A 144179-nucleotide genomic window follows, 5' to 3' on the forward strand; every position below is an offset into this window, starting at 1 on the left:
GCCATCATTGAGTCCATCCTCACCCACTCCATCATCTCCTGGTTCCCCGCTGCAGCGGCAAAAGATCTCGCCAAGCTGCAGCGGGTGATTCGCTCTGCGGAGAGGGTGATCGGCTGTCCCCTGCCCTCCCTCAGGTCCCTGCACGACTCCAGGGCGCTGAAGAGGGCGAGGAAGATCATGGCCGACCCATCCCACCCCGGTCACAGCCTCTTCACCCTGCTCCCCTCTGGGAGAAGGCTGAGGATCCCAAAGGCTGTGAAAGCTCGTCACAGACTGAGCTTCTTCCCCTCAGCCGCCAGGCTGATCAATGCCTCAGGTCCCCCCCCCCCCCCCCCGGTCCCCCCCCCCTCTGCCCCCAAGTGACACTGGCACAATGACACTGACTGCACTGCACTAGTCCCTACTGGAACTCTGCACTCTTCACTTTATATATATATATATATATATATATATATATATATATATATATATATATATATATATATATATATTTTTTTTTTTTTTATTGATTAATCCTCCACTGCACTGTTTCTTGTCCTGTGTCTGTGTTGGTGTTGTCGTTTACTGTGAAAAAAGAAAAGAAAATGCATACACTGTATTGCTGCAACAATTACCAATGTGTTTTACACAAATGGATCAATAAAGGAATCTGAATCTGAATCTGAAGGTGTTGTAAAGATGTCATTTATTTATTTATTTTTCTTTTCAATTATTTTGATTTATGTACGAGCTATTTTACTGGAGGTACCAATGAATGTACGTATTATTTCTATATGACAACAGTAAAAACAGACTCAAAGATGCTAAGAGAGAGAAAAGGGGAGGGGGGAGGGGGTATGTGGGTATACTTGTATACACTTGTGGAGAAAAGGAACTAAGAATAACTGACGACAATGAAAACCTGAAATGTGTACTGTAAAATCCAATAAAAATATTGTATAAAAAAATAAAATAAAATTAAACTCTTGATACAATCAAACAATAAATTATTCAAGCACAATCCTGGTTTAAAACATCATTACAACTGCAGGATCCCTATAACCTATCTTCAGAACGATTGATTTACACTTACTTGAATAAACGTAAACAAAATGTAGAGGTCTGAGTAAGAATGAGTAGCCCTATGTTTATTTCACAAATGTATTCATTACCAACATGGAGATGGAAAAATTACAATAGAAAATACAAGCATGAGTCGCTTGCTTGTAAAATACTTTCATTGTGAAGTCATATCACAAGTCAAAGTCAAGTTCAAGTCATTAAATAAGTTAAATCCAACTCTCAAGTAATTTCTCCATTCATCAAGTTTGTGACTTGAATCACTCAAGTGACGTCCAAGTCATCTGTATAGCCTATGTACAGAGATACACACATGATTATTTTGTGATTAAGTATACAGGGGGCTACTGCAATGAACATAGTTGCCAAAGCCAACTCACCAACATGTGAGAGAGTAGTTGTAGCCGATATAGTGGTGGGCCTGTGGTTCACAACCTCCTTCATGTCAAGGACTCCAAACTGATACACATTAGGCTGCAAACCTCAATTGATAAGATTTGGTCTCAGGGACCCCCAACCAATAAGGACTTTGTTATTATTCAGATTCAGATAGTTATTCAGATAGCTATATATACCCAACCTCCTCCAATGTACAGTTTCTTCCCCCTCAAATGTATATACTCTCATTAGACTCTTTTTGTATCACAAACAGTACTGTATATGTAGATCTGGTATGTTATAAATGTCTAGATGTAGCAATACTGTCTATCTGTATGTCATGTATGTCATAATGTTATGATGAATTGAAAATGGGGGACCCTGATGTAAACAAGACAAAAGTCTTTCTCTGGTCTGCATCCCCTTAACAATTGTGTGTATTGAGCTGTACTGTATTGTACCCATTCTGCAATATGTTAATAACATTTTCAATCAATCAATCAATCAATCAATCAATCAATCAATCAATCAATCAATCAATCAATATTTGCCACATGCAACACAAGTACAATGGGATTCTTACTCTCAGTTTTTTCCACAGCATAAAGCATTAAAGGAATAAAAAGCAACAATTAACAGAATAAAAAGGCTGATATTTATATACAATAAACTAAAATGAAATTATTAGAAATTATTACGTTCAGAATTCTATAGCATACTGTAGTTGAGGAGATAATAGTGGAGAGACATAACAGAATATTATTTCAGTCTTATATTCTCTTATTGGGCTAACTCATTGAGAATCCACTGTAGGCTACAGAGCAGGTTCTACTAGCCTATGGCTATTAAAACAAATTCTATATGTAGCCTATCTAACCAAAGAGCATAAATGACCATTAGGCATGAATGAATGAATTAATGAATTAATGAATGAATGAAGAATGAATGAATGAATGAATGAATGAATGAATGAATGAATGAATGAATGAATGAATGAATGAAAACTTTATTAACAGATTGCAGAATGGGTATAATACAGTACGGCTCAATACACACAATTGTTAACCCTTTCACTGCCGCACTACCAAAACGGTTAACCCTTTCACTGCGACAACACACAGAATGTTAACCCTTTTCACTGTCACATGACAGGAGCCGGTTAACCCTTTCACTGCGACAATACGCAGAAGGTTAACCCTTTCACTGTCACACGACAGCCGGTTAACCCTTTCACTGCCACACGACAGCCGGTTAACCCTTTCACTGCGACAACACACAGCTTTCACTGCCGCACTACCAAAACGGTTAACCCTTTCACTGTGACAATATGCAGAAGGTTAACCCTTTCACTGCCACACGACAGCCGGTTAACAGTTTCACTGCCGCACTACCAAAACGGTTAACCCTTTCACTGCCGCGCGCCAGCCGGTTAACCCTTTCACTGCCGCACTACCAAAACGGTTAACCCTTTCACTGCGACAATACGCAGAAGGTTAACCCTTTCACTGCCACACGACAGGAGCCGTTAACCCGTCGGTTGTGTGATAGTATAAAGGGTTAACCTTCTGTCGTGTGGCAGTGAAAGGGTTAACGGCTCCTGTCTGACGTCACTGTGGGCCAGTTAGCAACAACCAGTGACGTCAGACTACACCTCTATAACTGAACTACTCAAAATGATGTTAAAGTTGGTGTAACATGGAGATCTCCCTTATATCAGCAGTAACTTTACCAATATAACCAACACTTCAATTAAACTAACGTTACTACATTGCCTGTGTGCCAAAGTAGCCAACGTTAAGTGTTAGTATACTACTGTTGTTTTAATGTGAATCCCTTCATGGTGAGTAAATATGGTTTTATCATCGTTAAGGGGAGCATACGGCTAGCTAGCTAAACCAGCTAATTAACGTTAGCTGGGTTTGTGCTCGTATTTCGCTGGTATTATAGCAAACAACATTAATAACCAAACGTCATTTGTGATCAACGTTATTGTCCAGCTGTTATGAACTATCTGGTCTCTAAGTCAGGTTAGCTGTCGGGATGAAAACACTGGTTGTAGTGTAACGTTAGCTAACCCAGGATGCAGTCGGACTTTGTGTATTTTAGTCCAGAGATGCCTTTTGTATTGTTTGCAACGTTACATTTCACCCATGAACGTTAATATAAGCGTTTCATAAGTATAGCGATATGTGATGTGATGTTATATTATATCCATATTCGGTTTAATCAACAATGCAATGAGGAGCTGTTTATCATATGTATATATTCTCTGTCAGGATCTATGGGTAACAGTACTGTATATTTGCATATCGTATATGTCACAAATGTAACAGTACTATATACCTGTATGTCATGTATGTCCCTATGCCATACATGTCATGATGTCATGTATGTTGTGTATGTCATAAATGTCACTATGAATTGAAAATGGGGGACCCTGATGTAAACAAGACAAACGCGTCTTTCTCTGGTCTGCATCCCCTTAACAATTGTGTGTATTGAGCCGTACTGTGTTGTACCCATTCTGCAATCTGTTAATAAAGTTTTCATTCATTCATTCATTCATTCATTCATTCAACTAAGCTGTGGTTGATGTTACACAGCAGGCCGACGGATATCCTTGGGTTTTCCTACTTGTGAGAGAGTGCCCCCGGAGGAGACTCTCAGTTCGGAGCTAAACTGCTGCCCAGTCTATCCCTGACTTGCCAAGTCTGGAAGAGGAACGCCACCTTGTGACGAGCATCTAACATGACAGGTCGGCAATGCCAAACATTTCCAATTATTGTCACTATTGCTCAGCTGCTGCGGTACCTGTATTGTATGTCATATAAATTAGTCTAATTTGCAACCTGATCTCCCGTTTGAATGCTGTCCAGATGAACGGAACTGTTGATGTAGATTAAAACACAATCACAATCCACAATGAATCACTGCCAGGGAGGGCCAAGAATGGGGCATGATGTTATGTAAGGTGTGTGTGTGTGTTCTGTGTCTGTGCGTAGTACGGGGTCAACAGAAACGATTGTCCAGACCTGTGGCCTATGTTGGCGTCCACTAGTTACTGGTGAATTCATTAAACCTTCAGCCAAGTGGCTGAATAGCTGGGCTTTGTTCTTTTCTCTCATTTGCCCTCTCTCTCTCCCTCTGTTTCTCTCTCCTCCTCCTCTTTCTCCCAGAGAGATGGAGGTTGAATAGTAAGGACCATTGTGTTAGTGAGATGTTTATTAATGAGGGAGACAGAGACAGCAGCGCTGCTATAGAAAGGCACTAATCTCTTTGCTATTGCAAGGCACTCTGGCTTCTTCCTAAGTTTGCTTCTAGTTGAGGAGCCTCAACGCTGGGACACGGAAGCTCTACGTTGGCAGGGGCTACTGGGTCTGTGAGTTTGTCCTTGCATGAAGTTCTTCACACAGGGTTGCGTTACCTTTTGCAGGACAGGCTTGAGAGAGGATGAGGATGAGTATGTGCATGTGTGGTGTTTTGTTGCAGCTGAAGTGTAGGTGGCTCAGTCAGTAGCATGTATTCAAATGTGTTTAAGCTGTAGTTTGGTTTATGTCCCACAGATTTGCGAGGTTGATTTGAGTTGCAGTGTTCGTTTTGATTTGTGTTGTGGGAAATGTTGCTGTCAGGCTAGGCACACCTCCTGAACCTTTTGCATGAGAGCAGAAGAGCAATTGCAGATGAGACTAGCAAGATTTGTCATTTGTGTATAGGACTTGATTAAACTTAATGCTTGTCTTCTTTATATGTTGAATAGCCTAACTGTAGTCTTTCTATGTTTTATAGCTGTTGTTTTGAGTGTGAGCGTGTCTGTATCCGAGTTTCTGGCTTTGTGTGTAGGCTCTTCTACTTGCTTGAAAGAGTTGGTGTGTGTGTGAGAGCTAGTGTGTGTTTGCACGTCATGCCCCTGCCCGCACCCGAAGTCCCGGCCTCGCGGAGGCTGGCACTGGACTGCCGTACTCTCTTGGACCATCGCATTGGCAAGGGTAGGTGTTCTCAATCATCACCTCGCTCTTTTTCGTTCTTTTGTTTCTTACGTTTCTTTTTTTTTTCTTGGAACAGAGAGCAGTGTTTCTGAGGAGTGTTTCTGAGAAGCAGTGTTTTTCTGAGAAGCATATTATTCAGTTCTCTGACAAACACATGCTCCCCTTATGACTGGCCAGTTTTGTGTGGAGTTTTGAGAACCTAATGTAGCTAAAGCAGGGCTGTGTACAGTCAGTGCAACATATATGTAGTACATGCTATGAAAGAGTCGGCCTGTGCGATGAATGGATTTACTGCAGTAGCACCTGTGCGACAGCCTGTGTTAGGAAAAATATATATTTTGTGTGAAGTGAATCAATGCGCCTCGCTATTGTACTTCTTAATTGTAGTCTATTGTGCAATTAAAAACTGTCTGCGTAGAGTCCATACATCCAACACTAAATCCCACAATTCCTAGCAAACTGCCATTTTCCTCAGTGAGTCGAGCAAGCTAGCTATCTATCTTGAGACACTGGGATGTAGGGATGGTCAAAACTCAACAAAATTGGGAACTATTCAAAGATAAAACGATAGTCGTATAAACTAAATGTATTCTTTTAAAAATAATTTAATGACTTCCAGAAAACCGATGCCCATCCCTACAAAATTAAGTGTTTTCAAGTCTTAAATCAAAGTAAAGAAATTAGCCAAAGTTCAAACCTCCAAATGAAGTGTAACATATCGATGTCTTGTATACAGTTGTTATGTCCATGCAATTTACCATTATGGGAAAATAAAGAAAACATGTTTCTTGTTAAGGTTTGGATTTTGTGTGCACTGTATGCAACATGCATGTCCTTTGCCAGTCAGTCACATACACGTTTAAGTGATGAACTGCACTACTTGTGGTTGTTTTTAGATCAAACTTATCAACCTCTGTAGCACCAGTGCTATGTGCCAAAAAAGTTGATTTGCCCTGGCTAAAGTGAACGTTTTCTTTAATAGCTCTGTGAACTTGCATCAAGGTACATCATTTGTTTGGGTACCTCTAATATAAAAGACAAATGTCCGCTGCCAGCAGATAGGATTATATAAAAAACATAATTTAAATCAATATCTTCCTTTTCAATAAAATGGTCACAGGAATCAGGATTGTTAAAATTGGCCTAATCCACGTTAAAAGTAGCTTATAGCAAATGTACACACCAACATACATACACTGTCAAGCCCTGCATTATTCTCTGTAAAAGAAAAAAACTGTTTCATATTGGCGCCTATCGGTCAACTTATACGCCAATACATGTCTGTGATTGGCCGATTACATTTTTTAAGGCCTTGTTTACTTAAAGAATCCTGCAACCACTTTTATTTCCTATTGATGCATATAAATGCTAATTTCTCCATTCAGATTGTATGAAAAACTAAAGAAAGTCGACCTATTTTTGTGTGTAATGAGGTGTTTTCTTCCCATGAAATCTCAATACATCTCATTGTTTATAGTATTGCAAATTATATCACAATATATTGAATCTTGACCCCTGGACGGTGATATGTATCGTATCTAATTGCCAATACACAGCATGTGTCAAGACGAGGCAAAGAGCAAGCATAACCAATCAATTAAAACACGTACAACTTGGGGCGTCCTGGTGGTGCTCCATGATAGGACGCATGGTCGCAACGTCCTGGGTTCTCTCTACCTCATTTCCTGTCTCTCACTGTCCTGTCCCCAATAAAGCAGAAATGCCCTAAAAAAAAACACATCTAAAAATAAAAAAAACACGTACAACTTGATCGACAAACGCTTCACAGGAATTCCAAACTGTTAAGCCTTCAGGAGGCAGACAGACATTCAGGAGGCCGATAGACACGCACCTCCTTGACGCTAATGAACAGAGATATAATCTCCAGGGGAGGAATTCACTTTGACGTCAGCGCAGTGGCAGAATCGCAAGCGAGATGACTAGAGTCATAGAACATAGATGGCAAGGAGAAATTGCAGATGATAATAGTCAAGAAAAAAGCGAAACAAAAATGAGTTTGTGTGGAAAGTGTTGACGTTACTAATCAGTTTTCACGGGCAGGTGATCACAAACCTCGGTGGTTTGTGTTTTACGCAGCACTGCTGTGATTGTCATCTCCCTACAGCTATTTAGGTTTGAAGGGAGATTTTAAGATTAGGGCTTAAAACCGAGAAGAAAGGGAGAGGGGGAGAGAACGGGGCAGAAGGAGTGAGGAATTGCCGGGGAAGCAAAGTGAGGGACATGGAAGGCTTGATGATGGAAAGAGGAGTGATGCTGGCAGGGGGCGGAGAGAGAGAGAGAGAGGAAGAGACGTAGAGACGTAGAGGGAGAATGCGTGGGTGGGAGGGTTTCTCCCGCTCTACTACCCTGTGGTGATGGTGTCTTCTCTCTCTCTCTCTCTCTCTGACGATATGTTCTCTCTGACGATATGTTGTGTATGAGAATGATGATTGGAGGGGAGGTGTGTACGGCACGCGTGCGTCTGTGTGTGAAATCCGTGTTATTCTCTTGAGACGGAGCGATTGTTGCAGAACGCAAAGGGGAAAATCCAAGGTCGTCACAGTGTGTGAATGTGTGACAGGGGGAGGGTGTGTGTGTGTAATTCATTGCATCAAACTAGACTCTGCACCAATCACACTGTGTGTTTGTGTGTGTGCACGTGCAACCGTTCAATCTAGAGCAAGCGTGTGTATTCACCAGTGCCACTGAGCTGTGTGTGTGTGCGTGCGTGCGTGCGTGCATGACTGGGACTGCATCAACAAAGCTGCGAGCTTCTAGAGTAAGACTCCAGCGTCACCATCGATGTACGGTAAGAATGAAAACAGTCCCTCGACTCCCTCAGTCTTTGCATCTGTGTGTGAGATGAGATATAGATGGAGATAAAGAGAGAGAACAATGTCAAGAATCCAGTTTTTAAAGCCAGTTCTCCTACATTCTCTAACCTGTATGCAGGGCACACTGCCTGTCTGTAGACGATCAAGCATTAGAGTTTGGGACCTGGATTCTTTAGAGGACTTGTGCTCCGTTTAGTTGCACTATAGTGAGGAGGCACTTAAGTTGGAGATGTTTATTTTCTGTCACTGCACAGAGGCTAATATAGCCAAATATTTTATCACTTATTTCTAATTGTGTGTGCCTGTGTGGTATGTGTGTGTGTGTAGTGTATTCTAGGACTGGGAGGTACACCAAATAAGGTATACAGTACTTATTATGGAGTTATTATACAGTGTCATGGAGCTGTGCACAGGTATGGATTTTTACAAAACCGTCATCCATGATATATACATTTGTAAAAAAAAAAAAAAAAAAAATTATGTTAAACCAAATGTTTTTCCTCGCAGCAGTAGTAAATGTCTTTTTAAGAGAATTGACTATTTTGAATGAAATGGCACCAGAACAAATGTATTGCAAGATAAAAGACACAAATGTCATATCACACTACTGTAGTCTGTACTGGAAAACAAAATGCCGTCAGAATTGAGCTATTGTGGTGGTGTGTGACAGAGAAGCCTACCGGTTACCGTCGGTAGGGTGATAGTAAAGGGTTAACCTTCTGTAGTGTGGCAGTGCAAGGGTTAACCTTCTGGCGTATTGTCACAGTGAAAGGGTTAACATTCTGGCGTATTGTCGCAGTGAAAGGGTTAACCGTTTGGTAGTGCGTCAGTGAAGGGGTTAATGCTCCCTTCTCTGTCATACTATATAGATAATAGAACATGTGAATCTCAGGTTGGCTAGTCCTGGTTGGTTGGATGGCTGCGTGTGTGTGCGTGAGCGTGTGTGTGTGTGCGTGCTCGTCGCAGCTATTGTGGATTTGTGCTTGTTTTAGAATTGTGGATTCTCTGGAGATCATTACACCCCTGGCACGCAGCTTAATGTGAATCTCAATAGGGAGGTGTAGTCTGACGTCACTTTAGTAGTTTAGTTCCCCGCGCGGTCCACCCGTATAGGGAGTTATCATTGGGAAAATGTATTATCGGCTATTGTAATAATTCTGCCTCATGAACATTGGCAAGCTTTCTGTTTTAGCACAAAATGAGTTCCCTTCTATCACTAACATTATTGTTTAAGCATTTTTGGTTGAAATAAAGTTAGTTATACGGTTTTTAATTTGTCGTTAAAAAAGAACTACACTTACTGTACCAGTCGTTCAGTGCTGTCGCCTAATACACGTCACAGTCATTGTGTGTAGGTACCGTTGATTTATTTTTAGGAGCTTATTCTATTAAAGTTGTGGTTGCACTCGGGACCCTGTTGATGATGGCTCACTGTGTTGACTAATTGATTGGCCTTAATTGTCGTTTACGTCGGCTCGTCTGCCTGCTGTGAGGAAAGAGATTATTAATGAGGGAGAGTCCACATGAATGTTTGCCTTTTAGACCCGTTCAACACCGACACTCAGCCAGAAGACTGAACTCACACAGAACTGATTCAGGCTGTTAAGGCTGTGTCCTCAACTAGATCTTGTCAGCTAATTAGTCATAGGACTTTGCAGTAGGGTTGCTCCCCCTCATGGTCGATTAGTCAATGGATCTCAAACGCCCTATTTTCTCTATCCTCCTCCGATCACAATTATTGCTTTCCTCTGACAAATTTCTACCCCCCCCCCCCCCCCCCCTGCTGAATGCGTTATTTAATGACAAATAGTGGGCACATCTCTGGTAAACACTAGACTTTAACCTTCTGTAGTGTGGCAGTGAAAGGGCTAAAGAGATTCTGCTCCATCATTGCACATGGAAACATTTGTCAACATGATTTACTTATCTTTTCTTCTGGAAATAGCCTCTAACTCATTCAGCATGGATTAAATAAACCATAAAAAAAAAAACGACTAATCGACTAACAAAGTCTTAGTCAAACGAGAGCCCTATTGGACCAGGGACAGAGGGAAGCAACAGTTGTGATTGGAGGATCAAGAAAAGACCGAGAGGGGAAAGCCTCACTGGCAGTGTGTTTAGTCCACCGCACCCAGTTTGGGTGTCTGTTGGGACTGTGATCCATGGCATGTCGGAGGGGGTGTGTTCTGTGTTGTGATGATTGTATATCACAGGACAGCCATGCTTTCTTCCAGCCATGTGGTTGTGACCGTTTCATCATTGTTATGTGTAAACTGTACATACAGTAGATGGATGACTTATTTGCACTAAAAGTGTGTGTGTGTATGTGTGCAAGAGAGATAGATTGTCACTGCATGTGTATATATGCGTGTGGTGTTTTGTGTATTTAATGTGTTTTGAGGCTGTCATTTCCCACAAATGATGGTGACAGGATATCATGTTTCTGTTTCATTCTGTGGCTTGTGTGTCTGTCACGTCCTCTCCTCCTCATCTCCTCTCCTCGACCCTCTCTTCTCCTCTCTCCTCATCTCCTCTCCCCCCTCTCCTCGAGCCTCCCCTCCTCTCATCTCCTCTCTCCTCCTCTCCCCTCCCCTTCTCTCCCCCTCTCCTCTCCTCCTCCTCATCTCCTCTCCCCTCCCCCTTCTCCTCTCCTCTACCCTCTCCTCCTCATCTCGTCTCCTCTACCCTCTCTCCTCTACCCTCTCCTCTCCTCATCTCCTCTCTTTCTCCTCTCCTCTACCCTCTCTCCTCTACCTTCTCCTCTCCTCTCCTCTCCCCCTCCTCTCCTCTCTCCTCTCCTCATCTCTCTTTCTCCTCTCCTCTACCCTCTCTCCTCTACCTTCTCCTCTCCTCTCCTCTCCCCCTCCTCTCCTCTCTCCTCTCCCCCCTCTCATCTACCCTCTCCTCTACCTTCTCCTCTCCTCTCCTCTCCCCCTCCTCTACCCTCTCCTCTCCCCCCTCTCATCTACCCTCTCCTCTACCTTCTCCTCTCCTCTCCTCTCCCCCTCCTCTACCCTTTCCTCTCCCCCCTCTCATCTACCCTCTCCTCTACCCTCTCCTCTCCTCTACCCTCTCCTCCCCACTCTCCTCTCCTTTACCTTCTCCTCTCTCCTCTTCTCTCCTCTCCTCCTCTCCTCGCCTTTCTCTTCTCCTCTACCCTCTCCTCTCCTCTCCTTTCCTCTACCCTCTCCTCTCCTCTCCTCTTCTCTCCTCTCCTCTCCTCGCCTCTCTCTTCTCCTCTACCCTCTCCTCTCGTCTCCTTTCCTCTACCCTCTCCTCTCCCCCTTCTCTTCTCTTCTCCTCTCCTCTACCCTCCCCTCCTCTACCATCTCTCCTCTCCTACTCATCTCCTCTCTCTCTCCTCTCCCCCCTCTCCTCTTCTCCTCTCCTCTCCTACCCTCTCCTCTCGTCTCCTTTCCTCTACCCTCTCCTCTCTCTCTTCTCTTCTCCTCTCCTCTACCCTCCCCTCCTCTACCATCTCTCCTCTCCTACTCATCTCCTCTCTCTCTCCTCTCCCCCCTCTCCTCTTCTCCTCTCCTCTCCTACCCTCTCCTCTCGTCTCCTTTCCTCTACCCTCTCCTCTCTCTCTTCTCTTCTCCTCTCCTCTACCCTCCCCTCCTCTACCATCTCTCCTCTCCTACTCATCTCCTCTCTCTCTCCTCTCCCCCCTCTCCTCTTCTCCTCTCCTCTCCTACCCTCTCCTTTCCTCTGTGGCTTGTGTGTCTGTCACGTCCTCTCCTTGACCCTCTCTTCTCCTCTCTCCTCATCTCCTCTCCCCCCTCTCCTCGAGCCTCCCCTCCTCTCATCTCCTCTCTCCTCCTCTCCCCTCCCCTTCTCTCCCCCTCTCCTCTCCTCCTCCTCATCTCCTCTCCCCTCCCCCTTCTCCTCTCCTCTACCCTCTCCTCCTCATCTCGTCTCCTCTACCCTCTCTCCTCTCCTCATCTCCTCTCTTTCTCCTCTCCTCTACCCTCTCTCCTCTACCTTCTCCTCTCCCCCTCCTCTCCCCCTCCTCTCCTCTCTCCTCTCCCCCCTCTCCTCTACCCTCTCTCCTCTACCTTCTCCTCTCCTCTCCTCTACCTTCTCCTCTCCTCTCCTCTCCCCCTCCTCTCCTCTCTCCTCTCCTCTACCCTCTCTCCTCTACCTTCTCCTCTCCTCTCCTCTCCCCCTCCTCTACCCTCTCCTCTCCCCCCTCTCATCTACCCTCTCTCCTCTACCTTCTCCTCTCCTCTCCTCTCCCCCTCCTCTCCTCTCTCCTCTCCCCCCTCTCATCTCTCATCTCCCCCTCCTCTCCTCTCTCCTCTCCCCCCTCTCATCTACCCTCTCCTCTACCTTCTCCTCTCCTCTCCTCTCCCCCTCCTCTACCCTCTCCTCTCCCCCCTCTCCTCTACCTTCTCCTCTCCTCTCCTCTCCCCCTCCTCTACCCTCTCCTCTCCCCCCTCTCATCTACCCTCTCCTCTACCCTCTCCTCTCCTCTACCCCCTCTCATCTACCCTCTCCTCTACCTTCTCCTCTCCTCTCCTCTCCCCCTCCTCTACCCTCTCCTCTCCCCCCTCTCATCTACCCTCTCCTCTACCCTCTCCTCCCCACTCTCCTCTCCTTTACCTTCTCCTCTCTCCTCTTCTCTCCTCTCCTCCTCTCCTCGCCTTTCTCTTCTCCTCTACCCTCTCCTCTCCTCTCCTTTCCTCTACCCTCTCCTCTTCTCTCCTCTCCTCGCCTCTCTCTTCTCCTCTACCCTCTCCTCTCGTCTCCTTTCCTCTACCCTCTCCTCTCCCCCTTCTCTTCTCCTCTCCTCTCCTCTACCCTCCCCTCCTCTACCATCTCTCCTCTCCTACTCATCTCCTCTCTCTCTCCTCTCCCCCCTCTCCTCTTCTCCTCTCCTCTCCCCCCTCTCCTCTTCTCCTCTCCTCTCCTACCCTCTCCTCTCGTCTCCTTTCCTCTACCCTCTCCTCTCTCTCTTCTCTTCTCCTCTCCTCTACCCTCCCCTCCTCTACCATCTCTCCTCTCCTACTCATCTCCTCTCTCTCTCCTCTCCCCCCTCTCCTCTTCTCCTCTCCTCTCCTTTCCTCTACCCTCTCCTCTCCTCTTCTCTCCTCTCCTCTCCTCGCCTCTCTCTTCTCCTCTACCCTCTCCTCTCGTCTCCTTTCCTCTACCCTCTCCTCTCCCCCTTCTCTTCTCTTCTCCTCTCCTCTACCCTCCCCTCCTCTACCATCTCTCCTCTCCTACTCATCTCCTCTCTCTCCTCTCCCCCCTCTCCTCTTCTCCTCTCCTCTCCTACCCTCTCCTTTCCTCTCCCCCCTCTCCTCTCCTCTCCTTGGCATTAATGTATGTTGCTTGTCTGTTTTAATCAGCCTTTTCTTTCTATTGATTGTGTGAACAACACTCACCATGACTTTTATTGTGTCCACGTGTGGGTTTTAGTGCATTATGGTAAATCTGCTGTTTACTGTTTGTGCCTCTCTTTGACTGTATTATGTAAAACTAGTAGGAATCTCTCTTGCACGTACTCACTCACTCACTATTCACTCACTCACTCACTCACTATTCACTCACTCACTCACTCACTCACTCACTCACTCACTCACTCACTCACTCACTCACTCACTCACTCACTCACTCACTATTCACTCACTCACTCATTCACTTCACTCGCTCATTCACTCACTCACTCTATTCACTCACTCACTCAGTAATGTTATTATTGTTCTCTGGGGTAGGGGTGGGCGATATGGCCTAAAAATAAAATCCCAGATAATTTTTTTTTAAATCTGATTTACGATTTTAATCGATTTCTTTCTCTTGATAGCAAAAAAAATAATTTTATTTGACAAAAAAAATTATCAAACCAAGATGAATGTCCCTATTGGGATTGAAGTGCAAACCTAACTTTCACCAATCTTCACTTAATTTCTTTTTTTAATATATATATGTATATATATAATATAAAAGGTTACTCTTGATCAAACAAAGATGAATGTCCCTATTGGGATTAATAGTGCAATAACTTGCTTTTTCACCAAACTTCACTTAAAACAAATAAAAGGTGCCTCTTGATCATCAAACAAGAATGAATTTCCCTATTGCGATTAATAAAGTGCAAATCTAACTTTCACCAAACATCACTTTTTGTAAAATAAAAGGTAACTCCTAAAAAAAAAAAAACTTCTTTTTTTAAATCGATAAAAAAAAAATCAAAATCGTCCTAAATCATTAATTCGAATTAATCGAAATATCGATTAATCGCCCAGCCCAGTCTGGGGTAATGTTGTTATTGCTCTCTGGGGTAATGTTGTTATCGTGTTTGTAGTGTGTGTGCGCGTGTGTGCTTGTTCGCGTCCCATCTCTTGTCTTTGGAAAGACCAGATGAGGTCAGAGGAGTTTGATATTATTTACTGAGGTTGGAGAGGAGAGGAGAGGAGAGGAGAGGGCAGGGCTCATTAGTGTTTAGAGTGATTGAGAAGGAGAGGGCTATGATTAGATCTGGAGCTATCTGAGATGAGACTGAGGCCCTCTGGGCTGGTGCACCTGCTGGGGAACTTTGCTGAGGCCCTGTTTTCAACAAACTAGGTCTCACCCCCATCCTTCCATGCTTCAGTCGTTACCATGGTAATAGACTAAAAAACACATACAGTAACAGCATACTTGTAGAAATAATAATCCAACATTTATTTTTGACAAATCAGTTCTTCTCAGACATGGACTTTCAGAAAACTAAGTTTGCTCGTGACAATATGAGGCAGTGACATCTAGGGATGGTTACCGAATTAGGTACTTTTAAAGGTACCTACCGAATCACGTGAGATCCGTCGGTGCCACATTTCGGTACTGTAAAAAATAAAATAAAAAATGTAACATTATTTTATCTTTTTTTTGACGCAGTCAATGTTTCGTTTACCGCGAAACGAAACCTATGAAGTGTGCCGCACGTTCACACACACAATATACGCTTACCTAGGATTTGACTTTATTCAACAACAAAGCAGTCGGGGTAATGGCAAGCCGAAAACGGTTGAAAGTGTGGTTATTTGAAGTTTGGATATTTTTTTCACAACTGAGGTAGGTACATTACATTTTTAGAGACTAAAGTACTGAAAAAAGGTACCGTTGGGTACCGGTATCGATTCACAGGTACTGGTATCTGTTCAAATGTGAAAGGTACCCAACCCTAGTGACATCACTGTCAGGCACGTCACATGTGACACACTAAAGCCATAGTTGGCTTCGATGATGATTACTGATTATTACTGAAGCTTTGAAGGCCAGGAAACGATAATTGGGACGGGTCCACAACCAACGCCGGTACAGGTATGGGCAGGGTAATGGTAGAAAGTATGGATGCACCGAATGGGAAATTCTTGGCCGAAACCGATACCGAAAATAGGAAACAGTTGGCCGAAAACCAAAGGCCGAAGATTATTAATAGAAATATATATATATATAATGTATTTTTTTTAGCTACCTGATTATGACAAGACATGATTATGGCAAAACTTTACTTAAATAATATTAATAATCACTATTATGGGTCCATAAAACATTTATTCAGCACTTTTGAATGCATACATTAATTCCAGACTGATTGCTGAAAGATTGTACAATTTAAACATTTTCTCTTTGCATACAACAAAATGTGCATTAAAGTCAAGTGCATTTTCTTTTCTCTGTAGGATAACTACAACAAAGTGCATTCAGAACAAAGCCAAGGTGCTTTAAAACTGCATAAAGATCTGCACACACACGAGAGGGAGAATAGCTTATAGCAGACTTAATGATGTTACTGTAGTGGCTACAGTAAGCATTTTATATAAAAGTACTCTGTATTTTTGTATGACAACTAATAAAGAAACTTGAACTACTGTCATAATTCACAGAGTTCTAGCCTACATGGAAGGACTGTTGTACTTACTACTAGGGATGGGTATCGTTAGGATTTTATCGATACTACTACTCTTATCGATACTGCTTAACGGTTCGGTACTTTATCGATACTCTTATCGGTTCTTTTCTATTTAAATATATTAATTTTTTTTTTACAATTTATTATTTGAACGGCTTAAGGCTATATCTGTACTTGATATTTGTTTGTTGTGTTGCATATTTGAAATAAACTTCAATCAAATCAAACCCCCCCTCTTAAAAAACAAACCTGTGTTTAACCTGGCCATCTATAAAACATCATGCTAAAACTGTGAAACAAATGTCCTACTCCCCTAAAAAAAGAAATACATAGCAAACATGACTCAGTTATGCAATAGTGCTGCTGCTTTTTATTTTGTTAAAATCTTTTATTTAATAAGACTAAAAAATGACTACAACGATTTCATGACGGCTTCCTGTCCTCGCCGGAAGTGCGTCGGATACCTACCTTAACGTAAAATTTTCAACAACAGATTGCTGCTAATTAAACACTTCATGGAAACGGAGTAACGTTAACGCTATGTCGAGTTCATATACGTGTAGTGTAGTATGAATGATGAACTCGGCATAACGTTAATGTTAGTCAGTTTCAGTGTTGCTGGATGGTACACTCTATTAGCTCCGTAGCTAACGTAGCTAGCCACGGACGGGCACCTTCCTACCTGTGTATGTGTGAATGTGAGCGGCTCGCGACAAGTGTGTGTAATGGCTTGCTGCCTCGCTTCTCATGCAGACAGAGAGAGGAGAGATAGTTCGCAACGTTTGAATTCCTCAAAAAAGACTCATAATAATAATTTCTCGAGTATCGATAGCAGTACCGATAACGTCGGAGCTTATTAATACTCAGTTTTTTTCTAATTTAGTACCGGTTCCCGTTTAGAACCGGGGTCCGGGGGGCAACCCTACTTACTACATCTCCCATGCTTACGAGTGAAAGAGGAACGGAAGCGTATAGCTTAACTTAGTTAGCAGCTAACGTTAGTTAAAAAGGTTTTTAACCGCGACAGGCATATAGTAATGGCGAGGATATAAAGCATGTTAAAGACGCATTTATTGGACGCTTTGCTCGCTGAGTTTACATAGAAACAGCGCGACTCCCGAGTCCCAAGAGGAGTTATCACAGGCTGCAGAACGCAGGACTGAAGAGCTCACGTTGCGCATGTAATGACTGAAGCCGCGTTTTGATTACGTCATCACAACAACACGTTAGGTAGGTTACGAACGTAACCCTGTTCTTTGACATTCGGTGATATTTTTTCGGTGCTAAAACCCTTTCGGCCGAAAGTGCCTTTTTTAAACCATTTTCGGCCGATAATTTTCGGTGGCCGAATATTCGGTGCATCCCTAGTAGAAAGCCATAAATATAGGCAATATAATTAAATATGAATTTTAAATATGAAAAAAATAAACGGTGAAAACAATATAATAAACTCTGAATATAAAAATATGAGAACAAAATAAACAGTGTAAACAAAGGTCTGTATGCCCTATTAGTTATATTATACATTACAATAAATATAGGCAATAAAGAATTTGAATCTGAATATATACTATGAGTAAAAGTGGTGCAGATGGCTTTTTACTAACTCTATTTGAAGGCTTTTATTTGTATCTCCCTGTCTCCGTTTCTCCCCAGGTGGAGGTCACTGATATTATATCATCAATGAGGAATAGAGACAGCCTCCTTTTTCTGTTCAGTGTCAAGGCAAGGGCATTCTCTCCTGAGGCAGAATAGGAAGAGCAATGGAGAAAAGAGGGGTGGAATGAAATGGGATGTGAGGAAATGTTCAAAGGAAAGAAGATCATTTAGGAAGGAAAGAAAAGGAAATGATTATTGTAATGTGTGTTCTGCTCGCGTCTCAATGTGGTGCGTTTCAAGGCTCAAAATCGGCCAGAATAAGTTAAAGTATTTATTTCATGAACAGGATTAGTATTTTGCATAAGCCAGCTGTTGGTTTGTCTCTGGGGGTTATCCATAGGATTATACAGAAGGGGGTTGTCCTCCAGTTAAATCCAAGTCTCCCACGGCTCCCCTTTATGACTCATCACTGCTGAGTTCTCTGCACCAATCGGATCCCAGCTCTCTCTCCTCTGGCAGCCTGGCCTGTTTTCTCCTCCTCCTCTCCGCAAAGTCAAGACAAAGCAGTGTGTGTTTCCACTGCTCTCCTCAAGGTTGTCGGTTATGTGGGAACGTGTGTGTATACGTGTTACACTCTATGTAAGTGTCACCTTTTGTGAGTGTAATTGTGACTAGGGATGCACCGATCTGACTTTTTAAAGTCCCGATACCGATACCTGGGCTATGGGTATCGGCCGATACCGAGTACCAATCCGATACCCATTGTTCAATTAATAAACTGTATGCCTCACTGTGTGGAAGAGACTGGGATCATTCTTTTGTGCAAGGCAACATCAGGCTTGACTTAAAACATTACTTTCCTAACTTAGTGAAACAAAATGTAACAAATTAACACATGTATATAAATGTACTGAATTGTTATTTATTATATTATTATTATAAAAAAAAAAGAAAAAACACACATATATATATATATATTTATTTTTATACCCGATCCAGCTATTTTAGTCATATCTGGGCCGATATCCGATCATCAATATCAATATCGGATCGGTGCATCCCTAGTGTGTATGTGTTACACTCTATGTAAGTGTCACCTTTTGTGAGCGTAATTGTGGCAACATTTTCTGGATGGCTGCCTCTAACGGCTCAGACTCCTGCGGACTGTGACAGAACGGGACAAGGACAGTGCGGTCCGACTCCTGCCAAGCTTCTGTCCTTCCTAATGGTATTAATATGAGATGCCATGTGTGGTAGACTTTACCCTGCCAATGATGATGTTGGTGTTCTCTTATGCCCTACTGTGGGGGGCAGTGGTAGTCTAATGGCTACAGAAGCGTGCTTGTGACCCGGGAGGTCGCCGGTTTGAACAACTGGCAGGAAAAATCTATGTGGAAGTGAATGAAGACTTAATACCTAGCGTTAGAAGCGCCCTTGATCAAGACACTTCCTTTCCAGCTGCATCCTGTTGCTGCCCGCCGCTCCTACAGTAGTCAGGATGCAGAGGACAATGGGTCTCGTTCACCTACGGACTTGAGACAAAAGTTAAGAACAACGTTTGTTGTAGCTCCACTTAAGACATTTTCGGGCTGATTTTGGGATTCACGAATGGTCCCTTCTCAGGGATTCACTCTTGGCTAAGAGCAGTCTTAAGTAGGCTTGGGTACCGTTCACATTTGAACCTAGGAATCAATACCGGTACCTAATGGTACCTTTTTCGGTACTTTCATTATAATAATAATAATAATAATAAAAAAAATAAAATGTATGATTCTGTTGTAAAAACTAAATTAAACTCTAAACTTCTCAATTTCAACATTGTTATCACATCACACAGACTAAAACCCCTCCCTCCCTCCCTCTCCCAAACCGTTCCTACAATGATTTTTTTTTTATGTTGCATGTATACATTTATTATGTATTATTTTTTAAGATTAAATATCAACATTATCTGGCCATCCTCAGTAAATACTATCAAACTCCTCTGACCTCATTCGGTCTTTCCAAAGTGCGCACGCAGACACACAAAGGGAGAATGGCTGATAGCAGACTTAATGATTTTAGAATATTTCAGATAATGAAATTAAATGTTTATCATCAACTATCCAGTTAGTATTTATAGTGTAACGTTTGGCTACTTTAAAATCATTGAACGCAGAGAGAGAGGGAGTATTAGGTGATGTATGTATGTGATGTATTAGGTTTAGTGATGCACGATATATCGGCCGCTGATATAATATCGGCCGATATGGCCGTTTTTACACATCGGTATCGGTCCGATATCAAGATATGGGCCGATATTTAAAATTTAATATAATTTTATTTTTATTTTTACATGTTTTGGCCTTAAATAGTTTCAAAATATCAGTCATTTCTGAAAATAAGTTACAAAAGTAAAAAAAATTGCGTTTTGGAAAATAGCTCTTTATTTGATTATCATAAAAAAGTGTTTTCTATACAGAGATATCGACATCTGTAAATATCGGTATCGGCCAGAACAGCAATATTAATATCGGTTATCGGTATCGGCCACAATTTTCACATCGGTGCATCACTAATTAGGTTTGAGCCTCTTGGTTGCCGTAGTTGAGTGATGTCACACTAGGAAGTCAATACACAGAGTTGTGGATTGATTGATTGATTGATTGAAAACTTTATTAACAGATTGCAGAATGGGTACAATACAGTACGGCTCAATACACACAACAATTGTTAAGGCGATGCAGACCAGAAGAAAGACTTTCGTCTTGTTTACATCAGGGTCCCCCATTTTCAATTAATCATGACATACAAGATATTGGGGGTGGGAATCACCAGAGGCCTCACGATACGATACTATCACGATACTTGAGTCACGATACGATAGTATTGCGATACTAAATATATTGCGATATTGTGATTATTACCTTTTTTCAACTGCAAAGTAAAACTTTGTCAACATGTTTTATCTAATAAAATAAAGTTCAGTCTGTTCATCTCACTTCAATAATTTTTATTGCAGAACATGGTATTTTCTCAAGCAGACAGATGTAAACACTGTAATCTGTGTTGCATGTACCTGACAAACTGAACTGTTTGTATTACAGTCATATTCCAACTTAACTGAATGCACACGTGTGCGTGTGTGGACTACTGTACTATTACAGGTATTGAAATGAACAATGCAACTTCCTTATACAATTTTTTTTTTTTTTTTTAATAAATAAATAAATAAACATTGATACTTGGCGTCCCTGTATTGATACAGTATCGCCACGCAAAGTATCGCGATACTACTACGTATAGATATTTCCCCCCACCACTACAAGATACAAATATACAGTACTGTTTAACACATTGAGTGCAGTTTTTTAAGTACCTCGGAGTCCACATATCTGAGGACTTGACATGGACCACACACATTGACAGTGTTATCAAGAAGGCATGACAACGCCTCTACTTCCTTAGGCGCTTAAGGAAGTTCAACGTGAGTCAGAAGATCCTCAAGAACTTCTACTCATGCACAATAGAGAGCATCCTGACTGGCAATATCACCTCCTGGTTTGGGAATAGCACTGCACAAGCCGTAGCAGACTACAGAGAGTGGCCTGTTCAGCCGAACGCACAATTGGAGGTGTGCTTCCCACTCTCCAAGACATTTACAACAAGTGGTGCATGGGCAAGGCTAAGAGAATAATCAAAGACTCCAGCCACCCAAACAACTGCCTCTTTGCACTGCTGTGGACAGGCAAGCGATACCGGAGTCTCATGGCAAGCACAGAGAGACTCAGAAGGAGCTTCTATCCCCAGGCCATCAGGATGCTCAATGAACAATGAACAATAACAAACCATCAACACACCCACAGCACACATACACTCACTTTAAATAAACAACACACTGTAGCACCCACTTTACCACTTTAGACACTAACACACTTTACACTTTATATTTATATTATTGGTAAGGAAATTGCACAGCATTCTCATTCCTTATTCCTTATTGCACCTCATTGCACCTCACCACCACAAGGTGGCACCCCAAGCTAAGCTATACCTCACAATTTTTGTACCAGCTGTACATACTGTATATATAGGTATACTGAACAATTTTGTTGTTTACACTTGTTACGTACTTGACTTTCTATTTTATACTTATATTATACTTATTTTATACTATCTTGTTATTATCTAGCACACTCTCAGGAGCAAAACAGAAGGAAGCATTTCATGCAAATTATTCTGTATTTCTGTATGACTGACAACTAATAAAGAAACTTGAAACTTCCCACGCCCCCTTTGACCATATGGGCTAGAGTGCCAGTAAGGAAGTCAATGGGAGGTCGGGGAAATTTGCGAAGGCTTAAACTATATCTTAAATTATGGCTATGGGTCTAAAACACCCCTCGCTTATCAATGACTTGCTTGCAGTCAACATGTACGAAACGGATTGTTTTTTCATTGGTACATTTCCGTTTTGTCCACTGAGAAGCGTTCCGCGGTGTAAAAAAATATATAAAATGCGTAATCTTTTTTTTCTATTTTTTTTCTGTAGTTTATGAATCTAAATTAACGTGATAAAGTCCCAGCCTTAATTTGAATCTAATAAAATGTTGATCCGTCGCAAAACGCTTCCGTGCTACGGTACCTGTTGAATACAGGGATCAGCACATGCAATGTATGCATGCTGACCCTTGTTTTGCACACAGCCCTCGCATTATAATGAGCTGGAGGAGCGTGTCTGTATGCAAATCGGGTCTACGAGAACACGCTCCCGAGTTGTGAGTGAGTGACGTACTTCAGTTTCAGTTTAAACTTTATTTGAACAGGGACAGCACACATTAATGAACATAAATGTAAATTTGTGAGACTTGATTCAGGGGTTCGCAGCTGTGATCATTTGGCAAGTCAAGACAACCTCTCCACGCGTTGATGAATCCGGGGGTAATGTCGTAGGCTTTCTCTTACGAACTTCCAAGAAGGTTGTCGTGAGAGAAAACTCAAGACAATGTTGGTGAATGAGGTCCAATGTCCTAGTACATGTAAACATTTTGCATTATTACAATAGTTTTCTTATTTTTGAATGTTGGATGGTTATTCCATGGTATTTGGTTTTCCGGACAAAAAAAAAAAAAGTAACTATGATGTGCCGTCTTGAATACTGATGAAGGCAAAATCTCAATTCTAGTGTTAACTGGATCTTAGCGCTGCCTTTGATACTGTTGCCCATTTAATCCTACTGGACAGACTAGAAAATTGGGTTGGGTTTTGGGAACGGTCTTTAGAGTGGTTCAGGTCCTACCTGCAAGACAAACGACTTTGTTTCCATTGGCTATTATATATATTACACATCTGAACAAACTAATATGACATGTGGGGTACCCCAAGGTTACATTTTAGGACAGTCTTATTCAACCTTTATATGCTCCCACTAGGCCTAATTATGCAAAAAGTCTCATCGGATGACTATGCTCCCATAGACTCACTGTGTCAGTGCATCAACCAAATAAATTACTGGATGTGCCTGAACTTCCAACTAAAAGACAAAACGGAGATAATTGCTTAAAGGCTTAAAGTTACTGTACATCTTGTGTATCTGCCAATTTCACGATTTTATGTCTATTTTATGTGTATCAGTAACAATCAAACGGTAAACAAAGAGGCATATTAAGATATTAGATCCCAATATGAAAAATTATGTTCTATGCCTTATCTTGACCTTGTTTATTTTGCTGCCGTCTATTTTATGCTCATTTTATGCTTATTTTATGCCTGCTTGTATGTCTATACTTTATGCATTGCTCTTGATCTGCCAAATTTGTGCTTATTTTATGCCTGTCTTTTTTACTGCTGTGAAATTATTTCATGAAAGGTGCTATACAAATACAGTTTATTATTATTATTATTATGAATGAATGAATAGTTTATTTTTGGTCTTTGTTTACAACAAATCAAAAATACACTTGTGTGGACTTGCAAAAAGAAAAAAATCACAAATGCCCCAACTTAGAATAGACTAAAAGATCCTTATGTTTGTTTCTGCTTTTAACTGCTAACCACTGCACACTTTTTTTGCACTTTACTGCACTTTTTTTGTTTTGTTTGTTTTAGTGCACTGAACATCTATAACTGAGAATGTACCGCTTTTATACTCTACCCTTCTGTGTTCCTTTTTTATATGTTTCTATATTCCAGAGAATAATTTCTTTTATGCTGTGCCTTCTCCTTGTCGGTTTTGTGTACAGCACTTTGGATTGCCTCTGTGTATGAAATGTGCTTTATAAATACATATAAATAAATGTGCGTTACTATTATCAAGTCAAGTGTCCCTTTATTAATCCCCTTGGGAAGGCTTCAGCTTTAATTCATAATGATCTATGCTCATCCTTTCGCCGTTACAAATTCTATATGGTACTGCAGCACTGTGCAATATTTATATCGATTGGATAAAGAAAATGAATAATGAAATAATGTGGGATAATGGTATTATAAAAATATATATATACTTCAGTGTCGATCCATATACTGGTATACCTCCCAGCACCTCTTTAAATATCTCTCCTTCTTCTTTCTCTCTCTCTCTCTCTCTCTTGTTCTCCCCCTCTATCATTCTGCCTCTCTCTCCTTTCTCTCTCTCTTATTCTCCCCCCCCTCTCTCTTTCTTGTTCTCTCCTCTCTCTCTCTCTCTCTCTCTCTCTCTCTCTCTCTCTCTTGTTCCCCCCCCCCCCTCTCTCTCTTTCTTGTTCTCCCCTCTCTCTCTCTCCCCCCCCCCCCCCCCCTCTCTCTCAGGGGTGTGTGGTTGCTGTGGGGCCCTGAGGCCTCGTTACAAGAGGCTGGTTGACAACATCTTCCCAGAGGACCCAGAGGTGAGAGGCTCCCTGACCCTAACCCTGACCTCTAACCCTGACCTCTAACCCTAACCCAGACGACCCAGAGGTGAGCGGTCAACTGTCTCCTTTACTCCCTGACCGCTGGCTCTGCTTTGGCATTGTCCAACTAATTACACCTCTCCCAAAGGCTACCGGTCATCCGTAGCCTTTGTTTGCGAAGACGCTCTCTGATTGGCTAGCCCGCGTACAGCGAAGACCCTCTCTGATTGGTTTAGCTCCGAAGGGCTCTGGGATAGAAATGTCCGAATTGTACATATATATTCTCTGCTTCGAAGTGGTTATGCTTTGGCCCACATCGAAAGAGGGCCAAAAAAATCACGCACCCGTCACTGTCCGCTTCCATTCATTGTGCTAAGCTAAGCTAACGTGCAGCCAGATAGCTTTCTACTGAACGCACGGAGAGGAAACTGGTATCTATCTTCTTGTCTCTCTCTGGAGAAGACGGTAAGCTAATTTCCCCAAATGTTGGCGTGTTCCTTTAACTCATTCCCCGCCAACAACGAGTTTACCGTTTTTCTTTTTTTCGATTTTAATATTCTATTCAATGTCACGGACCTATATGTTGCCGTTAAAAGTAGGGCTGGGACTTTATCGCATTAATTTCGATTAATTAACTACAGAAAGAATGAAAAGTGGCGGCTGGGTGGCGCAGTGGAGATTGCGCTCGTCACCAAGGCAAGAGACTCCGGTATCGAATCCGGGTGTCGGCATTGCCTCCGTCTTGGGCCAGCCGTCATACTGGCTCAATTGGCAGAGCCAGCGGGTGGAAGTCGATGGGTGGTAGTTTGGACGTTGTGGACAGCGACTCCTACAGGTCGGTTGGGGGACGCCTGCACAGAAGAGACAGGAAGTGGCGGGGGTAGTGTGAGCCTCCCATGCGTTACACCTCGCCAATGAGAGTCCGCGCTGGCAGGTGAAAAGATGTGACAGGCTGCCTCCTCGTGTACCGGAGGGGACACTTGATGCAAGGCTTCTATCCTCCCTACAACCGACCAGTGGGGGGCATAGTCGAGCAACGTTCAAGACAGGGGAGGGGAGAATTGGAAACACAAAATTGGGATGGGAGAAAAATGTTAAAATATGGAGAAAAAGTGGATAAAAAAAGAAATGCAAAGTTAAAAGAATTTATGCATTTAATCGCATGATGATTTTTCTTTATTGTGTAAGAATGTTACCTTTCAAAGGAGACCAGACTCATGCATGTGCTATAAGTATACCGTATAATAAATCGCTAATAACTTTTTTTCTTAGTCTGGTTTCTTCATACAGAATACTGAAAAAATATTCAAGAGTTTTTTTTTAATGGTCAACTGTTCTGGAATGTACTTGAAAGTACTGCATTTTACTTTAGGTCCTTTGCGCTATATATATATTATTCCTAAAATTGCTGCACTTTGTTAAAAATTGCATTGATCTCTTGGTCTGTGTAGTAGCTAATACAGGATTTTGCTGCTTAAACATATGTATAATGTATATACATTGATTCACTCGTATACCAAAATCCATTTGAATTGAAAATTTTTGCTTTTCACATCAAATATTGATATGCGATTAAAATGTGATTAATTTTGATTAATGAACTATGAAGTCTCGTATTAATTAGAGCTTTGTGCCTCCTGGTGGCATATAACAGAACAGCAATCAACCTCCAAATCAACCCCGTCGGCACTGCCGTAGAATGGTACAGTCACTCATAATGGCTGTAACTGTAGATATATATATATATGGTAAGAATAAATATGAGTTCAGAGACATGACAGCTGAGGGAAAGAAGCTGTTCCTGAGTCTGCTTGATATGGAGCGGAGGTTCCTGTAGCATCTCCCGGAGGGGAGGAGGGCAAACAGTCCATGATTGGGATGAGAGGTGTTCTTGACAATGCTGTGTGCCTTCCTCAGGCACCGTTTGTGATGGTTAGACTCGATAGTAGGGAGTGGTGCACCGGTGATGCGTTGGGCGGTTTTCACCACCCTCTGCTGTGCTCTCCGGTCAGAGGCAGTGCAGTTGCCATACAAGACTGTGATGCAGTTGGTCAGTATGCTTTCTATGGCACACTGGTAAAGGTTCACCAGAATCTGCGGGCACAGGTGGGCTTTCCTCGGTCTCCTCGGGAACAAGAGGCGCTGGTGAGCCTTCTTGACCAGTGCTGAGGTGTTGAGGTTCCAAGAGAGGTCCTCGGAGATGTGGACTCTTTGCAGCTGGAGACTAGCTGGACCTTCGTCCCGTTGATGTGGACGAGGGCATGAGCGCTGGCTCTAGTCTTCCAGAAGTCCACGATGAGCTCCTTGGTGTTTGAGGGCATTATATCCTTCCCTGTGTCTGTGGTTGCAGTATGGAGCACTTCTGTTTTCACAAACTCATCTCACTATGGTCTCTGTTTATGTTGCAGTTCGTCGGATTTAAGATGTTTTTCTGGGATTTATTGTCTGAGCCTTGGACACAAAGACCGATATTGACGACTAAACACGAGTTGTGCTTTTGAGTTTTCTTAAATCTCTATAGATGGATAACAACTGGGCTGGACACAGGGGCGGAGCTTCCTATAGGCGGTTGCACCCAGCAAAAAAAAATATATATATATATTAATTTTTTGCTGAACAGTTTTTGCGCCCCCCCCCCCCCCCCCCCCCCCCCCCCCCCCTCTATATCGGCAAGCAATATTTTGACATAAAAAAAAAAGCTTGCTTGAAGCTTGCCTAGGGGGCCATATGTGTTAGGTCCGGCCCTGGCTGGACAGGGCTGGTACCTGTGGATTCCTCAAGACCTCTAGTTTCATATTGTACCAGTATCTTCACGTTAGCTTAAAGGTGACATGCATTATAAATGTCTTTTTTCAGTGTCTAGCATTGTATTATAGTAATAGGAGTTAGTATCAATGTGTTTGTGTCTCTAAATACCATATTGGCGGATTGCTGTCATTCAGGTCATTCATTTCCTGCTCCATTTTAATCAGGTTGTTCTGATTTGACTCGCATGGTGACATCACGTGGCGAGGATGGAGCGGATAGTCATCCGATTGGCTCTGTGTTTGTAGCGCACCAAACGGGGTTTGACAGAGAGCGAGAGAGAGAGGGAGAATCAGATAGACCCTCGCGACAGAGCACACATACACACACGCGCGTCGCGCTGTCGTCTCTCTGTCTGTCTCTCTCTCTCCCCCTCTCTATCTCTCTCTCGATTCGGGAGCATAACTTGTAGCGCGCGGCACAGTGGAAGACTTCCTCAAACGGGAGAGGGAGAAAGGGAAAGAGAAGGGGACCTGCGTATCTCGCACGCAGCTGTGTTTACACAGTGCTCTCTCTCTCTCTCTCTCTCTCTCTCTCTCTCTCTCTCTGCCACTCGCAGACTGTGTGGATGACTGTCACTGAAAGTGCTTATGGGCGGAGCCCAGCCAATAACAGGCTGGAAAATGATGCTTTTGAGTACTCCATTAGAAATATAAAACAATGATTTTTTTTTAAATAAACCTTACAGATGTCTTCCATAGACTCACAGGAATTGTGTAAAGTTGCCCAAATAGTGCTAGGAATAGCAATGCAGGTCCCCTTTAAAAGATTTGCCGCTAGAGCCCTTTTTAAAGACAGCTAATCAAACAGTGGGATATTGACGACGATACCGGCGGTCGACCTCCTAATAAAAAAACCCTGAATTGAATAGACTTGACTTGACTTTACACACTCTATACATTTAAGTGATACTTCATTGAGTCCATAGGTGCCATTGTGTCTAAATGTAAATGAGATGACGGAGTGAACTGCTCAGTGGATGTTTTAGCTCCTATTCCTGTTTTCCGCCCAGACAGTGAACTGGGTCAAGTGAGGAACGACACTGTTCTAGTTCCACTTTGGGTTTGAAGAGCCCTAAAGGCCCAATCCGTGGTTTCTTTTGGACCATGTAAATGTGGGGTATAGTCACATACATTGTGGAGTTTGACGTATAGATGGAAAATATATATATTTTTTAACTCATTGTAAATCAATATACATTGTACAAACAATACCAATATAAACAAACCTTTTACGGACAGAAAATACGGCAAACATAACATTCACCTGTTGTTCAGCATTCACCAACTAGAGCAGTGTTTCTCAAAGTGTGGGGCCCCCAGGGGGGGCGCAGAGGCATGACAGGGAGAAATGTGTTTTTATGCGGTTTTTATGTGCTGAACGCACGCCCATAAAACAAAGCACACGGTCACGCCCCCCCGCTCTCGCTCTGGGTTCATCCAGCTCCCCGCGCTTGCCAAAGACTCGCGACCGGTTCCACGCTGTTCTGATGGTCCACAATGAATCCGATCGGCTCGAGTTACATGCCTGAGAAGTAAAATGTGGAAACAGGACTTTTTTTTTTTTTTTTTTTTTCATGAGTTTCATTCAATCCAATCCAAAGGGGTGCAGTACCATCCGGAGAGACGATAGGGGGCGGTATTTTCCCAATGGAGCTCAGAGAGAGTTCCAGTGGTAAACGGGAGGCTAGATTGATGAAATATGAATGGAAATCGCTAATAATAAAAAAAAAAAAAAAAAAACTATTAAAAACGAGATCTCTCGTCGGTTGGCATGAACTAACGAGAAATCTCGTCGTTGGCACTCAAAGTGTTAACATGGTAACAGAGGTTGGTGTTTGAAAAGTGATGAAACCTTGGAATTCTCCCTCTTTTTCTTCAACTCTCTCCCCATCTGTCTCTGCCTTTCTCTCTCTCACTCTCTCTGTCTCTCTCTCTCTCTCCCCATCTGACTCTGCCTCTCACTCTCCCTCTCTCTCTCTCTCTCTCTCTCTCTCTGTCTCTGTCTCTCTCTCTGTCTCCCTCTCTCTCTCCATCTGACTCTGCCTCTCACTCTCCCTCTCTCTCTCTCCCTCTCTCTCTCCCTCTCCCTCTCTCTCTCCATCTGACTCTGCCCCCCCCCCTCTCTCTCTCTCCATCTGACTCTGCCCCCCCCCCCCCCTCCCTCTCTCTCTCTCCATCTGACTCTGCCCCCCCCCTCTCTCTCTCTCTCTGTCTCTCCCCCCCCCCCCCCCCCCCCAGGACGGGCTGGTGAAGGCCAACATGGAGAAGTTGACGTTCTATGCCCTGTCTGCTCCGGAGAAGCTGGACCGCATCGGGGCCTACCTGTCGGAGAGGCTGTCGAGGGACGTGGCCAGGCACCGATACGGGTACGAGTCACACCATCACTCTGTACACAATACAGTCACTCTGTACACAATACAGTCACTCTGTACACGATACAGTCACACCAGTCACTCTGTACACAATACAGTCACAGCAGTCACTCTGTACACAATACAGTCACTCTGTACACAATACAGTCACTCTGTACACAATACAGTCACACCAGTCACTCTGTACACAATACAGTCACTCTGTACACAATACAGTCACACCTGTCACTCTGTACACAATACAGTCACTCTACACAATACAGTCACAGCAGTCACTCTGTACACAATACAGTCACTCTGTACACAATACAGTCACTCTGTACACAATACAGTCACACCAGTCACTCTGTACACAATACAGTCACTCTGTACACAATACAGTCACTCTGTACACAATACAGTCACTCTACACAATACAGTCACTCTGTACACAATACAGTCACACCAGTCACTCTGTACACAATACAGTCACTCTGTACACAATACAGTCACACCAGTCACTCTGTACACGATACAGTCACTCTGTACACAATACAGTCACTCTGTACACGATAGTCACACCAGTCACTCTGTACACAATACAGACTCTTAGTATTGATCTAATCTGCTACTTTTACTGAACAATACAGACGTTGACTATTTGTTTGGAGTCATTCGACATAAATTATTGAGATAATATAATTTTGTCTCCATTACAGAGAAAATCCATCTGCAAAAAAATACAGAAAATGAAATTGATTTCAGACATGTTGTAGCTCTTGGCGTTAGACTGTTCCGATGCACTCCGATGTTTTAGCCTGGCATCGGCCCAATATCTAGATTCATCATACGAGAATCGCATGATAACCAAGGAAAACTAATGTGGACCGTTTCAGTGATGTGTTTTTACTAGGAAACCGCTCAAACTATTGGTTGGTTTCCTGTAGGATGTGTTGCAGTGTTTGCTAATATCAAATCATCGCAGAGATGAGCAGTTTAGCTCATTTAATATTCCTTTTTTAATAATAAAATAATATTTTTTGTTTTGGTCTGATGTATGGCTTGGACTTTAGTAACTTATTTCATTGTGAATTTCTCCAGACCCCTCTTGGCAGAGCCTTGAGGTATAGTCTGTAGTAGCTACACCTCAAAAACTAAAAATGTAAACAAAGTGCAATACCAAGAGGGGCTCTTTTTGCCAAGAGGTCGCTGTTTGACGACATTAAAGATTGTACTTTTTAAGATTCATCTTGTTTCTTGGCTGCAGTGACGGCTGACAGGAATTCAACTGTATTCTAGTCAGTAGTAGAACACTGGTTTGTTTTTCATTCTCTAAAGCTGTCCTCTCTCTCTCTCTCTCTCTCTCTCTCTCTCCCCCTCCCTCTCCCCCCCCCCTCCCTCTCTCTCAGCTATGTGTGTATAGCGATGGAGGCTCTGGACCAGCTGCTGATGGCGTGTCACTGTCAGAGCATCAACCTGTTTGTGGAGAGCTTTCTGAAGATGGTGCGCAAGCTGCTGGAGTCAGACAAGCCCAACCTGCAGATCCTGGGGACCAACTCGGTGAGTGGAGGGAGGGGAGGGGAGCCCAACCTGTAGATCATAGGCACCAACTCGGTGAGTGGAGGGAGGGAGGGGAGCCCAACCTGTAGATCATAGGCACCAACTCGGTGAGTGGAGGGAGGGAGGGGAGCCCAACCTGTAGATCATAGGCACCAACTCGGTGAGTGGAGGGAGGGAGGGGAGCCCAACCTGTAGATCCTGGGTACCGACTCAGTGAGTGGGGAGCCCAACCTGCAGATCCTGGGCACCAACTCGGTGAGTGGAGGGAGGGAGGGGAGCCCAACCTGTAGATCCTGGGCACCAACTCGGTGAGTGGGGAGCCCAACCTGCAGATCCTGGGCACCAACTCGGTGAGTGGGGATCCCAACCTGCAGATCCTGGGCACCAACTCGGTGAGTGGGGAGCCCAACCTGCAGATCCTGGGGACCAACTGTGTAAGTGGAGGGAGGGGCATGGTTAGGGTAACATGCGCCAGCAGGAGATGATTGGTTTGGTCGTGACTGTGGGTCTGTCTGTGCATCTACCCGCAGCTAATCTCACGTCGTTTCAATGAATGAATAGTTTATTTCTGTCTTTTACAACAAATCAACAAATCAAAAACACACTTGTGTGGACTGACTTACAAAAAGAAAAAATCAGCAAGCTCACACACAAAATCCAAACCCAATGACTGAAAACTGCTTATTTTTGCCTATCCTTTACAATTCTTAAAAACAAAATATATTTTTATATTAAAAAACCTCAATATATGCTGCAAGATGAGAAAATAAAATTAAAGATGTTTTACTCAAAACTGTACTCCTGAATTATTTAACTTTTTAAGGCTTTTTTAAATCTCCCCCGAGAAGTACACTAAGGCTATTCCATAGTTTTAACACATCTAGCTTTTACATTACGGTAGTTCTTACTTTTTTACATGTTTTAAGAATACATAACCCTCTTGAATTATACTTTCCTCCTCTTCAATAGTGTGTGTAATATCATGAATAATTTATGGTCTGTGTTCCCAATATCCACGCTTGATCACACTCACACACTTGGTGTGTGTGTTCATGTGCTTAGTATAAGTGCACAAGTGTTTCCCATTTCTCCAATAAATGAAAGTGCAAAGTGCTTGATTTGCACTTTATCTACACTTAGGCTTAGGGGCCGTGTCCACAGATAGAGGCTTAGGGGCCGTGTCCACAGATAGAGGCTCAGGGGCCGTGTCCACAGATAGAGGCTCAGGGGCCGTGTCCACAGATAGAGGCTTAGGGGCCGTGTCCACAGATAGAGGCTTAGGGGCCGTGTCCACAGATAGAGGCTTAGGGGCCGTGTCCACAGATAGAGGCTCAGGGGCCGTGTCCACAGATAGAGGCTTAGGGGCCGTGTCCACAGATAGAGGCTCAGGGGCCGTGTCCACAGATAGAGGCTCAGGGGCCGTGTCCACAGATAGAGGCTCAGGGGCCGTGTCCACAGATAGAGGCTTAGGGGCCGTGTCCACAGATAGCTTAGGGGCCGTGTCCACAGATAGAGGCTTAGGGGCCGTGTCCACAGATAGAGGCTCAGGGGCCGTGTCCACAGATAGAGGCTCAGGGGCCGTGTCCACAGATAGAGGCTCAGGGGCCGTGTCCACAGATAGAGGCTCAGGGGCCGTGTCCACAGATAGAGGCTCAGGGGCCGTGTCCACAGATAGAGGCTTAGGGGCCGTGTCCACAGATAGAGGCTTAGGGGCCGTGTCCACAGATAGAGGCTTAGGGGCCGTGTCCACAGATAGAGGCTCAGGGGCCGTGTCCACAGATAGAGGCTTAGGGGCCGTGTCCACAGATAGAGGCTCAGGGGCCGTGTCCACAGATAGAGGCTCAGGGGCCGTGTCCACAGATAGAGGCTCAGGGGCCGTGTCCACAGATAGAGGCTTAGGGGCCGTGTCCACAGATAGCTTAGGGGCTGTGTCCACAGATAGAGGCTCAGGGGCCGTGTCCACAGATAGAGGCTCAGGGGCCGTGTCCACAGATAGAGGCTTAGGGGCCGTGTCCACAGATAGAGGCTCAGGGGCCGTGTCCACAGATAGAGGCTCAGGGGCCGTGTCCACAGATAGAGGCTCAGGGGCCGTGTCCACAGATAGAGGCTCAGGGGCCGTGTCCACAGATAGCGTTTAGGGGCCGTGTCCACAGATAGAGGCTTAGGGGCCGTGTCCACAGATAGCGTTTAGGGGCCGTGTCCACAGATAGCGTTTAGGGGCCGTGTCCACAGATAGCGTTTAGGGGCCGTGTCCACAGATAGCGTTTAGGGGCCGTGTCCACAGATAGAGTTTTTTTTTCAAGGCGCACTGCTTTGAAAATCTAAAATATGCACGCCCAGCGCGTTTCCATAGCGTTTTTTCAATCTGTCTCGCGGCTCCGCCACTTGCTCGATTTTGATTGGTCGGTCGAAAAAAGTGACCTTGATGAGCGGCGCTCCTCTCGAAAAGTTTAACTATTTTCAACTATATGCGCTGGGAGCGCTCCGCCCCCAAAAACGCTAGTCGCCGAGAGCGCTAAAACGCGAGGTGCGGCGTTGGGAAAAGGAGCGCGCCTGTCACGTCTTTAGCATAGAAATTAATGACGGAAAGGAGCTGGCGACTCATAAAAAGCTGGCTGTGGACACGGCGGCCCCTAAGACAGCTTTGGAGCGGTATTTGGCCAGACCCACAATGCATCAAGTTAGGGATGTTTATTGTTGACGCCAGCCACGAGACGTGCAGGAAATTGTCGACGCAAAGATGCAAATGTTAACTTTATATTATATTCATATCGTAACATCATGAATGGTATTGTTTATGTGACTATAACGTTACTAAGCTCTATTAATTTGTCTGCAGTCAGCAAGCCCATGTCGAGCTTTGCACAGCACCTCTTAACTGGCACCGACCCGGCCCCGGGACGTTTTGAGGACAACATTTGAGTTACATGCCGATATGTGACGCATGTGCCAAAGTACACGGCAGAGCTTTATTTATTTATTTTTTTATTACCACCCCCGAGCCTCGACCTCCGTCAATCATTTGGCGATCTCGAAGATTATTGGACAGGTCTATCTGACGGCCCGTTCTGTGGAGCGCACTCGACTATTGAGAAACTATAGGAATTTTCCATTGGTTCTCTCAGTCCATGTGACTATTTCTAGCATTTCCGTTGGCTATAGTGACTGACATAGATATATGATAAAATAGATACAGCGGATTAGATGCAGTCCAGGGAAAACAACCAATCTAGATTCTATGCTTTACATCCACGCAATCTCTGAGAGATGCACAAAATTTTGAGATGACAATCGATTCCGATACTATAAAGCGAGTCTTTATCACAAACTGATCCAAAGATATTTAACCCTTTAATCGCCAAGTACGCCGTAACACGCCATTCTCCGCCATGCGTAATCTGCCAATGACGCCGTAACACGTCATTGAGATCAATATTTCAAAAATCTGTGATGGCAATCATATTTCACCCGCGGAGTCTTGAGATCCCTTGTTGAACTCCTCTCAACTCTCCAACGGTTCAAGAGCGCCATCTGGTGGCCGATCGGCGGATCGCCCAAACAGGAAATGAGCGGCAGGAACTGGTGCTCATCCATATTCGGTCCGACCACTTGCTATAGCTCCCGGGACTCGAGCTCGACACGATGGATAGCGATCAGTTGCCAATAACTCGATAAACAACATGATTTGGACGTATATACTATTATACAACCTGGAAATGGATCGCATATTTCAACATCCCATAATAGCAATCTTTTTGCTCCACGCTCATCGCCCAACGGCCCGAGGAGACTGGGGTAAGTTTCAGCGTTTATTATTACCGTGTTCGATACAAACTGCTCTGATGATCATATCACCCACACTACATGAATCATCTAACGTTGGCCACGGAATTATAAACGACCCCCCCCCCCCCCCCCCCCAACAGATGATGAGTAGTAACTTCTAGAAGCACGTACATTTGAATTTTTTTATCTGGCGCCGATCGCTATCAAACTGTATTTGATCATCAATATAATGCATTTAGGGCTAAAAATCACGTTCTGCAGAATGCTGCAGAAAACGATAAAAACATATTTATACTTTAGACCGTATTTTAGTATGAATATGTGAATGAAAAAGTAGAACGTTGCTACATCCTAAACGATAGATAATTGACGTTGAATGGGCGGGCCATAGTAATGTCAATTTAGCAATACAATTTAAAAAGTTATAGCCCTGCAAAGAAGGTGAACTTCTCCATAGACAAATAGAGCTGGCAGAGGATGATATAAGGATGTACATAAGCGTGGCAGAGAAAGGGTTAATGTTTTACAAAACATGTCTAGTGTTGCGGCCCGGCTTTAGAGGGTTAAAAGCCAAATTGTATTTTTCATTTAGTTAATAAATGTCTCGTTGTAATTCCTTTATATACCTAATGTAGTGCATTAGCTTTTTTTGCTCCGATTTGACGTCAGTTTAACTGCATTGTTACTGTTCACATGCGTGGTGTCGTCACAGTCATATATAAGTAAAGTACAGTTTCTGTGCCAGCAGCTGGGGGTCTATGACCCCCCCCCCCCTCCCTCTCTCTCTCTCTCTCCCCCCCCCCCCCCCCCAATGAAGAGTGGTGTATTAATTAGGAAGCAGTGTGAAGTTAAATGTCAACTAAATACTGATATTTCCAGCTTCTGTCACGCCGCCCTCTGCTTTCCCCTCCAGTGGCTGTATTTGAATGCCACGGTTTCCCTTTCATACCTTTGAAATAACGGGAGACTGTTTTAATGGGATCCAGGCTCTTTACTAAGTTGAAAACATTTCACCAATGCTGAAGAAATCTGCTGGTCCTATTTTTTTAAGTAGCAGATGTGAAATATAAAACTAAATTCTTAGTAGTACCTCAGAGTGGGCCGATACCATTTTATTTACTGCCAATACCGAATCCGAGACTTTTAACTAAACAAACTAAACTTTTAAGTATCAGACGATACAGAGTACCAATTTACTGAACAATATAGACTTACAGTAGACCATCGGTTTGGGGTATCGGCCCACCGCTACTAGGGATGCACTGATCCGACTTTTTCAGTCCCGATACGATACCGATACCTGGATATCGGCCGATACGGAGTACTGATCCGATACCCATTTTATTTTTTTTATCTACTTTTTCTCCTCTTTCTATTTTTTCTCCCATCCCAATTCCACTGTGCCAATTCTCCCCTCCCCTGTCTTGAACGTTGCTCGCATATGCCCCCCACTGGCCGGTTGTAGGGAGGATAGAAGCCTTGCATCACGTGTCCCCTCCGATACACGAGGAGGCAGCCTGTCGCATCTTTTCACCAGACAGCGCGGACTCTCTTTGGCGAGGTGTAACGTGTGGGAGGCTCACACTACCCCCGCCATTTCCTGTCTCTGCTGTGCAGGCGTCCCCCAACCGACCTGTAGGAGTCGCTGTCCACAACGTCCAGATTACCACCCATCGACTTCCACCCGCTAACTCTGCCAATTGAGTTAGTATGACGGCCGGTCCAAGCCGGAGGCAACGCCGACAGCCGGATTCGAACCCGGTGTCTCTTGCGTTGGTGACGAGCGCAATGTCCGCTGCGCCACCCAGCCGCCTCCGATCCGATACCCATTGTTCAATTAATAAACTGTATGCCTCACTATGTGGAAGAGACTGGGATCATTCATTTGTGCAAGGCAACATCAGGCTTGACTTAAAACATTACTTTCCTAACTTAGTGAAACAAAATGTAACAAATTAACACACGGATATAAATGTACTGAATAGTTATTTGGATTGTTATATATATTTTTTTTTTAATTATCTTTTCCCCCCCTTATTTTTCCGTTTTTTCTCCCCTCCCAATGTTAGTCGTTATGCCAATTCCCAATCCCCTTCCTGGCCGTTGTGCCCCCTACCGTCGGTTTGGGAGGGCGGAGACTATCGCATGTTTCCTCTGACACATGTGTACCCAGCCCACCACTTCTTTTCACCTGGCAGCGCGGACTCTCACTGGGAGAGTGTAACGTCTCATAGATCCTTCCCTTGCTGTGCAGGCGCCCCGACCGAACTGTAGGAGTCGCTGTCCAGACCCACCCACTGGCTTCCCTCCCGCTGACTCTGCCAATCGAGCCAGTATAACGGCCGGCCAAGCCGGAAGCAACGCTGACAGCTGGATTCGATACCAGTGTCTCTTGTGTTGGCGAGCGCCTTGTCCGCTGCGCCACCCACCTTATTATTATTTTTTTTTTATACCCAATCCAGCTATTTTTGTCATATTGGGGCCGATATCCGATATCAATATCCGATCTATATACCTAACCGCTACTTCAGAGTTTAGCCTCGTTTGTCCTCTGGGATGTTTCAGGCAGAAATTAAAATGTGTCTCTCGTCTCCATCCGTTCCTCTTCTCTTCCCCCTCTCTCTCTCTGTCTTCCCCCTCTCTCTCTCTTCCCCCGTTCTCTCTCTTCCCCCTCTCTCTCTTCCCCCGCTCTCTCTTCTCCTTCTCTCTCTCTTCCCCCGCTCTCTCTCTTCTCCCTCTCTCTCTCTCTTCCGCCGCTCTCTTTCTTCCCCCTCTCTCTCTTCTCCCTCTCTCTCTCTTCCCCCGCGCTCTCTCTTTTCCCTCTCTCTTGCCCCGCTCTCTCTCTTCTCCCTCTCTCTCTTCCGCCGCTCTCTCTCTTCCCCCTCTCTCTCTCTTCCCCCTCTCTCTCTCTTCCTCCGCTCTCTCTTCCCCCTCTCTCTCTTCTCTCTCTCCCCCCTCTCTCTCTTCCCCCTCTCTCTCTTCCCCCGCTCTCTCTCTTCTCCCCTCTCTCTCTCTTCCCCCGCTCTCTCTCTTCCCCCTCTCTCTCTTCTCCCCTCTCTCTCTTCCCCCACTCTCTCTCTTCCCCCACTCTCTCTCTTCCCCCTCTCTCTCTTCTCCCCTCTCTCTCTCTCTTCTCCCCTCTCTCTCTTCCCCCTCTCTCTCTTCTCCCCTCTCTCTCTTCCCCGCTCTCTCTTCCCCCTCACTTTCTCTTCCCCCGCCCTCTCTCTTCCCCCGCCCTCTCTCTTCCCCCGCCCTCTCTCTTCCCCCGCCCTCTCTCTTCCCCCGCCCTCTCTCTTCCCCCGCTCTCTCTCTTCCCCCCCTCTCTCTCTTCTCCCCTCTCTCTCTTCCCCGCTCTCTCTTCCCCCTCTCTTTCTCTTCCCCCGCTCTCTCTCTTCCCCCGCCCTCTCTCTTCCCCCTCTCCAGTTTGTGAAGTTCGCCAACATAGAAGAGGACACGCCGTCGTACCACCGCAGCTACGACTTCTTCGTGTCGCGCTTCAGCGAGATGTGTCACTCCGGCTTCGAGGACCCTGACGTCCGCACCAAGTGAGTTGGACCACCTGTCTCAAGCCCCGCCCTCTTTTCTTCATCCTCCAATCTCACAACTGTCACTCGGACTGCAACACAGGGACACGTTCAGATGAGAGGTGGCCAGATGTCGAGCCAGGAGCAGATGTTTACCTGCCCTCCTGACGGAGACGCTAGTGTGTGTGTGAGGATGACCTTTAACCTGCGTGTGCAACAGGTACCCCTGTTACCAGGTCTGATTGACTTGACCCAGGGCAGGTGTGGCTGCTTAAATCAACCATCCCCACACCACACCCAGAAAATGTGTTTGTATATGAAATCAGCCCACTTACCATGTGCTACCCTGACCTGACCTTAAATCTGTTTTGTACCATCATCCCAGATATAAGTTATTTTGTCCTCGGGACGTCAGCATGTCATTAATTTAAAATTCTTTTTAGGATATTCATGGATATATATATATTAGGGTGGTCCTTCGTGAGGGGTACATTTTCAAATGTATTTATTTTAAGCTCCAACCACTGGAATCCATTATAATAGTCAATTAAACTCTCCTGGTGAATTTTATTCAAGTTCCAACGACTTTTACCCCTCCCTCATCAACCTTGAAGTTTAACCTCCGTTGCAGTAGCTCGCACTGCTGATGTCATTGTTGGGACTTGCAGTGTGCCGCTTACAGATTTGATTTGGTTTGAGAGCCATCTAGTGGCGAAGTTCAGATATAGCCATTTCTGTAAATTAAGTTAGAAGAAGAAGAAGGTGGATGTCATTGTCCAAAGCCATCTACGCACTTAACATCTTAAGCCCTAGCCATATTTTCTGAAGATTCGCCTAAAAGTACATACCCAAGTAAATGGAAGATTGCTCCACTTCTACAAGGTCCATTTGCATGTTCCTGGTATCTAGGGGCATCTATGGATCTCAGGGAATGTATTCCCAGTGTCAGAAATATTGTTTCTGTTACTCTGCTTGAGTAAATTGTAATGAACCAACAGAGAATATAAATTACTAAATGATATGAATACAGAAAAATTACATGAAAAATGGTTAGACTTCCGTTGTCGGCGGCTTTAGACGCGAGAAGAAGCACTCATGAAATCGCTGTAGTCTTAAGAAAAAGAAGACAGAGCGGCTGAGTGGCACTCGCCACCAACGCAGGAGATGCTGGTATCGAGCCCAGCTCTCTGCGTTGCTACCGGCTTGGCCGGCCGTCATACTAACACAATTGGCAGTGTTAGAGGGTGGGAAAGCCGGTGGGTGGGGATTGGACGTTGTGGACAGCGACTTCTACAGGTCGGTTTGGTGACGCCGGTGCGGCGGAAACAGGAAGTAGCGGAGGCAGCGTGAGCCTCCCACGCGTTACTCCTCGCCACAGAGTTCAAGCTGCTGCGGTGAAAAGATGCGACAGGCTGCCTCCTCGTGTACCGGAGGGGACACGTGATGCAAGGCTTCTATCCTCACTACAGCCGACCAGTGGGAGGCATAGTCTAGCAACGTTCAAGACAGGGGAGGGAATAATTGGAAATACGAAATTGGGATGGGAGAAAAATAGAAAAATGGGGGGGAAAAAGTGGATAAAAAAAATAAAGAAAAAGAAGACGGGAGGGCTTTCGATGGATGTCGCAATTTCATAAAACTACACTACCCAGCTGAAACCGTTTTTCACATAATTTTTCTGACGTAATTATCGTGTTTATATCTCATGGGTCGAACAAACCTCAACGTTATTGCCATAAAATACAATGTATATTGTTTCTTTATCTTTCTGTGAACATCTAGAAAAAAACAATCACTGCTGAAAATATCGGAGCTATAGACATTATACAAAAGTAACTGTACTTACAGTAGATTTCATTCACAGTCTGCTGCCCTGTAACGGGCGCCTGGTCGTACTAAATCCAGATTTAACACTGCCACCTGAAAGAGGAGATTTGGCCCGATCCATAGATGTATGACTTGGCCATAATGGTAATTTATAGGCCTGATATTCTTTTTTAATTTTTATTTATTTTTTAATCTTTTTCCCCCTCCTTTTTCCGTTTTTCTCCCATCTTAATGTTAGTCGTTATGCCAATTCCCAATCCCCTTCCTGGTCGTTGCGCACTCTACCCCCTACTGTCGGTCTGGGAGGGCGGAGACTATCGCATGCTCCCTCCGACACGTGTAGCCAGCCCACCGCTTCTTTTCACCTGGCAGCGCGGACTATCACTGGGAGAGTGTAATGTGTGGAAGGTCACACTACCTCTCCCAGATCCTTCCCTTGCTGTGCAGGTCCCCCGACCGAACTGTAGGAGTCGCTGTTTACAACGACCAGGACCCACCCCACCGGCTTTCCCACCTGCTGACGCTGCCAATTGTGCCAGTATGGACGGCCTACCAAGCCGGAGGTACCGCAGCTCGATTCGATCCCACTGTCTCTGCGGTGGTAGACAGACACTTAGTCCGCTGCGCTACCCGGCCGACCCTGTATAGGCCTGATATTCTATATTAATATTTGAAATTGCATGTGTCCGGATGGCAAAATTCAGTACTGTATCTACAAAACCCCCTGTAAATCATCTGCCCTTTATTAATTTGCTTTTTTAATTTGATTTTTAGTACACTTAAGTGGCAATTATTCACGTCTCGTCAATGTTAGCATGGTGTTATTCACTGTCAAAGATGAAAAAAGAAAATGTATATTCTCCTTTGGTTCATTAGAATTTACTCAAGCCTAGTAACAGACACAATACTTCTGACACTGGGAATACATTCCCTGAGGTCCATAGATATCCCTAGATACCAAGAACATGCAAATGGACCTTGTAGAAGTGGAGCAATTTTCCATTTACTTTACTTGGGTATGTACTTTTAGGTGAATTCTCTGAAAATATGGCTAGGTTAAAAGGTTAACAACCGTGCTCTCTGCACTGGGCTGTTTCTCTCCATCTCTACACTGGGCTTGTTTTTATAAATTTTAATTTAGTATTTTCATTCTCATTTTAATCCTTATAAGCTCTATTTATTCCCAGATAAAAAGCATCTCTCTGGGATCATCAGGGTGAAACTTCAAGGTCGATGACTTGACTTACTGACTTAATCCTCTTTACCCCGTTAGGGCGTCCACCAGAGCTCTCCATATTTAGGGTCGATGAGGGAGGGGTAAATATTGTCTTGGAATGTTCATATAGAATGAATTCTGGGGGTTGGAGCTTAGACTTTCCGACTTTCAATTATATATATATATATATATATATATATAGTATATTTATAAATTTCCTCTTGACCAAGCAAAGTGAAATCTATGAATAGTTTCAAGTTTGTTTATTAAATATCACAATAAAATACACATAGGCCTACTTTACTGTGAAATGCTTGGTTCTGTATGAGCCCCTGAGAGTGTGCTTCATACAGTAAAAAAAAGTAAGTAAAAAAAACTTTGAGGTAAGGTGCAATTGCAAATGAGGTATGAATGTAGTGCAAATCTCTTTAATAATAGATAAATATAATGTAGTGTTAAAGTGTCTAAGGTGAGTGTTTGTTTAAAAGTGAGTGTGTGGATGTGTGTGCAATGAGTGTAGATGATGGGTTGTTACATGGAGTCATTGAGCATCCTGATGGCAGGGGATAGAAGCTCCTTCTAGTCTCTCTGTACCGGCCATGAGACTCCGGTAGCGCTTGCCTGACCGCAACAGTTCAAAGAGGCAGTTGTTTGGGTGACGAGAGGTTATTCTCTTAGCCTTGGCCCTGCAACGCTTGTTGTAAATGTCCTGGAGAGTGGGGAGCCCCCCTCCAATTGTGCGTTCTGCTGAACGGGCCACTCTCTGTAGTCTGCTCCGATCTTGTGCGGTGCTATTCCCAAACCAGGAGGTGATGTTACCAGTCAGGATGCTCTCTATTGTGCACAAGTAGAAGTTCCTAAGGATCTTCTGACTCACTTTGAACTTCCTTAGGCGCCTGAGGAAGTAGAGGCGTTGTCGTGCCTTCTTCACAACACTGTCAATGTGTGTGGTCCATGTCAAGTCCTCGGATATGTGGACTCCGAGGTACTTAAAACTGTTCACTCTCTCGATCGGTGCCCCGTCGATGCTGAGGGGGCTGTAGTCCCTGGCCCTCGACCTCCTAAAGTCCACAATCATCTCTTTTGTTTTGCTGACGTTCAGGGAGAGGCTGTTCTCCCGGCACCACAGCGCCAGGTTCTCTACCTCTCCCAGATAGATAGAATAGATCAATCTCTTTATCCGGAACAGAGAGAAGTGGAATCTTTGAACAGTTAAATATAGTCATAATATAGTCAAATAAACAGGCTGAGGAGTGTTTTTTTATTCACTTAATGCTGAATTATGAACTGATTACAATTCTTTTGAAATTTGAAATGTACGGTCCATGTATAGATTGAATTTATCCTGCAAGATGTGCGAGCGGGGGCGTACATCTATGATGAGTCATTACATGGCTCATCATAGAAATGGCTCACCAGAAATACGACACAAAATGGCTGGTGCATGCAGCTCATTGCTTAATTGATCCAGTTCCTGTTGTCTCCTGTAGGATCCGCATGGCGGGCATCAAGGGGCTGCAGGGCGTGGTGAGGAAGACGGTGAACGACGAGCTCCAGGCCAACATCTGGGACCCTCAGCACATGGACAAGATCGTCCCCTCCCTCCTCTTCAACCTGCAGAGTGGAGAGGGCACAGAGAGGTGAGAGGGCACAGAGAGGAGAGAGCACAGAGAGTTGAGGGCTTACAGGATGGTGAGAGAGATGAGGGCTTACAGGAGGGTGAGAGAGGAGAGGGCACAGAGAGGTGAGAGCTTACAGGATGGTGAGAGGAGAGGGCACATAGAGGAGAGGGCTTACAGGAGGGTGAGAGAGATGAGGGCTTACAGGAGGGTGAGAGAGGAGAGGGCACAGAGAGGTGAGGGCTTACAGGATGGTGAGAGGAGAGAGCACAGAGAGGTGAGGGCTTACAGGATGGTGAGAGGAGAGGGCACAGAGAGGTGAGGGCTTACAGGATGGTGAGAGGAGAGAGCACAGAGAGGTGAGGGCTTAAAGGAGGGTGAGAGGAGAGGGCACATAGAGGAGAGGGCTTACATGAGGGTGAGAGAGGAGAGGGCACATAGAGCAGAGGGCTTACAGGATGGTGTGAGAGGAGAGGGTTTACAGGAGGGTGTGAGAGGAGAGGGACAGAGAGAGAGGGAGATAGAGGGACAGAGAGAATGAGAGAGGTGGGGGGCAGAGAGAGAGGGACCGAGAGAATGAGAGAGGTGGGGGCAGAGAGAGGGAGATAGAGGGACAGAGAGAATGAGAGAGGTGGGGGGCAGAGAGAGAGAGAGAGAGAGAGAGATAGAGGGACTGCGAGAATGAGAGAGATGGAGGGACTGAAAGAGATGGAGGGACAGAGGGACTGAAAGAGATGGAGATGACATCAGACAGGAAAACTGCTCCAACAACTCTTGTTCTGCTAATCATTGAGAAGCTCACAAATCTCCAATCTTTTGCCACAATTTACTGGCAAGAACGCCAACATGGTATCTCAATGTAAATCTCGCATCAAGCAGCGTCTATAGCAGCGGAATACGTTTATTTTGTACATTATCTAACGTTAACACGAACCTAAACTAACGTTACAACTAACCTAAAGTTAGTTTAGGTTCGTGTTAACGTTAGATAATGTACAAAATAAAATAATTCCGCTGCTATAGACGTCGCTCTTTTATTTTGAAACCCCCCAGAAGGAAGTCATTATATTTGCTTTAGTGACCGTCCGGTTCTGTGTTAGCTCCGGTTAGCTCCGAGCGTCCAGTAGTTAGTAGTATATTATCAATACCAGCCATTGGATTACTGTTTTCTAAATTGGGGAGGCTTTTAATCGTCAAGGTAAGAGGATTTTAAGTCATGGTATCCATAAACTTCAATCGGTTCGGATCCTTTGAATGAATGAGAATGTAAACAAACACAGCTTCCACGTAGAAACCACTGACTGCGTGCAGAGAGGAGTCGTTCGGCAAAAAAAAAATTCAGAGTACCGTATATCTGCTTAGAAAACGTAATTGTCGAATTCAATTATTTTTTATTTCTCCACGTGGTAAATACACAGGTCACAACATGTTTACAGGAACGTTTTGGAGTTGTATTTGGAGTGTATTTCGTGACTGTAGGGCACTAGGGAACGTCAGGCTGCAAACCCCCCCACTTCCAGTGATGAAGCTAAGCTACGCTAACGGAGCGACTGTTCCCTAAGCTAAATGCACGCACAGAGACAAAAAAGGTATGTATCTTCTTGTCTAACTCCAGGGAAGATGTTAAATAAGCTAATTTCCCAAAATGTTGGAGTTTTCCTTTAAAAACAATTGATAGGCAGGCTATATAAAGAATGACATCCTCAAGGCATGTCGATTTATAATATTTTAACTTAAAACTAGGCTACTTTTGCGTATACATTATATTCCAAATAAAATAAGTCCCGTCGATAGACTCACATGCTGCTGCTGACTTGAAATCAAATAGGCGAATTTCTGTCTGTGGGCAGTCGGCCCGACATTAAACAGCAGTCTGTTATAATCACATTTTTATGAGCTAACGAATTCCGTTATATTGGACATTTGTATTAATTATATCAAGCGAAGAACTGAGAAATTTGGCACTACTGAGAGAGAGAGACGGCAGAGCAAATCAGTAGGATGGGCATTTGATTTGCATGCAGCACCACGGTGGGTACACATGAACAACAAAACAGAATGCATGAAAAACACAACTCACCATTACACAGAATCGGTGGGAGCCCTGCCCTGCCCTGCCCTGGGCTTGTTTCTGTTTCGGTGTCCATCAAAATCCCTGCTAATGTTTGAAACATGTCAAATGTCCACTCGCCGCCCCCCAATTCCAGATTGGCGTTGAATGCAGCTACCGTAATTCCTCTAATAGTAACCGGTATTCAATTAAAAACCGGGTCTCTATTAATGACCGGGTGCGCTGTTGAGCTAAGCAATTATAAGCCGGCCTCCTAATACAAGCCGGGTTTCATGTATATTAGAGGAATTGCGGTATTTCCCTCAACGGATTTACCATAGGCAATATATTTTGTTATTGTTGTTATATGCTGGCCTGGCTGTGCAGTAAATACCATATAATGGTATGGTGTTAATGTTTACCAAGAGAGTAAGCCTACCTCAGAATTGTATAAAACGAAGTTATTATTATTATTATTATTATTATTATTATTATTATTATTATTATTATTATTATTATTATTATTATTATTATTATTATTATTATTATTATTATTATTATTATTATTATTATTATTATTATACCAGTATTGTGATTGCACTATTTTACTTTATTTAACTTTTTTTGACCACCTGTAAAATTGCACTGTTTACTACCGTATTTCATACAGTACTTGGTTTCAATAAATGAACCCAGTACATTTTACTGGGTTCAAACTGACACAAAATGTTGATTTATTCATTATGATCTGTTTGAAAATTAGAAATATAGGCCTCCCTCTTATACATGCCTCCTCCTAATACAAGCCTGGTATCAGCTACGGTTGAAACAAATACAAGCCGGGGTTACTATTAGAGGAATTACGGTACTTTATATTCTGCCAACTTGAACACAGTTGTCGTGCTTCATTGCCTCGTTTACTAGCTTGTCGCCACATATTATGCAGAGAGGACGTCGGCATGTGAGAGTCACCTGTTGTGATAAACCCGTATTTTAAGTATGACTCCTGGTATTGTTTATTAAAAGAAGCTTTATTTGTCTTGGAGGTCGTAGGCTCCTCTTCTGGCTCCTCAGTTGGTATTTCCCCTGGCTATCCAAAGACTGTTTTAATTTTTTTACTCATTTTAGCTAACGTTAGTTTAGCTAACGCGGCCCGGTGGGGGACCACTGCACTGGACTATTGAGAAACTATAAGAATTGTCCATTGGTTCTCCCAGTCCACGTGAGCATTTCTAGCATTTCAATTGTCTAGAGTGACAGACATAGATATGAGTGTGAATCTTTCCCGCGCGCCACTGTTACATTCTTTTGCTGAGTTTATGAACGGACTCCGGTCAGAGTTTATTGAGCTTAAAAACAATTGATAGGCAGGCTATATACAATTAAAGAATGACATCATCAAGGCATGTAGATTTATAATATATATTTTTTTATAACTGTCTGTATTGCAGGAAAAACTTTAATCAGACATTACAGTTGCAAACATTATACATTTTCCTTCTTTTTTTCTTTTTCCCTATTACCCATTCCTATACCGATTTATAATATTTGTATTGAAAACTAGGCTTTTGCGTAAAGGCAAACACCGGCAAAAACGTTAGTTGGGGCAACACAAACACAAACACAACTATTTGATTCTAAAATAGAATAAAAACTATTTGCAAACTAACAAAAAATTTCATGTAGGCCTATCTGGCTCATAACATTTTAATTATGGCGTGCTGCTGCTGACTTAAAATCAAATAGGCGAATTCCCTTTTGCTATAGGCCTTTTCTCAGATAAGATAAAATAGAATAAAAAAACAAAAAAATAACCAGAACCTATTGCTGGCTCATAAAGTTTTACTTCTTACGAGTTTTCGCAGCAGTGAAGCGTGCAGCTGCCGAATTCAAATGTGCCAAGTGTCTCTCCACAACTTGCAATGCGCATAAGCCTTGTGACCATGTCCTCCCTAAGGTGACTTCGCTGCGCTGTTTTGATCCTGTTCTCCAGAGAGAACCCTCTCTCTGCTGGCACACTGGAGACGGGGATCAGGCAGGCTACCTTGGCCAGTTTGGCCCACTCTGGATAGATTTAGCTAAAATCCCTGATGAGGATTTCGCATGCCGTTGAAAAAGTCAAGCCTCCATAACCGCGGAGCGCTCATCACAGCCTTCCCAGAGACAGTCGCATTTCTCTCCTCCCCAGGCTCCTCAAGGCCGTTCCTAACGCCGCCTCTACTGCCTCCATGAAGCCTGACGCTGCTGTGCTTCGTGCCGGTTGTCGGACTATACTCAAATCACCTCGAAATGGATCTAATCAGTGGATTGCCTATTTTCGTCAAGGAAGCAGAATAAGGCTAACCCTCTCTGCCTCTGGGACATTTCAATCGGGCTACCAACTTCAAGTCGTGGACATTTGGATTATCGAAGCTTTTGGGATTGCAATAAGAAGATTTTGGATCTGTTTACCGCGCACAGGACCTACCAAAATGAACTGATTAAGACACTTCGACACTTGGACTAATGCATTCAGTCTTTTGGACGGAGTTGTTAAAACTCACTCCAATCAAATCAATAGAGTTATAATTCACTCTTACTCAAAATCAAATTTAAATCGACGTGACTGGGGAAATGTTGCCAGTCAGTCAGCCAAAACAAATTCCTGGACGACTCCAAGGTCGAACTGAGAGCTGCTGGAGTCTAAGGCCCTCTTGGAGATAAGAGTGGCATGCGGCGATGAAGGAGTATGGCTGGATTTGACCCAGGATGCCTTGGGCTTGGGCATTTCCTCCCACAGCCTCTTCATTTAGCTCCATCACCAGAGCAGGCCAGTTACTTTTGATACCCTCCACTGCCCTGTGCAAGGATAGCCAGCGGACAGCGCACGGCTGCTTTAGGCTCGTCATGTCTTCATCGCTGATCGCTGCTGCCAGTTGACGGAGGCTATTGGTCCTGCTGGCTGAGTGCTTGTAAAATTAGTACACAGAGGCAATTGTGCGCTTGTAGGCTCCTACCTGGTCCACAGCTTTTGCAGCATCTAGCGCGGCCAGCGCAGCTCGGTGGGCACCACAGTGCACCTGAATGGAAAACGCACTCTCTCTCTTCAGAAGAGCACCAACTCCAGCACGCTTCCCCATCATTACACTGGCCCCATCCGAGCCCAGGCCAATGATGCGGGACAGCACCACATCCCTCTCGCGGAACACCTCGACCACTTTGTCAAATATACACTGTGCGGTCCCGGACTGCACATCATAATTGCCCAGAAAACACATCTCAACTCTTCCTTTTTTTCGAACTTGACGTATATGATCAGCTTCTTGTTCAGTGATATTTACTGTCTCATCAATTATAATGCCAATGAAGTCACTCCCCTTTAGCTTTTCATCCAGCTGCTTCATCACAACGTCTTCCAGTGCCTTTTCCATGTCAACGGAGTCGCTGTGCCGGTAAATGCCGACACACTGGACAAAATCTGAAGCCTTAACTGCTCTCAGTAGGTCAGTCAACCCTACATACTGATGACATGCAATGTCATTTTTGGCCATGTGAAACACAACTTGTAGCTGAGAGCACAGCTTCTTGTTGGACGTTTCATTAGCCTTCTCACAGTGGCCTTTCATTGCGGTTTGCTGTTGCATTACGTTGACCGCCGATACGTGGTCACTACACTGACTGTGCTCAGTGAGAGCCAAGATTCTCATGTTCGTTGCTCCTCTTGTGAATCCATTCTTCCTCCCCGATTTCTCGCAGTGTGAACAAAAAAATTTTTCTTCCCCATTTATAATGTCGCACCTCAGCCAGGAGAATTTGCCTTTCCATTCGGGCCTGAACGCTCGACATTTGTGTTCTTTTCCGTGGGAGCCACGGACTTCAAGTTCAGACTCATCTTCGTTGTCATTATTAGACCCGCTTGGTTTCATAAAATATTTGTTAAGGTGTTTGGCCATCTCTCTCTCGCTCGTATAGCTGTTTGCCGTTATGGTGGCCAGGCAGGCTCAATACAAAAGAAAGAAAAAAAACATTCAATCCGAGCGCGCGCTACCCGCGCTTTCTCAGAGTGAAGCAACAATGAAACAAATGTAACTATTGTTTTCGTTCATCACATAGGCTATTTAATTTTAGCCTATTTTAATACAATTCAAATTGTGCTTAGAGGGAATTATTTTCACAGGACATTATGACCGGAGAGATTTAAATATGTCGGACTTCAACAGATTTTCCCGGTAAAAAAAACTAATTACCGGACAACGGAAACCCTGTTGTATTCTGAGAGTCTTTCAATGGGAACAGGGTGGAAAGGAATCCCAACCTGAGCATGACATAAGAGCAAAATCACTAGGCAGGATAGCTTGGAGATTAGACGGTAATTATTTAGGTCACTGCTCTAAAGAGATATAGGGACAGAGACATACATTCACAGTCGCATAAACACTCTCTATGAGAGGGTCCCCCCTCTATCTATCTCTCTTGCCCTGTCTCTCTCTTTCTCTCTCTCTACCTCTCTCTCTCGCTCTCTCTCTTTTTATGTCTCTCTGAAGAAGTCCTGCTTCCGTGGTGCATTCTCCATTATCTCCTCACACTGAACTCTGCCAGTTATCTTTGGCCATGAGACCACTTTGCACATAAGCTAATTAAACTAATTTCACTCCAGGCTTTTCCCCCTCATCATTAGGATAATTATTATGCAGACCTCAACGTTTATTTTTTTAGGTGCATGACGAGGCACATTTCTAGCAAAGCCAGTCTGGACCTATCCTACAGTATACATCTGAGCAACATGTAAACTGATGGGAGTCATAGGAGAAATCATAACATGTTGGCAACATTTATTGGCTAAATCAACAAAGGATGAATTTATTTTATATTAATAAATGTTGTGATTGTCCCTATTACTCCCATACATGCATCTTTAGATGTCGCTAAATATCGCTGATGTTTGTGGTGAATACCAGAGCACCAAACCAATACCCTCATCTGCACCTTTGTTTTTATTTTTCTCATATTTTTATATTCCGATCTATTTATGTCCTATATACAAACACATCCATCCAGTCTTTCTTTTGCTTTAATTCTTTCACTACCACACTACAGAAGGTTAACCCTTTACTATTACACTACAAACCGTCTGTAGTGTGATAGTAAAGGGTTAACATTCTGCAGTGGTGATTTCATAAGGGGTTGCACTGTGTTTTAATGATGTCACACGCGCGTGCACGTGCTCCCACGCATGCGCATGAATGTCCCCTTGTGAATTAGGGATGTCCCGATCGTGTTTTTTTGCTCCCGATCATGTGATTTTTAGTATCTGCCGATACCGATCTTTCCCGATCCGATCTTTCACATTAGTAACCAATTTGACGCATTTGTCAGAAACTGGCGAAGCGAGACAAAGCCCCTCCGTTCACATCCCCAGCAGCAGTAGCAACAACAACAAAAACAACAACCATTCTTAAATCATGACCACGTCAACATCATGAAAGATTCACTGCAAGGGCTCTTTTAGCTAACGCTAGCTAGGCACGTAGCTATACATTACAGTAGCATCACTTCACTGTCTGCCGAGCTAGCGTTGGATACCAAGCAAGCTAGCATAGGTAACGCTAACACTATCCAGCTAATTGTTAGCTAACGCTAACGCTAGGCAGCTAATGGTTAGCTAACGCTAACGCTAGGCAGCTAATGGTTAGCTAACGCTAGGCAGCTAATGGTTAGCTAATGCTAGGCAGCTAATGGTTAGCTAACGCTAGCTGCAAGGTAGCTCTGTTTGCGCATTTAGTATATATTCACAGTGTTTGACTTACGTAATGATTTGCTCCATTTTGGTGTGAAACGCCGACGAATAATCCTCACAAAGCGAATGTTATCCAGGTGAACTTTCTTCATTCAAACGAGGCATTCAAAACAGCTGTTTGGCACCAGCCACCTCCCCCATTCCTTTGCTCGCTCTAGTCACATAACGTCCGCCTTGCAAACATTGCAACTGGCTATATTGGACTGGCTTTGGTTTCAATTTTAAAATGCTTCCAAACTTCTGACATTTTGTGTAGCTGCACCGAGTAGGGCTGTCTTAAATACTTCGAAGCTTCGAAGCTTCGTTCCATGGCACAAGCTTCGAACATAAAAAAAAAATCGAAGTTTAAAAAAATAAAAAATAAATAATCAAATTTTTTATTTTATTTTTATTTTTACTTCGGTGTGTGTGCATGGGGCCATTGGGTGGGGCCGGGGGACAAATACACTGGAGGAAAGTAACCCAGCTCAGCACTGCCTAAATTATATCATCACTATTGCCTGTTTGAAGGATATCATCCTCAAACACATATACACCACCTACACGCCTATTCTCAGTCCTTGCCCCACAATGGTGGAATGAACTACCCACCCCAGTTAGGACAGCCGAATCCCATCCAATCTTTCGCCGTCGACTAAAGACTCACTTCTTCAACCATTATCTGAAATAAAATTTAAAAAATAAAATAAAAAAAATCTAACCCTAACTAACCTTACTGTCATGTCCTAATAAACTAACCTACACTGTAACACGCAACACTTTGATGAATATTGTTACTCAGCTGATAGAGTTGTATCCTTCCTGATGACCTGTCGTACAGAACTTGTAAGTCGCTTTGGATAAAAGCGTCAGCTAAATGACTAAATGTAAATGTGAATGTAAATGCCTTGTAGAATTCCACACATAAGAAAGAAAGATACTGGGATGAATAAACAAAATAGGAAATAAAATGTAGAAATGCATGCAATACATAAATAAATATGAATCTCCATATATGAAATAGAACATTTAGATAAGGTGCTACTGAGATGTTTTGGTGAGTTCTTTGTTTTTTTGTGGAAGTTGCCCTTCTTAAAAATGCATGAACATTCACTGATAATTGGTCTGTAGTGGAGTCTACAAGGTCTACATTGCCGGACCATGTAGAATCCGGACCTTGTAGACTGACATACGGTAATTCTGTGCATAGTTTAGTCTACACAGGCCATATTTTAAATAATCAAAATCTTACTTCATTCATCTTAAACATTCTTGATTTGGGGGATTGGTAGTTCCCATGAAATCTGAAGTTGTTCAAACGACAACAGCGATCCACCTTGAATTAAATCACACTGTGATGGCTGCGTCACAGTCACGAAAGGGGCTACTTAATTCATTAATCCAATCCACTTTATTTATAGAGCACATTTAAAAACAACAAAGTTTACCAAAGTGCTGTACAAGTCCCACAACATAAGATTAAAAAAAAAATATATATATATATATATATATATAAATAAAAAAGAATTTATACTTTTTTTTTTTTATTCGAAGCTTCGAATAAAAATCGAAGCTTGGCCCCGAAGCTTCGATTGCCAAAAAAAAATTCGAAGGTCATCCAGCCCTAGCACCGAGTCATCAGGTGGACATAACCTGCCCGTGTTTACTTGCGGGAGCAACATGTTGTGGCATACGTCACTGTCGTGCGACGGTGTAAATCAAAGGAAATGCGTTTATTTTGGCAAATTCTTCTGCTCTGTGACAATAAATAAATGAATGATATGTAATTTAAAACCAAAACTAAGGCCTCAGTAGGAGTTTAAGACGTGAACATGGTCATGTTTGTTGAATAAAATAAAACCTTTTATTTTTTTTTACTGCCGATTTTTTTTATTTTTTTTTTATCCCGATCCTCTGAAAATCACGTGATCGGATCGGGTCATCCCTAATTGTTATGCAAAGTAGCCAGGTGGGTACTTGGCGCAGAGTCGAGTGGATATTCTTGTGTGCACGCACGTGCTCCTGCTGAAAAAGCAGATGGAACAGCGTGCAACCCCATCCCATTCGGACAAGTTATGTTTTTGTAGCTTTTTATTGATTTTTTTGCTACCGGGCAGTCTGGTAGAGAGAGAGAGGAGAAATGGGAGATAGATCGGGGAAGACATTCGGCAAAGATCACCGGGTCCGGGAGTCGAACCCGGGTCGGCCGTGTTGCACCGTAGTGCTGTATGCGGTGCGCCACTCGGGCCCATCATTTATTAACACCTCACCTCACCTGGTCCTCCAATGATATAATTTTATTGACACCTATGTCTCTCTCTCCTCTCACTCTCTCTCTCCCCCTCTCTCTCTTCTCTCTCTCTCTCACACACTCTCTCCTCCTCTCTCGCTCTCCTCTCTCTATCCTCCTGTCTATCCTCTCTCTGTCATCTCTCCTCTCTCTCTCTGTCATCTCTTCTCCTCTCACTCTCTCTCTCCCCCTCTCTCCTCTGTCATCTCTCTCCTCCTCTCACACACTATCTCCTATCTCTCTCTCTCTCTCTTTCTCTCTCTCTCTCTCTCTCCCTCACTCTAGCCGCTCCCCCTCCCCGCTGCAGGCCTCAGAGAAGGACAAGGAGAGCCCAGCGGAGCTGACAGAGCGCTGCTTCAGGGAGCTGCTTGGACGGGCCGCCTATGGCAACATCAAGAACGCTGTCTCGCCCGTTCTCATGTGAGACACCCCTCCACCCGCCACAGAGCATCTCTCTCTCTCTCTGTCTCTCTCTCTCTCTCTCTCTCTCTCTCTCTCTCTCTCTCTCTCTCTCTCTCTCTCTCTCTCTCTCTCTCTACTGTTTGCTCTCTCCAATCAGACATTACTCTCTCTCTCCTCTTTCACTTCTTCCCCGTCTTTCTCACCATTTGTTAAATAAGCTAATTTATTTAATTTAATTTATTTATTTAATTTATTTGTTAAATAAGCTAATTTCCCAAAATGTTGGAGTTTTCCTTTAAGAGTTTTTATGAATGAATCCGGTTCAGCAGCGTGAACAGAGCAAACTGAGACCACCGGCACCTCAACACCAGACCACCTGAGGTCAGAACAGAAAGACGAGTCTCACCTCAACACCAGACCACCTGAGGTCAGAACAGAAAGACGAGTCTCACCTCAACACCAGACCACCTGAGGTCAGAACAGAAAGATGAGTCTCACCTCAACACCAGACCACCTGAGGTCAGAACAGAAAGATGAGTCTCACCTCAACACCAGACCACCTGAGGTCAGAACAGAAAGATGAGTCTCACCTCAACACCAGACCACCTGAGGTCAGAACAGAAAGATGAGTCTCACCTCAACACCAGACCACCTGAGGTCAGAACAGAAAGACGAGTCTCACCTCAACACCAGACCACCTGAGGTCAGAACAGAAAGACGAGTCTCACCTCAACACCAGACCACCTGAGGTCAGAACAGAAAGACGAGTCTCACCTCAACACCAGACCACCTGAGGTCAGAACAGAAAGATGAGTCTCACCTCAACACCAGACCACCTGAGGTCGGAACAGAAAGACGAGTCTCACCTCAACACCAGACCACCTGAGGTCAGAACAGAAAGACGAGTCTCACCTCAACACCAGACCACCTGAGGTCAGAACAGAAAGACGAGTCTCAGTTTGCTCCGTTTACCTTCCAGAACCTGATTGATTAATAGGGGGGAAATAATATTTTGAAGAAAAGGAGATTTTGTGGCATTTCTGCTTTATTCTCTCACTAAAAGAGCATTTATTTTGCAACAGATTGTCGTTATGTGCCTGACCACACATGATGTAAAGCTACAGATGTGTGTGTTCCGTTTACAAAAATAATCACGAATGGGAAATAAATCTAATATAGATATTTTTATAATCATTATATAATAACTTAGAGTGGAGCTAATAACATTACCTGCACTCTGTCTGCAGCAGGTCTCTCCACTCTTGGAACAGCATTTTTCTTTTAGTACAAGGTGCTTCTTTGGTCTAGGATTTCTTCTCTTGGACTGGCGGGAGTCATCGGGGTCAAAAGGATCGCTACAGACCAGATGGCACACTGTCCATTGCATAATATCTTGCACTTGAAATTCAAGTGTCATAGCACCATGGTCCCCCCAGGTAGGATAGGTGGTAATAATAGAATATAGAACAAAGTGCAAGTTGTAATGATAATGGTGATAACCGTAGTATTAGTGAAGTCATGAGCAGGCATGAGTACAGTGTGGGCCCCATAAATAATATACATTTAATATAAAAAATTATATGAATGAAATAATGAATGAATGAATGATTTTATTTCTGTTTTTTTTTTTTTTTTTTTTACAAAGCATAGTAGTAGAACTTCAAAAAAAAACGAAAAAAATAAAATGACTGAAAATGTGTAGGCTGAAGCCGAGGATTATAATTGCCTACCCTTTTTACATTACACTATTTACAATTTGTTTTTATAAAAATAAAAATAAAATAAAAAACACAAAAGAAACATAATTCAGTATATCATTTAGCAAAGGTTACAAACGTTTCATAGTTTTATGTACAAAACGTATACACATTTTATTATATATATATTTTTTAATAATACTTTTTCTTTTTTTATATTCTTTTTCTTTTTTCTTTCCCTTTGTCACTATTTGAACACAGCTATGTTATAGATCAAATATAACTAGGATAATAATGAGGTTTTATATTTAAGTAATTTCTTAAAAGTATGTAGCGAACTACACATGTTTACTTCTTTGTCAAAGCTATTCCATCATTTTGCCCCTTTAACAGATATACATTGACTTTTTATATTTGTCCTTGCCTTTTTGCGATATTGAATACACAAGTTCCCCTAAGTCTATATCGGCTCTCTAGTCTGGAACAACTCCTGAATGCAACTTGAAAGGCTGTTGTTCCTCTTTAACTTCATGGTCAGGCAGTTTATATTAGAGTGAGTGTGGCCTCTACATGCTGCCTGTTCCTCCCTCTGCCTCTGTGATGCACCCGCTCTCTCTCTACATGCTGCCTGTTCCTCCCTCTGCCTCTGTGATGCACCCGCTCTCTCTCTACATGCTGCCTGTTCCTCCCTCTGCCTCTGTGATGCACCCGCTCTCTCTACATGCTGCCTGTTCCTCCCTCTGCCTCTGTGATGCACCCGCTCTCTCTCTACATGCTGCCTGTTCCTCCCTCTGCCTCTGTGATGCACCCGCTCTCTCTCTACATGCTGCCTGTTCCTCCCTCTGCCTCTGTGATGCACCCGCTCTCTCTCTACATGCTGCCTGTTCCTCTCTCTGCCTCTGTGATGCACCCGCTCTCTCTCTACATGCTGCCTGTTCCTCCCTCTGCCTCTGTGATGCACCCGCTCTCTCTCTACATGCTGCCTGTTCCTCCCTCTGCCTCTGTGATGCACCCGCTCTCTCTCTACATGCTGCCTGTTCCTCTCTCTGCCTCTGTGATGCACCCGCTCTCTCTCTACATGCTGCCTGTTCCTCTCTCTGCCTCTGTGATGCACCCGCTCTCTCTCTACATGCTGCCTGTTCCTCTCTCTGCCTCTGTGATGCACCCGCTCTCTCTCTACATGCTGCCTGTTCCTCTCTCTGCCTCTGTGATGCACCCGCTCTCTCTCAACATGCTGCTCAGTCTAAACCACCCATCACTGTCTCTGTCTCTCTCTCTGTTTCCTGGTCATTTATCTCCTTCTATCCCAAGCCACCCGGGGGACAATAAAAACACTGTCTGGGACGGCATACAACAGATTTGGGGATGGTTCCAGCCAGACAATAGACTTAACAAAAAAGGTTGAATTGATATACGAGCGTATTCTTCTTCCGTTTGGGACGACTGTGACTGTAGTTGTTTGAGAGACTGACTGTAGTTTGAGAGACTGTGACTGTAGTTTGAGAGACTGTGACTGTAGTTTGAGAGACTGACTGTAGTTTGAGAGACTGTGACTGTAGTTTGAGAGACTGACTGTAGTTTGAGAGACTGTGACTGTAGTTTGAGAGACTGACTGTAGTTTGAGAGACTGACTGTAGTTTGAGAGACTGACTGTAGTTTGAGAGACTGTGACTGTAGTTTGAGAGACTGACTGTAGTTTGAGAGACTGACTGTAGTTTGAGAGACTGTGACTGTAGTTTGAGAGACTGACTGTAGTTTGAGAGACTGTGACTGTAGTTTGAGAGACTGTGACTGTAGTTTGAGAGACTGTGACTGTAGTTTGAGAGACTGACTGTAGTTTGAGAGACTGACTGTAGTTTGAGAGACTGTGACTGTAGTTTGAGAGACTGTGACTGTAGTTTGAGAGACTGACTGTAGTTTGAGAGACTGACTGTAGTTTGAGAGACTGTGACTGTAGTTTGAGAGACTGACTGTAGTTTGAGAGACTGGCTGTAGTTTGAGAGACTGTGACTGTAGTTTGAGAGACTGTGACTGTAGTTTGAGAGACTGACTGTAGTTTGAGACTGCTCATCTAAATGAATGATAACAACCACATATTAACTCTAATAAATGTTTTGGTTTGATATCACACTTTAAATTAACAGTATCAGGCGGTTCAATGTGATGAAGCGCAATTGAATTATTTAGACCTATATTGTGATTTTGCGTACGTGAACAGATATTTCACAATACGTTTGATTGATATTGGGGGGGGGGGTCCAGATTATTGTGATATGAATTTCTTTATCGCCCAGCCCTACGAGCTTGGTCTACTCGCTCTACAAGATTATATTAGAGTGAGCCTCCTCGATCTCCTTGGTATTCTCTTAAATATTAATATAGTAATGATTATGAATGGCCAGTTTATAGGTTCAAGTTGGCTGTGTTGTTACTTTACAGCTATGAGTGCTATTATATTGATATTAATAACCCCTCCCTCCCTCCCTCCCTCCCTCTCTCTCCCCCATCTCTCTCTCACTCTCACTCTCACTCTCCCCCTCCCTCCCTCCCTCCCTCCCTCCCTCCAGGCACTTAGATAACCATAATCTGTGGGAGGGGAAGACCTTTGCAGTGCGCTGCTTCAAGATCATCATGTATTCCATCCAGGTAAGGAGCAACCTTCCATCTTTCTCTCTCTCTCTCTCGTCCCTCTTTGTATACCTTGTTCACCCTCGATATGCATTAATCTGACCTCAGCTTGGCCCTCCATAGCATTATTTTTGGGCCATCAAAGAGTTCAAAAGCATGTGATATATATTTGATCTGTTTTTGATTCACTGTAATAACATTACGAGTAGGGATGCTCGATATTGGCTTTTTTACCGATACCGATATACCGATATTGCCCAATTAACACAACATTATGCATACTTTGACAATAAATAAAATTATAATTTGTTATTACTTGCTTGCCTGGGTAAATAAAGGTTAAATAAATGTAAAAAAAAAAGATTTGTATTTTATTTATTTTTGAATTTTTTTGAAAACCGATACCGATATTTTACGATATCACATTTTTATGCCAATATCGGTAGGCCGATAATATCGGACATCCCTAATTACAAGGCATATCAGCTAGGGATGCTCGATATTGGCTTTTGTACCAATACCGATATTGTCCAACTCTTAATTTCCGATACCGATATCAACCGATACCGATATATGCAGGGTTCCCCCATCCCCCAAAAAACGTAATAATTTCAGGTAATTAACATTACATATCTCTTGTCGTTTAATTAACACAACATTATGCATACTTTGACAATAAATAACATAATAATTTGTTCTTTCTTGCTTGCCTGGGTAAATAAAGGTTAAATAAATGTAAAAGAAAAAAAGAAAGAAGAATTGAAAACCGATACCGATATTTTCCGATATCACATTTTTATGCCAATATCGGTAGGCCGATAATATCGGACATCCCTAATTACAAGGCATATCAGCTAGGGATGCTCGATATTGGCTTTTGTACCAATACCGATATACCGATATTGTCCAACTCTTAATTTCCGATACCGATATCAACCGATACCGATATATGCAGGGTTCCCCCATCCCCCAAAAAACGTAATAATTTCAGGTAATTAACATTACATATCTCTTGTCGTGTAATTAACACAACATTATACATACTTTGACAATAAATAAAATAATAATTTGTTCTTTCTTGCTTGCCTGGGTAAATAAAGGTTAAATAAATGTAAAAAAAAAGGAAAGAAGAATTGAAAACAGATACCGATATTTTCCGGTATCACATTTTTATGCCAATATCGGCCGATAATATCGGACATCCCTAATATCAGCCCATTCTCCTTCCTACCTCAGGTACCAACTATGGTAGTATGAACCGATCTCTCCCGTCTCTCTCCTCAGTCCCAGCACTCTCACCTAGTGATCCAGCGGCTGCTCGCTCACCTGGACGCCAACAGTAAGAACTCGGCCACGGTGAGAGCCGGGATCGTTGAGGTCCTGCTGGAGGCAGCCGCCATCGCAGCCAGTGGCTCCGTGGGTGAGAGAGCCTCGCTGCCTTAACTAACCCTGAGAGTAAACCTAACTAACCCTGAGAGTAACCCTAACTAACCCTGAGAGTAAACCTAACTAACCCTGAGAGTAAACCTAACTAACCCTGAGAGTAACCCTAACTAACCCTGAGAGTAAACCTAACTAACCCTGAGAGAAACCCTAACTAACCCTGAGAGTAAACCTAACTAACCCTGAGAGTAAACCTAACTAACCCTGAGAGTAAACCTAACTAACCCTGAGAGTAACCCTAACTAACCCTGAGAGTAAACCTAACTAACCCTGAGAGTAAACCTAACTAACCCTGAGAGTAAACCTAACTAACCCTGAGAGTAAACCTAACTAACCCTGAGAGTAAACCTAACTAACCCTGAGAGTAAACCTAACTAACCCTGAGAGAAACCCTAACTAACCCTGAGAGTAACCCTAACTAACCCTGAGAGTAAACCTAACTAACCCTGAGAGTAAACCTAACTAACCCTGAGAGTAAACCTAACTAACCCTGAGAGTAACCCTAACTAACCCTGAGAGTAACCTAACTAACCCTGAGAGTAAACCTAACTAACCCTGAGAGTAACCTAACTAACCCTGAGAGTAAACCTAACTAACCCTGAGAGCAGTGGCGGCTGCTGACCAAATTTGTTGGTGAAGCACAAATTATTATATTATATATTAAATTATATTTTTAAAACATCCCCCAATGTGTCAGTTGTGGCTGGTGAGTTCAAAAATTGGGGAGGACGGGAGAGATAATTTTTTTTTAAAGAAGTACAGACACGCAGTGTGGTTATGAAGACAGCAGACAGACACTATAGTAAAGACAACAGGCACTAGTAGTAAATACCTTGGAGTAACTCTTGACACACACATCACAACAATAGCTTAGTCAAGAAGGCAAATCAAAAACTATTTGTTTACAGCAAGATCAGACCATTTCTCACCCTCACTGTTTCAAACACATCTACATGCAATTTTTCTTTCAACAATATCTTACTGTCTCCCAATCTGGTCCCTCACAACAAAGGAAATGATAGAACCCATAGCAAGACTGTACAATAGAGCTTATAAAATGCATGGTAAATTTCCACCCTGGACTCACCACTGTACTGCACTCTCGCACTCCCCTGCTACAACCTTTCAGAACTACACAAAAAATCTAGCCACTAAGTTCTATTTTATGCTCAGAAATAACACTTCCCCAACACTCACAGCTTTACTGCCAAGACACAATAGGCTACAAGTCAAGAACGTATCACCACATCAATCCCACATGCACTCATTCCAGTACCGGCTTACACAAATAATTATGGACTAAGATCATTCTTCCACACAAACACCAAAATCTGGAACGAGATCCCATTCCACATCAGAGCAATAACCTCCATCTCACACTTCAAAACAGGCCTACAAACAACATCTGATGCTAGAAAACATCTGCACTCACTGATCCGACTTTTCCCTAGGTCTTAATCTAGTTGATACTGTTGTTTTGTATTGACTGCTATGACTGCATGTTTGTCCTTGCTGTCCACAATGATTATATGATTGTATGTAGTGCAACTGCCTATTTTGTTTTGTTTTTGTTTCATGTGCTGCAGAACAGGAACCTGCTGAAAACTGTTTGTATCTGAGTCAGGCCAGTTTAAATGTACATTGTGAAATGTCTTTTTACCCTTTCCTGTATAAATAAACTATAAATAAATAGTACACAGACACACAGAGTGGTTATGACAACTACAGCACAGACCCAATAGCATTGATTACTACAGCACACACACACCCACACACACTACACTCTGCAGTGCACATAATAAACACAGCAGCCACAGCGCACCAGAACAAATCGCAGCAATACAATACACAAATATACAAAATAATGCTCAAAATACGCACACTTCCTACCTTATTTGTACATGAAGTCCATCCTCCGATCATTCTTTGGGAATTCTGCGATGACTTTGTCATAAAAGCTGTCGGATGTCTTCATTCTAATCTGTGCAGCATCTGTGCCAGTCAAACGCCGCTGTTCGGGAGTTGGACGTCCTCTTGCAATAATAATCCTTTTCTCCTCAAAAGTCATAATTGCGTGCTTGAGCCGCGCTGTCCACTTTGTTGACAGTCTGGTCTCCTCCGTAAACTGGGCCTGAATGCTTGCAGAGGGGAATCCCTCGCGTCACGGCACTCTCATATGCCCATATATGGACCAACTAAGATAGTCGTGAAATGTCCGTTAGTGTCATCTGAATCAGACGGATAAAGCAATGGTTTTACCCAGATTATTTGATTATTGCCACTTCCACTAAATCCACTAAACATTGTTCTGTTGATGTGGGATGCGGGACAAACATTCCATTTTTGGGACTGTCCGACAGGTGGTCACGCAAGCAATTCAACACAACAGCATTGCCAAAGCAGTGAAAGCACTCACTCACCTCACAAAGCTGTGGTCTCACATGAAGAGGAAGGCAGCACAGCGGTTCTTCCTCTGGGCGAACGTTTCGATGACTTTGGGAACAAAAATTGCGAAAGACAGGACAGGAGCGTGCTAAGCTAGTAGCTAGCTACAACAACCAGAGCCAGAAGGCTCTGGCTACAACTAGCGTTAGCGACCACGCCATGGCCAACTACACTATAAAAAATATATATAAAGAAACGACACACAATAAAGTTGAACAATAAAGATCTTAAAAAGATGAATTAATTATTATATTAGGCGAATGAATCTCTTCTATTCTCGATTTCTCTCTCTTTCAAGTTTCACGCAGTCAGTCAGTGGTGATGATGACATCACATCACATCGAGAAAAATCGAGAACATTAGCCATGCAGGTCTTCTCTCATTGGGTGTCAACGGTCTGAAAGCTGTCAATCATTCAGAGGCTCAGCCTCACGGGCCAGGCGGTAGATGCCGGAATGAAGCTCAAATAGCTATTTTGATTGGATTATTATAATCTAGTGCCTGGCCTGTGAAGCTAAACCTCATGAATGAATGACAGCTGGACATCAATGTACTACATTGGGAATGGGATCAGCTCAGAGAGCTGTCTTGTCACTTGGACATTTTTGGGGTGGGGAAATTCACTGGCATTTTTTTTTCACAGAGGAAAACATTTCGAATGAAAATAAATATATTTTTAAAATAAATAAATAAAAATAAATATTTTGTATGTAATACAATGGGGGAAATAAGTATTGAACATATCAGCATTTTGTCCCGTAAATATATTTCCTATGTGGCCATTCAAGTGAAATTTTCACCAGACTTGGGCCAGGGCTGTGCAATTGGGCAATTATGTCCAAAGAGTGAGTCAGTGAAGTATGAACAGGTATGCCCATAGTGGAGGTTTAACCTAACTCTAATTCTAACCTATTAACCTAAACCTCAAATCAGCCTTTTCTTTCATGAGTGTCTAGCCAACATGTCCTCGTAAGAAAGTGTAGCTATACCTGAACAAGCACCTGAAGCCTTGTGACCATGTGCATGTGCAGTTCCCCATTCTGACCACAAGAGGATGCTGCTTGGTCTTCAACACGCTTGTGTGTGTGTGTGTGTGTCTGTGTGTGTGTGTGTGTGTGTGTAGGCCCCACGGTGCTGGAGGTGTTCAACACGCTGCTGCGTCAGCTGCGTCTGAGCGTCGACTACGAGCTCACGGGCACCAAGACCATCAAGACACAGGAAGAGAAGCAGCTGCAGGAAGCTGTCATCCAGACCATCGGTTAGTGTGTTTTAACCCTTTCACCGCCACACTACCAAACGGTTAACCCTTTTCACTGCGTCAATACAGCAGGTTAACCCTTTCACTGCCACACGACAGAGGGTTAACCCTTTCACTGCCACACGACAGGGTTAACCCTTTTACTACCACACAACAGAATGTTAACTCTTTCACTACCACACGACAGAAGGTTAACATTTCACTACCACACTACAGACGGTTAACCTTTCACTACCACACTACAGAAGGTTAACCCTTTCACTACCACACTATAGACGGTTAACCTTTCACTACCACACTACAGAAGGTTAACCTTTCACTACCACACTACAGAAGGTTAACCTTTCACTACCACACTACAGACGGTTAACCTTTCACTACCACACTACAGAAGGTTAACCCGTTCACTACCACACTATAGACGGTTAACCCTTTTACTACCACATGACAGGGTTAACCCTTTCACTACCACACTACAGAAGGTTAACCTTTCACTACCACACTACAGAAGGTTAACCTTTCACTACCACACTACAGAAGGTTAACCTTTCACTACCACACTACAGAAGGTGAACCCTTTCACTACCACACTACAGACGGTTAACCTTTCACTACCACACTACAGAAGGTTAACCTTTCACTACCACACTACAGAAGGTTAACCTTTCACTACCACACTACAGAAGGTGAACCCTTTCACTACCACACTACAGACGGTTAACCTTTCACTACCACACTACAGAAGGTTAACCTTTCACTACCACACTACAGACGGTTAACCTTTCACTACCACACACACAAATGCAGAAAATGAGGTACAAAACTTTAAAGGTCCCATGCATTATAAATGTCATTTTTCAGTCTCTAGCATTGTATTATAGTAATAGGAGTTCGTATCAATGTGTTTTAGGGTCTAAATACCATATTGGCGAATTTCTCCGTTTCAGCCCAGCCCCTCTGTGCCTCTAGTAAATCGGGTCATTTTGATTTGAAGTCCCTGAGCACGTCACTGGGCGCTGTGGATAGACACAGTGATGCGATTGGCTCTGTGGTTGGAGCTAATGCCCGCCCCCATTCTACCTAGACTGACTGTACACAGCGAAACCATTTCCTCATACTCGAGAGGGAGAGAAAGGAAGAGAGAGGGAGAGAGAGCACTTGGGGGGGGGGACCTGCAGCGAGCCACACACGCAAACGGGAGATTGAAAGAAAGAAAAAAAGAAAAACATTTCCTCATACTCGAGAGGGAGAGAAAGGGAGAGAGATAGAGAGCACTTGGGGGGGGGGGGGGGGGGGGGGGGACCTGCAGCGAGCCACACACGCAAACGGGAGATTGAAAGAAAGAAAAAAAAACAAGCTGCCGGCGGACTGTATTTTTTTTCTCTCTCTCTCTCTCTCTCTCTCTCTCTCCCACCCTCTCCCTCTCTCGCTCTCTCTCTCTCTCTCTCTCTCTCTCTCTCTCTTCCCCCCCCTCCCTCCCTCTACCAGTGCAGACTGTGTGGCACTGTCACTCAAAGTGCTTATGGGCGGAGCCAGGCCATAACAGCCTGATTTCTAGAGGCTGAAAAATGATGGGTTTGAGTACTTGATTAGAAATATAAAACAATGCATTTTTTTGAAAAAAAACTTACAAATGTCTTCAATAGACCAACAGGAATTGTGTAAAGTTGCCCAAATAGTGCTAGGAATAGCAATGCATAGCCCCTTTAAGGTAAGGTGCAAATGCAAATGAGGTATGAATGTAGTGCAAATCTCTTTAATAATAGATAAATATAATGTAGTGTTAAAGTGAGTGTTAACTAATTCCGTGCCAGGCGGTCAGGTGGCGTAGCGGAGATTGCGTTCGTCACCAACGCTGGGTTCGCGTGTTCGAATCCAGCTCCCGGCGTTGTCACCAGCTTGGCTGGCCGTTCACACTAATACAATTGGCAGTATTAGGGGGTGGGGAAAGCTGGCAGGTGGGTCCTGGGCGTTGTGGACAGCGACCCCTACAGTTCGGTCGGGGCGCCTGCTCAGCGAGGGTAGGATCTGGAGAGAGGTAGTGCGGCCTCCCACACGTTGTCGTTACACTCTCCCAGTGAGAATCTGCACGGCCAGGCTGGCTGCCGGCTGGCTGCACATGCGTTGGAGGAAAGCATGTGACAGTCTCCGGCCTCTCGGACCAACAGTAGGGGAAAGTGCGCAACAACCAGGAAGGGGGTTGGGAATTGGCATAACGACTAACAGTGGGATGGGAGAAAAAGGAGGGGGGAAAATATAAAAAAAAAAAAAAATTCCGTGCCAACCACGAGTATAGTCGGGTTAACTCACCATGCGTTCCGTGCCAATCACGAGTATAGTCGGGTTTTAATCGTTATTTCTTTTATTAGCGATATCCATTAATTTTTCATCCATCCAGCCTGACGTTATCATTGGGAATGGGTCTGAGCTCGCAAAGGGCAAATACCGCTGCCTATCGTCTCCCGGATGGTATTGCACATCATTGGATTGGATTGGCTGGGACTGTGCATCAGAAAAAAAACTCCGGTCTGGTGTTTTCATTCTCGGGCAAGCGTATTGTGTTACCACATTCACTGGGGAGGCTGGGAGCAGCGTCGATTATGTGTTTTGGACTATAACGTTGGATCAATAAACGCGATCAATATTTGGAATGGCGATCAGGATTTGGATTAATCTTTTTGCAGAACATCTGATGTGAGGTAAGGACTCTATTTGACCAGTCTTGGGTTAATCAGATGTTCCTTTCTCCGCCATCGGAGCTTGCGCGCGAGTGTGTGTGTGTGTGCGCGTGCCGTTAGCGCTGACCAAGGCACGGATAATCGATTTTTCAGCCCGCTTCTCTAGCGTGCATAATGACTCATATACTATCGATAATCTAGCGTTTATTTGAAAACTATTCATAAATCAGCCAAAAAATTACAACGTGTTTTGTGTATTCCACTAAAGGGCTATTATCGTGGATTTCTCTGGAATTACTAGAAATCTCAAACTATACTCTTATTCAAAACGGTATAAAACGGAAATGTACTGATGAAAAAACAATCCGTTTCGTACATGTTGACTGCAAGCAAGTCATTGATAAGCGACGGGTGTATTAGACCCATAGCCATAATTTAAGATATAGTTTAAGCGTTCTCAAATATCCCCGTCCTCCCATTGACTTCAGTGCTGGCACGCTAGACCTAATTTGGTCATATGGGCGTGGCTCTGAATGAGTTAAGGTGAGTGTTTGTTTAAAAGTGAGTGTGCATGGGGATGTGTGTGCAATGAGTGTAGATGATGGGTTGTTATAGAGTCATTGAGCATCCTGATGGCCTAAACCTATCTGAATAGGGCTTTAGTGTGTGTTATCTGGGTGTATTATTCATGATCTATCTCTCCTTCTATCTACCTATGTCTCTTGCTCTCGCTCTCTCTCGCTCTCTCTCTCTCTCTCTCTCTCTCTCTCTCTCTCTCTCTCTCTCTTGTCCAGGTTCGTTTGCCAACACTCTACCAACCTACCAGCGTTCTGAGGTCATGCTCTTTATCATGGGAAAGATCCCACACCCTGGGATGCACCCGGCACTGGCCTCTACAGGCGCTGGGTGAGAGCACACACACACACGCATGAACACACACACACACGCGCATGAACACACACGCATGAACACACACACACACGCATGAACACACACGCACACGCATGAACACACACGCACACACACGCACACACGCGCACACACACGCACACACACACACACAGACACACACACACAATTGTAACATAGGTCTCTCATGGAATATGTAGAATACCCATTTGTCCTCCATGTTGGAAGAGACGATGGTTGCTATGTGAAAAACAACTGTTGCTATGTGTTGATATATGATATGAATCATTTTGAATTCATTATTATGAATAAATAAAATAATAAATAACAATTCAGTACATTTATATCTATGTGTTAATTTGTTACATTTTGTTTCACTAAGTTAGGAAAGTAATGTTTTAAGTCAAGCCTGATGTTGCCTTGCACAAAAGAATGATCCCAGTCTCTTCCACACAGTGAGGCATACAGTTTATTAATTGACAACAATGGGTATCTGATCGGTACTCTGTATCGGGCCGATACCCAAAGCCCAGGTATCGGTATCGGGACTTAAAAAGTCGGATCGGTGCATCCCTAAACAAGACATAATTATACAAGTGTTTATTTGCTTTGTTGGCACTTTGAAAAGCTCTGTGGCTGAACTCCTCCTGCTGCTGTATGTTTGTGTTGTAGGCCTGAGGGAACCAGGATGATTCAGACCATGCTGCTGAAGTCTCTGGTGCAGGTGAGTTCTTCTGGTGTTAACCTTTAAACTTAACCCTTTCACTGCCACACGACAGAAGGTTAACCCTTTACTATCACACAACCGACGGTCCGGCTGTTGTGTGGCAGTGAAAGGGTTAACCTTCTGTGTATTGTCGCAGTGAAAGGGTTAACCGTTTGGTAGTGCGGCAGTGAAAGGGTTAAGAGGTTAAGTTCGCTATAGCCACGAGTAGGGGTGTAACGGTGCACAGAAGCCACGGTTCTTTACGTACCTCGGTTTTGGGCTCACGGTTTTGGGAAATGGGAAAAAATCTACAAAAATCCCAATCTGTAAGGGTAGGTTTCTTTAGATTTATTTTGAACAGACAAGTTATACTTAGTTCCACTTAGGCTTGCCGTGGTAGTCTGTGACACCGGTGTTTCTCTGTGTTCAGGCTTCCACCAAGTAAATGATTTGCTTACCGCCCCCACCGGTGTTGGCTTTTTAAGTTTCACTTTCACTTCTAGAGCAGATTTAACTTCACGTGAAGCAGAGGAAGAAGACTCTAGAGAAGAGACGACATGTTACACAACAATGGCAGAGGATTTATCAATATTTAGGATTTTCACACTGCAGCAGCTCAGAGCTCAGAGTCCAGACCAGCAAAAGTCTGCAAAAAATATGCACAAAAGTATGCAACGGTATTGCATTTGTCTTTTTTCCCCTCTGATTAGCTGTGAAAAAAAAAGTTTGTGTTTCCAACATTATTGGATAAACAAGCAAAAGATGAACATGTTCAGTGTATTGTAAGGACCCTGCTGTGTTACAAACATATCATTCATTCATGGTTTTGTTTCAGCGACAACTGTAGTAAAGGGGAGGGGGGAGATGGGGAGAAACAGCCCAGTGCAGAGAGCCTTTTAACGTCATGAATGAATGAATGAATGAATGAATGAATGAAAACTTTTATTTAAAATGGACACCACAGCTACATTGGACCAGTCACAGTGGACAGACCAGATGTGTTGTTTGCATGTTTATAGCACTCGTGCTAGTTTTCAACACCAGTCCATTGAGGCTTTTCTAAAAAGATAGAATAAAATGAACAGTATAATACAGAATTAAAATCACAAATCGGAACAAATAGTTACCAAAACAAGAGTCCATGATCAAAACAACAAAACCAGTCCGTGTCTACATTATGTGAGCACTGCTGATTTCAGCCATACTTTGAGTCCTCTGTTGACATTGGACTCCAGTTTTAAGCCAGTAGGCAGAGAGTTCCATAAGTTTGCCCCGTTAACGGAGAAGGCAGACTGTCCAAACGAACTCTTGCACATGGGAACAGTACAGTCACCATTATTGGAAGCTTGTGTGTTTGCTCTGCTAGAGCTCCAACGTCTAACCACCAGTTCAGAAAATAAAGATTTCAAAAGACTAGAAATTGTGAATATCTCGAATTTCTTTGACCTAATTCTGAATCTGGCAACATCTTCGCCATTCTCAAAACTCCTCTCCCTCGCTCCAGGTAACGGCGGGCTTCCAGACCACCAACATGCTGACGGCTCTCCCCACCTCCTTCCTGGAGCCTCTGCTGTCCTTCTCCCTGACGGAGGACCCGGAGGTCCGCCTGCTCGTCCTCACCATCCTCCTCAGCCTCATCGACCGGCACGACAACAGGCCCAAGTTCGCCACCATCAGGTTTGTAGAAGTTCAAGTTCAAGTTTGTTTATTAGTTGTCATAGTAAAATACAGAATACTTTTCCATGAAATGCTTTTTTTCTGTATGAGCTCCTTGGGAGTGTGCTAGATAAAAATAGATAAAAAGTATAAAATAGAAAAAGTCAAAAGTACGTAAAATAAAGTGTTCAGTCAATATACATATATACAATATACAATACAGAGTCAAAAAAGAGTAACAGTGAGTTACAGTACAATATACAATACAAAGCAGAAATGGGATGAGGTACAACTTAGGGTAAGGTGCAATGAGGTATGAATTGTAGTGCAAATCTCTTTGCTAATAAATATAAAGTGGGTGTTACGGTGAGTGTTTATTTAAAGTGAGTGAGTAGAAGGAGGGTGTGTTTGTGGATATTAGACCTAAGCAATAGGACCAAAATATCATGATAATATTTGTAGTAGTAGTAGTAGACAGGATTTGGTTTAAGTTTGTGACGTGACGTTTTTTTTTTTTTTATCCACTTTTTCTCCCATTTTCTACATTTTCTCCCATCCCAATTTCGTATCATCCAATTCAACCCTCCCCTGTCACGAACGCTGTTTCTTGCCTCCCACAAACCGGCTGCAATGTGGACTAGCACAAGTCCCCTCCGGTACTTGAGGTAACAGCAGTCGCATCTTTTCACCTGCGCAGCTCGATCTCTCAGTGGCGAGGAGTAACGCGTGGGAGGCTCACGCTGCCCCCGACACTTCCTGATTCTACTGCGCAGGCGCACCAACCGACCTGTAGGAGTCGCTGTCCACAACGCCCGATCCCCACCCATCAGTTTCCCACCCCCTAATACGGCCAATGTGTATTAGTATGAACGACCAGCTAAACTGAAAGCAATGTGGAGCGCTGGGCTCGAACAGGCAAGCCCAGCGTCTCCGTCATTCGTGGCGAGCGCCTTGCCCACTACGCCACGTAGCCGCCCGTGACGTGACGTCTTTTTGATAATAATAATAATCAACTTTATTTGTATGACTTGTTTATTCGATGTACAGCATTCTCACATGGGTGTTGCTCTCATCTAAATTGCCCTGTCAATGGTTCTAAGTACATGAAATCGCTTACTAACTTGTAACAGTTAGTTAGTTTGTGAAGCTTTAGGCTTTTTCCCCGTCCGTTTCATAATTTCTCTGAGCTGTATTTAAAACCTCCTTGAATACGTGTCCTCAAGGTGATGTACTTTCTTAAACCAAATGCATTTACAAGGCTATGTAAAATGGTGGGATATGTGCAGTGTTGTGCTAGTTACTGAAAAATAGTAACTCAGTTACTTTACTAGTTACTTCATTTCAAAAGTAACTCAGTTACTTTACTAGTTACTTACACCCAAAAGTAATGCGTTACTGTGAAAAGTAACTATTTAGTTACTTAAAAAAAAGATTGCTCCCATTAATGCCCTTACAGATACTCAAAATCTGTTGATCAACTTGACAGTTTCCATTCACATCACTGAACTCTGCTAAGCAATGTGGTCTATACAAACACAAATCTGACACAAACAAATGTTGTCCCGAGTCCCGACGTAATAAGAAATGTGCCGTGCCTAATTGTATAGGTTGAAGGAACAGCCTTGATGTCGCCGGAGCGTTTCATTATAACCGTCTTGCAACGTTGTTTAACACTTTGAATGCCCAACCCGAGTTTTCTCGGGTTTACCCCCCGCGGGTTGAATGCCCATAACGAGAATATTCGTTTTTTTCTCGTTTATTTTATTTTATTAGCGATCTGAATTCATATTTCATCAACCGAGTCTACCGTTGGTAAATCAGCCACCCCAGGCGCTCAGATGTGGAAAAAAGCGCCCCCTATCGTCTCCCAGATGGTAATTCACCCTTTTGGATTGGACTCAATGAAAATGCATGGGGGAAAAAAAACCCGGACTCCACATTTTACTTCTCACGCATGTAACCGGGCCGATCAGCTTCATGTTGGACAGCGTGTATACGCTGTTTTACAGTATACGCGTGGGATCAATAAAAGGATAGATTTTTGGAATGGTCGATCAGGAATTGGAATAATCCATTTGGATACCATCTGATCTCAGGTAAGGAATCTATTTTACCAGTATTAGGATAATCAGACCTTTTTTCACGGAGATATAAGCTTTCCCCCTATATGTGATATGTTTTGACTGTGCGAGTGATCAGGAAATAAGATAATCGATTTACAGCTTGCGGCACCAGCGTGCATACGTACACATATACTATCGATAATCTAGCGTTTATTTGAAAACGATTCATAAATAGGCCGAACAATGACAACGTTCTAGAATATTACAGTACATCAGCGTTTATCAGGGATTCTTTTTTCTTCTTCTTGAAAACGAGGGCTTTTCAAAATGCTATCAAACGGAAATGAACCGATAAAAAAACAATCCGCTTCGACAATGTTGACTGGAAATGGGTCATTGATAATGCGACGGGCAGATTAGACACATAGCCATAATTTAAAACATCAATTAGGCGATATTAACGTTAACATTGAAGCGGATGGTGGGCATTCAAGCACTAAATGTGCTTTCAAATGTGCATTCAAAGTGTTAAGATATCAATCATGCATTGCAACGTTAGAATAGTTAGGATATCAATTGTGCATGAAAGGACTATATTTATATTGTTTGATTCAAAATCTGTTGATCAACTTTGCATTCACATCACTGAACTCACCAAAATTCAGTTCAGTTATTTTTAATTTCGGGCTTTGGACACATAACAATGGTCATTCCTTAAATCACCAAAGTTTTACCAGCTGTTTTAAGTTAAGTCTGTGGTGGTCGAGATGTAACGTTAGTCAAACATTTTCTTTATCTCATTTCCATTTAGTATATTCTCTCTCCAAGTAGTTGGAAAAAGTGTTCCGTCCCATTTGGCATGTGCTAACTAGATGCTAACTAGATCCCCGAAAGCGAGTGGCTTCGGATGAGTCCTGTTAACGTTAGACTCAGCTACTAGCTTCGTTGAAGCATGGGCAGTAGATACTAGGATCTTTGAGCCAAAACACAAATGACATTTAACTAAAACGTTCTTTTCTTTGTGCTTGACAAAAGAGAAATAGTGAGAATATCCATGTGTAAAAATGCGTAGTGGGCGCCGCCATGACAGTCAGGACTATAGTAAACAAAACACGCCCCACAGCACAGCGTGTCCCCGCAGGTGAGGTGACACAAACAGGAGTCAGGAGGACTGCGCTGGATCACTACCGCTCGCTACCAATCTACATAAAAATAACGCAGTAACGAACCATTCAGTAACGGTAACTGCGTTACTGAATTTCAAAAGTAATGTGTTAGTGTACTAGTTACTGCCAAAAGTAACGGCGTTGTAACTTTGTAACGCGTTAGTCCCAACACTGGATATGTGTGAGATTATGTTCTTAATAAATCGTTTTTGGCAAAGGTCTTCTTTTAAGGGTTGCATTTCCAGTGAGCACCATTATTCAAACTTCCATGTGAATGCACCTTGGTTCATGTCTCTGTCTCTGTCCCCTCAGCATCATCACTGATATCTCAGTACTGAAGCTCAAAGTGGACAAGTGCTCCAGACAAGACAACCTCTTCATGAAGAAGGTACACCCTCTCCCTCTCTCTCTCACTCACTCACTCACTCACTCACTCACTCACTCACTCACTCACTCACTCACTCACTCACTCACTCACTCACTCACTCACTCACTCACTCACTCACTCACTCACTCACTCACTCACTCACTCACTCACTCACACGCACACACACACACACACTCCGCCAGGGCTCCGGTTCCAGCTCCGTTCTGGAGCCTCTGAACCTTGGTGCTCTCTGGCGAACCAGCCTGCGTTTACACCCATTTAAGCAGAACCAACGTTCCGCCGTCTCCGTCATCAACGGGGGCGTTACTCAGGCGGAGGTAAACATAATGCGTGGAGAAAGGCTTAGCGAGCCTCAACGCGCGCGCCTTAAATTAATCGTTCCAGCAAAGTAGGCTTCTATTATTCGAATAACTTGTTTTAATGGGTATCGTAGTAGTAAGTCCTACTGTAGAACATGACATATTAGCATGATGACATCTGATTTATTAATGCCAATACTGGACGACAAGCGCAATTGGCACTTGACAAGTGTAAACGATGGATTAGTCACAGTTAACGTCGGACCCTTTAGCTCAACTGGTTAGTGCGGCTGCCTGTGGATCCTATGGTCCCAGGTTCAAAACTCTGTTACAAATTATTATTTATTTTTTAACGTTAATTCATTTATCCACTCTGGTTGGATGGTGTATTGTACTTGTGCTGTATAATGACAATACATTATACATAATGTATAATGTAGGCTACGCTGCCTATGGACAGTGGCAGAATGTGCAAAACAGCTTCGGAGGTGTGGCATTGCACCATGCTGATCCACTCAACAGGTAGCGACTTCAAAATGAGATTCGATTCAAATGTATTGTCATTATACAGCACAAGTACAATACACCATCCAACCAGAGTGGATAAATGAATGAACGTTAAAAAAAATAAAAATTGTGAACAAATTTTTTTTTTTTTTTTTTTTTGACATGACATGCAAACATTTACAGTAGAAATCCACTATAAATCAAAAATAGATGTAGATTAAAGATTAAAGATATACAAATAATAATTACAATACAATACAACAAATGCTCTTGCTCGTTCTTCCCTCGCCCACCGGACCCCCCTTGAATACATCCATTATTTCGCTTAATACCAAGGATTAAAAGTTCATATAATGCTTTATCCTCTCCACCACTTCTAACCAGATTGCTATGCTGGCTTCATTAACACCTAGAATTCGTGCGGTAGATATCTCTAGGTAAATCACATCAAGATAGGTAAGAATCCATACCCTCCGACACATTTTATCAGGTTGAATCCAGCGTGATGCTATTTGCTTTTTGGCAGCCGTAAGACCGGACAAGATTATCCTTTTTATAAGTACAGAGTGTGATAATTGAGAGACATCATTCAGCAACAATACAGAAGGCATTACAGGTATTGTCAAAAACAAAAATCCTGATAATAGTGTGGTTATTTCTTCCCAAAATATCTTAACAGGCGGGCATTCCCAATACATATGCATAAATGTACCACTATCACCGTTTGTACATAAGGAAAAAATAATTTGTAACCGAGTTTTGAACCTGAGACCATAGGATCCACAGGCAGCGCACTAATCATTTGAGCTAAAGGCTCCGACTTTAACTGTGAGTGACTAATCCATCATTTACACTTGTCAAGAGCCAATTGCGCTTGTGAAAGGCCCATCTGTGGTCACACCTTACATCTCTCTCTCTCTCTCTCTCTCTCTCTCTCTCTCTGTTCCCTCTCTGCAGCATGGTCTGCAGCTGTACCGTCACATCTACTTGGGCTGTAAGGAGCAGAGCAGCGGCCAGCAGCACTATGAGACCCTGTTCACCCTGCTGGCTCTCCTCAGCATGGAGCTGGCCAACGAGGAGGTGGTGGTGGACCTGATCCGGCTGGCGCTGGCCCTGCAGGTACCCAACCAGGTTAACCCTGTCATCCTATGGTGACGGGTTCAAATATCTCGGTTACATTGGTGGCAGTGGTGGGATCTCACTTCACTGTGAATCAGGTTCACAAACTTCACGTAGCAATGGGGGAGGGATCTCAGTGCCTTAACCCCTGGGATAGTGCGCGTACGGGGACGAAAGAACGGGCGAGGAGGGGGGGAGGACGTATGTAAACTGGATTAGTCGGTCGTAGTCAACCAGCACCTGCTAACGGGTCGGACCCTTTAGCTCAGCTGGTTAGTGTGGCTGCCTGTGGATCCTAGGGTCACAGGTTCAGATCTCTCGGTTACATTACCATCACTTGCCACTACATCACAGAGGACTGGCGAGTCACCACTGCCGTGTTGCTAACTAGAAGTTTGCCGGGTCGGCATATGGCAGACCACCTCATGCATAAAAATCCGACTGACTGGCGGAAAGTCAATGCGGGGAGATTCCCCAGGCTGACAAAGCTAGTATAATAATAATAATAATAGCCTAATTAAAAATACTCTTGTTGCGTTGTTAGTACAGTTGGTTGTTTTCAGCATTTTATGCGCGTAAACTGTTATTGCTATTGACATTTTCGTTGACATAAGTCGATTTGAAGTTTTTGTTTATTTATGAAGTTAATATAAAACAGTGTTTAGAAAATTTTTGATTTTGTTAAATACATGCTTTTGATTTGGGTGGCGAGTGACGTTTTTATAATTTTTTTGCCACATATGCATCTCACCCGCTTTAAAGTCTAGGCCTCTATATTTCTATGTTTCATATGCCATGCAATGTTGTGAGAATGCAATAATGTCGCTGCTGTGGAAATAAACCTTTTGTTTGAGGAAACAAATACATTTGTTATTGTTTGGTAAATTTTTTTTTTTTGTTACAACTAATTGATTAATTGACCGTTAACATTATCAATGATCGAGTAAGGAACTTGCTAACAATTTGCAACCCTACTGTCACCAGTAATAAATCTGAGGCCAGAATGATGGACGAGTCCAGCGGTTTAAGAGTTGCTGCAGAATGCCTATAAATCACATCAACATCGTCCAAAATCCATAAGAAAACAGTTTCAACAATCCTCTTTCTACTAATCATGGGGAAGCTGGATCTTTCTGTACAGGAAGACAATTTTCTATTTCAATTTTCAATATTCACATGGAACTTAAATTAAATTTCTCATCGAGCCACAAGCCAAGATATTTATATACCAAGATATACTCAGTGACTCGCTCAATGTTAGAACCGCTTACGGTAGATATGTACTTCATCATAATCAACATGAATGTTTATGTTGCCATAAACATTACACAAGCTATATTTTACCACACCAACAACTGAAAGAACATTACCAGGTTACCATGGTTACCAGGTTAGCATGGCTTAAAAGGGAATACCACCTATATATAAAGAATGCACTTATCCTGTGCTCTCCAATCGGTGATGTCCCTGGGATGTAAAATGTGTTGCTGCTCCATAAACAATGAATTTAGCTCTGACTTCGTGAAGCCATCAAATGTTTGTGTGAGCCCTTACACAGCCATCAAATGTTTGTGTGAGCTCCTACACAGCTATCAAATGTTTGTGTGAGCCCTTACACAGCCATCAAATGTTTGTGAGCTCCTACACAGCCATCAAATGTTTGTGTGAGCCCTTACACAGCCATCAAATGTTTGTGTGAGCTCCTACACAGCCATCAAATGTTTGTGTGAGCCCTTACACAGCCATCAAATGTTTGTGTGAGCCCCATCAAATGTTTGTGTGAGCCCTTACACAGCCATCAAATGACACCGCCATCAAATGTTTGTGTGAGCCCGTACACAGCCATCAAATGTTTGTGAGCCCCATCAAATGTTTGTGTGGGCCCTTACACAGCCATCAAATGTTTGTGAGCCTGTACACAGCCATCAAATGTTTGTGTGAGCCCGTACACAGCCATCAAATGTTTGTGTGAGCTCTTACACCCAAATCAGTGAAAATCGCAGCGGTGATACACATACGTTGTCTCAAGATTCAGTCCTGCATGTATCAACAAATGCGCATGTTGGTGTGAAATGTATGTGTGCCATTATTACTATCAACTGTAATAATTGTGGAATATTACTATAATGAGCTGTATGTGTATGAACCAAGCATCTCACTGTATTGTACCTGTACTTTATTCGTGACAATAAACTACTACTACTACTACAAATGAGGTTTTAACTGTGGTTCAGACCTATAAACCTCATTGATGTTGTGTGGTGTAGGACCTGGCTCTGTCTACGGAGGAACGTCTGCCCGTCTATAACCGCTGTGCCGTCCACGCCCTGTCTGCTGCCTACCTCAACCTCATCTGCCAGCTCACTACTGTCCCTGCCTTCTGCCAACACATACATGAGGTCAGTGTGTGTGTGTGTCCTACTGCTCTGATGTCCCTAGGAGTGATGCAAACCTACCCTGTAGATAGTGGCCCCACAAGGTGAAGGAGCTATTTAACCTGCTGTTGTGTGGCAGTGAAAGGGTTAACCTTCTGTGTATTGTCGCAGTGAAAGGGTTAACCGTTTGGTAGTGCAGCAGTGAAAGGGTTAAGGGTCAGGGGTTATGGTTGGGATATGATTTAGGGTTAGGAATGTAGTTTCTATGGTTGTTAAGGGTTAGGGTGAGGGCTTAGGGAATTAATGTAAGTCTATGGAATGTCCCCGCAAAGCATGAACATGGCTGTGTTTAAACTAGGGCTAAACAATTAATTTAGTTCATATTGATATCAGAAATGGGAACTAACTCAATATCCATATCACACAAGACTGCAATATGGACATTATTAAATAATTTAAAAGTTTTACATAAGAAATGATTGAACAAATGTCATTTAACAAATGTATTTTGTTGTCAAGTTGAAAAGCAGCTCTAGTCTTTATCTCCTTCAGGTGATTGAGGTGAGACAGAAGGAGACGCCGTACCTTCTGCCTGAGGACATCTTCATAGAAAGCCCCAAGTATGTACCAACCTTCATTTGAAGAGCTAGACTTTCCTCTTTCATAGATAGAAGAGCCTTGGAAACTTTGGCAAATGCTCTATCTCTCCTCTCTCCCTCTTCCTCCCTCTCCTCTCTCCCTCTCTCTCCTCGCTCCCCTCTCTCTCCCTCTTCCTCCCTCTCTCTCCCTCTTTCTCCTCTCTCCCACTCTCTCCTCTCTCTCCCTCTTCCCCACTCTCTCCCTCTCCTCGCACCCCTCTCTCCCTCTCTCCTCTCTCCCCTCTCTCCCTCTCCCTCACACTATCCCACTCTCTGTTTATCTCTGTCACCCCCCCTCTCTCCCTCGTCATATCCCACTCTCTATCTTCCCTACCCTCTCTCTCATCCTCTTTCTCTCTCTCTCTCTCTCTCTCGCTCTCTCGCTCTCTCTCGCTCTCTCTCTCTCTCTCTCTCTCTCTCTCTCTCTCTCTCTCTCTCTCTCTCTCTCTCTCATCATCTCCATCTCCCTCACCCAATCCCACTCTCTCACATCCTCTCCCTCTCTCTCACATCCTCTCTCTCTCTCATCCTCTTTCTCTCTCTCTCTCTCTCTCTCTCTCTCTCTCTGTCTCTCTCTCTCTCTCTCTCCTCCAGACTGCCTTCCTCTCTGGAGAAGGTAGAAAGCGAGGTGTTGTTTCTGCAGTCTAAGATCACTGAGGTGCTGGGAGGCAGTGGTTACAACACCGACAGACTGGCCACGCCGTATGTTCCGCACACAGGTGAGAGCTAGGGATGCATGGGGACCGAATCAGGTACTTTTTAAGGGTACCGACCCAATCACGTCGGTACTACCGATTCACGTGAGATCCACCGGTGCCACATTTCGTTACTGTAAAAAAATATATATATATTTAAAACTTTTTTAAAGTCAGATGACGTCAACGTTTCCTTTACCGCGAAACGAAACCTATGAAGTGTGCCGCACGTTCACGTCAACGTTCACACGCACAATACACTTACCTAGGATTTGACTTGATTCAACAACAAAGCAGTCGGGCAATGGCAAGTCGAAAATGGTTACACTTTACAATGCTAGATGCAGACAACGCTCGCTGCAATATTATATATTATATATATATTAACTAATTGTTCTAAATAAATAATAATGATAATAAATCATTTGAAGTTTGGACAAATTTTTTACAACTGAGGTAGGTAGATTAAATGTTTAGAGACTAAAGTACCGAAAACATTTACCGTTGGGTATCGGTTCAAATGTGAACGGTACCCAACCCTAGTGAGGACACTACAGTCAACTATCAACTATAAAGGAAGGAATCTCTACATTGTGTCTGTGATACTCCAGAACCGCGTTGGGGGATGTATTGTAGGGCTGGGCCATTTAATACAATTTTGTCTTCCCACAATAATGAAAACAAGATGATCCAAATAAAACGGTTATCGTGCTGCATTTAGTCTTGTGTTGTAAATGCAGCACATACCCCCCCAGTAGTTTCAGCTCATGTTGAGTGGGAGGAGGGAGCCATGCCGTGTTTCTCAATGTATTTTAACCCTTTCACTGCCACACTACAGAAGGTTAACCCTTTACTATCTAATAGTAACTAATAGTAAAGGGTTAACCTGATGTAGTGTGGCAGTGAAGGGGTTAACCTGCTGTTGTGTGGCAGTGAAAGGGTTAACCTTCTGTAGTGTGGCAGTGAAAGGGTTAACCTTCTGTGTATTGTCACAGTGAAAGGGTTAACCGTTTGGTAGTGCGGCAGTGAAAGGGTTAAAATCTCTTTGGTAACTTGTAGAAGATGACAGAAAGGCAGCCTTTGGTAACTTGTAGAAGATGACAGAAAGGCAGCCTTTGGTAGAGAAGAAAGGTAAAACAAATTCAGTCGCGGTCATATGATGTTCTCAAATCAATGAGTAATCGTGATTTCAATATCAATCAAAATAATGAAAAAGATTATGATTATGACTTTTGCCATAATAGTGTCTTGCTGACCCAAGATAGTTCAGTGTCGAGTGTGAGGTTGATCAGATGAGTGGGAGGACAGTCGTTAGGCAGACTATGAGTCATCAGGTGGCTGTCATTGCGTGTGTAGCGCTGCGTACAAGTGCTGTGCTCCATTCACTGTCAATTCATTCAGTTCACAATCTAGAGACTGCAATTCATTGGCTTCATTCTCCTTTATTACCTCGTTCGGCGACGGACGGTAACTCAATAGACATCGATTTGAATGAAAATCTTCCGAGAGTATTACTTTTGAATAGGTTGGATGTGCCCACCTTCTCATAACAAAAGATTTTTGAATTGAAAGTGAAGTGAGGACAACCTTGACACACACACACACATACACACACACACACACACACACACACACAGGGAACAATGTCATCATCTGGAAGTCAGCTGAAGTAAATTTATTTTCAAAAGAGCAGAGCGATCCAGGAGAACTCATATTAATCACGGGCAACTAGTTTGTCGTCAACAAAAAATGTTCTATTGTAAAGCGACCTTGGGTCTTATGAAAGGCGCTATATGAAACAGAAGTTATTATTATTATTACTAACAGATTGGGTGCCAGCTATTAGACTGGGCCTGCTGTAGTTAGGCCAGCTTTCCATTACAACTTTTCACTGTGCGTCACGTTGTTTGTAGAGCTAAATCTATATTTTATATTATAGCTATGTATCCAATATCATTGTCAATTGACAGTAGGAACCTTCCATTCAAGATGCATAAAAGAAATATTTTTTTCATCAATACGTTCCCGTTTTATACCGTGGTGAATATGAGTGTTCTATCGGAATGATCTGGTATAATTCCTGCAAAGCTATTTATAAGGCGCTAAGCTAATAACGTTAAATCCATTGGTGTTTCGTCCCTACACACGACACAGTTAAAAATCCAAATGCATATGATCGGTATTATGTTCCATCATGAATGCATGAAAGGGGGGGGGCGGGGGAAGTCGTTTCTGATTAATTGATTGCCAATAACGGCATTCGTTATTACCACAACATAGGCTGATCTGGGGGATGGCTATTAAATCCTTGCACGATCAAGCTGAAATTGACGTCAAATTGCTCTTACCTTTGGCCGGTTGGATTCCAAAAAGAATTTTCCAATTATTTGATCGCCATCTGGTAGATCATAATTTATGTCCATTGGCCCATGCCATAATCCTTTACTGCATAATGAATTCGGCATCCCAAGAAGTATTCCATGCGATCGAGTGAAGTCCTCGCTTCAGACTAACAGAAAAGTCCGCCCGGAGCGTAAACAATGTGACACCAGGTCTGCAACAGGGGTTACTGCATTCTCGAGACAGCGCCACTACCAGGATCTGGCCGGTACTGCACTTTCGGAGTCCCAATATGCCTTTTCCAGCCAAAATACAGCTCTGTGACAGTGAATAGGATATTAATATCAACAAAAAAAAACGTAATATTACGTGGCTGGCACCCAACGGTTGTCGGGCAAACACGTAATATTACGTGGATGGCCCCGAATGAGTTAAAGGAGAATTTTATTGTTAAGTTGAACCTGTATTCATCCCCTTGGGGAAAGTGAGCCGTGAGCAGCCACACAGTGTGATGTCTGGGGACCAACTACAGCTGTGATGACCAGTGCCTTGCTCAAGGGACAAACTCCAGCTGTGATGACCAGTGCCTTGCTCAAGGGACAAACTCCAGCTGTGATGACCAGTGCCTTGCTCAAGGGACCAACTCCACTTGTGATGCCAGTACATTGGTCAAGAGCCCAACTCCAGTTGTAATGCCAGTACCTTGCTCAAGGGACCAACTCCAGCTGTGATGACCAGTACCTTGGTCAAGGGACCAACTCCAGCTGTGATGACCAGTACCTTGGTCAAGGGCAATGGCAGGAAAACTAATATGCATGTCTTTTATGATATGGGAGGAAACCGGAGTACCCGGAGGCCGGAGGAAACCCATGCAAACATGTGGAGAACAGAAAGGCCCCCAGCATTGTCCCCATACTGTTGACTAAACAAGGTGACTTGTGTTTTCAGATGAGGACCGGCTGTCTAAGAGGAAGAGTATAGGAGAGACCATCTCACTGCAGGTGGAGATGGAGTCCAGAAACAGCCCTGAGAAAGAGGAGGTGAGAGACGAACAGACACACGCACGCCACACACACACACACACACACACACGCACACGCACACACACATACCATGCACACACACACGCTACCCATCTACAATTCTCTTGATATTCTCTTTTCATAATTCTGTTACAGAGAACACCGGCAGAGGAGATCACATTTGAAACCCTGAAAAATGCCATCGGTGAGTTCATCACACTCAGTTTATCACAAAGTGTATGTTTTTATGATGTAGTTTATGTGATGAATTATTAACAGGAGGCCTGTATGAGATCCCTAGTCTTTAGTGAGTCCCGCTCCCATACATTCATTTAAGCTGGAACCCTATTTTCAGAAATTTCGCCTAAAGGTACATGCCTAAATAAATGGAATATTGCTCCACTTCTACAAGGTACATTTGCATGTTCTTGGAATCTAGGAACATCTAGGGATCTCAGTGAATGTATTCAGTGTCAGAAATATTGTGTCTATTACTAGGCTTGCTTAAATTGTAATGAACCAAAGGAGAATATCAATTCAAATTGTAATTTGTTATTAAATTTTTTTTAAAGTACTGGGCCCGTTGTCTGGGAATGGATTTTGGTGCGTCTCCTCCTCTCATTTCTATGCGAGTAGCCACTCCCCTCAGACTCCACCCCCCTCAGACTCCACCCCCCTCAGACTCCACCCACCTCAGACTCCACCCCCCTCAGACTCCACTCCCCTCAGACACAACTGTAGATTTTTCACACAGCGAGGAAAATAATACTGTCGGACAATCTAACAATAATTAACACATTTACAAGTCTTAAGTTTAGCAAATAAGGAGATATATAGAGAACATTTCAAAGCGCTCAAAGTTGCCAATATCTCCATTTCAACCTATTTCTGAATTGCGCAACATTTTGGGGTTTTCTGAGGAATCGTGAGCTCCTTAACAAGACGGATTAGACTGCCGTGTCGCACATGTAACTCAGTGACTGATTGCATTAGTAACATGTATCGATCCTAAGGTTGAATCTCATTTAATCGAATCATGGTTAAATGAAGAGATTCATGCTGAGTGAATCAGTTCCCCCAGCCACATTTGTGTATTCAACATTTTTGGGGGAATTAACTGATTGAAAATTAATCGCATCGAATCGAATCGTGGTCAAATGAAGAGATTTCATGATGCATTGAATCGTTGCCGCCTGAAGAATCGTAATCGAATCGTTGTGCGGTCAAATATTTACACCCCTAAGAACATGTGACCCTTGCCTGTTTTTATAGTAAATACTGTGTGTGTTGATGCGCCCCCAGTGGACAGTGTGGGTATGGAGGAGCAGGAGAGGGAGCGCAGGAGGCAGGTGGTGGAGAAGTTCCAGAAGGCCCCCTTCGAGGAGATAGCTGCCCACTGTGGTGCCAGGGTAAAATAAAACATAGAATTTATTCATGTACTGTGTGTGTGTGTGTGTGTGTGTGTGTGTGTGTGTGTGTGTGTGTGTGTGTGTGTGTGTGTGTGTGTGTGTGTGTGTGTGCAAGTCGTCTCATTCAAGTAACCTTTTTGCATTGGTAGGAGAGTGAATATTAAAGGGGAACTCTCTTATAAATGGCCTTTTTGAGTGTTTAGCATTGTTTCCTAGCTATGTGAACTTATATTAATATGATCTATGTCTCAAAATTCTCATATTGGCGCATTCTTCCAATTCTCCTCTCACAATATTCACCCTCACTGAACTGAGTCATTTGAAAATGTGCGCGATATGTGATGTCAGAGAGACACCGCTGCATGTTAATGTTCAGGCGGGACGCCGCGGCGCAGTGGTTTAGGAGCCCAGGCTCAAAACAGCTCGAGATCTTGAGGTAGAAAAATGCTGTTTTTGAGGACTTGATTAGAAATACAAAACAATGAATAAAAAAAATATATATATTACAGAGGTGTTCCATAGACTCACAGGAATTGTGTAAAAGTGGCCAAATAGTGAAAGAAATAGTAAAATAGTTCCCCTTTAAATATACATTTTACACCACTCCTACTTAGTTGATTCGACTAAAAATGCCAATGGAAAAAGGTTACTTGGAAAAGTTGAGACCATTTGTAATTATTTTGTACAATATTCAACGATGTAATTGTGATCGCCTTGCTGTCATCCTCTGATGCTACTGTGCTCTGTTTGTTCCGTCCAGGCCACCATACTGCAGAGCAAACTCAATCAAATCTTTGAGATTACAATCAGGTACGAGAATATCGCTGTTGAGTTCAACTGTTATATATGTGATAATGGGTCTGGTTTCTTAATCTATGGCCCGGGACCCTTCTGATGAGTTAGGACAGCCGAAACCTGTCCAATCTTTCGCCATCGACTAAAGACTCACTTCTTCTACAAAAAACATCTGAAATAAAGAAAAATAATATAAAATCTAACCCTAACTAACCTTACTCTCATGCACTTGTCCTAATATACTAACCTACACTGTAGCACTCAACACTTGATGAACATTGTTACTCAGCTGATAAGAGTTGTGCCCTTCCTGATGACTTGTCGTACAGAACTTGTACAGTAAGTTGCTTTGGATAAAAGCGTCAGCTAAATGTAAATGATGAGTCCCCCACATGTACAGTAGCTAGCATAGCATATCGTTACATAATACAGCTGTACTAGCTAGCATAGCATATCGTTACATCTACAGCTGTGATATGTAGCTAGCATAGCATATCGTTACATATACAGCTGTGATATGTAGCTAGCATATCGTTACATATACAGCTGTGATATGTAGCTAGCATATCGTTACATATACCGCTGGAACTTTTTCACAAATTGAACGATGGATACTCGATGTCAAATGGGCAATAGTTTTATATCCATAGCTATGATATTTAATATAGTTTTAGCCCTGCAAACACCGCCATGTATCCCTATTCTTTAAAGCACTGGCATTCTTGCCACACGGCCCACAGCGACCTCTGGCGCTGAAAGTGTTAAATATATTTTTTTGTTATTTTTGTCAGGTGAAAGCATTGTCGCCCAAAACTCTGTTATGAAGATTAATGATGATGATGATATTAATGATGATGACGATGAAGATGCTCTCTTTTGCAGACCCCCTCCCAGCCCCTCCGGCGTCATCTACGGACAGACCCAGAGTCGATCTGTGCCAGTCTACGAGATGAAGTTCCCCGACCTCTGCGTTTACTAGCCGAGAGAGGAAAGGTCATAGGTCGTCGCCACAGGAGTGGACCTGGAGGAGAAGAGAGGCCCATCGACCTCAGCCCTGACATTAAGGGAAGGGGCCTCACCATAATCACTGTCAGTATTAAAAATCCAAGTACAGACCAAAGTCATCTTCAAGACCCGCCACCCTCCTCCCAAACTCGGCTCAACTGACCAGATGTTTTCTTTTGGACTGTGACAATAGCAGTAACGTGAACGTTTCACCTTAAATCAATCAGTTCCCTTAGATCGTCATCGCGTGTTTGACTGGCCACCGGTGTTCCTTCAACTGAGTTACTGTCAATATAACTGTGGAGAACAACCCAGGGACAGAGAACTCCTCTTAAACCCCGCCTTTCTTATTTCGATCCTCCAATCACATTCTGCCGTTCATCTGAGGGAAGCAACGGTTGTGAGGATCCAGAAAAGGGGCGGGTTTGAGTTATATAGGTCAATTGATGATAACCGGAGACATTTAGCCACGACTACAATCCACCTTTCTACAATGACTTTCCTCTATGGGCATTTGTTTTGTCCCTTCTAGGGTGCCATACTGCTCTGTAACACACACACAAATGGATGTGAACATCAACCAGTGATTATCATGTGATCATTTATTTTATTGTTTATTTGTTTGACTGTATGTTACATTTTCTAGGGTTTTGAGTGAAACCTTGAAACCATGTTAATATTCCAGATATCCCCATGTGAGGTCACGGTGGAGGGGAGTTGAACTGAATATCACAGACTGTTACTGTGGACAACAGAGAACAGATGGAACAGGAAACGGGATGAGATGTTTAACACCTCAGTATTCCAGATCATATCAGCATCATAATGATGCCATTCAGGGTTGTCCGCGTCGAGATACCAAGTAACGGCATCTCATGTTGTAAAAAGGGATATTTTATATGTCCCAACTCCAAGATTGAATAGGAGGGCATCCTGGGGGGGGTATTAAGAATATTGATATGCATGCGAACACACTCATTGGCTAGTACTGTATATGGAAACTCTTAATGACCCTTTCTCACAGAAACCTCTTAAGCTCTAAACGACATGTTAGCGCTGCTAACGGCTTTAAATAATATACAGCGGTTTTATTTTTTTGCCTTCTTTTTATATCATTGCTGCTTGTTATCCATTAGTGCTTTTTTATGCACTTGTTGTGTCTTCCACCTTGATTTTTTTTTATTATGTTTGTATTTTTATGATTATTTTCATAGATTTTTTTTTTTTTTTTTTAAGCTTGAACTAAAAGATTGAAGTATTTGATGACCTGTGCGCTGTCCTCCCAAAGTGAGTGTGCCTTCCGGGCGACTCCAGATGATGATTAGATTGAGATAGTGCCCACTAGGCTGATGTGTGGCGCTCCAATAGATCCAGGTTTACCCTCAGATGCCATGCAGAGGTATGGATCAAAATTACATGTGTAAATCTTGTAGTATTATAAAGATTTTGCGATTAGAAATTGGATTAAAATCTATACCCTTCCGAGTGACACTTATATTAGAAAAAAATAAATATACATACAAATATGTCAAATCACACTGTACTAAAAAAAATAAGTGGTCATATCATAAATGTGACCATATCGCCCAGCCCTAGACTGCACGGGCAAACCACATAACGGCATAGCTATTCTAAACACATGCATACCAAAAAATACTTTCCAGTGATTTTTACTGATAAGAAGCAATTAAACAAACTTTTCTTTTTGCTCCTTGCCATATAAATGTGTATATATATACAGAGAAGTACTACATATCTATTAGCTGATGTATGAATGATTTTATTTGTATATGGCATTTTATTTTAGACTGCACTGACTATAGCCATAGATAAGGGAAGAATCTTAACTAAATATAAGGTCTATTTAACCTTTATTCAGCTTGTCTAATGAACTAACCAGCACGACATCGAAGATACTGTTGGTACTAACATGAGAACCAATATTCTGTTAACCGCGTGTTCACACTACGGGCTACACAAAAGCTACAGGAAGTCATTAATTTACAGATGAACAGAACACACCTTGTAGCGCTTTCCTCACGCTCTAATGACGCGTGATGCGTCAACAAACCACAACACCAAAATATATTTCTGCCGAAAAAGAGAAACGGACGGATCTCTTATCTTTCAACTAAAATGTTATTTAAATGTCATAATATTGCCAAAGAATTAAGCTAGCACGTTGCCGTCATTGTTGGGAGCATTTGACTAAAGATAATTTAAGCACCAAAAACATCTGGTTAGATTTAATCATAACATTGAGTCATGTTATGGTGAATATTTAGCAGATCTTTCTTTTACTAGTAATCTCATACCCGTCATACTGGTTAACAACCGCGACACTCGAGCAACATTTGCGTCGGTGTAGCTGGCCACGCTGTAGCCCATAGGTTGAACACCGCATTCGCTCTGAATGTTGGGTGACATATTATTTTGATAGTCCATGTAGTAGAAAATCCTATCCAGTCAGTTGACTGTGGGTCGTATATAGTCTTTGAACTTAACGTCATCAGTACTATCCGGACAACGGGATGGTTTCAAAAGACCATTTATTTTCACTTTGTAGGTATAGCAGGAATGGGCTTAAGGTCAAAAACTACTTTTTACGTAGAAAATGAGGACGAGTTACAACTCTGTAGCTTACCACTGGCTACTGACGCATGGTGGATGATGTAGAGTAGAGAGAGTTTACAAGGAACTATCAAACTAAACACATTGAGTCCATCTATTAATACTATGTGGGCATGGAGACACTTGTCATCCAACTTTTTAACTGCCGTTATTCAATGTTATTTGCTAAGATTCTAGTGAAAAGGTATCCTGAGGTAATGAGAAGGATTATTTACTTTCAGGTTTATGACTGATGAATGGGCATTTGTATTATCATTGGTCTGATTATATTCAGCAAATTGAATGGCATGTACAAATGATGCAGGGAAAACCAATTGGCTCTCGTAATGCTTGCATAAAAAAAAGCCACCAGAAAAGGAATGGTTTCCAAACCTGGATCCCATCTGAATCTCTTTATCAAACATCTTCTTTTTCCAATGATACCCAGCTCTACATTTTTACTGCCATTCTCTATCGTTCGACTTGTATTTTTCCTGCTTTTGTCCCGTTGTGATCGACAGCCACGCTAGAATGTCTGTAGTCAACGTGTTATTGCAGTGATGACTCCCTACGTCCATGTCTTTTCTGTAGATGAGAATAACTCAAGGCCTGTGCGATGACACACACACACACAGGTATGAACGTTTGTAGTGTCTAGATGCCATTAACCCAGAAGGATGTATTTTTTATTTGTAGTTATTGGGAATGGTTAAGGTAAGGATTAGGTTTATAACTTTTTATGTACAAAATTTAATAAAATACAAATATATATATATATATGACCTCTTGCTGCTTGGTCAAAAAGTGATGGCAGCCATCAAAACGTCCTTCCGAGCAATGGGATCTAGAAACTACCTTGTAAGGAGGAGACTCGCCATCTCCTTTACAGAGCCAGTGTCGTCATGGCAACCATGCCTTCCGGATTGTCCTATGTTGCTCCAACGTGTTCCTCGTCATGTGTTGAATGTGTGGTTGTTACCGTGTAGTGTGTGTGTGTGTGTTCACGCATGCCAGTTTCAGACTGCCTGTTGACTACTGTCTTCCACTGTGCTGTTGAGTCTTGTCTCCAATAAACGACATGCCCAGGAAACGTGTTACTTCTTGAAAGGCATTCGTAACGATGTAAGAGTCTTCCCCGTTGTCTACATCTTTATGTTGTGTATGTGTTGCTGATGGTGCAGTGTGCATGCATGATGTGCGTGTATAACTTATTCTGTGTTCTCTTCTTGACCAAACCATTAGAAATCCAGTTTTCACATGAGTCCGATCGCTCCCTCTTCCTTTTCTCATGAAAAACGTATCTCAGAAAAAAAGTGTATCTCAGAAATGTGCAGCTGTCTTAAAAAAACGTTGTTATACCAATGTTACATTGCAGTCATGAAATTGTTTTAAAACCATTTTTGCAATCTTGGCGGCAAAGACCAGTAAAACGAACTTAATTGATCAGCTTGTTTATGTACATTGCACAGTTAATGTTAAACTGATTGTTCTATGTTTTTTGTGTTCAATCTCTCTCTCATTTCCATGTCTGGCAAATGTGTTTATATATTGTAGTGCTGTGGGTCAGACCCTTCCGGAAATCAACTCAAACCTGCAGTATAACCTACAGTATAGTATTAGTAACCAGTAGAAACTTATAGTATTCCTGTAGTTTCTTTTGTACCCACTATGGAGATTTACCACAACAATACTGAAGTGATTCATAGTACTCCTATTCATCACACATTTCTATATTATTACCCTGGACAAATACTGGAGTGATTCACAATAGCATTTCTATAGTGTAATAATATAGAAATGTATGGTGAATCGCTATAGTATTGCTGTTTTTTTCATAGCAACAATATGGTAATTTCTAAAAAGATTCAGTGCAGTTTTTATAGTTATGGGTACGAAAGAACCACAACTGTAGTTCATTTTCATATGGGGATCTATTGATTCTGTGAACTTTGCACTTTAAAACTGGACTCCCTTAGTGGCAAAGGCAGCTTTTACTTGGAGAAAATGCCTTATGAGTGTTTGACCCGACTTTGCATGCTAGTAATGTAGCTGTGCTGTATACAGTAGTTCTAATGCCATTTGTGAGAATAAACGTGTACCCATCCATCTGTAACTATTTAATTATTTCTTTAAAGGAGAATGGGCTGTCCCCCTTAGTATGTTTTATTGAGAGAGTAGGAAGGAGGAGAGGGAGACTGAGTAGGGGAGAGGAGGTTCTTTATTGAGACAATAGGAAGGCTGAGAGGGAGACTGAGTAGGGGAGACACAGGAGAGAAGGTTCTTTATTGAGACAGTAGGAAGGCTGAGAGGGAGACACGGGAGAGAAGGTTCTTTATTGAGACGGTAGGAAGGCTGAGAGGGAGACACAGGAGAGAAGGTTCTTTATTGAGACGGTAGGAAGGCTGAGAGGGAGACAGGAGAGAAGGTTCTTTATTGAGACGGTAGAAAGGCTGAGAGGGAGACAGGAGAGAAGGTTCTTTATTGAGACAGGAAGGCTGAGAGGGAGACACAGGAGAGAATGTTCTTTATTGGGACAGTAGGAAGGCTGAGGGAGACAAGAGAGAGAAGGGTACTGTAGTCTAAATCTAATTTTGATAATGAATTATCCTGCCACTTTATTTTTCCATTGAATTCAACAGGCCTGTTTTGCTGGGTGTAACATGCTCCAAATAGCTTTACTTTCAAATGATACAAAATGTAGGCTCTGTCTACACTCAGTGTAGGTCACTCTGCCCCACTTCTAAAAAAAATAGCACCACAACACTGATAACAGCCTCAAAAGTAAACAAACGTTTACAAACTGGGCAGTGGTTTTAGTAGTCAATAGTTTCTGGTCTAAATGTTAAGGGTAAAGATAATAGCACCTTTCATACAGATGCATCATTTGTTTCCAAGTATGAAATCATACAATGGGCTAGTTCTGAATAGCTTGTTTAAATAACCTTGATAATAACTGGCTAACAATAGTGAGGAGTAAATTCCTTGTTTTCCCAGCACCTACTCATTTGACATAATATGGAACATATAAAGCGTGTATTTGATGCAATCTTGCAATCTCTCTCTCTCTCTCTCTCTCTCTCTCTCTCTCTCTCTCTCTCTCTCTCTCTCTCTCTCTCTCTCTCTCTCTCTCTCTCTCTCTCTCTCTCTCTCATGTGGGTTACATACTGATTTGGTTATTTGAAGCATTTGGTAATAGGCTATATTTCGAAAGTTCACACCCCTGGGGAGGTGGCTATTTCACAAAGCAGGATTAGCATGTTTGCAGATCATTTAGAAAAATAATATGTCTTGATGTTATGGATTTTAATCTGTGAAACTAAATTTAAGGGGCACCAAAAAAAACAATGCTGATTTATTTTGCACATAATCTCACACACGTCCAAAAACTCTAAACATTTGAGCTCACATTCATTTCATTTGACAGTTGTTGAGAGTGAATTAGTTTGAATATGGCCACCAGTGATTGGGGACATGGAATCCTTGTGTTGTGTACAGGTCAATGGAACGATAAGCTAGCAGTCCCTATAAGACAAGGTATTGCTATTTTTTGGCAAGCTCTGTACATTATTTACATTATTTTATAATAAACCAAATCATTACATTTCATAAAATGGACTTTATAAACAATTGATTTGCGTGATCATAGTAATCAGCCTTAATAACACCACGAATGGCCTGCTTTTGCAATAAGACTATTGTATTCACAGTCTTTTTAAATGTCGACCCCCCCCTATTTCCATATAGGAAGTATGAGTGAGCAGTCAATTATATACAAGGCCTTATAGTTTAATATATCCTTAGATGTATACAGGATTGCTATTGACTTTGAATCTTTTCCTTTAATATAGTTTCTTATGTTGTTTCCATGTACATTTCTGATACCCCTCGGAATTTTATCTCAGAAACCTTTTAAATTTTAACATCACAGATCTTTAATTCAATATCCCCATCTATTTATTTCAATTACCAAAAACCATACATTTAGTTATCTTAATATTGAGATACAATATTGGGGATGACAGTGGCTCAGGAGGTAGAGCGGTCGTCTGGTAATCAGAAGGTTCTCGGTTCAAAACCAGCTCCTCCCGGCAACGCGTCAAAGTGTCCTTGAGCAAGACACTTAGCCCCTAACTGCTCCCGATGAGTAGATTGGCACCTTGCATGGTTACCTCCACCGTCGGTGTGTGAATGTACTGTATGAGTGAATGGGTGAATGTGAGGTATAAGTTGTAAAGCGCTTCGGATAAAAGCGCTATATAAATGTAGTCCATTTACCATTACAATTCAGTTCCTTTAAATTATTTAATACATTTCTATTGTCTGCAAAAAGTAATACAGTTTAACAGTTCAGTAACATTGCAAATATTTTTCATAGAAAATATAAAATGTTTTGGACCGATCACTGATCCCTGGGGTACTCCACAAGTGACCATCCTAAATCCTGACACATTCCTGTCTGTTTTCCAAGTAGCTCTTCAGCCAAGAGTTAGCTATACCTTGTATCCAATACTTTCTCACTAATTATGCTGTGATCGTATCAAAAGCCTTCTGCAGATCAATATAAATACCAATAGAACACTCGTAATTTTCAACTGCCTTTGTTATTTCTTCTACCATCTCCCTTACTGCATATGTAGTTTAGGAATGTGATTCAGAAGTACACACAAGTAATTCTGGCTAATGGTGTAATCCTGCTTGGTGAAACTCCCCACTTGTCATGAAGGTACGTATATGATAATAGCTTGATGATAGATAATAACACAGTTGTCCTCACTATTTTCCCCATGCAGATATTGGTTAAGCCGGCCCGGGGGAGAGACAGAGCCTGATAATTGGCAGTTGTATAACCCTCTCGGGGAGAACTGTGGACACATAGACACCAATGAAATGGACCTCAACTCCTGGATGGATGGATCTTGTGATGCCCCATTCAGATGGATCTGTGAAAAGAGTGTTTAACATGCCAGACACCTTTGCTGCTATGTGTCAACATATCTGTATTATGAATGTCTTTTACTTACTACTTATCTACTTACGACTTACGAATATCATTAAAGGGGCACTTCACCAAAAAAAACTATGCTGATTTATTTTGTGCATAATCTCACACTCAAAAACTGTTTTGAGAGTAAATGAGTTTGAATATAGCCACCAGTGATGACATTGGGGACATTGAATCAGTGTTGTGTTAATTACAGCACCATGAAATGATGTAGATGAAAAAATAGCAATAGGGCCTGCTACCTTATCATTTCATTAACATGACATAACACAAGGATTCAATGTCCCCAATGACATAACTGGTGGCCATAGTCAAACTCATTTACTTTCAATAAATGTCAAACTAATTGAATGTGTGCAAAACTGTTTTTGGATGTATGTGAGATTATGTGCAAAATAAATCAGCATTGTTTTTTGGTGAAGTGCCTTTTTAAACCAACTGTGTTATACGTCAGTGCAAAGTATGGTGACAGCTACTATATATATTATCAAAATTAAAGCTGCCTTAGGTAAGTTTTTCATGATAAAATATAGCTTAATTCGCAGTCTAAATCACTGATTGAGCTGAGGTGTTACTAGAAGCTAATATTGATATTCAGTGTTGGATGTAACAAGTCCATAGGCTACAGCTGTTTAACTTGTACCCTGATGCAAAAAAGACAGAAACGACTGGCTGGCTCAAGAAATGATAAGGCTTATTTCTTTACCATTTTATTTTCATAAAGTATAAATTGCATGTAATTACAGTGCCAAATTCCAAGGTGACAACATGATACTATTGGAATAAAGATGCTCTATGTAGTCTAAACCATTGGTTCTCACACCTTTTCAAGGACCCCCAAATTGATATGTAACAAGCTGTGGACCCCCATTGTAGAAACCATGTTGTATCCAATGGGAGTTCACACACTGCCTCAGGACAAACATTAGTTCTCTAGGCAATGAACCATAAAGGCCTAATAGAATTCTGATAAACTAAAGCACATCACATTGATTGCTTCTGAATGTTTAATTGGTTGTAAACATGACACATATACGGTCACTACGGTGTTTGACTGAATCTTCATTGTTAAAATCCATCCAGAGATGAAACTTTATGTAGTGCTGGTGTAACAGAGGCAACTCGCCCCTGTCACGAATTCGACCATGCCTTGAGTGGGAGTCGAACCCCAGGCGTCCGCACTGCGGGCGACATCACAAACCGCTGCGCCAAGAAAGGAATTCCCTTCTAAGCGCTCAGTTTGTATGCCTCTGGGTAGTGAGTTTTACACCCGTTACACTGGCGCAGCGATTCTCTATTTTTAATAGCAAGGTGTCAAGACACTTGATGACTGTCTCCCAGGCCCGCATCGATGGTAGCTCGGTCAAAAGACCGTGTCAGTGTTTTCTTAGATCAGCGTATTAGATAATAGCTGCTGATGAAACATTATCAAGAGTTTTGCCATAAATAAACCTCTTTTCCAAATGGTAACCTGGTTTAAGCGCACTAGAAGGAGGGCTAGTGCAGTTAACAGGGTGTTGTTCAGTATCTGCTGTCAATGGCAGTGTGGAGGAGGAGGTGCTGATTTCTGTACCCTTGTATCAAGCACTGAAACCTATCGTGTTAATTGCATGTTGATTGTGTTGTTTGCACCACTCCTGATAGTCAATTGAACTTATATATTACTGCCATGTATCTGAATATTATATGACTGCCTTTACAATGTTTATACTTGTTAATTTATACACAGACACCAGTAAATCATTCAACTGTGTGTTGTCGGCGTATGGGACGAATGATTAGTTTGAAGAGCCCAATCACTACTCCTGCTTAGGTTTGCTCTTCCTGAACAGTCTGAGGCACAGGAAACATATCGATCCCACTGTGATGGCCATCAGCACAAACAGCCCCCCCAGCAGGAGGCACACCACATCCAGAGAGTGATACGAGTACCAGGGCATCTTGTACGACTTCGTGCGTAAGTGAGCAGCTCCTTTATGCCTCATGACAAACTCAATCCAGTAGAAGGCCGTGTTTAAAGGATGCTCCGGCTTGTCCCGATGGAGACTCGAGAGACGCTCCATGTTTCTTCTGTAGGAGGGATCGTGAAGAACCTCTTGCGTCGCTTCTAGAAAGCTCTGGCGGGTGAGTTTGGTCACGTCCAACACCTTGGCGGCACCCCGCGTCTCCAGCCTTAAAAGGTTCTCAAACTGGTCAAACAGAAGTGGCAGGCCTACGACTGGCACTCCGTGGTAAATGGACTCGTAGACTCCGTTAGTGCCGCCATGGGCCACAAAGGCTTTGACCTTTGGGTGACCTAATAGGTTGTTCTGGGGCATCCACTCCACCAGTAGCGTGTTGTTGCCCAAATTGCTTGGCCGGTCACCCATGTGCCTCCATATGACTTTCTGTGGAAGCAGGGCAAAGGCGGCGGCGATCTCGGATGTGATCTCCACGGGTAGACCTTTGACCAGGGTACCGAGCGACATCAGAATGACACCATGCTCGCCGGAGCTTTGAACAAACTCCTCCAGCTCCGCGGATAAAGGCTCAGAGGGCTTACACTGAAAGCCACCGATGTAGATGATGTTCGGCATGGTAGGCCTGGGGAACTCGAAGACGAAGTCCACTCTCATTAGCCAAATGTCTGTGCCCTGCAAAAGATGGTAAAAGTTCACATCTGGCTCGAAGTACCTCTCCACCAGCCTGTCATAGTGAGGGCTGACGACGAAGCGATCAATGCATACGTTGAGGAAATAGTGGAACATGTTCTTGACCCTTTGACTGAAGCTCATCCTGTCCGGGACCATACACCCGGAGGCGGGGACATAGGACACCGGTGAAGGAGCCACAACAAAATGCCCCTCTCCACTGGTGATCCATCTCACGTTAAAAACAGTGGGGAGCTTGAGCTTGTGGGCCACCAGAACCCCTGCGGCCAAACCCGGGTCCAGGAGAGCCACGTCGTAGTGAGTGTCCTTAAGACTCTGCATCAGAGCCTCATTTTCCAGCATTTCCACCGCCAACTGGCTGGCCTGTTTGTGCATCCCTGACAACGCCGTTAGCATTTCCCAGTGGAAGGACGCAAAGGCTGTCAGAGATGCTCCCTCCCTCTGGATGGCCAACATCTTGACCAGGAAGGTGTCGAAGAAGTCTTGCTCCTCTATGCTGATGGCCTCAGGCAGGGCGATGGTGATGGAGCGATAGTGCTCAGATTCCTCCCTGATGTACCAGCTGGTGGCCGTACGGACCACGGTGACCTCGTGACCCCTGGCGTGGAGGCCCTGGATTAATAGGTTCATGTTGACCCAGTGGCTGCCGTCCACTGGAAACACAAGGATCTTGCCCCCCAGGACGCCAGGAGGACCACACAGACAGGCTACACTCACCAGCAGGGCCACGGCAGTCATTCCCGGGAGAATCCCCATGCTTCAACTATTGGGTAGAGAAAGGAAATGGATGTCAGTTTGCGTGAGAAGTTAACATGAATAAATCTCAGTTCTCTATAATGCCTTATAGAGAAAAACATTTTAAAAGTTTTCAGATGTACAAGTTATGGTCAAAATAAGAATGGATACATTGCACCCCTTGGTGTTCTGTGGTCACCGTGTGTTCAGGCTTTTTTAAGGCAAAATGACTCATGTAACCACTATGATGAACATAGTAAACTGGATGTGTTTAGAAGAATGATTTTTAGACTAGATCATTAAAATAGAACGAGGAGTGTGACGTGACCGTCGTTACCTGAGGAGAGACATCAATTGGTGGTTGATTGTCTGTGAACTTGCAAACATGGTTTGCACATTTAAAAGAAATTAACTAAATGAAATATCCCTTTAAGAATTTAGAGTCGAGGGGGGGAATGTATGTGGCTAATCTCCAATACAAACAGCATTGCATACTACCTCACTAATCTCATGGTATTTCTGCCCAGAAAATTATTTATAGTAGGCTATATATCCAACAGTAACTCTTCCAGCTACAGTACAAGGAACACAAAGTCTACGTGCAAACTAGCATTCCACATGGGGAATTATTACATTTTTGCATGTTTCCTGTTCACTTCCAGAGAGAGAAAGCAATGTAGCCTCCAACTTAACATCCATGCAAAAAGGCAATCTCAATACAACGAGCAAAACAAAATAGACATTCTTATAGTAATTCTTAATAGTGTCAAGGCATCTATTAGTGGTGCTCTCCTGCCTCCTGAGTTGTGTTGGGAATACTAGGACTTTCTATCTGTACAAATGAGCGTGGACCTCCTCTACTTTTAAGAATAGTATAAACAGAATATTGTTCCTACCTTCAGAGGTTCTGGAGCAGTTTACCAGCCCGGCTCTGCCAAGACCAACTGATAGTTTAAAAGAGGGTTGAAAGTCCGAGCAGGAGCTTCGTGTTGCATCATGCGGGGGAGGTTGTACAAAAGGGGTGTAGCTCCAGATTCTGGGCCCCATGAAAGAATGTATTTGTACGCCCCCAGTGAATGCGAGCGCGCGTAAGCCGAATTTCTTTTGGCCATTTTTTTATTGATGAAAACGCATAATATGGTTTTTACCTATACATTCGGATCAGCAGTTCAGCACCTGCACTGTTGGTGGGTGAGCCTAGTAAAGGATGTCGCATTGCGTTCATCTTCAATGAATGGACCAATGCAATAGTCTACCAAAGCCCCCCCTCTCTCTATATATATCTCACACACACACACACACACACACACACACACACACACACACACACACACACACACACACACACACACACACACACACACACACACACACACACACACACACTTCAGAAACAAACATAGTATCAATGAGAGCATCAATAATACACCCGAGTGATGTCTAGTAAAAAAAAAAAAAAATTGTGGGCCCCCCCCCAGTGCTGGGCCCTTGGAATCATCCTAAGCTACCCCCCCCCCCCCCCCCCAGTGCTGGGCCCTTGGAATCATCCTAAGCTCCCCCCCCCCCCCCCCCCCCCCCCGCTACGCCCTGACATGTTTTTTCAAATTCGATGGAGAAGTGCATTACATCATTTGAATGCAAAAAAGTGTCCTCTGATCTTTAATTTCAGCATTGTCTATCGCAGAACACATTCCATTGTGGGCCGAGTGCTTGGTTTCATTCCAGCCTTGCCTAAACACCAGCTGATGATTTCACTAATTGGCTCATCTCTTCAACTAACTCACACAGGTGCAATGTGTAGTTAAAATGAAAACTTGACCCACGATGTAATGAGTTTGAGACCCCTGGTCTATCCCTTACAATAAAAAAAGGTTTTTACTTGTACTTTTTAGTAACTTTTACTCAAGTGTGTTTTTAGCCAGACTTTTACCATTTTTTTTTATCCACTTTTTCTCCCCCTTTTCTATTTTTCTCCCATCCCAATTTCGTATTATCCAATTCTTCCCTCCCCTGTCTTGAACGTTGCTAGACTATGCCTCCCACAGGTCGGTTGTAGTGAGGACAGAAGCCTTGCATCACGTGTCCCCTCCGGTACACGAGGAGGCAGCCTGTCGCATCTTTTCACCGCAGCAGCTCAAACTCTCAGTGGCGAGGAGTAACGCGTGGGAGGCTCACGCTGCCCCCGCTGCTTCCTGCTTCCGTCGCACCGGTGTCACCAAACCGACCTGTAGGAGTCGCTGTCCACAACGTCAAATCCCCACCCACCGGCTTTCCCACCCTCTAACACTTGCCAATTGTGTTAGTATGAACGACTGGCCAGCCGGTAGTAATGCCGAGAGCTGGGCTCGAACCCAGCGTCTCCTGCGTTAGAGGCGAGCACCTTGCCCACTGCTGTTACGATGAGTGGAACATTTAGAAGGCATGCCCATGGTAGAGGTGAGTAGAACCCAAAATGCTGACTTAAACACGAGGAGAGGTAGTGGAGAGTGAGATAGACGAGGCACGAGTCGAGGTTGAAAATAACAAGCTTTACTGAACGTGGCAAACAATACATAAACGGACTCACAGGGAAATACGGGAAGCTTCACGGGAGGTACACAAGGTCGACAGCACACAGGAACAAGGGTAACAGGAATAATGACCCAGCAATGGATTCTGGGCAGACAAGACTTAAATACACAAACTAATTAGACACATGAGGGTGATTGGTGATTAGACATAGCTGTGGTAAAACAGAACTAACACAAGGCTGAAAGAAACACACTGGGGAATAAACTAGAATCAAATATACAAATACTTAGACCACACAAGACTAGATCACACTTACAAAACATAGGCAGGAGGAACACAAGACTAAAACAGGGGAAACAATGCAGACAACACAGACCACAAATGCACCAAACACAGACTGGTGAAAATAACATAAAACAGAAAATGGCCAGACAGTGCTGCAACACCTGCACCAGGCCACCGGATGGCAATAGCGTATTGTTTATGAATGGAGGTACTGAGAGTCCAATGGCCGGTCCAGTAGGACCGGGGGGGTTACACACTGCACCAATCAGCCGCCCTCTCTGACTTTTACTTGAGTAAGATTTTGTACCCATATTTTCACTTAAGTATAATTTCTGGGTACTTTTTACACCCCTGGCTATAAGTATAAAGTATAATAAATTGCAGATTACTTTGGGTATGCAATTTTCAAGCGTTTTCTAAAAGATGTGCCTGCCTGTTAAGAGGTTAATGCAGTAGGTGGATGAACTGATGCCTTTGTTTGTTTGTTTATTCATTTCTTTATTTGCATTGTACTTACACATTCGGTTAAGGTTTATACATCAGAATAACTTCTGCCCCCCCCCCCCCCCCAAAATGCATAATAATAACACAATAGTGATTAAAATGTCAATGTTTGAGAAATAGAGGGTGGGTTTTAATAAGAACATATAGTTGGGTTCTTGTAATCTGCCCTCAACCCTTCTCTTCCCATGTCCTTCACTTGGCGTCCTCCACCATGATGTTCCTGAGGAGCTCCAGGAGGGACCTCTGGGGGGCGCCACTGTGGCGTTTAGCAGGCGGCCTCCCCCACCGGAAGTGACCCATCTGGTATTTACCGTCCCTGTTCTCCTGCGGCCCCGGCAGGGGGGGGGCTAGTCTGCGGTCAAACCTCCCCCACGTCGTCTGGACCTCCTCCTCCTGGTCGTCGGCCCTCCGGAGCTCCAGCCTTCCCTGCCCTTCGTCGTCTGTGCGTCTTAGCTGCTGACGTGCCGGCTGGGGAGAGCTGCCCTCGGAGGACTCCCCATCCCCGTCCTCCGGGCCGTAGACCTTGACGGGCCGCCGCTGCCGAACCGGCCGACCGGGCGGCTTCCCCCAGCGGAAGTGCTCCATGGAGTAGGAGCGCCGTTTATCCTTCGACACCACGGGCTCAGGCTCCAGAATCTTCTTGCCATCTGAAAGGTTGGCTAGCAGGAGGTCCAGTGAGAGGGGAGCGACCTCGTTATTAGACTGCCTGGCTCGTTGGAACGTGGAGGTGCACAGGCCCATGCAGTCCTGTGTGCCAAGAGGCAAAATAGAAAGACAGAGGAATGTGAGTTTATTTTATTTTGTATTCTATATATTTTTGGATTTTTCTGCATTTTCACCCATCCCAATTTAGTCGTTATGCCAATTCCCTTTCTGGTCGTTGCGCGCATTGCCCCACTGTCGGCCTGGGGAGGGTGTAGAACTACCACATGCCTCCTCCGATACATGTGGAGTCAGCCAGCCTCTTCTTTTCACCTGACAGCGAGGAGTTTCACTGGGAGAACGTAACGCGTGGGAGGATCACACTATCTCCCCCAGATCCCCTCCCTGCTGAACAGGCGCCCCGACCGACCAGTAGGAACCGCAGTTTACAACAACCAGGACTCATACCCCACCGGCTTCCCACCCGCTAACACTGCCACTTGTGTTAGGGACGACTGACCAAGCCGGAGGTACCGCTGACAGCTGGATTAGATCCCAGAGTCTCTGCGGTGGTAGGCGAGTGCTTAGTCCACTGAGCTACCCAGCCGCCCCAGGAATGTGAGTTATTGATACAAAAAAAAAAAATGTTATTAGGTTGAATGTCATGATGATTACATTCTCTTGGGAGGATGATGACGAGGATGAAGCTTGTTCCTATAAAATGCAATATGGTGATGTAGAGGAAACTAGTAGAAGACGAAAGAAGATGGTAGATGATGATGATGATAGTAATGGATGTTGAAGGTTGTTCTCACAAGAAGCCTGTCTTTGGAGCTGAGGTCATCATAGAGAGAGGTGTCCCATCCCAGTGCCCCGACCACAGGGCTGAACGCCAACACCAGAAGCCACGACACGCACGCCATCTTCAGCCTGGTGGAGAGGAGACACACAGAGGGACAAAACACCATCTTCAGCCTGACACGGTGCTACAGAGGACACACAGAGGACACACAGAGGACACACACAGAATTCAACCAGCCACAAGGACAAACAAAGACCAGCTCCCATCCTATCTCTGCGAAAGGGACACTGAAGAATTATGACACTGTTCATTGTCACACAAGGAACTAATAAAGGCAGCCTTCACTTTCCACTGGACTGAAAGCGTCAGTCAACGTGTGAGTCAGGGGATCCCTATTGATGATCACAGTTGCTTGCACAACACCTGTTTGTTTCACCACCTCCGCAGAGAAGACAAAAGAGAATCCCCAGTATGGCTTCTCGACGTGACCTTGTTTGTCGACTCATATAGCCCAGGTTGAAACTGACTGACTCATCACTCTACTCGTCATCACGCATCACAAAAAGGCTATATTCACACAATGCAAATTAATTTAGAGAACATAGATAATAAAGCCACAGATTAAAGGAACCAGCCAACATGGTAATTGCTGTACTACAACAGAATGCATAGGAAGCAGCGTTTGCACACCGTCACCTACAGCTCCTACGCGACAGTTTTTGTATCTTTTGTGTGCCTTGTTTCGCTCATATCCTGTTGTCTTTCTAAAAGCTGTATATTTGTATTGATTTTTCGTCAAAAATAAAGAAAAGATCATCACAGCCAGAAAACAGAAGCTTCTCCGAGGACAACCAGCGACACATAGACAAAGACACATTCATACATCCCACACACAAGCTTGGGAACATTTAATTGTAGACACAAATAAAGGCTTTGAATTGATGTTAGCCTTCAATGGCTTAGTGATGCAGTTCCACCAATCACCTGCCATCACCTCTTTGTTGCCGTGCAAAAGGCGTGCATTCAAGCCATTTCTTCCCCTCTCTCTCACCCCACCTGTCACCTAAAAGAAAAAGTAACTCATCCACATCCAAACATGTCCCCTGCAGAGGTGTAGTGGTTAAGGCTACCACCCTGGCCACGGTGTAAGTCTTCTCTCCTGTGTGTCTCTCCTGATCTCTCTCCCCCTGAGCCTTCTGTCTCACTAAAGAAAACAGTTAAAGGGGAACTATCTTATAAATGGCCTTTTTGAGTGTTTAGCATTGTTTCCTAGCTATGTGAACTTATATTAATATGATCTATGTCTCAAAATTCTCATATTGGCGCATTCTTCCAATTCTCCTCTCACAATATTCACCCTCACTGAACTGAGTCGTTTGAAAATGTGCCTATATGTGATGTCATATAGTCACTGCTGCATGTTAATGTTGGGACGCTCCGCAGTGGTTTAGGTGGCACCTGCAGCCCAGGCTCAAAACAGCTCGAAATCTTGAGGTAGAAAAATGCTGTTTTTGAGGACTTGATTAGAAATACAAAACAATGAATAAAAAAAATATATATATTACAGAGGTGTTCCATAGACTCACAGGAATTGTGTAAAAGTGCCCAAATAGTGAAAGAAATAGTAAAATAGTTCCCCTTTAAAGCTAAAGCAGGTTTTCCAAAACCTTTGGGTCCCTACTGAGGATTTTTTGCAGATTTTTTGTTTTGTTGTTTGGTGTCCAATGGGTTTTTTGATGAAATCTGTGGATCTAGATATAGCAAGACACTTCACCCCTAATTGCTCCTGGTGAGCAGGTTGGCACCTTGCATAGTTGCCTCTGCCGTTGGAGTGTGAATGGATGAATGTAAGGCATGAGTTGTAAAGCGCTTTGTAAAAAAAAGCGCTATATAAATGCAGTGCATTTATGCATTTACCAAAAAACGATGCTGATTTATTTTGCACATAATCTCACACACATCCAAAAACTCTATTCTGCACTGGAGGATAACATCACCTTTAGCCTAATCACCTTATTCTGCACTGGAGCTACTTGATGAAGAAACAGTTAATGTAACAGTAAAGTACATTAACAATATACAGAACAGGTGTGTAATATACAGTGTATATACAGTCATATACAGAGTAACAAGTAATTAAATGGAATAACAGAGCTACTGAGTAAATATGTAAATCTGATGTATGTACAGTGTTATTATGTACAGTGATACAAATATAAATATACTAGGAAGCCATACTGGCCAGTGGTATGACTACCTCTCTTTATAGTACCTGATAATGACCTCATAGACCACTGGTTCGCACCCTTTCTTGTGTCAAGGACCTCTAAATTGATACACATTAGGCACATTAGGACTCTTATAGTATATTATCAGACTTACCCCCCCCCCCCCCCCATGCTGCTTTGACACCTGAATTTAGCTTGACCACAAGTGTGCAGTATAAAGTGGTGTACAATATGCTCTGAACAGTCACTCCATCTGTACACATACTAAACCTGCGTGAGAGAGTGTTCGCTTGTGCATACACCCTGCGGCATTGCCTGTATATATATCATCATCATCATCTGTCATTTGTTCTGTAATAAACAAATTCTAGGTTATATTATATGTCCTTACCTCATTATTGACAAAACCGCTAACCTTTCATCAGCTGTACATTTAGCATAAAGAAGATATGGCTTCATTAAAATGCTTCACCGTAAAGACTGAACCTGTAAGAACTCCCCTCCTACAGCATGACTCACTCAGTTCTCACTCAGACCAAGCCCTCCCTGGCAGCACATCACCCCCACCCTCATCCATCACCCCCACCCTCATCCATCACCCCCACCCTCATCCATCACCCCCACCCTTATCCATCACCCCCACCCTCATCCATCACCCCCACCCTTATCCATCACCCCCACCCTCATCCATCACCCCCACCCTTATCCATCACCCCCACCCTCATCCATCACCCCCACCCTCATCCATCACCCCCACCCTCATCCATCACCCCCACCCTTATCCATCACCCCCACCCTCATCCATCACCCCCACCCTCATCCATCACCCCCACCCTTATCCATCACCCCCACCCTCATCCATCACCCCCACCCTTATCCATCACCCCCACCCTCATCCATCACCCCCACCCTCATCCATCACCCCCACCCTCATCCATCACCCCCACCCTCATCCACCTCCACTGGCTCCCAGTCAAGTTCCGGATCTCCTTCAAACTCCTGCTCCTCACCCACAAGTCCCTCCATGCCCTCGCCCCCCGATACCTGTCTGATCTCCTCCACCAGCACACTCCATCCCGGAACCTACGATCCTCTGATCTGGGTCTCCTCTCCATCCCTCGCACCAGGTTGCGGACTTTCGGGGACAGAGCCTTCAGCGTGGCATCCCCTACCCTCTGGAACTCTCTCCCCCCTGAAATCTGCATCGCCCCAACCCGGGGCACCTTCAAAACTGCTCTCAAAACACACCTCTTCAACTAGGCCTTTCCCCATTAGTTAGTTTAGATTGGGTTCATTATTTCTTACCTGCCCTCATCCCCCCCCTAACCTCTTTCCCAGTTGTATCTCCTCCGTGAGATAAAGCCTGGTAAAGCACTACTGCCGAAAGTGTGTACGGGGTAGAATGTCCGGTGTATGTAGTGTACTTCCCCTGGAAGATGCCTCCGAACGGACCAAACTTTTCCTGAATCCTGTCGGCAAACAAGCTAGAACGTCCCGGTCATGTAGTAAATTCTTCAGGCAAAGCCGTTGCAGTGGCTCAAAAACGATGAAATATTGTGCACTTCACACGTTTCTATAATTGTTTTGTCGAAACCGGAAAGCCTGTAGCCTGTACTTCCGTTTTCACACTTTAGGAGGCATAGCTTTACCAGCCTACACCCCCCCCCCCCCCCATTTTCCCTTTTCCCCTATTGCCCCCTTTCCCTAGCCCTCTTGATTGTGAAGCAACCTTGGGTTTCCTGAAAGGCGCTATAGAAATTTTATTTATTATTATTATTATTATTAGCTGTGTGCCGCCAGCCTCCACTGAGACTGAGAGGCTGTTTCTTTTAGAAGACGCTGTCGTCACGTCTCACTGGGAGGCTGTTTCTTTTAGAAGACGCTGTCGTCACTGAGACTGAGAGGCTGTTTCTTTTAGAAGACGCTGTCGTCACTGAGACTGAGAGGCTGTTTCTTTTAGAAGACGCTGTCGTCACGTCTCATCGATGTGAGAAACAAACACAGAGATGGCTCTTCTTGAGTTACGCTGTAAGCTACGGCATATGAAGTTACTAAAACACCTCATAAAGGCACCGTGTTATTTTTATTTTCATTTAATAATTGTTTTCTTATTTCTCATTCTATGGTATTTTTTTTATATAGTTTGATTTATCTCACAATTAATACGTACCTAATCTAGATGTGTTTTTCATTCCTTCAATACACAACTATGATTGCGTCTAAACTGTAACTACTAACCTCACTTTTATAGCATTCTTGTTATTTTTACTTCTTAAATCTGTCTTTGTTTCAACACTTACTGGCGGTTTTCATCCACACATGTAGTATATTCTGTATCTGTTTTTTTATGTTTCCCCCTCCCCTTCCCCAAGCATAGCTGTCTATCTATACAGTACAGGCAAGCTGGTAAATGACAATGTGTTGTAAAAGGTATTTGTATATCTGCACTGTCTTAATTTTGTGCTGAATAAAAACAAAAAGAAAACACTGCATACATTGTACGTGTGGTATCTGTGTATGTATCTGCATGCATCTGTAGTCATGGTGGACAACAACATTGGTCAAAATGTCACCTAAACTATGTACAATCTTAATTCATTAAGATACAAAGGTAAACAAATGAATCCACCATTCTATAAATATGATGGAAATGTATAATATAGTACGTAATAATAACCAACAAACCAATCAATCAATCAATCAATCAACCAATCAATCCCGTAAGCAAGCAAACAAGCTGGCCAGCTAAAATGTGCCACTACCGACAAGAATCAATACTGACCTGTGCGATGAGAACCTTTGGAACACAATGCCGCCACACAAAGACCAGCTCCAAAGCTTCTCTTTACCTCTCTTTGACTTTTCTCTCTTCCGGCACGTCTATGTCTCCTTGAGGCTGCTGGTGACGCCGTATGAGATCCTCCTCTCTCCTCTTCTCATGCCATCTCTCTCTCCCTCCTCTCTTCTCTTCTCACTCTGTCTCTCTCTCCCTCCTCTCTTCTCGTCTCTCTCTCCTCTCTTCTCTTCTCACTCTGTATCTCTCTCCCTCTTCTCTTCTCACTCTGTCTCTCTCTCCCTCCTCTCTTCTCGTCTCTCTCTCCCTCCTCTCTTCTCTTCTCACGCTGTCTCTCTCTCCCTCCTCTCTTCTCTTCTCACTCCGTCTCTCTCCCTCCTCTCTTCTCTTCTCACTCTGTCTCTCTCTCTCTCCCTCCTCTCTTCTCTTCTCACTCTGTCTCTCTCTCCCTCCTCTCTTCTCTTCTCACGTCATCTCTCTCTCCCTCCTCTCTTCTCTTCTCACTCTGTCTCTCCCTCCTCTCCTCTCTTCACACTCTCTCTCTCCCTCATCTCTTCTCTTCTCACTCTGTCTCTCTCTCCCTCCTCTCTTCTCACTCTGTCTCTCTCCCTCCTCTCTTCTCACTCGGTCTCTCTCTCCCTCTCTTCTCTTCTCACACTGTCTCTCTCCCTCCTCTCTTCTATTCTCACGCCGTCTCTCTCCCTCCTCTCTTCTCACTCTGTCTCTCTCTCCTCTCTTCTCTTAATCTCTTCTCACTCGGTCTCTCTCTCCCTCCTCTCTTCTCTTCTCACTCTGTCTCTCTCTCCCTCCTCTCCTCTCTTCTCACTCTGTCTCTCCCTTCTCTCCTCTCTTCACACTCTCTCTCCCTCATCTCTGAGAACCTTTGGAACACAATGCCGCCACACAAAGACCAGCTCCAAAGCTTCTCTTTACCTCTCTTTGACTTTTCTCTCTTCCGGCACGTCTATGTCTCCTTGAGGCTGCTGGTGACGCCGTATGAGATCCTCCTCTCTCCTCTTCTCATGCAATCTCTCTCTCCCTCCTCTCTTCTCTTCTCACTCTGTCTCTCTCTCCCTCCTCTCTTCTCGTCTCTCTCTCCTCTCTTCTCTTCTCACTCTGTATCTCTCTCCCTCTTCTCTTCTCACTCTGTCTCTCTCTCCCTCCTCTCTTCTCGTCTCTCTCTCCTCTCTTCTCTTCTCACTCTGTATCTCTCTCCCTCTTCTCTTCTCACTCTGTCTCTCTCTCCCTCCTCTCTTCTCGTCTCTCTCTCCCTCCTCTCTTCTCTTCTCACGCTGTCTCTCTCTCCCTCCTCTCTTCTCTTCTCACTCCGTCTCTCTCCCTCCTCTCTTCTCTTCTCACTCTGTCTCTCTCTCTCTCCCTCCTCTCTTCTCTTCTCACTCTGTCTCTCTCTCCCTCCTCTCTTCTCTTCTCACGTCATCTCTCTCTCCCTCCTCTCTTCTCTTCTCACTCTGTCTCTCCCTCCTCTCCTCTCTTCACACTCTCTCTCTCCCTCATCTCTTCTCTTCTCACTCTGTCTCTCTCTCCCTCCTCTCTTCTCACTCTGTCTCTCTCCCTCCTCTCTTCTCACTCGGTCTCTCTCTCCCTCTCTTCTCTTCTCACACTGTCTCTCTCCCTCCTCTCTTCTATTCTCACGCCGTCTCTCTCCCTCCTCTCTTCTCACTCTGTCTCTCTCTCCTCTCTTCTCTTAATCTCTTCTCACTCGGTCTCTCTCTCCCTCCTCTCTTCTCTTCTCACTCTGTCTCTCTCTCCCTCCTCTCCTCTCTTCTCACTCTGTCTCTCCCTTCTCTCCTCTCTTCTCTCCTCTCTTCTTACTCTCTCTCTCCCTCCTCTCTTTTCTTCTCACTCTCTCTCTCTCCCTCCTCTCTTCTCACTCTGTCTCTCTCTCCCTCCTCTCTTCTCTTCACATGCCGTCTCTCTCTCTCCCTCCTCTCTTCTCTTCTCACTCTGTCTCTCTCTCTCCCTCCTCTCCTCTCTTCACACTCTGTCTCTCTCTCTCCCTCCTCTCTTCTCTTCTCACTCTGTCTCTCTCTCTCCCTCCTCTCCTCTCTTCACACTCTGTCTCTCTCTCCCTCCTCTCTTCTCTTCTCACGCTGTCTCTCTCTCTCCCTCCTCTCTTCTCTTCTCACTCTCTCCCTCCTCTCTTCTCTTCACATGCTGTCTCTCTCTCTCCTCTCTTCTCTTCACATGCTGTCTCTCTCTCTCTCCCTCCTCTCTTCTCTTAGCATGCTGTCTCTCTCTCCCTCCTCTCTTCACATTCTGTCTCTCTCTCTCTCCCTCCTCTCTTCTCACTCTGTCTCTCTCGCTCCTCTCTTCTCTTCACATGCTGTCTCTCTCTCCCTCTGTATCCATGTAGTATCAACATGCCAGTGTTTGGCCTCCATAATGTTCTTCTGTCCACCATCTAAATGTAATGTTAGATACACCTCTGTGTGGTCTGAAGGTCTGAAGGTCCCTCTGCCTGGCCTCTTCTGTAATCTTTCAATATGTGTAGATCCTTGTTATACATAAATAAATAGTCTAATCTTGAGTAGACTGTAAAACAACCCATTTTCTACATTTCTTTCTTTTTCAAATATTCTTTATAATATTTGAATATCTTTTCAATGTTACCTAGGAGAGATCACAGGGATGGTTGTAATATGGGTTAAGCTATGGGGATGTTATCAATATTTTACCTGTTTCCTTTTTGAGCTCACACGATACGTTTCATGTCTCTTGTCCTTCTAGATCAGTGTTTCTCAACTGGTGGGATGTGTGTGTACATTTTTTATTTTTTTTAATATATATATATATATATATTTTTTTTTTTTTTTTTTTGCACTACCTATCTTTGTGAAAGTGGCTTCTCATCTCTCGTCCAGCTGAAGACAAAGCAGAGGAACAGATTGGACATTGAGCATGACCTCAGAGTTGCTTTGTCTACCATCACCCCAGACTTTGAGACTCTTGTCAGGAGCAAACAACATCCCCAGTTATCCCATTAGTTCCCTGGGATGTTAAGCTAAGAAGTCTGCTAAGAAGAATATATTATTTATTATTATTATTATTATTATTATTATTATTTTATTTCATTGTGTTTTTAGCCCTTAGAAAGATTGCGTATTACTGCATTTTTTTTTTACATAAATCATAGTGGTTCAAGATTTTGGGTCGCGACTTAATGACTAAGGAAAATGTTGGGTCCCGAGGCTAGACCAGTTGAGAACCATTGTTCTCGATGAAACATTTTATTACATCATGAAAAGTTATTACATTATCCGGTGTATTAGGACATGATCTGGTGTTACAGTGCTTGGTCCTTGTGGGAGTGAGGAGGTACTGCACCCTCCTAGGGTAAAACCTGTGGCTGCTGGAGGGTGGGTACATTGTTGTGCACCAACCAACCAACAGAGGGCGCTATAGAGCTGCTAGTCCCAGCTAAAATGGGGGGAACTGAGTGTAAACTAGGTGGGTTTAGCGTCCACTAGCCCTACAGCCTGTCCCTTCATCTTTACAGCTCTTTGAATCCACACTGCACCTCTACTTCAGCCAACCTGCAAACTATAGCTCAAAATACATGTTTAGATTTTATTTATTTGTTTATTTATTTTCATAAAATAGTTTATATAAAGTATGATATTAAGTATGCAGTATCTTGTATAATAATAATTGTTAGACCAGAAGTCTTTATTTGTCATGCAGTTTTAACACACACACGCGAGATGGGCGACCCACAGGAACACACACACACACACACATGCACTGAGTCGCCAATGAAATGTCTCTCTGCACTTTTCCCATCCCGTTGTCCTTCCCCCCATGGGCAGCCGGGAGCAGATAGGGTGTCAACGTGAGCCGCGCCCCCGGGGGCCAATCCAAGTGCTCCTGTCCGTCTTCGTCAAGGACGCCACAGCGTTAGCGATCTGTTGTGCAAGTTTTTCCATTGGGTTTATCTTATCGGGGGGAAACCCTTGCGAGCACGGGGAGAACATGCAAACTCCACACAGAAAGGCCTGGGAGATACCCCACCTGGGTAACTGGCATCATGGAAACCTGGTCCCCAAGCGGGAATCGAACCCTGGACCTTCTTGGTGTGTGTGATTGTGGAAGAGACAACCAGCCTCATCTCTGTCAACTCACAGCCAGAGGAACAAGTCGGTCAGTGACAAGTTGACAACTAGTCTTAGAACAGGGACTTGGAAACCCCCTGTTTATCCCACTTCAGCCACATCTAGGACTTATTTGATTCAGAGATGCTGGTTTCTGCTCGTTTTCATCGGCGTCCCGATGTCCCGCGGAGGAAAATACTTTGAATGAGGTTGAATGAATTCACACTCAGCCACATTTTGTATTTGATTTGGGACCAGTTTTTTCAGTTTGGGATGAATACAACTATTTCGGGATGCAGTTCCACGGCAGTTGGCGAATAAGAAAATATAAGCTATATATATATATTTAATTTTGTTTATATCCCACATAATTTTATTCAGCCTCTTATACAGTCGTACAGCCCTGGCCTATATTTTATTTCATAAATATATTATTCTATTGTGCTTAACTTAACTCATATTTCATTTTATTTTACTCCACCACTTTATTGTATTATCTGTCTGTTAATGTCTGTCCGCTAATGTCGCACACCAGTAACGTCCAAAGCAAATTCTTTGTATGTGAAAAGTATACTTGGCAATAAAGACCTTTCTGATTCTGATAAGCCCAGGTCAGAGGAGCCACAGACATGTCAGGTTACGGCCACAAGAGGGCGCAATTTGGTCACAAATCAAAACCATGGCTAGGTATTCTGTTGTGAGTTGACATCTTTCTCGACTCCTGCCAATAGCGTCTCAATTTTTCATCTTTTACTCACAAACACAACTGCCTTTATTTTTATTCCAACACACAGGTCTGATTACGGTGTGGAGTTATCATGTTATCATGGTCTGGTGAAACTGAGAAGTGGCTTTTTCAGCTTGTGATGAATGTATTTTAAACATAAACACATGTTTGAAAAGTAATTACATAATGAAATGAAAAGGGGATTAAGAATATCCACAGCCCAGAAAAGTTCAACCAATTGTTGTGAACCAGGGAATCAATACTCAAACATGTGATGTTATCAGGTATATAGTCTGGAGCTGCTCCATGGACAATGCATGAGAGACAGATTTTGTGGACCCACAGATCATTTTATCCACTTTTTCTCCTCCTTTTTCTATTTTTCTCCCATCCCAATTTAGCCGTGCCCCTCCCCTGTCCTGATCGTTGCTTGCATATGCCCCCCACTGGCCGGTTGTAGGGAGGATAGAAGCCTTGCATCACGTGTCCCCTCCGATACATGTGGAGGCAGCCAGTCACATCTTTTCACCTGCCAGCGTGGACTCTCATTGGCGAGGTGTAACGTGTAGGAGGCTCACAGTTCCCCCGCCATTTCCTGACTTTGCTGTGCAGGCGTCCCCAACCGACCTGTAGGAGTCGCTGTCCACAACGTCCAGATTACCACCCATCGACTTCCACCTGCTAACTCTGCCAATTGAGTCAGTATGACGGCCGGCCCAAGCCGGAGGCAACGCCGACAGACGGATTCGATACCGGTGTCGCATGCGTTGGTGACAAGCGCAATGTCCGCTGCGCCACCCAGTGGACCCACAGATCATTCTTTTTTTTTTTATACCCAAATGTGCTTTATTCTCTATAGTAGTGGTCTCAAGAGTTACTTTATTGTCCCGTCAGCTGGGAAATCTGTCTTGGGCTTACACCCACACTACAGCCACAGACACATACATACAGACGTGACACACCTGACTCCAAACAGAGGAGATACACAATGTAAAATATACAGTTAAGTACCTGCACAGCAGGATGTCTGGCAACACCACATATATATATAGAATAGTATACCCAAATATCGGTTATCGAATATCGATAACATAACAACCAAATATCAGTTATTCGATAATTGCCGGCCATTTATCTGGCACTCAGTTCTGAAACAGAAAACGATGAACTCAGAACATTCCCCTGGGTGCTCTCAGTGTCATGTTCACCCTCTCTCCCAATTCATTGCTGTGTCTATGTTTTCAGGCCACATGTGACAGACAGCCTGGACGACCAGCACCTTCCCTTCAAACACCACCATGTTGATGTTCCCAGACCATATGCCAAAATCATAATTTTTGAATTTAAGTTCCACCAGCGAGGCAATCATCATAGAGCTTTTTTCATTACGAAACCCACCCAGCTTAGCTTACCTTCATCTGTCGGTGGGTCTCCCATGTCCTAACGGACAAGAAGCAATATGGGGGGGGGGGGGCTGGGTAAGGCCATCTCCAACCCTCTGAGCGTAAGCACTGGAGTTTAACGAGACTGTGTTCTCTCCTTATTATATAGCCGTATCCCTAATTCCCCTAAGGGGATTAATGAACTACCCATCTATCTGTCTGTCTGCCTATAGTTCAAACAGCTGCAGAGGCCCATATGTTTTGATTGATTGATTGATTGATTGAAAATTGTATTAACAGATTGCAGAATGGGTACAATACAGTACGGCTCAATACAGACAATTGTTAAGGGGATGCAGACCAGAGAAAGACTTTCGTCTTGTTTACATCAGGGTCCCCCATTTTCAATTCATCGTAGAAGGGGTTAAAGGGGCACTTCACCAAAAAACTATGCTGATTTCACACACATCAAGTTAACAACAAGTTAATTTAGTTTGACAGTTATTGACAGCAAAATGTTTATTTTATGGCATATTATTATTTTATGGAATATGGCAACCAGTGATGTCATCGGGCATTCATTGAGCTGTAATTAACACACAACACAGGGATTCAATGTCCCCCGATGACATCACTGTGAGATTATGTGCAAAATAAATCAGCTTTGTTTTTTTTTGTGAAGTGCCCCTTTAAGCTCAGGAGATATATATATATATGCAGATAGATTGCACATTATGGCCTCGTTTGGCCATAATAGCCTATTCTCAATGGCTAAATCTCCTCGCTGACGAACCCATGTATAGCCATTCCTATATGTCTCCAAGGAATCGTGGGGCTCGGGGAAGAAAGGTTGGGAACCCCTGCTATAGCCTATATCCTTTATAATGTTATAGGCTATTTTATGTACAGTAGTCTATTTATGATTTGTTTCCATAGCCGGTGTTGTGCCGAATTCGGACTCCCTGCCAGAATCGGACCCCCCTCGAGAAAACGTGCATACACTCTATCATCCTACCCAGCATGTAATACATTCTTTGTTAGAACTCAACTCGTTATTATTTTGCGCATAGATTGCGGAAATACGTGAACGTTTTAAGTGGAATTTCGAAGTTGTAAGCAGAATACAATTCATATTACCCACACGATATATGCTACCTGTATCCAGAGCATGTATGCTTTTCATTCATTTAAGACACATTTATTGCAAGGGTATTGTAATACACATAAACTCAACAAATAACCTCTGTTCTCGTTGCAATGCGTTTTTAATTCTTTCTTATACAGTAGGAAGGGGGAAGAACACTATATCGTGGGTGTTCATATCACTTGTATTCTGCTTACAGCTTCGAAATTCCACTTATTTCGTTTTACAATGTCAAAGCCTTTTAAATATAATCAAAACTTTCCCGTATTTCTGCAATCTATGCGCAAAATAATAACGAGTTGAGTTACACCCTGTAGTATTCCGATAACACTATATATAAACCATGCTGCATTCATTCGGAAAGAAAGACCTATTCCAAATGCTATTTATAGGGTTTGACAATAATTACACTACTGTCGCTATTTTACAATGAACTATAATGAATTACGGATCATATGAACACGTCGGGAGCGCGCGTGCACGTGGCGCCAGCAGGTGCGTGCAACCCCAGATGATTTCAATAACGCACCACTGGGTACGCACGGTCTGAGCTGTGCGTAGATATACGCACAATGTCAAGCACACGTTCAAATTGATAAGTCCCACACTTTGCTTAGAAATGATCGTATGCACGGGTTACGCACATATCTGTGCGTACGCAATGTTGATAAATGAGGGCCCAGGCCTATAGCTCACCACTGTTTATTAAAACACTATGGTGTTGATAAAAACCCAAGACGTAATTTTGGTAGACAGGAAAATCACTATTAATTGATTGCTATCTTCATGCCTTTCTTTCACCTTAACATACGGTATATAGATACAATGTCTAGTTGTTGTAACTCTTTCTTTGGACAATTCATAATTGTTAAGAGACAATTGGCTTCAGATGATAAAAAAAGATATCTTAAATAATAGCCTACAAAAGAGAGATACAAAAATATATATATATATATTGGATTGCATTTACAAAGTTTCCAAAAAGTTGGCCTTGGCATGGCACAAAACCGACCAATCATGACTTGTTCAGTCATCGTGAAACTTGAGACATGTTGACCGGGAGCATTAGTTTAGTTTTCTCAGTTTATTTGATCAGGGACAGTGCATATCAATCAACAGTTTATACATTTATAAATGAATACAAATTAAAACCTGTAAATATGCCAACATTAGCAGGGTTGCTAGTTTTCAGTTGTAGTCCCTGGGCTAGATGTTTAAGCCAGAAAAGAAACAGAAAAATAGAAGGACATTAAAGCGAATATAAGCATGAGACTCTATTCATGTTGACTGAGGAGCATTAGACTCTATTGATGTTGACTGAGACTCTATTGATGTTGACTGAGAACATTACTCTATTGATGTTGGAGCATTAGACTCTATTGATGTTGACTGAGGAACATTCGACTCTATTGATGTTGGAGCATTATACTCTATTGATGTTGACTGAGGAACATTAGACTCTATTCATGTTGACTGAGAGGAACATTAGACTCTATTGATGTTGACTGAGGAACATTAGACTCTATTCATGTTGACTGAGAGGAACATTATACTCTATTGATGTTGACTGAGGAACATTAGACTCTATTCATGTTGACTGAGAGGAACATTAGACTCTATTGATGTTGACTGAGAGCATTATACTCTATTGATGTTGACTGAGGAACATTAGACTCTATTCATGTTGACTGAGAGGAACATTATACTCTATTGATGTTGACTGAGGAACATTAGACTCTATTCATGTTGACTGAGAGGAACATTATACTCTATTGATGTTGACTGAGGAACATTAGACTCTATTCATGTTGACTGAGAGGAACATTAGACTCTATTGATGTTGACTGGGGAGCATTACTCTATTCATGTTTACTGAGGAACATTAGACTCTATTCATGTTGACTGAGGGGCATTAGACTCTATTGATATTGACTGAGGAACATTAGACTCTATTCATGTTGACTGAGGGGCATTAGACTCTATTGATATTGACTGAGGGGCATTAGACTCTATTGATGTTGAGTGAGGAACATTAGACTCTATTCATGTTGACTGAGAGGAGTATTAGACTCTATTCATGTTGACTGAGGAACATTAGACTCTATTCATGTTGACTGAGGGGCATTAGACTCTATTGATGTTGACTGAGGAACATTAGACTCTATTCATGTTGACTGAGGGGCATTAGACTCTATTGATGTTGACTGAGGAACATTAGACTCTATTCATGTTGACTGAGAGCATTAGACTCTATTGATGTTGACTGAGAGCATTAGACTCTATTGATGTTGACTGAGGAACATTAGACTCTATTGATGTTGACTGAGGAGCATTAGACTCTATTGATGTTGGAGCATTAGACTCTAAATAGAAGGACATTAAAGTGAATATAAAAACTGTTTAAAACATATTCTGTTAGACTCTATTACCTAATGTTGACTGAGGAACATTATATTCTATTCATGTTGATTGAGACTCTATTCATGTTGACTTTAGACTCTATTCATGATGACTTTAGACTCTATTCATGTTGACTCACTGGGAGCATTAGACTGTATTTTTATTGACTGAGGAGCATGAGACTATTCATGTTGACTGAGGAGCATTAGACTCTATTGATGTTGACTGAGAACATTAGACTCTATTGATGTTGGAGCATTAGACTCTATTGATGTTGACTGAGGAGCATTAGACTCTATTGATGTTGACTGAGAGGAACATTAGACTCTATTGATGTTGACTGGGGAGCATTACTCTATTCATGTTGACTGAGGAACATTAGACTCTATTCATGTTGACTGAGGGGCATTAGACTCTATTGATGTTGACTGAGGAACATTAGACTCTATTCATGTTGACTGAGGGGCATTAGACTCTATTGATGTTGACTGAGGAACATTAGACTCTATTCATGTTGACTGAGAGCATTAGACTATGGATGTTGACTGAGAGCATTAGACTCTATTGATGTTGACTGAGGAACATTAGACTCTATTGATGTTGACTGAGGAGCATTATACTATATTGATGTTGGAGCATTAGACTCTATTGATGTTGACTGAGAACATTAGACTCTATTGATGTTGACTGAGGAACATTAGACTCTATTGATGTTGACTGAGGAACATTAGACTCTATTGATGTTGACTGAGGAACATTAGACTCTATTCATGTTGACTGAGGAACATTAGACTCTATTGATGTTGACTGAGGAACATTAGACTCTATTGATGTTGACTGAGGAACATTAGACTCTATTGATGTTGACTGAGGAGCATTAGACTCTATTGATGTTGACTGAGGAGCATTAGACTCTATTCATGTTGACTGAGGAACATTAGACTCTATTGATGTTGACTGAGGAACATTACTCTATTGATGTTGACTGAGGAACATTAGACTCTATTGATGTTGACTGAGGAGCATTATACTCTATTGATGTTGACTGAGGAACATTAGACTCTATTGATGTTGACTGAGAAGCATTATACTCTATTGATGTTGGAGCATTAGACTCTATTGATGTTGACTGAGAACATTAGACTCTATTGATGTTGGAGAATTAGACTCTATTGATGTTGACTGAGAGCATTAGACTCTATTGATGTTGACTGAGACTCTATTGATGTTGACTGAGAAGCATTATACTCTATTGATGTTGACTGAGAAGCATTATACTCTATTGATGTTGGAGCATTAGACTCTATTGATGTTGACTGAGAACATTAGACTCTATTGATGTTGGAGAATTAGACTCTATTGATGTTGACTGGGGAGCATTACTCTATTCATGTTGACTGAGGAACATTAGACTCTATTCATGTTGACTGAGGGGCATTAGACTCTATTGATGTTGACTGAGGAACATTAGACTCTATTCATGTTGACTGAGGGGCATTAGACTCTATTGATGTTGACTGAGGAACATTAGACTCTATTCATGTTGACTGAGAGCATTAGACTATGGATGTTGACTGAGAGCATTAGACTCTATTGATGTTGACTGAGGAACATTAGACTCTATTGATGTTGACTGAGGAGCATTATACTATATTGATGTTGGAGCATTAGACTCTATTGATGTTGACTGAGAACATTAGACTCTATTGATGTTGACTGAGGAACATTAGACTCTATTGATGTTGACTGAGGAACATTAGACTCTATTGATGTTGACTGAGGAACATTAGACTCTATTCATGTTGACTGAGGAACATTAGACTCTATTGATGTTGACTGAGGAACATTAGACTCTATTGATGTTGACTGAGGAACATTAGACTCTATTGATGTTGACTGAGGAGCATTAGACTCTATTGATGTTGACTGAGGAGCATTAGACTCTATTCATGTTGACTGAGGAACATTAGACTCTATTGATGTTGACTGAGGAACATTACTCTATTGATGTTGACTGAGGAACATTAGACTCTATTGATGTTGACTGAGGAGCATTATACTCTATTGATGTTGACTGAGGAACATTAGACTCTATTGATGTTGACTGAGAAGCATTATACTCTATTGATGTTGGAGCATTAGACTCTATTGATGTTGACTGAGAACATTAGACTCTATTGATGTTGGAGAATTAGACTCTATTGATGTTGACTGAGAGCATTAGACTCTATTGATGTTGACTGAGACTCTATTGATGTTGACTGAGGAGCATTAGACTCTATTGATGTTGGAGCATTAGACTCTATTGATGTTGACTGAGGAACATTAGACTCTATTGATGTTGACTGAGGAACATTAGACTCTATTCATGTTGACTGAGGGGCATTAGACTCTATTCATGTTGACTGAGGGGCATTAGACTCTATTGATGTTGACTGAGGAACATTAGACTCTATTCATGTTGACTGAGAGGAGCATTAGACTCTATTCATGTTGACTGAGAGGAGCATTAGACTCTATTGATGTTGACTGAGAGGAGCATTAGACTCTATTGATGTTGACTGAGAGGAGCATTAGACTATTCATGTTGACTGAGAGAAACATTAGACTCTATTGATGTTGACTGGGGAGCATTACTCTATTGATGTTGACTGAGGAACATTAGACTCTATTCATGTTGACTGAGGGGCATTAGACTCTATTGATGTTGACTGAGGGGCATTAGACTCTATTGATGTTGACTGAGGAACATTAGACTCTATTGATGTTGACTGAGAGGAGCATTAGACTCTATTGATGTTGACTGAGAGGAGCATTAGACTCTATTGATGTTGACTGAGAGGAGCATTAGACTATTCATGTTGACTGAGAGGAGCATTAGACTCCATTCATGTTGACTGAGAGGAGCATTAGACTATTCATGTTGACTGAGAGGAGCATTAGACTATTCATGTTGACTGAGAGGAGCATTAGACTCTATTGATGCTGACTGAGGAACATTAGACTATATTCATGTTGACTGAGAGGAGCATTAGACTCTATTCATGTTGACTGAGAGGAGCATTAGACTCTATTGATGTTGACTGAGGAACATTAGACTATATTCATGTTGACTGAGAGGAGCATTAGACTCTATTCATGTTGACTGAGAGGAGCATTAGACTATTCATGTTGACTGAGGGGCATTAGACTCTATTGATGTTGACTGAGGAACATTAGACTATATTCATGTTGACTGAGAGGAGCATTAGACTCTATTCATGTTGACTGAGAGGAGCATTAGACTCTATTCATGTTGACTGAGAGGAGCATTAGACTCTATTGATGTTGACTGAGAGGAGCATTAGACTCTATTGATGTTGACTGAGAGGAGCATTAGACTCCATTCATGTTGACTGAGAGGAGCATTAGACTATTCATGTTGACTGAGAGGAGCATTAGACTCTATTGATGTTGACTGAGAGGAGCATTAGACTCCATTCATGTTGACTGAGAGGAGCATTAGACTATTCATGTTGACTGAGAGGAGCATTAGACTATTCATGTTGACTGAGAGGAGCATGAGACTATTCATGTTGACTGAGAGGAGCATTAGACTATTCATGTTGACTGAGAGGAGCATTAGACTATTCATGTTGACTGAGAGGAGCATTAGACTATTCATGTTGACTCACTGGGAGCATTAACTCATTCTGCGCCAATGACGAAAAAAAGTCGGGTTAACTCGCCATGCGTTGAGCGCCAATCACGAGAAATCTCGGGTTTTAATCGTTATCCCTCACTCCTAACCAGACACTACCATTATAAGCTAGCTTTTATTCTCTCCACCACTTCTACCCACATTGACATTTTGGATTCGTTGAGACCCAGAATTCTTGCAGTAGATTTTTTTTTTTTTTTTTTTTTTTTGTCTTTTTCCCCCTCCATTTTCCTCCGATTTTCTCCCATCCCAATGTTAGTCGTATGCCAATTCCCAGTCCCTTCCTGGTCGCTGCGCACTTACCCCCCACAGTCAGATCATCTGGGAGAGTGGAGGCTACCACGTGCTTCCTCCGACACACGTCCAGCCAATCACCGCTTCTTTTCACCTGGCAGCGCGGATTCTCATTGAGAGGGCGTAGCGTGTGGGAGGACCACACTATCCCCCTCACGTCCAATCCGCGCTTAGCAGGCGCCCCGACCGAACTGTAGGAGTCGCTGTTTACAACGACCCGGACCCACCCCGCCAGCTTCTCCCACCCTCTGATACAGCCAATTGTATCAGTGCAGACGGCCAGCCAAGCTGGTGACAACCCCGGAGCTGTGAGCTGGATTCGAACAGGCGAATCAAGCTCACAGCTCCGGGGCTGGTGACGAACGTAATCTCCGCTCGACCACCTAACCGCCCTCGCAGTAGATATTTCTTGATATATCACATCGAGATATGTAAGAGACCAAACTTTCCGGCACATTTTTTCCGGTTGAAACCAGCATGATGCGATCAGTTTTTTAGCTACTGTGATACCCGATAAGACCAATCTCTTTAGCTGTGGATTTACTGCAAACTCAAAAACATCATTTAAAAGCAATACAGAGGGGTGTACTGGTATATTCCAAGATACGAGTTTTGATAATTGATGGGTCACATCTTTCCAGAATGCCTTAACTGGTGGGCAGTCCCAATACATGTGCATAAATGTCCCTTCGTCTCCATTTGTACATTGGGAGCATTTTGAGTCCTGTTTCAGGCCCATTCTGTTCAGTCTTATAGGAGTCAAGTATGTCCTGTGAATATAGTTAAGATTGATTTGTTGATGGTCCGGGTTCCTTGATGTAAGACGGACATTTGCCCATGCTTCTTGCCAATCAAAGTCACTTTCCAGGTCTGGAATATCCCTCCTCCAGACAGTGTCTAGTTGAAGGGTTTCATACGAGGACGTTAGTAATTGATAATAAAAACCTGATACAAAACCTCCCAATGTTTCTCTTTCATAGAAAAATGTGTGGTATCTGTGGTGTTCAACTGGTATGTGTAATGGAACACCGTGAGACCTCAAACATAGGCGTAACTGTATGTAAAAAAGCCATGTGGACTCGGTGAGGTTAAACTTTGTGCATATTTCTCCATAACTACAGAAGCCCTGGTTATTAAAAATATCCCCTAATGAGTGTATGCCTTGCTCTTCCCATATAGGGAATCTTATAGGACGTTTTCCCATTAAGAGTGCATTGTTATTGAATATGGGAGTGTGATTATGCCATTTTTGAGGGTTAGGATATTTTTTTTGTGTTTCCCGCCATGTTCTGATTGCATGGGTAATTATGGGGCCAAATTTCCGCTCACAGTGCTTGATTGAAAGTTTAGTGTGTGCTATGTCCTTCAGTCTCTGTGGGGCTACTATGTTTTCTTCCAATTCTCTCCAAGATACCAAAGCCTGGGGATCAAACCATATTTTCAATGGTCTTAATGTGAAAGCCTTAAAATATTGTAAAAAATCTGGAACTGCCATGCCACCGTCTGCTTTATTTCTCTGTGCGGTGGATCTTTTTATGCGAGGTGGTTTGTTATTCCAAATAAATTTGTATGTGGAGGAGTGTAATCTTTTCCAGTAGCCCTCTGGAGGGGGTAACGGTAGCATTGAGCTGATGAAGTTGATTCTTGGTAATACATCCATCTTAACTATTGATACCCTTGCCTGTACTGAGTTTTTAAGTTTTGCCCACCTGTCCAGGTCGTCTTTGATTTTGTTCTGTATTTTTGTGTAATTGTGCTTCACCGTTTGTCTTATGGTGGGAAATATTTCCACACCCAAGCATCTAAAAAGTTTTACCATGGGTATCGCACCTGGGAGGGTTGTGTCTTTTTTTGCATGGATGTTAAGAGGAAGGAAAGCCGACTTCGGCCAATTTATTTTAAATCCCGATAAATCACCAAAGTTCTCTATCAACTTGAGTAGATGCGGCAATGTGGTGTTGGGGTTTTGCATGAACAATATTACGTCGTCCGCATATAAACTAATTTTATGTTGTGTGCCCTTGATTACGATTGGTTCTATGTATTGGGATTGTCTTATATATTGTGCTAAAGGCTCTAATGATAGATCGAATAGTCCGGGACTAAGAGGGCAACCCTGTCTGGCTGAGCGTGATACCGGAAAGATTTCGGAGATGAATGTGCCTGTTGTAATCATGGCCGATGGGTCCTTGTATAATACTTTAATCATATCAATGAATCCTTTTCCTAACCCCGTAGGAATACAGTACAGCTCAATACAAACAATTGTTAAGGGGATGCAGACCAGAGAAAGACTTTCGTCTTGTTTACATCAGGGTCCCCCATTTTCAATTCATCATAACATATATGACATACATGACATACAGATAGACAGTACTGCTACATCTATACATTTATGACATACCAGATTTACAAATACAGTACTGTTTGTGATACAAAAAGTGTCCAGAAAAGAGTGTATATACATTTGATGTAGACTTGTCTAATTCAAAGGAGGAGGGGGGGAGCAAGGTGAGGTGAGGAAAGGAAAGTCTTTATTTGCCAAGTATTGATTGATTGAAAACTTTATTAACAGATTGCAGAATGGGTACAATACAGTACAGCTCAATACACACAATTGTTAAGGGGATGCAGACCAGAGAAGTATGTATCAATGTAACAATGTATCTCCCCATTGCCCATTTCTAAATAGTCTCGTTTAAAACAAATAAAGCATGAACATTTGCATGGTGTACCTTTCTGTGACAGACAGAACCTTCAACCCCCCCCCCCTTCACCACCCCGAAACCCCCCACAGAACAGACCAACCACAACACTCACCTGTCTAGTCCAACTACCCCAAGACAATGGACACACCTCTCACTTCTCCTGTATATAATGTAAGCAGTATCATCGATCTTGAGCTCAGTTGGATACACCCGGCCAGTGTCCACTCTGAGTCATCCAGCTGTAACTCAAGCCTACCTGACTGTCTACATTGATTGATCCGGGAACATTCTCCCACAATTTGATATATTTTTTCAGGATCTCAGAACTACCAGCGGGATTCCCTTCGCCTAGCTGCAGAGGAGGGGTATTAGTACGTCAACAACACAAGGTAAGGGTTAAAGCCTTCCCCCCAGGTGAGGGAACATTCTCCCACATAGCCTATAGACAGCCCTTCAGCAATTGATTGATTGATTGATTGAAAACTTAAAAATTTTATTAACAGATTGCAGAATGGGTACAATACAGCTCAATACACACAATTGTTAAGGGGATGCAGACCAGAGAAAGACTTTCGTCTTGTTTACATCAGGGTCCCCCATTTTCAATTCATAATGACATTTATGACATACATGACACACAGATATACAGTACTGTTACATTTGTGACATACAAGATATGCAAATATACAGTACTGTTAAACAGAGATCCTAACAGAAAATATATACATACGAGGGGGAGGAAACTGTACATTGGGGGGTGGTGGGTGGGTGGGTGGGAGTGGGCGTTCGGACATTTACGAGGGCCAGTTTCGAATTACAGCCTCCCGTAGGTGCTCTTTAAGAGCTGTTTTGAAGGTGGTTAGGGATTACATTTTTTTTTACAGGTGTGGGTAGGGCGTTCCACATTGATGTGGCATAATTGCGAAACATGTTTAGTCCCTTGTTTGAGCCGAATCTGGGTTTAACATGATTTGTGGAGCTCCCTCTGGTGTTGTGGTCGTGATATTCACTTGGTGGTGTAGTGTATCTTGTAGACCAGGCCCATTGCAAGTTGCTGTACGCTGTCGTCTACTCTAAGCCATCCTAGGATGTCAAAGTGGGCAGGGGTGAGGTGGGTTCTAGGAGTCAGGTCAAGCAGTAGTCTGACCAGTTTGTTTTGTGATGTTTGTAATCTTGTTTTTAGTGCCTTTGAGGTGCTTTGGTTTCGATTGATTGACTGAAAATTGTATTAACAGATTGCAGAATGGGTACAATACAGTACAGCTCAATACAAACAATTGTTAAGGGGATGCAGACCAGAGAAAGACTTTCGTCTTGTTTACATCAGGGTCCCCCATTTTCAATTCATCATAACATATATGACATACATGACATACAGATAGACAGTACTGCTACATCTATACATTTATGACATACCAGATTTACAAATACAGTACTGTTTGTGATACAAAAAGTGTCCAGAAAAGAGTGTATATACATTTGATGTAGACTTGTCTAATTCAAAGGAGGAGGGGGGGAGCAAGGTGAGGTGAGGAAAGGAAAGTCTTTATTTGCCAAGTATTGATTGATTGAAAACTTTATTAACAGATTGCAGAATGGGTACAATACAGTACAGCTCAATACACACAATTGTTAAGGGGATGCAGACCAGAGAAGTATGTATCAATGTAACAATGTATCTCCCCATTGCCCATTTCTAAATAGTCTCGTTTAAAACAAATAAAGCATGAACATTTGCATGGTGTACCTTTCTGTGACAGACAGAACCTTCAACCCCCCCCCCCCTTCACCACCCCGAAACCCCCCACAGAACAGACCAACCACAACACTCACCTGTCTAGTCCAACTACCCCAAGACAATGGACACACCTCTCACTTCTCCTGTATATAATGTAAGCAGTATCATCGATCTTGAGCTCAGTTGGATACACCCGGCCAGTGTCCACTCTGAGTCATCCAGCTGTAACTCAAGCCTACCTGACTGTCTACATTGATTGATCCGGGAACATTCTCCCACAATTTGATATATTTTTTCAGGATCTCAGAACTACCAGCGGGATTCCCTTCGCCTAGCTGCAGAGGAGGGGTATTAGTACGTCAACAACACAAGGTAAGGGTTAAAGCCTTCCCCCCAGGTGAGGGAACATTCTCCCACATAGCCTATAGACAGCCCTTCAGCAATTGATTGATTGATTGATTGAAAACTTAAAAATTTTATTAACAGATTGCAGAATGGGTACAATACAGCTCAATACACACAATTGTTAAGGGGATGCAGACCAGAGAAAGACTTTCGTCTTGTTTACATCAGGGTCCCCCATTTTCAATTCATAATGACATTTATGACATACATGACACACAGATATACAGTACTGTTACATTTGTGACATACAAGATATGCAAATATACAGTACTGTTAAACAGAGATCCTAACAGAAAATATATACATACAAGGGGGAGGAAACTGTACATTGGGGGGTGGTGGGTGGGTGGGTGGGAGTGGTCGTTCGGACATTTATGGGGGCCAGTTTCGAATTACAGCCTCCCGTAGGTGCTCTTTAAGAGCTGTTTTGAAGGTGGTTAGGGATTAATTTTTTTTTACAGGTGTGGGTAGGGCGTTCCACATTGATGTGGCATAATTGCGAAACATGTTTAGTCCCTTGTTTGAGCCGAATCTGGGTTTAACATGATTTGTGGAGCTCCCTCTGGTGTTGTGGTCGTGATATTCACTTGGTGGTGTAGTGTATCTTGTAGACCAGGCCCATTGCAAGTTGCTGTACGCTGTCGTCTACTCTAAGCCATCCTAGGATGTCAAAGTGGGCAGGGGTGAGGTGGGTTCTAGGAGTCAGGTCAAGCAGTAGTCTGACCAGTTTGTTTTGTGATGTTTGTAATCTTGTTTTTAGTGCCTTTGAGGTGCTTTGGTTTCGATTGATTGACTGAAAATTGTATTAACAGATTGCAGAATGGGTACAATACAGTACAGCTCAATACAAACAATTGTTAAGGGGATGCAGACCAGAGAAAGACTTTCGTCTTGTTTACATCAGGGTCCCCCATTTTCAATTCATCATAACATATATGACATACATGACATACAGATAGACAGTACTGCTACATCTATACATTTATGACATACCAGATTTACAAATACAGTACTGTTTGTGATACAAAAAGTGTCCAGAAAAGAGTGTATATACATTTGATGTAGACTTGTCTAATTCAAAGGAGGAGGGGGGGAGCAAGGTGAGGTGAGGAAAGGAAAGTCTTTATTTGCCAAGTATTGATTGATTGAAAACTTTATTAACAGATTGCAGAATGGGTACAATACAGTACAGCTCAATACACACAATTGTTAAGGGGATGCAGACCAGAGAAGTATGTATCAATGTAACAATGTATCTCCCCATTGCCCATTTCTAAATAGTCTCGTTTAAAACAAATAAAGCATGAACATTTGCATGGTGTACCTTTCTGTGACAGACAGAACCTTCAACCCCCCCCCCCTTCACCACCCCGAAACCCCCCACAGAACAGACCAACCACAACACTCACCTGTCTAGTCCAACTACCCCAAGACAATGGACACACCTCTCACTTCTCCTGTATATAATGTAAGCAGTATCATCGATCTTGAGCTCAGTTGGATACACCCGGCCAGTGTCCACTCTGAGTCATCCAGCTGTAACTCAAGCCTACCTGACTGTCTACATTGATTGATCCGGGAACATTCTCCCACAATTTGATATATTTTTTCAGGATCTCAGAACTACCAGCGGGATTCCCTTCGCCTAGCTGCAGAGGAGGGGTATTAGTACGTCAACAACACAAGGTAAGGGTTAAAGCCTTCCCCCCAGGTGAGGGAACATTCTCCCACATAGCCTATAGACAGCCCTTCAGCAATTGATTGATTGATTGATTGAAAACTTAAAAATTGTATTAACAGATTGCAGAATGGGTACAATACAGCTCAATACACACAATTGTTAAGGGGATGCAGACCAGAGAAAGACTTTCGTCTTGTTTACATCAGGGTCCCCCATTTTCAATTCATAATGACATTTATGACATACATGACACACAGATATACAGTACTGTTACATTTGTGACATACAAGATATGCAAATATACAGTACTGTTAAACAGAGATCCTAACAGAAAATATATACATACAAGGGGGAGGAAACTGTACATTGGGGGGTGGTGGGTGGGTGGGAGTGGGCGTTCGGACATTTATGGGGGCCAGTTTCGAATTACAGCCTCCCGTAGGTGCTCTTTAAGAGCTGTTTTGAAGGTGGTTAGGGATTAATTTTTTTTTTACAGGTGTGGGTAGGGCGTTCCACATTGATGTGGCATAATTGCGAAACATGTTTAGTCCCTTGTTTGAGCCGAATCTGGGTTTAACATGATTTGTGGAGCTCCCTCTGGTGTTGTGGTCGTGATATTCACTTGGTGGTGTAGTGTATCTTGTAGACCAGGCCCATTGCAAGTTGCTGTACGCTGTCGTCTACTCTAAGCCATCCTAGGATGTCAAAGTGGGCAGGGGTGAGGTGGGTTCTAGGAGTCAGGTCAAGCAGTAGTCTGACCAGTTTGTTTTGTGATGTTTGTAATCTTGTTTTTAGTGCCTTTGAGGTGCTTTGGTTTCGATTGATTGACTGAAAATTGTATTAACAGATTGCAGAATGGGTACAATACAGTACAGCTCAATACAAACAATTGTTAAGGGGATGCAGACCAGAGAAAGACTTTCGTCTTGTTTACATCAGGGTCCCCCATTTTCAATTCATCATAACATATATGACATACATGACATACAGATAGACAGTACTGCTACATCTATACATTTATGACATACCAGATTTACAAATACAGTACTGTTTGTGATACAAAAAGTGTCCAGAAAAGAGTGTATATACATTTGATGTAGACTTGTCTAATTCAAAGGAGGAGGGGGGGAGCAAGGTGAGGTGAGGAAAGGAAAGTCTTTATTTGCCAAGTATTGATTGATTGAAAACTTTATTAACAGATTGCAGAATGGGTACAATACAGTACAGCTCAATACACACAATTGTTAAGGGGATGCAGACCAGAGAAGTATGTATCAATGTAACAATGTATCTCCCCATTGCCCATTTCTAAATAGTCTCGTTTAAAACAAATAAAGCATGAACATTTGCATGGTGTACCTTTCTGTGACAGACAGAACCTTCAACCCCCCCCCCCTTCACCACCCCGAAACCCCCCACAGAACAGACCAACCACAACACTCACCTGTCTAGTCCAACTACCCCAAGACAATGGACACACCTCTCACTTCTCCTGTATATAATGTAAGCAGTATCATCGATCTTGAGCTCAGTTGGATACACCCGGCCAGTGTCCACTCTGAGTCATCCAGCTGTAACTCAAGCCTACCTGACTGTCTACATTGATTGATCCGGGAACATTCTCCCACAATTTGATATATTTTTTCAGGATCTCAGAACTACCAGCGGGATTCCCTTCGCCTAGCTGCAGAGGAGGGGTATTAGTACGTCAACAACACAAGGTAAGGGTTAAAGCCTTCCCCCCAGGTGAGGGAACATTCTCCCACATAGCCTATAGACAGCCCTTCAGCAATTGATTGATTGATTGATTGAAAACTTAAAAATTGTATTAACAGATTGCAGAATGGGTACAATACAGCTCAATACACACAATTGTTAAGGGGATGCAGACCAGAGAAAGACTTTCGTCTTGTTTACATCAGGGTCCCCCATTTTCAATTCATAATGACATTTATGACATACATGACACACAGATATACAGTACTGTTACATTTGTGACATACAAGATATGCAAATATACAGTACTGTTAAACAGAGATCCTAACAGAAAATATATACATACGAGGGGGAGGAAACTGTACATTGGGGGGTGGTGGGTGGGTGGGTGTTAGTGGGCGTTCGGACATTTACGAGGGCCAGTTTCGAATTACAGCCTCCCGTAGGTGCTCTTTAAGAGCTGTTTTGAAGGTGGTTAGGGATTACATTTTTTTTTACAGGTGTGGGTAGGGCGTTCCACATTGATGTGGCATAATTGCGAAACATGTTTAGTCCCTTGTTTGAGCCGAATCTGGGTTTAACATGATTTGTGGAGCTCCCTCTGGTGTTGTGGTTGTGATATTCACTTGGTGGTGTAGTGTATCTTGTAGACCAGGCCCATTGCAAGTTGCTGTACGCTGTCGTCTACTCTAAGCCATCCTAGGATGTCAAAGTGGGCAGGGGTGAGGTGGGTTCTAGGAGTAAGGTCAAGCAGTAGTCTGACCAGTTTGTTTTGTGATGTTTGTAATCTTGTTTTTAGTGCCTTTGAGGTGCTTTGGTTTCGATTGATTGACTGAAAATTGTATTAACAGATTGCAGAATGGGTACAATACAGTACAGCTCAATACAAACAATTGTTAAGGGGATGCAGACCAGAGAAAGACTTTCGTCTTGTTTACATCAGGGTCCCCCATTTTCAATTCATCATAACATATATGACATACATGACATACAGATAGACAGTACTGCTACATCTATACATTTATGACATACCAGATTTACAAATACAGTACTGTTTGTGATACAAAAAGTGTCCAGAAAAGAGTGTATATACATTTGATGTAGACTTGTCTAATTCAAAGGAGGAGGGGGGGAGCGAGGTGAGGTGAGGAAAGGAAAGTCTTTAATTGCCAAGTATTGATTGATTGAAAACTTTATTAACAGATTGCAGAATGGGTACAATACAGTACAGCTCAATACACACAATTGTTAAGGGGATGCAGACCAGAGAAGTATGTATCAATGTAACAATGTATCTCCCCATTGCCCATTTCTAAATAGTCTCGTTTAAAACAAATAAAGCATGAACATTTGCATGGTGTACCTTTCTGTGACAGACAGAACCTTCAACCCCCCCCCCCCCTTCACCACCCCGAAACCCCCCACAGAACAGACCAACCACAACACTCACCTGTCTAGTCCAACTACCCCAAGACAATGGACACACCTCTCACTTCTCCTGTATATAATGTAAGCAGTATCATCGATCTTGAGCTCAGTTGGATACACCCGGCCAGTGTCCACTCTGAGTCATCCAGCTGTAACTCAAGCCTACCTGACTGTCTACATTGATTGATCCGGGAACATTCTCCCACAATTTGATATATTTTTTCGGGATCTCAGAACTACCGGCGCGATTCCCTTCATCTAGCTGCAGAGGAGGGGTATTAGTACGTCAACAACACACGGTAAGGGTTAAAGCCTTCCCCCCAGGTGAGGGAACATTCTCCCACATAGCCTATAGACAGCCCTTCAGCAATTGATTGATTGATAACTTGAAAATTGTATTAACAGATTGCAGAATGGGTACAATACAGCTCAATACACACAATTGTTAAGGGGATGCAGACCAGAGAAAGACTTTCGTCTTGTTTACATCAGGGTCCCCCATTTTCAATTCATCGTGACATTTATGACATACATGACACACAGATATACAGTAGTTACATTTGTGACATATAAGATATGCAAATATACAGTACTGTTAAACAGAGATCCTAACTGTACATTGGGAGAGGGTGGGTGGGTGGGTGGGAGTGGGCGTTCGGACATTTTCGGGGGCCAGTTTCGAATTGCAGCCTCCCGTAGGTGCTCTTTGAGAGCTGTTTTGAAGGTGGTTAGGGATTCAAATATTCCTTTACAGCTGTGGGTAGAGCGTTCCACATTGATGTGGCATAATTGCGAAACATGTTTAGTCCCTTGTTTGAGCCGAATCTGGGTTGCACCTGATTTGTGGAGCTCCCTCTGGTGTTGTGGTCGTGATATTCACTTGGTGGTGTAGTGTATCTTGTAGACCAGGCCCATTGCAAGTTGCTGTACGCTGTCGTCTACTCTAAGCCATCCTAGGATGTCAAAGTGGGCAGGGGTGAGGTGGGTTCTAGGAGTCAGGTCAAGCAGTAGTCTGACCAGTTTGTTTTGTGATGTTTGTAATCTTGTTTTTAGTGCCTTTGAGGTGCTTTGGTTTCGATTGATTGACTGAAAATTGTATTAACAGATTGCAGAATGGGTACAATACAGTACAGCTCAATACAAACAATTGTTAAGGGGATGCAGACCAGAGAAAGACTTTCGTCTTGTTTACATCAGGGTCCCCCATTTTCAATTCATCATAACATATATGACATACATGACATACAGATAGACAGTACTGCTACATCTATACATTTATGACATACCAGATTTACAAATACAGTACTGTTTGTGATACAAAAAGTGTCCAGAAAAGAGTGTATATACATTTGATGTAGACTTGTCTAATTCAAAGGAGGAGGGGGGAGCGAGGTGAGGTGAGGAAAGGAAAGTCTTTATTTGCCAAGTATTGATTGATTGAAAACTTTATTAACAGATTGCAGAATGGGTACAATACAGTACAGCTCAATACACACAATTGTTAAGGGGATGCAGACCAGAGAAGTATGTATCAATGTAACAATGTATCTCCCCATTGCCCATTTCTAAATAGTCTCGTTTAAAACAAATAAAGCATGAACATTTGCATGGTGTACCTTTCTGTGACAGACAGAACCTTCAACCCCCCCCCCCCCCTTCACCACCCCGAAACCCCCCACAGAACAGACCAACCACAACACTCACCTGTCTAGTCCAACTACCCCAAGACAATGGACACACCTCTCACTTCTCCTGTATATAATGTAAGCAGTATCATCGATCTTGAGCTCAGTTGGATACACCCGGCCAGTGTCCACTCTGAGTCATCCAGCTGTAACTCAAGCCTACCTGACTGTCTACATTGATTGATCCGGGAACATTCTCCCACAATTTGATATATTTTTTCAGGATCTCAGAACTACCAGCGGGATTCCCTTCGCCTAGCTGCAGAGGAGGGGTATTAGTACGTCAACAACACAAGGTAAGGGTTAAAGCCTTCCCCCCAGGTGAGGGAACATTCTCCCACATAGCCTATAGACAGCCCTTCAGCAATTGATTGATTGATTGATTGAAAACTTAAAAATTGTATTAACAGATTGCAGAATGGGTACAATACAGCTCAATACACACAATTGTTAAGGGGATGCAGACCAGAGAAAGACTTTCGTCTTGTTTACATCAGGGTCCCCCATTTTCAATTCATAATGACATTTATGACATACATGACACACAGATATACAGTACTGTTACATTTGTGACATACAAGATATGCAAATATACAGTACTGTTAAACAGAGATCCTAACAGAAAATATATACATACAAGGGGGAGGAAACTGTACATTGGGGGGTGGTGGGTGGGTGGGTGGGAGTGGTCGTTCGGACATTTATGGGGGCCAGTTTCGAATTACAGCCTCCCGTAGGTGCTCTTTAAGAGCTGTTTTGAAGGTGGTTAGGGATTAATTTTTTTTTACAGGTGTGGGTAGGGCGTTCCACATTGATGTGGCATAATTGCGAAACATGTTTAGTCCCTTGTTTGAGCCGAATCTGGGTTTAACATGATTTGTGGAGCTCCCTCTGGTGTTGTGGTCGTGATATTCACTTGGTGGTGTAGTGTATCTTGTAGACCAGGCCCATTGCAAGTTGCTGTACGCTGTCGTCTACTCTAAGCCATCCTAGGATGTCAAAGTGGGCAGGGGTGAGGTGGGTTCTAGGAGTCAGGTCAAGCAGTAGTCTGACCAGTTTGTTTTGTGATGTTTGTAATCTTGTTTTTAGTGCCTTTGAGGTGCTTTGGTTTCGATTGATTGACTGAAAATTGTATTAACAGATTGCAGAATGGGTACAATACAGTACAGCTCAATACAAACAATTGTTAAGGGGATGCAGACCAGAGAAAGACTTTCGTCTTGTTTACATCAGGGTCCCCCATTTTCAATTCATCATAACATATATGACATACATGACATACAGATAGACAGTACTGCTACATCTATACATTTATGACATACCAGATTTACAAATACAGTACTGTTTGTGATACAAAAAGTGTCCAGAAAAGAGTGTATATACATTTGATGTAGACTTGTCTAATTCAAAGGAGGAGGGGGGGAGCAAGGTGAGGTGAGGAAAGGAAAGTCTTTATTTGCCAAGTATTGATTGATTGAAAACTTTATTAACAGATTGCAGAATGGGTACAATACAGTACAGCTCAATACACACAATTGTTAAGGGGATGCAGACCAGAGAAGTATGTATCAATGTAACAATGTATCTCCCCATTGCCCATTTCTAAATAGTCTCGTTTAAAACAAATAAAGCATGAACATTTGCATGGTGTACCTTTCTGTGACAGACAGAACCTTCAACCCCCCCCCCTTCACCACCCCGAAACCCCCCACAGAACAGACCAACCACAACACTCACCTGTCTAGTCCAACTACCCCAAGACAATGGACACACCTCTCACTTCTCCTGTATATAATGTAAGCAGTATCATCGATCTTGAGCTCAGTTGGATACACCCGGCCAGTGTCCACTCTGAGTCATCCAGCTGTAACTCAAGCCTACCTGACTGTCTACATTGATTGATCCGGGAACATTCTCCCACAATTTGATATATTTTTTCAGGATCTCAGAACTACCAGCGGGATTCCCTTCGCCTAGCTGCAGAGGAGGGGTATTAGTACGTCAACAACACAAGGTAAGGGTTAAAGCCTTCCCCCCAGGTGAGGGAACATTCTCCCACATAGCCTATAGACAGCCCTTCAGCAATTGATTGATTGATTGATTGAAAACTTAAAAATTGTATTAACAGATTGCAGAATGGGTACAATACAGCTCAATACACACAATTGTTAAGGGGATGCAGACCAGAGAAAGACTTTCGTCTTGTTTACATCAGGGTCCCCCATTTTCAATTCATAATGACATTTATGACATACATGACACACAGATATACAGTACTGTTACATTTGTGACATACAAGATATGCAAATATACAGTACTGTTAAACAGAGATCCTAACAGAAAATATATACATACGAGGGGGAGGAAACTGTACATTGGGGGGTGGTGGGTGGGTGGGTGGGAGTGGGCGTTCGGACATTTACGGGGGCCAGTTTCGAATTACAGCCTCCCGTAGGTGCTCTTTAAGAGCTGTTTTGAAGGTGGTTAGGGATTACATTTTTTTTTACAGGTGTGGGTAGGGCGTTCCACATTGATGTGGCATAATTGCGAAACATGTTTAGTCCCTTGTTTGAGCCGAATCTGGGTTTAACATGATTTGTGGAGCTCCCTCTGGTGTTGTGGTTGTGATATTCACTTGGTGGTGTAGTGTATCTTGTAGACCAGGCCCATTGCAAGTTGCTGTACGCTGTCGTCTACTCTAAGCCATCCTAGGATGTCAAAGTGGGCAGGGGTGAGGTGGGTTCTAGGAGTAAGGTCAAGCAGTAGTCTGACCAGTTTGTTTTGTGATGTTTGTAATCTTGTTTTTAGTGCCTTTGAGGTGCTTTGGTTTCGATTGATTGACTGAAAATTGTATTAACAGATTGCAGAATGGGTACAATACAGTACAGCTCAATACAAACAATTGTTAAGGGGATGCAGACCAGAGAAAGACTTTCGTCTTGTTTACATCAGGGTCCCCCATTTTCAATTCATCATAACATATATGACATACATGACATACAGATAGACAGTACTGCTACATCTATACATTTATGACATACCAGATTTACAAATACAGTACTGTTTGTGATACAAAAAGTGTCCAGAAAAGAGTGTATATACATTTGATGTAGACTTGTCTAATTCAAAGGAGGAGGGGGGGAGCAAGGTGAGGTGAGGAAAGGAAAGTCTTTATTTGCCAAGTATTGATTGATTGAAAACTTTATTAACAGATTGCAGAATGGGTACAATACAGTACAGCTCAATACACACAATTGTTAAGGGGATGCAGACCAGAGAAGTATGTATCAATGTAACAATGTATCTCCCCATTGCCCATTTCTAAATAGTCTCGTTTAAAACAAATAAAGCATGAACATTTGCATGGTGTACCTTTCTGTGACAGACAGAACCTTCAACCCCCCCCCCCTTCACCACCCCGAAACCCCCCACAGAACAGACCAACCACAACACTCACCTGTCTAGTCCAACTACCCCAAGACAATGGACACACCTCTCACTTCTCCTGTATATAATGTAAGCAGTATCATCGATCTTGAGCTCAGTTGGATACACCCGGCCAGTGTCCACTCTGAGTCATCCAGCTGTAACTCAAGCCTACCTGACTGTCTACATTGATTGATCCGGGAACATTCTCCCACAATTTGATATATTTTTTCAGGATCTCAGAACTACCAGCGGGATTCCCTTCGCCTAGCTGCAGAGGAGGGGTATTAGTACGTCAACAACACAAGGTAAGGGTTAAAGCCTTCCCCCCAGGTGAGGGAACATTCTCCCACATAGCCTATAGACAGCCCTTCAGCAATTGATTGATTGATTGATTGAAAACTTAAAAATTGTATTAACAGATTGCAGAATGGGTACAATACAGCTCAATACACACAATTGTTAAGGGGATGCAGACCAGAGAAAGACTTTCGTCTTGTTTACATCAGGGTCCCCCATTTTCAATTCATAATGACATTTATGACATACATGACACACAGATATACAGTACTGTTACATTTGTGACATACAAGATATGCAAATATACAGTACTGTTAAACAGAGATCCTAACAGAAAATATATACATACAAGGGGGAGGAAACTGTACATTGGGGGGTGGTGGGTGGGTGGGAGTGGGCGTTCGGACATTTATGGGGGCCAGTTTCGAATTACAGCCTCCCGTAGGTGCTCTTTAAGAGCTGTTTTGAAGGTGGTTAGGGATTAATTTTTTTTTTACAGGTGTGGGTAGGGCGTTCCACATTGATGTGGCATAATTGCGAAACATGTTTAGTCCCTTGTTTGAGCCGAATCTGGGTTTAACATGATTTGTGGAGCTCCCTCTGGTGTTGTGGTCGTGATATTCACTTGGTGGTGTAGTGTATCTTGTAGACCAGGCCCATTGCAAGTTGCTGTACGCTGTCGTCTACTCTAAGCCATCCTAGGATGTCAAAGTGGGCAGGGGTGAGGTGGGTTCTAGGAGTCAGGTCAAGCAGTAGTCTGACCAGTTTGTTTTGTGATGTTTGTAATCTTGTTTTTAGTGCCTTTGAGGTGCTTTGGTTTCGATTGATTGACTGAAAATTGTATTAACAGATTGCAGAATGGGTACAATACAGTACAGCTCAATACAAACAATTGTTAAGGGGATGCAGACCAGAGAAAGACTTTCGTCTTGTTTACATCAGGGTCCCCCATTTTCAATTCATCATAACATATATGACATACATGACATACAGATAGACAGTACTGCTACATCTATACATTTATGACATACCAGATTTACAAATACAGTACTGTTTGTGATACAAAAAGTGTCCAGAAAAGAGTGTATATACATTTGATGTAGACTTGTCTAATTCAAAGGAGGAGGGGGGGAGCAAGGTGAGGTGAGGAAAGGAAAGTCTTTATTTGCCAAGTATTGATTGATTGAAAACTTTATTAACAGATTGCAGAATGGGTACAATACAGTACAGCTCAATACACACAATTGTTAAGGGGATGCAGACCAGAGAAGTATGTATCAATGTAACAATGTATCTCCCCATTGCCCATTTCTAAATAGTCTCGTTTAAAACAAATAAAGCATGAACATTTGCATGGTGTACCTTTCTGTGACAGACAGAACCTTCAACCCCCCCCCCCTTCACCACCCCGAAACCCCCCACAGAACAGACCAACCACAACACTCACCTGTCTAGTCCAACTACCCCAAGACAATGGACACACCTCTCACTTCTCCTGTATATAATGTAAGCAGTATCATCGATCTTGAGCTCAGTTGGATACACCCGGCCAGTGTCCACTCTGAGTCATCCAGCTGTAACTCAAGCCTACCTGACTGTCTACATTGATTGATCCGGGAACATTCTCCCACAATTTGATATATTTTTTCAGGATCTCAGAACTACCAGCGGGATTCCCTTCGCCTAGCTGCAGAGGAGGGGTATTAGTACGTCAACAACACAAGGTAAGGGTTAAAGCCTTCCCCCCAGGTGAGGGAACATTCTCCCACATAGCCTATAGACAGCCCTTCAGCAATTGATTGATTGATTGATTGAAAACTTAAAAATTGTATTAACAGATTGCAGAATGGGTACAATACAGCTCAATACACACAATTGTTAAGGGGATGCAGACCAGAGAAAGACTTTCGTCTTGTTTACATCAGGGTCCCCCATTTTCAATTCATAATGACATTTATGACATACATGACACACAGATATACAGTACTGTTACATTTGTGACATACAAGATATGCAAATATACAGTACTGTTAAACAGAGATCCTAACAGAAAATATATACATACGAGGGGGAGGAAACTGTACATTGGGGGGTGGTGGGTGGGTGGGTGGGAGTGGGCGTTCGGACATTTACGAGGGCCAGTTTCGAATTACAGCCTCCCGTAGGTGCTCTTTAAGAGCTGTTTTGAAGGTGGTTAGGGATTACATTTTTTTTTACAGGTGTGGGTAGGGCGTTCCACATTGATGTGGCATAATTGCGAAACATGTTTAGTCCCTTGTTTGAGCCGAATCTGGGTTTAACATGATTTGTGGAGCTCCCTCTGGTGTTGTGGTTGTGATATTCACTTGGTGGTGTAGTGTATCTTGTAGACCAGGCCCATTGCAAGTTGCTGTACGCTGTCGTCTACTCTAAGCCATCCTAGGATGTCAAAGTGGGCAGGGGTGAGGTGGGTTCTAGGAGTAAGGTCAAGCAGTAGTCTGACCAGTTTGTTTTGTGATGTTTGTAATCTTGTTTTTAGTGCCTTTGAGGTGCTTTGGTTTCGATTGATTGACTGAAAATTGTATTAACAGATTGCAGAATGGGTACAATACAGTACAGCTCAATACAAACAATTGTTAAGGGGATGCAGACCAGAGAAAGACTTTCGTCTTGTTTACATCAGGGTCCCCCATTTTCAATTCATCATAACATATATGACATACATGACATACAGATAGACAGTACTGCTACATCTATACATTTATGACATACCAGATTTACAAATACAGTACTGTTTGTGATACAAAAAGTGTCCAGAAAAGAGTGTATATACATTTGATGTAGACTTGTCTAATTCAAAGGAGGAGGGGGGGAGCGAGGTGAGGTGAGGAAAGGAAAGTCTTTAATTGCCAAGTATTGATTGATTGAAAACTTTATTAACAGATTGCAGAATGGGTACAATACAGTACAGCTCAATACACACAATTGTTAAGGGGATGCAGACCAGAGAAGTATGTATCAATGTAACAATGTATCTCCCCATTGCCCATTTCTAAATAGTCTCGTTTAAAACAAATAAAGCATGAACATTTGCATGGTGTACCTTTCTGTGACAGACAGAACCTTCAACCCCCCCCCCCCTTCACCACCCCGAAACCCCCCACAGAACAGACCAACCACAACACTCACCTGTCTAGTCCAACTACCCCAAGACAATGGACACACCTCTCACTTCTCCTGTATATAATGTAAGCAGTATCATCGATCTTGAGCTCAGTTGGATACACCCGGCCAGTGTCCACTCTGAGTCATCCAGCTGTAACTCAAGCCTACCTGACTGTCTACATTGATTGATCCGGGAACATTCTCCCACAATTTGATATATTTTTTCGGGATCTCAGAACTACCGGCGCGATTCCCTTCATCTAGCTGCAGAGGAGGGGTATTAGTACGTCAACAACACACGGTAAGGGTTAAAGCCTTCCCCCCAGGTGAGGGAACATTCTCCCACATAGCCTATAGACAGCCCTTCAGCAATTGATTGATTGATAACTTGAAAATTGTATTAACAGATTGCAGAATGGGTACAATACAGCTCAATACACACAATTGTTAAGGGGATGCAGACCAGAGAAAGACTTTCGTCTTGTTTACATCAGGGTCCCCCATTTTCAATTCATCGTGACATTTATGACATACATGACACACAGATATACAGTAGTTACATTTGTGACATACAAGATATGCAAATATACAGTACTGTTAAACAGAGATCCTAACTGTACATTGGGAGAGGGTGGGTGGGTGGGTGGGAGTGGGCGTTCGGACATTTTCGGGGGCCAGTTTCGAATTGCAGCCTCCCGTAGGTGCTCTTTGAGAGCTGTTTTGAAGGTGGTTAGGGATTCAAATATTCCTTTACAGCTGTGGGTAGAGCGTTCCACATTGATGTGGCATAATTGCGAAACATGTTTAGTCCCTTGTTTGAGCCGAATCTGGGTTGCACCTGATTTGTGGAGCTCCCTCTGGTGTTGTGGTCGTGATATTCACTTGGTGGTGTAGTGTATCTTGTAGACCAGGCCCATTGCAAGTTGCTGTACGCTGTCGTCTACTCTAAGCCATCCTAGGATGTCAAAGTGGGCAGGGGTGAGGTGGGTTCTAGGAGTCAGGTCAAGCAGTAGTCTGACCAGTTTGTTTTGTGATGTTTGTAATCTTGTTTTTAGTGCCTTTGAGGTGCTTTGGTTTCGATTGATTGACTGAAAATTGTATTAACAGATTGCAGAATGGGTACAATACAGTACAGCTCAATACAAACAATTGTTAAGGGGATGCAGACCAGAGAAAGACTTTCGTCTTGTTTACATCAGGGTCCCCCATTTTCAATTCATCATAACATATATGACATACATGACATACAGATAGACAGTACTGCTACATCTATACATTTATGACATACCAGATTTACAAATACAGTACTGTTTGTGATACAAAAAGTGTCCAGAAAAGAGTGTATATACATTTGATGTAGACTTGTCTAATTCAAAGGAGGAGGGGGGGAGCGAGGTGAGGTGAGGAAAGGAAAGTCTTTATTTGCCAAGTATTGATTGATTGAAAACTTTATTAACAGATTGCAGAATGGGTACAATACAGTACAGCTCAATACACACAATTGTTAAGGGGATGCAGACCAGAGAAGTATGTATCAATGTAACAATGTATCTCCCCATTGCCCATTTCTAAATAGTCTCGTTTAAAACAAATAAAGCATGAACATTTGCATGGTGTACCTTTCTGTGACAGACAGAACCTTCAACCCCCCCCCCCCCCTTCACCACCCCGAAACCCCCCACAGAACAGACCAACCACAACACTCACCTGTCTAGTCCAACTACCCCAAGACAATGGACACACCTCTCACTTCTCCTGTATATAATGTAAGCAGTATCATCGATCTTGAGCTCAGTTGGATACACCCGGCCAGTGTCCACTCTGAGTCATCCAGCTGTAACTCAAGCCTACCTGACTGTCTACATTGATTGATCCGGGAACATTCTCCCACAATTTGATATATTTTTTCAGGATCTCAGAACTACCAGCGGGATTCCCTTCGCCTAGCTGCAGAGGAGGGGTATTAGTACGTCAACAACACAAGGTAAGGGTTAAAGCCTTCCCCCCAGGTGAGGGAACATTCTCCCACATAGCCTATAGACAGCCCTTCAGCAATTGATTGATTGATTGATTGAAAACTTAAAAATTGTATTAACAGATTGCAGAATGGGTACAATACAGCTCAATACACACAATTGTTAAGGGGATGCAGACCAGAGAAAGACTTTCGTCTTGTTTACATCAGGGTCCCCCATTTTCAATTCATAATGACATTTATGACATACATGACACACAGATATACAGTACTGTTACATTTGTGACATACAAGATATGCAAATATACAGTACTGTTAAACAGAGATCCTAACAGAAAATATATACATACAAGGGGGAGGAAACTGTACATTGGGGGGTGGTGGGTGGGTGGGTGGGAGTGGTCGTTCGGACATTTATGGGGGCCAGTTTCGAATTACAGCCTCCCGTAGGTGCTCTTTAAGAGCTGTTTTGAAGGTGGTTAGGGATTAATTTTTTTTTACAGGTGTGGGTAGGGCGTTCCACATTGATGTGGCATAATTGCGAAACATGTTTAGTCCCTTGTTTGAGCCGAATCTGGGTTTAACATGATTTGTGGAGCTCCCTCTGGTGTTGTGGTCGTGATATTCACTTGGTGGTGTAGTGTATCTTGTAGACCAGGCCCATTGCAAGTTGCTGTACGCTGTCGTCTACTCTAAGCCATCCTAGGATGTCAAAGTGGGCAGGGGTGAGGTGGGTTCTAGGAGTCAGGTCAAGCAGTAGTCTGACCAGTTTGTTTTGTGATGTTTGTAATCTTGTTTTTAGTGCCTTTGAGGTGCTTTGGTTTCGATTGATTGACTGAAAATTGTATTAACAGATTGCAGAATGGGTACAATACAGTACAGCTCAATACAAACAATTGTTAAGGGGATGCAGACCAGAGAAAGACTTTCGTCTTGTTTACATCAGGGTCCCCCATTTTCAATTCATCATAACATATATGACATACATGACATACAGATAGACAGTACTGCTACATCTATACATTTATGACATACCAGATTTACAAATACAGTACTGTTTGTGATACAAAAAGTGTCCAGAAAAGAGTGTATATACATTTGATGTAGACTTGTCTAATTCAAAGGAGGAGGGGGGGAGCAAGGTGAGGTGAGGAAAGGAAAGTCTTTATTTGCCAAGTATTGATTGATTGAAAACTTTATTAACAGATTGCAGAATGGGTACAATACAGTACAGCTCAATACACACAATTGTTAAGGGGATGCAGACCAGAGAAGTATGTATCAATGTAACAATGTATCTCCCCATTGCCCATTTCTAAATAGTCTCGTTTAAAACAAATAAAGCATGAACATTTGCATGGTGTACCTTTCTGTGACAGACAGAACCTTCAACCCCCCCCCCCTTCACCACCCCGAAACCCCCCACAGAACAGACCAACCACAACACTCACCTGTCTAGTCCAACTACCCCAAGACAATGGACACACCTCTCACTTCTCCTGTATATAATGTAAGCAGTATCATCGATCTTGAGCTCAGTTGGATACACCCGGCCAGTGTCCACTCTGAGTCATCCAGCTGTAACTCAAGCCTACCTGACTGTCTACATTGATTGATCCGGGAACATTCTCCCACAATTTGATATATTTTTTCAGGATCTCAGAACTACCAGCGGGATTCCCTTCGCCTAGCTGCAGAGGAGGGGTATTAGTACGTCAACAACACAAGGTAAGGGTTAAAGCCTTCCCCCCAGGTGAGGGAACATTCTCCCACATAGCCTATAGACAGCCCTTCAGCAATTGATTGATTGATTGATTGAAAACTTAAAAATTGTATTAACAGATTGCAGAATGGGTACAATACAGCTCAATACACACAATTGTTAAGGGGATGCAGACCAGAGAAAGACTTTCGTCTTGTTTACATCAGGGTCCCCCATTTTCAATTCATAATGACATTTATGACATACATGACACACAGATATACAGTACTGTTACATTTGTGACATACAAGATATGCAAATATACAGTACTGTTAAACAGAGATCCTAACAGAAAATATATACATACGAGGGGGAGGAAACTGTACATTGGGGGGTGGTGGGTGGGTGGGTGGGAGTGGGCGTTCGGACATTTACGGGGGCCAGTTTCGAATTACAGCCTCCCGTAGGTGCTCTTTAAGAGCTGTTTTGAAGGTGGTTAGGGATTACATTTTTTTTTACAGGTGTGGGTAGGGCGTTCCACATTGATGTGGCATAATTGCGAAACATGTTTAGTCCCTTGTTTGAGCCGAATCTGGGTTTAACATGATTTGTGGAGCTCCCTCTGGTGTTGTGGTTGTGATATTCACTTGGTGGTGTAGTGTATCTTGTAGACCAGGCCCATTGCAAGTTGCTGTACGCTGTCGTCTACTCTAAGCCATCCTAGGATGTCAAAGTGGGCAGGGGTGAGGTGGGTTCTAGGAGTAAGGTCAAGCAGTAGTCTGACCAGTTTGTTTTGTGATGTTTGTAATCTTGTTTTTAGTGCCTTTGAGGTGCTTTGGTTTCGATTGATTGACTGAAAATTGTATTAACAGATTGCAGAATGGGTACAATACAGTACAGCTCAATACAAACAATTGTTAAGGGGATGCAGACCAGAGAAAGACTTTCGTCTTGTTTACATCAGGGTCCCCCATTTTCAATTCATCATAACATATATGACATACATGACATACAGATAGACAGTACTGCTACATCTATACATTTATGACATACCAGATTTACAAATACAGTACTGTTTGTGATACAAAAAGTGTCCAGAAAAGAGTGTATATACATTTGATGTAGACTTGTCTAATTCAAAGGAGGAGGGGGGGAGCGAGGTGAGGTGAGGAAAGGAAAGTCTTTAATTGCCAAGTATTGATTGATTGAAAACTTTATTAACAGATTGCAGAATGGGTACAATACAGTACAGCTCAATACACACAATTGTTAAGGGGATGCAGACCAGAGAAGTATGTATCAATGTAACAATGTATCTCCCCATTGCCCATTTCTAAATAGTCTCGTTTAAAACAAATAAAGCATGAACATTTGCATGGTGTACCTTTCTGTGACAGACAGAACCTTCAACCCCCCCCCCCCCCCTTCACCACCCCGAAACCCCCCACAGAACAGACCAACCACAACACTCACCTGTCTAGTCCAACTACCCCAAGACAATGGACACACCTCTCACTTCTCCTGTATATAATGTAAGCAGTATCATCGATCTTGAGCTCAGTTGGATACACCCGGCCAGTGTCCACTCTGAGTCATCCAGCTGTAACTCAAGCCTACCTGACTGTCTACATTGATTGATCCGGGAACATTCTCCCACAATTTGATATATTTTTTCGGGATCTCAGAACTACCGGCGCGATTCCCTTCATCTAGCTGCAGAGGAGGGGTATTAGTACGTCAACAACACACGGTAAGGGTTAAAGCCTTCCCCCCAGGTGAGGGAACATTCTCCCACATAGCCTATAGACAGCCCTTCAGCAATTGATTGATTGATAACTTGAAAATTGTATTAACAGATTGCAGAATGGGTACAATACAGCTCAATACACACAATTGTTAAGGGGATGCAGACCAGAGAAAGACTTTCGTCTTGTTTACATCAGGGTCCCCCATTTTCAATTCATCGTGACATTTATGACATACATGACACACAGATATACAGTACTGTTACATTTGTGACATACAAGATATGCAAATATACAGTACTGTTAAACAGAGATCCTAACTGTATATTGGGAGAGGGTGGGTGGGTGGGTGGGAGTGGGCGTTCGGACATTTTCGGGGGCCAGTTTCGAATTGCAGCCTCCCGTAGGTGCTCTTTGAGAGCTGTTTTGAAGGTGGTTAGGGATTCAAATATTCCTTTACAGCTGTGGGTAGAGCGTTCCACATTGATGTGGCATAATTGCGAAACATGTTTAGTCCCTTGTTTGAGCCGAATCTGGGTTGCACCTGATTTGTGGAGCTCCCTCTGGTGTTGTGGTCGTGATATTCACTTGGTGGTGTAGTGTATCTTGTAGACCAGGCCCATTGCAAGTTGCTGTACGCTGTCGTCTACTCTAAGCCATCCTAGGATGTCAAAGTGGGCAGGGGTGAGGTGGGTTCTAGGAGTCAGGTCAAGCAGTAGTCTGACCAGTTTGTTTTGTGATGTTTGTAATCTTGTTTTTAGTGCCTTTGACTCGAGGTGCTTTGGTTTCGATTGAGTGACTGAAAATTGTATTAACAGATTGCAGAATGGGTTCAATACAGTACAGCTCAATACACACAATTGTTAAGGGGATGCAGACCAGAGAAAGACTTTCGTCTTGTTTACATCAGGGTCCCCCATTTTCAATTCATCGTAACATATATGACATACAGATAGACAGTACTGCTACATCTATACATTTAT

General features: G+C 43.0%; 3 protein-coding genes across 6 annotated transcripts; 1 reads left to right on the top strand and 2 right to left on the bottom strand.

Annotated features, from left to right (window-relative positions):
* Positions 1-3149: 3149 nt before the first annotated feature.
* On the top strand, positions 3150-89615 carry efr3bb (EFR3 homolog Bb). 4 transcript variants are annotated; one of them, XM_084330857.1, is made up of 24 exons: positions 3150-3277; positions 4041-4192; positions 24516-24592; positions 29641-29768; positions 31163-31313; positions 38523-38644; positions 43157-43306; positions 53666-53800; positions 58047-58125; positions 59392-59527; positions 63119-63253; positions 66726-66837; positions 67513-67564; positions 69051-69223; positions 72744-72819; positions 74583-74744; positions 77012-77143; positions 77672-77739; positions 78352-78476; positions 81741-81832; positions 81971-82019; positions 83117-83223; positions 83984-84033; positions 84901-89615. In XM_084330857.1, the coding sequence occupies exons 2-24, from the start codon at positions 4186-4188 to the stop codon at positions 84995-84997; spliced, it is 2415 nt and encodes an 804-aa protein (XP_084186983.1). In that variant the 5' UTR covers positions 3150-3277; positions 4041-4185; the 3' UTR covers positions 84998-89615. The 4 variants fall into 4 exon arrangements, with proteins under 4 accessions (XP_084186983.1, XP_084186984.1, XP_084186985.1 ...); XM_084330858.1 differs by having other exon boundaries at positions 3171-3277; positions 4044-4192; XM_084330859.1 differs by lacking the exons at positions 3150-3277; positions 4041-4192 and adding an exon at positions 8177-8232.
* A 3764-nt stretch (positions 89616-93379) lies between these two features.
* On the bottom strand, positions 93380-96960 carry LOC311241308 (UDP-glucuronosyltransferase 1A5-like). The gene is made up of 2 exons (XM_084330083.1): positions 96918-96960; positions 93380-96049 (listed from the first exon to the last, which is right to left on the bottom strand). The coding sequence occupies exon 2, from the start codon at positions 96040-96042 to the stop codon at positions 94435-94437; it is 1608 nt and encodes a 535-aa protein (XP_084186209.1). The 5' UTR covers positions 96043-96049; positions 96918-96960; the 3' UTR covers positions 93380-94434.
* A 2553-nt stretch (positions 96961-99513) lies between these two features.
* LOC311241679 (pro-opiomelanocortin B-like) lies at positions 99514-103389 on the bottom strand (the record flags this gene model as incomplete). The annotated part of the gene is made up of 3 exons (XM_084330556.1): positions 99514-100068; positions 100779-100893; positions 103385-103389. 3 exons carry the CDS (start codon positions 103387-103389, stop codon positions 99514-99516), a joined length of 675 nt encoding a protein of 224 aa, XP_084186682.1.
* Between the last annotated feature and the right edge of the window lie 40790 nt (positions 103390-144179).

Source organism: Notolepis coatsorum (assembly GCF_963971535.1).
Source record: "Notolepis coatsorum genome assembly, chromosome: 15".
In the NCBI taxonomy this organism is placed as follows: Eukaryota; Metazoa; Chordata; class Actinopteri; order Aulopiformes; family Paralepididae; genus Notolepis; species Notolepis coatsorum.

What these genes read in the sequence shown, in the direction of transcription:
- efr3bb (XM_084330856.1), top strand. Translation starts at nt 8,634, where the DNA reads ATGGAGTTATTATACAGTGTCATGGAGCTGTGCACAG. An exon ending in TCATCATGTATTCCATCCAG is followed by an intron (nt 58,126 to 59,391) that starts GTAAGGAGCAAC and finishes CTCTCTCCTCAG; the next exon opens with TCCCAGCACTCTCACCTAGT. An exon ending in AACCCTGAAAAATGCCATCG is followed by an intron (nt 82,020 to 83,116) that starts GTGAGTTCATCA and finishes ATGCGCCCCCAG; the next exon opens with TGGACAGTGTGGGTATGGAG.
- LOC311241308 (XM_084330083.1), bottom strand. Translation starts at nt 96,042, where the DNA reads ATGGGGATTCTCCCGGGAATGACTGCCGTGGCCCTGCTGGTGAGTGTA.